The sequence below is a fragment of the Bos javanicus genome, chromosome 24, assembly GCF_032452875.1.
Source record: "Bos javanicus breed banteng chromosome 24, ARS-OSU_banteng_1.0, whole genome shotgun sequence".
NCBI classification, from domain to species: domain Eukaryota; kingdom Metazoa; phylum Chordata; class Mammalia; order Artiodactyla; family Bovidae; genus Bos; species Bos javanicus.
The window spans coordinates 56,545,805-56,649,629 of record NC_083891.1 but is presented as its reverse complement, the minus strand read 5'-3'; the positions used below and the strand labels follow the sequence as shown (position 1 = coordinate 56,649,629).

General features: G+C 45.4%; 1 protein-coding gene, 1 long non-coding RNA gene and 1 other non-coding gene across 3 annotated transcripts; 2 read left to right on the top strand and 1 right to left on the bottom strand.

Moving 5' to 3' along the window:
• Window positions 1–15,544: 15,544 nt before the first annotated feature.
• Window positions 15,545–15,651, top strand: LOC133237890 (U6 spliceosomal RNA). The gene has a single exon (XR_009733399.1). It is a non-coding gene; the product is annotated as a U6 spliceosomal RNA (small nuclear RNA).
• Window positions 15,652–23,013: 7,362 nt separating this feature from the next.
• LOC133237775 (uncharacterized) lies at window positions 23,014–44,646 on the top strand. The gene is made up of 3 exons (XR_009733337.1): window positions 23,014–23,533; window positions 37,070–37,143; window positions 42,309–44,646. It is a non-coding gene; the product is annotated as an uncharacterized LOC133237775 (long non-coding RNA).
• A 4,374-nt stretch (window positions 44,647–49,020) lies between these two features.
• Window positions 49,021–67,283, bottom strand: ST8SIA3 (ST8 alpha-N-acetyl-neuraminide alpha-2,8-sialyltransferase 3). Its single transcript, XM_061400301.1, has 4 exons — window positions 66,821–67,283; window positions 65,230–65,349; window positions 62,274–62,831; window positions 49,021–59,363 (listed from the first exon to the last, which is right to left on the bottom strand). Exons 1-4 carry the CDS (start codon window positions 66,997–66,999, stop codon window positions 59,081–59,083), a joined length of 1,140 nt encoding a protein of 379 aa, XP_061256285.1. The 5' UTR covers window positions 67,000–67,283; the 3' UTR covers window positions 49,021–59,080.
• Between the last annotated feature and the right edge of the window lie 36,542 nt (window positions 67,284–103,825).

Genomic DNA, 103,825 nt, shown 5'->3' with positions numbered 1-103,825 from the left:
GGGAGGGACGGAGGGGAGGGGAGGGTGGTGCGGAGAGAGAGGCGAGAGTGCGGGCGAGGGGGAGAAATCACGGTGGAGATGCCGCTCTGTGTCTCTTCCGAGCTGCCATGACCCGGTCTAAAGGGCTTTGCTTCACCCCTAAGCTTTTCTCGAGGCTAGTAAGCCAACTGCGTACGGCTGTTAGACGCAAACTCACATCTCCTAACAAGCCGCTACCCGAGGGTCACTAGCTGGGAGCCAGTAATGCAGCTTTTTAAAAAACGCAGTTGCCAATGTATTGTAATGCACGGTAAATCCCCGAGACTGGGGAGTGCATAGTCTACGGGGCGAAGGGAACAACCAGCGCTCTCGCCACCCCCGAGCCGGCCGCTGTGATGCATGCAAAGTTAACACGATCACATCATTTAATTACCCGGCGAGCCCATAAATCTCTTAGTTATGAGCCTTCAGAAGGGCCCTGCTAGATTGCAAAACAAAACTGGAACACCAGGAGCTGCGGTTTCAAGGTGACCATATGCTGGCTGCGGGAGCGAGTTGGAAAGGAGTGGGTGGGGAGTGGGGGTGGAGAGGCTGGGGGTGGGGGCCGTGTACAGTAGGCTTGTTGCTGGTGCCTGTAGCCAGCAAACTTCGGGGTGTAGGGAGTGTGTAAACCGTCCGGGAGATTACCGATCTTTACACACACACACACACACACACACACACACACACACACACACACACGTCCCTCAAATCCTAGGAGAGGGACGCCCGGGGTTACGGCTGTGGGTAGAAGACCTAGAGCCCAGATCTGCATATCCAAGCCTTGTTTTTGAAAAGAACAGAGCCCTGGTCAGTTCCAGAACGCTCGCAAGTCGCAGCTTTGAAACGTGCACCTTCACGTACCCAGGATTTCCGTTGTTGACTAACCCCAGGTCGGCGACTGGGAGTGGAGCGCGCGTAGAGAGAAGGGGCAGATTTCTGCGGCCCGGGGTTGGGGTGGAGGGCTGGTGGAAGGCCGAGAGCCGCTCGGCACGGAAAGCCTTAAAAGTAACTGCTTCTTCCAAAGCAGGTTGCGCTCTGTTTGCCTCCGAAGATTCAAGCTAGCTGAGGTTGCGCAGATGTTGCCTTTGTTTAAAGAGACAGTAATTAAGGACAGGGTGGACATAAGTTTGAGAAGCGTGACCTATTTTCTTTTGATCAGCTGTCAAAAGAAGAGCAGGGGGTCTCCTTAAGACAGCCCCCTCCAACCACTTCCAGCTGTTAGAGAAAACTTGATAAGAAAACAAGGACACACGGTCTGGAGTACTGTATGCCTTCCTGGCGCTAGAGAAAGGTTTTAGTCATTTGGAAAACAGTTCTTAGTCTCAGTCAGCTTTTATGGCTGCCCTCCTCTCTAGATACAGAGCCAAAAAAAGAAAAAAAAAATCCTCCCCCCATCATCCTGTCACATGAATGTACGGTGACATTATTTACAGATCAACTTTATTGAGTTCTGGTTCAAATCTTGCCAATTAGTCTTTCAGATAGCCTCTTCTCTGTGCTATCAAAGCCTGGGCAAGAAAGTGGATGATCCCCTGATTTGCTAGATATACTTTTCTTAGCTGCTCAAATTTTTAATGTCACAGCCCTAGGCAGGTAGCATCCCTCACTTTTCTGTTTCTCTGACTTTTCTCTCTCTCTCACCATCTCCTACCATCTCTCTTCCCACTCTCCACCTTATAGATGGTGACTGGACAATTGGGGATAACTTGAAAGTTAAATGTTTGAAATACACATCGAGTTGAACAAAAGTACACAAGAGTGCAATCTCCGGTTGGCCCAAGAGTGTTCAGAGACTCAAAGAGGGCAGGAGAGGAATCCAAGTGCCCTAGTACTAAAGGCGGCCTCCCCTCTGTCCTGGCTTCAGGCTCGAGGAGTGGCCCGTGACCCCAGGCTGGGACTTCGGTAGGCACTGTCGCCGTTTCAGAAACCTCCGCATATAAACTGCCATTTAAGTAAAATTTCAAAATGATAAACTCATTTACCAGGCTACCAGGATAAATCTGCTCCTGGGTATTGCATCTCCATGTGCCTGGAAGCAGTCACGTGCTGGGGAGCTGAAAGGTGAGTTGCATATTCTGGCCTCTTCCTCACTCTCCCCTCCCTCCCCCACCCCTTCCCTCGATCAATATTGGCGATCTCAGGGAAATCATGAAATCGTATTGGCTTCTTTGTGTATAATTTCATTGGGCTAGATTAAAGCAGATTTTTCACGTTGTTTTTCTGATAGTGGTTTGACATTTTTGTATTTCAACCCCCAACCCATTGAAAAGAAAAATTAATGTGCGTGTTTAGTCAGCACCCTAATTTTTTTTTCTGAATTACGTTTGCATGTTTTCCTCCTTTCTTTTTAAACAGGAAAAATATTTAGTATCTACTCGAAGATAATTTTAAGAACATCAGTACTAATATTGAATACAATTTTCAAATATGTTTTGAAATAGCTTTGATTTTTTTCCCTCTACAGTTCGAGAAAATAAAAAGGAGGAGTTGCTTTCTGACCACCTCTTGAATAGCACATATGCTCTAACCTTCAGAAGTTCTGAGACTCAGAATTATTTTTTTTATTTTCAAGTTATACTCTTGTTCCCCTCGACCGTATAGCAATGCGACAACAGAAATGCTACTTCATGACTATTAAAATTACCAGTCATTCTATCAGGAGCAGACTATCCATTACTCAGGATACCCCCATTTACAGCACCGACTTTCTTCAAGACCACACACTTAAATGGGTCAAAAGAACCCTGTAAATAAAACACATTGACAACAAATGTAAGCTATTGTACTTCAAAAGAAAAAAACAAACAAACTGAATTTGAGTTAGCAAGTGCACGAAAAGACTGGAAAATTTTACTGTTGGAGTTTTCATATGTGTTTTCATATTAAAAAAATTTTTTTTAAGCATCTGAGGAGAGAGTGTGAACATTCAATTAAAACAGAGAACTTATAAATTATTCACACACACACACACACACACACACAATAAACAGACCACAAGTAAACCCAACCTGGATAACGGGCCCAACAGCTCTGTTTTTCACTAAACAACAGTAACCACAGCCCAAACCCCGGGGTAGAGGGGGGCGGCGGCTTATTTTCATCTCAACGTTCAAAATCCTGAAGAAGGTTTTGTGTTGGGGAGAAGGCATTTGTGCTACAACTAGGTTTATCAGAGCAATACAAAAAGACATAATGGTGGGTTGATTTGGACTATTTTATTTTTGTCCTTCCCCAAACCATCTGGCGTGTGAGTGTAGGGGTATTGATCAGGATCTGTGCACTGCAGACCCCATGCCAATCCATAGCGTTTCTGGCAATCAGCATCGCCCATGAATTGCAGCTGTCTGTGCAGCTCCCGAACAGAAATCTTCAAAAAAGTCCCCCCCTTATCAAACACATCATCCGTTCAGGGGTAAGTCAATACCATTTCTTTGTCATTCCGTGAGCAGGGATTATGTAGGAGAAAGTTTTTGTTGTCAGTTGTAGCTGCTGCTGCGCCCTTTTTTTCCTTCTTTTTTTTTAAAGGAAAGAGAGCAATTTTCTAGCCATTGAATGGTAATGGTTTTCCAGAAAGGCCTCAAGCGTTTGTGGGAATCGGGAGACAAATGCTGTTTCAATATTGTGGGGGAATTTTCAAAGGAGGGGGAAATTCTTATGTTGCTATACACAATACTAGTGATAATAGAGGGTTCCTTTTAATGACGTTGGATTTTCTCGGAGCCCCTAGTGATGAAGACGCCGCAAGTCTGTGATTACCCTTGCAGATGGAAGGTGGGTGCTAGTGGCTGAAAGGGCGTCTTCGGAATCGTAACTGTTTGATATCTCCATTACCTCCAGTTTTCTTCAGCCTGAAAGCTCGGGCTGGTTGGTTGGGCACAGGGAGAGGAAAACCAAAACCGGAGCCTAGCTCACTAACTCCCTCCGGCCACTCAGCTCAGAAATTCACTGATCCTTCTCAGATTCCAGGTGAATCTAGGAAAGTTGTTTTTAAAAGTTTTCTATTAATAGGTGGTAAGGCCGAACCGGTCCTTTTTTTTTTTTTTTTTTTTGTCCGTTTCTGGCGCTGTGTGGATGTTGTTAATTTCGGGAAAAAAACCCTACCGAGTTAGTTACAAGAGCTGGTGGGGGACTGCCCTGAACTTTCAGGTGGACAAAGGACACTGCACCAGGTCGGGGGAGAGCGGGGAGTTTGTTAGTTATTCCCACCCTCAACTAGCCTCTTAGGGAAAGAAAAACGAGGCTCCTGGAGCCCTCCCTGCCGGGAGAACTGTTCTCTCGGAGCCCCAAGCCCGTCGTCTGGATTCGAAGGTGCGGAGTAGGGCCGCCGGCGCAACCCAGCGGCAAGTCGGAGCCTGGGCGAAACCCACCTAGCCTCAGTAGTCCGGGAGCGGGAAGTGGGCGGGCTTGGGGGAGGGGAGGGGGTGGCGGGGACCCCGTCTCAGGGAACTTCGGCACGTGCTCTGGGGCGGCCAGTCTGGAGAGGCAGCGTCAGCCGGAACGCTGAGCTTAGCAGCAAAGCTTCTTGCCCTTCCGCCTGCCTAATTTCAAAGAAAGCCCGGGAGTAGGTCTGCCTATCTTGATCGCACCCCTCCACCCCGTCAGGTGGGGAGCCTGAAGGACAGACAACACACACACACACACACACACACACACACATACACACACGGATACACAGAGACACACACACAGGTTTTTGTCTTTCGTCCTCCCTGCCCTCTCTGGGTTCCCTGGCCCTCTCGCTGGGGGAGAACTTCGTCGAGGGTGGGTCCCCCCGGCCTCCGACCTGGATCCTAGGTGACTGTAGCCAGGGCTGGGTACTGGGACCGCAGTCCCTGCCCGGGCACAGTCCTGCCTTCGGGGTTCACAACAGAACCTCGAGTGGAGCCCCACCCCCTCTTTCCGATTCTGGTTGCGAGGCTCCTACCACTTCGGAAGCTGGTGGGAGAAATAATCTGATGCTTGGGGGAAATAAAGAAGTGAAGGAGAATTTGAAGTTTCGAACCTGCAAAGATCAGAGAAGGCTTATTTTATTTATTTAGTTAGTTAGCTGGAGGAGTAGGGGCGGGGGGATGGGGGGAGCCTGACTCTTATAACCTCGTAGCATTTCCCCCCTAGAAGAACGTTGAGCTTTAAGAGAGCAACTTTTTAGCCTGAAAACCGCGTCGACGAATTTTCTTCTCACCGGCCTTAAGTTCCTCTCCCGTGCTTTCTCTCCCCGTAAACCCCTGAAGTCGGTTTTAAGCCGTGTGGAGCTGCGATCGCATTTTCTTTTTACAGCGGGTTTCCCAAAGTACAATCCAAGTATACCTCAAGTTCTCCTCTCCTCCAGTCGTCAGCCCGCAAAAAGAAAAATTGGCGTGAGGTCCTTTTGTTCAGGTCAACTTGTGCGTGAAATCTTTTTGTTGTTCTTTGAAAAGGAAGGCAAAAGTTGCAGTTGATTTTTAAAAGGACTCTGAAAGTGGAGCTGTTTTCAAGTTGTTCTGAGACACCAAGCACGGGCGTCGCTTTTATTTATTACCTTCTTAAAACGATCATTTATTTGCTCTGGACATAACCCTTTTTGATTGCTGTTTTCAATATTGTTTAGACATTAACACAAATATCCAGCACTTCTTCTCTCTTTGAAAATGGGAGCGTTTAAAAATCTTTTTATATAATTTAGATCGTCTAGCTACCACTGATTTAAAAAAAAATACAGAATTTTAAAAAAAGAGTTGGTCGGATTAAAAGGGTAATATTTCTGTTGGAAAACTAAAAACCATCTGAGGGGTTTAAAATATTCACACGAATCATACCGTTTCTTTTTAAAAAATCACATGATACATATATATTTTTAGATTCCTGGGACATCAACCTCCAAGGATATTAAATTGCCAAGTGAGTCTGAGCTGATCTTTCAAGGTAATACTATCAAAAGTAGAATAGAAAACACACTCGAGATTATTTCAGGAGCATTTAATTTTGGGAAAATTGCTTCGATGGCACTTTTGAGACATTCTGAATTGTTTCGCTTCCAAAACGTGTCAGAAAACAGCAAACTCTGACCGACTGCAGGGTTCCGGGGCGGCCGTGGGCGTTCGAGGAACGGGCCACGGCCCCCGCGGGCCACTGCCTCCAGCGCCGGGCCGGGCCTGGCCGGGCACAGGTGGTTCGGCTGCTTCTGAAAGACGCCGGGCGCCGAGGGCATCCTGCCGCCGGGCCTGGCAGAGCGATGCCCGCAGCGCACCTGACTCGGGGCAGAGAGACCTGTTGGCCACGGGGAAGCCGCGTTTGCGCGGAGCGGCGTCGGGGCCGCGGGCGCGGGTTGGTCGCCCGCGGCGGACCGCGCCCTCGAGCTGCCCGGGTTCTGCCCTCCCGGCCCGGGGCCTGCGCCCAGCCGCAGCTCGGGAGGCGGAGGAAGCCAGCCAGGATTGATGTCTAAATCAATGCCGTTTCTAGGCGCTTCTCTCTGCTCCTCTCCGTCTTTCTCAAAGGCAGAGCGCCTCCCCAGAGTGGATTTCCTCTCCCTGCGCAAAGTCAAGGAGAGGCGAGTGTCCTCAGGAAACCGAGATCGCTGCCCTGCGCGGGGCCTCGGAGAGGTGGGGGGACCAGGAATAAGCGCCAACAGGGGCCTGGGAGCCCCCCGTGCGTCCTCGTCCTCTTTTTCCCCCAGGTCGCCCGCCACCCCATCAATTCCTACTTCCTTAGCCCACCTCGGAGGGCTCGGCCCCGGCTCGGGCCGCTCTCGTGGCGGTGGTAGCCGGCGAGGCCTGACACCGTGCGCCCTCGTAGGTCCCAACCAGGCCCCCAAGTTGACGAGACCCGGGAGGGGAGTCCTTAGTCTCCGATGCCAAGCCCGGCCCGGCTAAGGCCGGCCTGGCCGCTTCGGATTTAATTCTTCACCGACGAATTAGGCAGCTGCAATTGTCGCGGAAAATCAGCGGCCACTATTGATCCCCGGGACGAGCAGGGGATGGGGAAAGCCTGGGGGCGCGGGCGGGCAGAGGGCGGGGCGGGGTGGGGGATCGGCTCCGGCCCTCGGGTGCCCTAGATCGGGCGTCCTGGTCGGGCCCCCCGAGGCCCCCGCCGAGCACGCGGCCGGGTCAGGCCTCGGTCCGAGACGGGCTCCTCTTCTCGAGCGAAGCCCGGCGGGGCCCGGGTGGGCGTGCGCTAGGCCGCCCGGCCTGCTCCAGCCCGCTGCGGGCCTGCCCTGCGGAGGAGAGGGAGGGGGACTGAAGACAAAAGGCAGGACCGAGGACGGATGCTCTCTCAAGGTCTGCGGGGGACGCCTGGGCCGGGGCGGGGAGCGGTACCCGCTGCCTCCCAACCCCGGGTGGGCTCCCTCGGTCAGGAGGCTGAGGGGAGGCCCGGGGGGGCGCCTCCGGCCCCCGCACGCCCGGCTCCAGGCGCCCCCTCCGCCCGGCCCCGGCTCCCCGCACAGGCTGCTTCCTGAGGGACAGGGCAGGCCTCGGCCGCTGGACAGGGGGGACTTCCCGCCGCCACCGCCGGAGCAACAAGTCCTCAAGGCAGAGGCCCCCCGAGGGCAGGCGGTGGAGGTCAGTTTCCTCTGCTTTGTCTCAAACCAACTTGAGAAGGGTGTGTCCTCAGAAAAAAGGAGCTGACCCAGTTGTGTGGACAATGCATGCTAAAGAAGCCGTTTTGGTTCTAATTAATGCAGAAAGGTGGAAAGGTGGGATGTCTGAAGACAGTGTGTAGAAAAGCACCCTCACCCCTTTATATATGGGAAATGCACCGGCAGCCAGAGTAGTCCTCTGACGTCTATATTTCACGTTTTGCTACTTTGGACATCTTAAAGCCACGTGGGTTTCCCTTACCTTTGAGATTACTTTTTTATAGGACGTTTATGGGAATCACATATTATACAGAAAGTGTGTAAGCTATATAGAGCAGAAGTATCAAAGGTATCAAGCTCCTCATTTACTTTGTTTCATTTTTCTCTTTCTTTCCCAAACTGCCTTCTTTTGTTGGAGGGAATGTGTGCTTCAGACTTTATCCTGGAAAGAGTTGAGCACTGGCTCCCTGGAGATCAGATATAGAGTCAAAAAGGGCCTTCTCACTACATTGCCTGCTCCATAATCCATGGGCTGAGTATAGGTCACTGAACACAAAGTGGCCTTTCCTCTCTTGCTTACTGAGATGGTTTAATGGATTTTATAATGGTTTTGCAACTATCAGACTGGGGAAATCTGGTTTGGGGGCATTGTGTTCATATCAACCAACCAAAGGCAATGCATTATGTCAAATTCTTTACCTTATCAATATAAACTGGTGACAACATAATGGAATTTCTTAAGATAATTTTGAAAGATCAGGTTTTGTTTTGAAACACCTGTTTTGAAACACCAGGTTCCAAACATGGTTTGTAATTTTCATTGTGGAAAAATCCTGAAAATTCTCCATTTAGTTGATCTTGGGCTTGGTGAAAGTTCTGAAAACCCTTTTAAGCAGCAATATTCTATATGTCTGCTACAAAACAATGATGTTTGATCCCATTGCAGTTTTTAGCATGTCTTGCTCCCTCTTTTTTTTTTTTTAAGTAGAAGACTTGTTGGGAAGGTAGTGAATTAGAGTGAATTTAAACCTCCAGTAAAACAGAGATGGGAGTGAGTGGAAACATTTTTAGGAGTTTACCAACACACTAAGGTTGCTTAGATTCATACATATGAATAAGGCAAGGATTTTGTGTTCTGGGAGGACAGTTTTGCTTTGCAGATGCTGTTCCCAGTGAACTGTGTTCACCCCCTTGAACTTGGAGAATGTCAGCTCATATCTGAAATTTCAGTTGCCATTTTTATACTTCTTTTTTAAAGCTACTTGCATATCTGAGTTTTGGAATTATTTTTACTTCCTTTTTTCCCTCATACTTTAGTTTTCCTCCCCCAGCTTTTAATCTAAACTTCTCTTTTTTAAGAATTATTACTTAATTAAATTGCCCATTACGTAAGTGATACACTCATCATGGTAATTAATACTGTATCATGACATACTTGGGGAAATAATGACTAACCCTAGTTTAGTTAAAAAAATTTTTTTTTTTTTACTTCACTCTTTCATCGACAAGAACTTGCCTTTTTAAGATATTGTAACTTAAATATTGGGACATAAATGGGGGATAACTTTGTAATGATGAACTTCATATTCCAAATGCTTTCAAGATTCTCTTTTTCAAAAATGAATTTTCTTGTAGTTCTAATTCCAAGTGATGTAATTCAGTGAATGGGTTCTGGGTTTTTTGGTTCCTATCTGTGACTAATTTACAGACCAGGAAAGTCAGAAGAAACAGAAAACAGAGAACGAGAGAATAGAAACTGTCAGAATTTAGTGATTCATGAGACCAAAATTGCTTCAGAATTATGTCATTTTTTAGAATTTACTACACATTTCAGATTGAGGGAATTTTTTTTTTCTGAAGGGACTTTTAAATTTTATGTGAAAAAATTGCTTAAGCCCTGTTTTCTCAAAGTGGAACCATAGTGATATTTACTATATCATCAAAGTGTCCTGAAGGGAGAAATGTGGGGACAGTTTCAAGGGTCATGTTTAACCTTAGGTTTGTTACACAATGTGAGCAAACAGCAGCTACCCTGCATATTTTGTATTCTTGGTATTCTGAAAACAATTGGGTGTCAATCAAATAAGCATATTAAACCAGGGTCACTTACCTTGTAAATGAACGTCTGGGTGGACTCATTTTAAAAGTGAGTAATCCCTTGGAAAACCAATCGATCATAATTATGTATATATATATTATCTGTATGCTTAAAATATTGATTTCTGTATGCTGGGGTTACATGCAGTAGTGAGTGGAGTTGGGGTAGGGTAGGTGGAGTGAAGTGGGCAGTGGAAAAAGTTACATCTATAGGAGTCTATTGATCCATGACAGGGTAAAATTTTTTCCCTTGGTGTACTCTCCCCTAGGACACTTTAGATCATACCAACCTTTAACACGGTGTTTGTAAACTTTCTGGGTGATATCCACAGTGAGAAATGGATTTTTATGTTACAACCCTACCACATACGTATGTATGTACATTTCAGGAAGGAATGGCATGTTTTTAAAGTGCCCTTTTGTAGACCAACTTGTCTTGGAAATTCTAAAACTAAAGTTTTAGAACCCTGTCTGATTGTTCTGTGTTATCTTCTTCCCGGTATAGCCTCTGTTTTTCTTGCTGCTCATTTAGTACTTGTTTTCTCGTTTGGTATTATTTGTGTATGAGGTTCACTGGCTGTTTTAGATAGTAAGCACATGAGGATGCCTTCCAGGAGGGAAGTGTCTCATAGTACGACACAGGGCTCTTGATCCTACCTTGTTCATTATTTTTTTGAAGTCTTTACTGAAGGTTAGAAGATCTGCTCATCAAATCTGTAGGTGACAGAGAGCTAGCAGTCATATCTAATATACTGAAAGACAAAATCAAGATTCAGAGTGAAATATGAATGTTGGAATGAAAACCAGTATCGTTTAATCAAACACAGACTGATATAAAATCCCTTTATTGAGGCTGAAAATAGAAATCAAAAGAGATCCCTGGATTGCCACAACAATGCATGTGCAAAAATAGAGGTGTTAGTTTACTCTAAGTGCAAAGTGATATAAACATATTATGCTCCATAAGCAGCTAATGTAATTTTGGGCTGAACTAATAGAAATGTGGTATATAGCTTACAAAGAAGGTAGCAGTTTCCCTGTACTCTGGGCTAGAGGCTTGTCTCGCTCTACCTACCTCATTTTAATACAGATATTGACAAGTTAAAGATTACCGTGGGCTCTCAGGGTGTGAGGGAAGAGGAAACCATGCTTTATGGGGAAGAGTTCGAGCAAATGTTTAGGCTGGAGAAGAGGTGAATGGTATGATTGCCACTTCAAATATTTGCCTAGCTGTCATGCGGCAGAGTTGGGGGAGAGTAGTTTTTGCTGATCCCCAGGGCAGAGTTGGGACCAAAGGGTAAAAGTGTCAGGGGAGTTGACTTTGATTCTAATAATTAAGGTTGCTTGAGAGTACAGCAAGTTACTGCATGAAAAGTGAATTGTTTATCCACATGAGTACTCAGCAAAGGCTGAGTGACCATCTGGCTAGGATGCTATAGTACGGATCAGCTGAATTAGGCATCAGGTTGAAATAAGTGATCTTTCTGGTTGAATTTGAGAATTTTCTCAATTATTTTAAAATATTGTGAAAGTGATTTTACATGTAGATGAATTTAAGAGATAGATTTAATATTCAAGCTTGTAGGAACTTCAAATGGACATGGTAGAGCATTTTCTGTCTAGAAGCTCTGTGAAAACAATCTCTTATTTATAGAAAACACAACCTCGTTATTTCTTTTTTCTTTAAGCTTTTTATTTTGTAGTGCAGTATAGCTGGTTAGCCATGTTGTGATGGTTTCAGGTGAGCATCAAAGGGACTCAGCCGTATATATGTACACGTGTTCATTCTCCACGAACTCCCCTCCCATCCAGGTTGCCACGTGACATCGAGCAGAGTTCCTGCACGACACAGTAGGTCTTTGTTGATGAAAATGGATTCATTATTTCTTGTCTGCATTTTTTAAATCCAAAAAAAGCTCTGAAAATCAAGTTTTTCGAATCTCATGTTGAAACTGCCTTAACTGAACGGAGGTGAGATATCTCGGTCTTTATCCCACTTGGAATGAACGTTCATACATATCTCTGCAGAAATAGTAGTGTGTTTAATTACCAGGTGCTTTTCCAGACCCTGCTGGGGGTATGCAGTATATGCTTTTTTGCTGCTAACACCTTTCAAGTATGTGAAAAAATGTTCAATTCTAAGCCATCTATTTCCAAATGATTTCCTTAAAGGATTGTTATTACTTACCTTATAATTAGATAGTTCTTGTTTTTTCAGAGTTGCTTGAACCCATTGGTCAGAAATCTGAACAATAAGCCACTTTACTAACGTAGGCTAGAATAATTCTCGGAACAATTATTGAGTCCCTAAACCTTGTCACAGAAGGAAATTGCTTTACAAGCCAAATTTATCCTAGATAATGAAATGGTAAGTTGCTCTGCCATTTCCATATTTATTTTATGAAGAGGTTAGTGGCAAAAATGATCTGTGTCAAAGGTCTCCTCCGAAGCATATTTGATATTACTTAAGACGGGCAGCGGGTGACGGTATCACACTTTGCTGGCCTGGGAGGAGGATTTAGTGGGATCCGTTAATTAATGGCTTTCATTTTACAAATCATTTCTGTTGCTATTACTCATCCTGTAGACATTTATGGAACACCTACTCCAGGCTGGCCCTCGGCTGGGCAAGACGAATGAGATGGAAGTAGTATCCTTAACACGCTCACATAGTAATTCCATCCTCAAAACAACCTGTCGGATAGGCAAGGCAGATATTATTGTTCCCATTAAAGATGGAAAAGTGGAGTCTCCAGGGAGTTAAGTGACTCTCTTAGGGTCACACATCCAGTAAGTGGTAGAACAGGACTTGAATCCAAGGCTGTAATTTAGAATCTACGTATTTTTCCATCGTATTACCATATATTAAGGACCTGTTGTTCACCATACAAGGTCTATCTTCTCATCCAGACTTTATCTTCGGCTTTCCTTTTAGCTGGCTGCTCAGAATTTGTAGCCACTTTTTATGTGTGGAGAAGGCATTGTGAAATGAATTTTATGGGAGATTGGTCTCCAATTTCTTCTTTTTAATATTTATTAAAATTAAAAAATGTTTTATTTGGCTGCACTGGGTCTTAGTTGCGGCGTGTGAAATCTTTAATTGTGGCATGCGAACTCTTGGTTGCAGCACGTGGGCTCTATTTCCCTTGACGGGATCAAACCTGGGCCCCCTGCCTGCCTTGGGAGTGTGGAGTCTTAGCCACTGGACTACCAGGCAAGTCCCTCTAATTCCTTCCCATGAAAGCCCGAATGCCCAGACTCTTCCTATTCTTCCCCCAGCAGTCCCCTGGCAGGTGGGGCTCAGGAACATCAACCAAACTCAGTCAATAAGATACGCATTCCTCAAAGTAAGACACCGAAGAACAGAGGCTGAGACAGCCTAGAATTCATGCTGGTGAAGCTGGTGCGTTCTGTCCAGCAGCGTCAACTGGTTCTTTGGCTATGATTCCTTTTTCTAAACGTCTCTGATTTCAGACCATTTTCTGGACCTGGTTCTCATCCCTCTGGGTCTGTTCTGTGAGCCATCTGATTTCCTTTCACTTCATTTGTTCGCAAAAGTTAGCCTGAGTCAGTTTCTGTGGTTTTCAAGATAGGACTTTAGAGAACCGTCTTACAGACTACGTAGTGGAAATTGGTCAGATTTTAGACGTATTTTGAAGAGAGACCCAACAGAACGTGTTGAGGCATTGTACGTGGAATGTGAAAGAAAGAAAGGAGTCAAGCATGCCTTCAAAGTTTTCGTTCTGAATAATTGAAAGAATAAAGCTACCATCAAGTCCGGTTCTCTATTACTGCAAATCTCCTCCCCCACCCAAGTGGTGAATTAAAACAACAACTTTTTAAAAAAAAATATCTCTGTTGAACTGGGCCTCTCGCAGCATAATGGCTGGGTTTTGAGAGGGAGCAGTCCCTGAGGGTGAACGTTCCAGGAGAAGAACCTGGAAGAAACTGCCGGGTCTTTATGACCTAGTCTCAAAACTCACATCATGTCACTTCCTCCATCGTCTATGCCTAGAATTATTCATGGACTCATTCAAAGAGGAAGGGACGCTGGAGCAACAAAGAATCTGCAGCCGTGTTTTGAAACGTTTATCAAAGAATTCTAAGAAAGGTGGGGAAGATGAGGAGAGGAACAAGGTGAGGGGGCTTATCATGTGTTTGGACACGTTAAGTAGATGTCTGTTAGGATTCAAGAAGGGATAGTGGGTAGGCAATTGGGTTATGAGTCAGGTGTTCAGGTGAGAAGTTGAGGCTAAAGATAAAAATTTAGGAGTTGTCTGTGTGTACTTGGTATGTAAAGGTTTTGAAGTCAAAGAGTGCCATACCTCCAGCCTTATTGTATTTGCTCGAAATTGCTTTGGCCATTTGGGGTCTTTCATGGTTCTAAATGAATTTTAGGATTGTTTTTTGTATTTCAATAAAAGTGCCATTGATATTTTGATAGGAACTGTGTTGAATCCACAGATCACTTTGGAAAGTGTTGACATTTTAACAGTCTTAATTCTTCCAGTGCATGAACATGAGATGTCCTTCCAATTTATTTGTGTCTTTTTCCTTTTGTCACTGTTTTGTTGTTTTCAGTCTACAGGTGTTTCTGTTCTTTTGTTAAGCTTATTCCTAAGCTTTTTCTTATTTTGGATGCTACTATAAGTGGAATTATTTTCATTTCTTTTTCAGGTGGGTTGTTGTTAGTATATAGAAACACAGTTTTTTATATGTTGATTTTATATCTTGTAGCTTTACTGAATTTGCTTATTCCGTAGTTTTTGTAGAGTCTTTACAGTTTCTACATATGGCATCATGTCATCTTTAAACAAGGGTAATTCCACTTCTTTCTTTCTGATTTGAGTGGCTTTTATTTCTTTTTGTTGGACTAGTTTCTCTTGCTAGGACTTCCAGTACTGTGTTGAAAAGGAGAGGTAAGAGTGGGCATCCTTGCCTTGTTCTGGATCTTAGAAGGAAATCTTTTGGTTTTTCATTGTTGAGCATGATGTTTGCTGTGGGCTTTTATTGTATTAAAGTAAGTTTCTTCTATACTTAATTTGCTGAGAGTTTTTTTAAAATTGAAGGATAATTGCTTGACAGAATTTTGTTTTCTGTCAAACCTCTTGTTGAGAGTTTTTAATTGTGAAAAGATGTAGATATCGGGAAATGGTTTTTATGATCCATTGTGATGATTCATGTGATTTTAATCCTTTATCCTGTTAATACGGTATAACGTTGATTGATTTGTATGTATTGAATCATCCTTGTATCACAAAGATACATTTCACTTGGTCATGGTGAATGATATATGCTGTTGTAATGAGTTTGTGGTATTTTTTTGTTTTTTGAGGATCTTTGTATCTGTGTTCAGGAGGGCACTGATCTGTAGTTTTTTTCTCTTGCGATATCTTTTGTCTGGCTTTGGTTTCAGACTAACTTCATAGAATTAGTTTGAAACTGTTTATTCTAATTTCAGGAAGCATTTAAGGAAGGTTGGTGTTCTTTATAAATGTTTGGTAAAATTCACCCACGAAGTCATTTGATGCTGGTCTGTTCCTACGTTGGAAGTTTTAAAACCATTCCTTTGGTTTTTTTCACTTGTTATTGGTATGTGCAGAGTCTCTGTTTCTCCTTGACCCAATCTTGGTAGGTTGTGTCTAGACTGTCCAGTTTTTTGGCATAGGATTGTATGTGTTTAGGTTGTCCAATTTATTGGCATATGATTGTTCATAATAGTCTTTTATGAGCCTCTTTATTTCTGTGAGATTAGTTGTAATGTCTCCTCTTTTATTTCTGATTTTATTTATTTGTGTCTTCTCTCTTTTTTTTACCCCCTAGCCTAGTGAAGGGTTTGTTGATTTTATTTTATTTTTCAAAAATCAACTCTTAGTGCTCGCTTCGGCAGCACATATACTAAAATTGGAACAATACAGAGAAGATTAGCATGGCCCCTGTGCAAGGATGACACGCAAATTCATGAAGCGTTCCGTATTTTTATCAATACAGTATACTAACACATATATATGGAATTTAGAAAGATGGTAAAAATAACCCGGTGTACGAGACAGCAAAAGAGACACTGATGTATAGAACAGTCTTATGGACTCTGTGGGAGAGGGAGAGGGTGGGAAGATTTGGGAGAATGACATTGAAACATGTAAAATATCATGTAAGAAACGAGTTGCCAGTCCAGGTTCGATGCACGATACTGGATGCTTGGGGCTAGTGCACTGGGACGACCCAGAGGGATGGTATGGGGAGGGAGGAGGGAGGAGGGTTCAGGATGGGGAACACATGTATACCTGTGGTGGATTCATTTTGATATTTGGCAAAACTAATACAATTATGTTAAGTTTAAAAATAAAATAAAATTAAAAAAAAATCAACTCTTAGTGTTATCAATTAAAAAAAATGTTTATCTGTTCTCTAGCATTTATTTATGCCCTAATATTTGTTAGTTCCTTAGTTATCCATTCTTGGAAATGTTCCTTCTTTCTGCTAATTTTGGGCTTAGTTTCTTCCCTGAGGTGTAAATTGAGATTGTTTATTTGAGATCTTTCTTGTTTTTCAGTGCAAGTATTTATTGCTATCAACTGTACCTTCTGTACTGTTTTTTCTGCGTCTCATTAGTTTTGGTATGTTGTATTTTTATTTTCATTTGCCTTGAGATATTTTCTAATTTGATTTCTTCTTAAACCCAATAGCTTTTTAAAAGAATGTGTTGTTTAATTTCCATGTGCTTGTTAATTTTTCCAGTTTCATTCCATTGTAACTGGAAAAGACACTTGGAATTCTCTCAGTATTCTCAAATTTGTTAAGGTTTGTTTCGTGCCCTAACATGTGGTATGTTCTGGACAGTGTGTTTCTGTGAAAGAATGAAGGCTGGAAATGTCCTATTTTGCCATCTTGCTGACCTTTTAGAAAAGAAACTGCAGACTTTTCCCCAGAGTGACTGTACAGCTTTGTTTCCCACCAGCAATGTATTGAGTGAGTGAGTTTCTATACATCTTTACCAGCTTAAGTATTGTAAATATTTGTGTAGTGATGTTTCATTATGGTTTTAATTTGGATTTCCTTAGTGGCTAGTGATGTAGAAGATCTTTTCATGTGCTTACGTGCCATCGGTATACACATCAATGAAATGTCTGTTCATATATTTTGCCCATTTTCCAATTGGATTATCTTTTACTGTTGAGTTTTGAGAATTCTTTTTATATCCTAGATAGTTGTTCTTTGTCAGATAGGTGGTTAGTAAATATTTTCTCAGTCTGGACCTTGCCTTTTCACTCTGGTAAGTAGGACCTTTCACAGAGCAAATACAAATTTTGGTAAAGTCCAATTTATAAATTTTTCTTTTTGTGTACCATGCTTTTGATTTCAAGGCTAAGAATGCTTTGCCTAGCCCTAGATCAATTGTCTCATATTTAATTTTTCTAAAGTTTTATAGTTTTACATCTAACATTTAAGTCCAAGATCCATTTTGTGTTAATTTTTGCAAATGAGTGAGGGTTAGAACAAAGTTCTTTTTCTTTTTGTTTATTTGCCTGTGTACACCCAATTAGTTCAGCTTCATTCATTGAAAAGACTATTTTTCCTCCACTGAATTACATTTACGCCTTTGTAAAAAATCAGTTGGGCATAGATATGTGGGTCTGCTTCTGAGTTCTCTATTCTAGTTCATTGAGTTATGTGTCTGTCTCTCCACTGATACTACATAGTCTCAGTTACTGTAACTATATAATAAGTCTGGAAATCAGATAGGCTAATTCCTTCTCCTTTGTCTTTCTTTTTAAAAATATTTTAGATATTTTCATTCTTTTGTCTTTCCATATACATTTTAGGATAATTTTATCTATCTCTATAAGAAATCTTGATGGGATTTTGATAGGAATTGTGTTAGACCTGTGTTAAACCTTGATCCAAAGGAATTAGAAAAAGAATGATAAAGCCTGGAGTCAGCAAAAGGAAGAAAATAATAAAGATCAGAAAGGAAATAAAGAGATTCCCCAAAAGAAAATATCAGTGAATCCAAGAGCTGTTTTCTTTGTTAAAGGATGAGCAAAACTGACAAACCTTTAGCCAGGCTTATTAAGAAAAAGAGAGGGAGGACCTAAATATAAAAACTAAGAAATGGAAGAGGATAAATTACAACTGATATCACAGAGGTACAAGAAATCATGAAAATTAGTTATATGCTAACAAATTGGACAACTTAGAAGAAATGGATAAACTTCCAGAAACATACAATCTTCCAAGACTGACTCAAGAAGAAATGGGTAATCTGAATAGATTGATTACTAGTAGTTAAATTTAATCAGCAATGAAAAAATTCCCAGCAAACATTACTCCAAGATTGTATGTATTGGACATTTTCATAAGAGAATTCTACCACAATTATAAAGCAGAGCTAATACCTATCTTCCTCAAGCTATTCAAAAATCTGAAGAGGAGAGACCACTCCTAAATTCTTTCTATGAGGTCACCATTACTTTGATGCCAAAACCAAAGACACTATGAAGAGAAATGTTTTTTACAAGCCAAAATCTCTAATGAATATAGATACAAAAATGATCAACAAAACGTTAGCAAGTGAAATTCAACCATATATAAAAAGGATCATACCATGATAAAGACTGGTTTATTCTAAGAATACAAGATTCTTTCATTATCGGCAAATCAATGTGGTACACCATGTTAACAAAATGAAGGATAAAAATCACATGATCATCTCAAAAGATACAGGAAAAGCATTTGACAAAATTCAACATCCATTCATGGTAAAAACTCTTACCAAGTTGTTCCACAGCAAATATATCTCAACATAATAAAGGCCATTTATGACACACCCACAGCAAACATATTTTATATGAAAAGCTGAAAAGATTTTCTCTAAAATCAGGAAAAAGACAAGGATGCCCAGTCTTGCCACTTCCATTTAACACTGTTTTTGGAAGTCCTAGCCAAAGCAAACTGACAGGAGAAAGAAAAGGCATCTAAATTAGAAGGGAAGAAATAGAATTATCACTATTCTCAGATGACATGATCCTGAAGATAGAAAACCCAAAGGTCACCACCAAAAAACTATTAGCACTAGCAAAGGAATTCAGTAATTAATTAATTACTGAAGATTAATACACAGAAATCTGTTTCTTTCCTATAAACTTATAAATCAGCAGGAAGAGAAAGCAAGAAAATGACCCTGTTCTAAATTGTTTCACAAAGAGTGAAACACCCAAGAATAAACTTAACCAAGGAAGTGAAAGAGATGTCCTATGAAAACTATGAAATACTGATAAGGGAAATTGAAGGTGATACAAAGAAATGGATAGATATCACATGTTCATGGTTTGGAAGAATTAGTATTATCAAAAATTCCTATCAACCAAAGCAGTGTACATATTGAATGCAATCCTTATCAAGATACCCATGACATTTTTCACATAACTAGAACTTGACTGAGAGACAGAGCGTGAGCATGAGAACAAATAACCCTAAGATTTATATGGAACCGCAGATGACTCCAAATAGCAAAAACAATCTTGAGAAAAAAGGACAAAGTTTGGAGCGACCACACTTTCTGGCTTCGAACTATACTGCAGAGCTATGGTCATCAAAACAGTATTGTACTGAAACAAAAACGGACACACAGATCAATGGGACAGAATAGAGAGCCTGGAGGCAGACCCGTGCACATATGCTCCACTGCTACATGATTTCCCTGGTAGCTTAGTGGTGAAGAATCCACAATCCGCCTGCAGTGCAGGAGGCAGAGGAGATGCAGGTCTGATCCCGGGGTCAGGAAGATCCCCTGGAAGAGGAAATGGCAACCCACTCCAGTATTCTTGCCTGGGAAATCCAATGGACAGAGGAGCCTGGTGGGCTACAGTCCATGAAAAGAGTCGGACGTGACTGAGCATGCACGCATACACTGAAAGACAAAGAGGGCACGAATATACAGTCGGGAAAAGACAGCTTCTTCAATAAGTGGTGCTGGGAAAACTGGACAGCTAGATATGAAAGAATGAAATTAAAACATTTTCTTATACCATACAAAAATAAACAAAATGGATCAAAGACCTAAATGTAAGCCCAGAAACTATAACACTCCTAAGAGAGAACATAGGCAGAACACTTTTGGACACAGTTTAGGAATATTACTTTTGGATCAGTCTCCTCAGTTAAAGGAAACAAAAGCAAAAATAAACAAATGGGACTTACTTAAAAGCTTTGCAGAGCAGAGAAACCACTGACAAAACAAAAAGACAGCTCCTGAGTGGGAGGAAATATTTGCAAACGACATATCCAATAAGGGTTAAAATGCAAAGTATATGAACAGCTCATACACTGAAATATCAGAAAATTAAAACCCTTAAGCAAAACAATTTGAATGGACAGAAGACCCAAGTAGACATTTTTTTTCCCCCAAAGAAGACATATAGATGGCCAATAAGCACATGAAAAGATGCTCAGCATTATTGCTGATTATCAGGGGAATGCAAGTCAGAATCATAAGGATTACAAGTAGATATCCCTTCATGCCTGTTAGGATGGCTATCATCAAATAATCTACAAATAACAAAAGTTGGTGAGGATGTGGAGAAAAGGGAGCCCTAATACAATGCTGATGGGAATGTAAACTGGTGTGGCCGTTATGTAGAGTAGTATCGAAGTTCCTCAAGAAACTAAAAATAGGGACTTCCCCTGTGGCCCAGTGGTTTCGAGTTTGCCTTCCAGTGGAGGGAAGGCAGGCTCGATCCCTGGTCAGGGAGCTGGGAAGCAGTGTTGCAGTGTATTCAATGGAGACTTTAAAAAAAATGGTCCACCTCAAAAAAATCTTAAAAAAATTAAAAATAGAACTACCATAGTGAAGTGAAGTTCCTCAGTCGTGTCCGATTCTTTGCGACCCCATGGACTGTAGCCTACCAGGCTTCTCTGTCCATGGGATTTTCCAGACAAGAGTACTGGAGTGGATTGCCATTCCTTTAAGACCCAGTAATTCCACTCCTCCGTGTGTGTGTATATGTGTGTGTGTGTGTATATATATATATATATATATGAAGAGTAACCCTTATTCAAAAAGATATATGCATCCTCATGTTCATAGAAGCCTTATTTAAAATAGCCAAGATATGGAAGCAACCTAAGTGTCCATCAGAAGATGAGTGAGTAAAGAAGAAGTGAACATATACGTTGAAATATTCCTCAGCCATTAAAACAGAATGAATTTTGCCATTTGCAACAACATGAATGGGCCTGGAGGGTATTGTGCTTAGTGAAATAAGTGAAAGAAAGGTAAACAGTGTGTGTTAATCACATATATGTGGAATCTAAGTAAAATGGTGAATATAACAAAACAGAAGCAGACTCACAGAAAACAAACTAGCAGTTACCAGTGGGAAGAGGGATGGGGGAGGCAGAAGATAGGGGTAGGGGACTCAGAGGTGCAAGCTACTTAATGTATAAAACAAATAAGCTGTAAGTATATATTGCGCGGGTTTCCCAGGTGGCTCAGTGATAAAGAATCTGCCTGCCAGTGCAGGAAATTCAGTTTCCATCCCTGGGTCAGGAAAATCCCCTGGAGGAGGAAATGGAAACCCACTGCAGTATTCTTCAGAGAAAGCTGGTGGCTACAGTCCAGAGGGTCAAAAAGAATCAGACGTGGCTGAGTGACTCAGCACAGCACAGCAGCATATATTGTACAGCACAGGGAATCGTTGATAATAACTTTAAATGAAATATAATCTATAAAAATATTGAATCACTATGGTGTACACCTGAAGCTAATATAATATTTTAAACCAACCACGCTTTAATTAAAAAATAGGTATCCATCTCAAGATAGTGCAGAAAGACAGGAAATTGTCAAATAAAGGGGAAGGACTAAAACAATACTGGAAGAAATCATTGAAATAGATTTCAAGCTTCACATTCTAGAATATTGGCTACACCAATATATATCTATGTGGGGGCAAGTTTACATTTATTTCTTCAATCAGAAAAATGAAGTCAAGTTATAGCAGTTTGATGGACAGTATAGAAAGACTCTGGCTTAGACTTTTGCATGCCTGGGTTGTAACCAAAGTTCTGCCATTAAACCCCATTAAACCTCTTCATACCTCATTTGTATCTTTTTGTCAAATAGGATTATAATCAAGTTATTTCATATGATTTTATATCTTGCTGTGTTGGAATAAATATAAGACTAGGTAGAGATTTGAGCCTAGAATTATAGGTTCTGGCCCTGCCCCTTTTACCAACTTTATGCCATGAAGTCACTTATCCTCAGTGTCTGTTTTCATGTACAAAATAAGAGAGTTATACTTCCTCCTAGCTTTCTGCATTAGGAAGGAAAATTTTATTATCCCCATCTTACATATGAAGTATGTAGGTTTCAGAAAATCCTAAAGGAAATTAACCCTGAATATTCTTTGGAAGACTTGATGCTGAAGCTGAAGTTCCAATACTTTGGCCAAGAGCCGACTCATTGGGAAAACCCTGATGCTGGAAAAGACTGAAGGCAAAAGTAGAAGGGGGCAGCAGAGGATGAGCTGGTGCGATAGCATCACCAACTCACTGTTCGTGAGAGGACAGAGGAGCCTGGCGTGCTGCAGTCCATGGGGTCACAAAGAGGCAGACGTGACTTAGCAGCTGAACAACAGCAACGGCAGGTTACAGAAAATCTAAGTCGGTGGTCTAAGGGCTCACGGCTTATTGATCAGGGACAAGACTAGGAATAGTCAATATCTAAACACTTTTAGTTTTTAATATTTATTTATTTGGCTGAGGTGGGTCTGAGTTGCATCATGTAGAATCTAGTTCCCTGACCAGGGATCGAACCTGGGCCCCCCTCTTTGGGAGCTGAGGGTCTTAGCCAGAGAAGTCCCTAAACATTTTAAAATTAATGCAGAATATACTTGACAGAAAAGTGACCATCTACATGGTATGATATGAAGGACTGATGGTTGCTGAACCTTTTGCTCACAATTACTCTCTTCTTGGCTCACCAGGGCATCTGAAATTTCCATCTCTCTTCATTTGTTTAGGTTCAGCCACCAAAGACCTTGTGGGAAAGCGATGCCACACTGAAAAGGCATATATAACCCACCGCCGAGACTGATGCTGAAGCTCCGATAAAGGCTCTGATACGAAGAGCAGACTCAATGGAAAAGACCCCGATGCTGGGAAAGATTGAGGGCAGGAGGCAACGGAGAATGAGACAGTTGGATGGCATCGTGGTCACAATGGACGTGAGTTTGAGCAAACTCCGGGAGACAGTGAAGGACAGGGCAGCCTCACGTGCTGCAGTTCATGGGTTGCAAGAGTCGGACACGACCGAGTGACTGAACAACAACAGCACCGGTACTTCGATTGCATTGTTCCCCCGCGGAGGGAATGGAGCCTGCCAAGGGCGCTTTCAGGTTCCAAACAAAAGCCAAGTTAAGGCATCACTGCTGGAATCTATGGAAGTCCGTGTCCCAAATGGAGTGGACTTTACAAGTCTTTCAGTGTGATATCAATGTAGTTCATTAATGTGAAGAAACAACATTTTATAATGGGAATGATTTTTAAATTCTGTGGTATATTTCCTCTGTGAAATGGAAACCTGTTAATCAAACGCCAAATGCAGCTCAGTGTGTTGGGGAGTTCTCACAGAACTATTAGAGTTGTTTCCATGATGCCCAGTGGCTCTGCATGCCTTGGGCTCAGTCCCGTGGAGGGGAGCCAGTGCTGAGCAGAGTGCCTGGCCTGGCCTCTGGGGTGGTCATTTACAGAGGGTGCAGGGGGAGGGGACATTCCAAGTGTCACAAAGGGGGATGGGTTCTAGAAAATAATATTCATTAGGAAGGCAAGCAGAGGGCTTCTCAGGTGGCGCTAATGGTAAGGAACCCACCTGCCAACGCAGGAGACGTAGGAGTCATGGGCTCCATCCCTGGGTTGGGCGATCCCCTGGGGGAGGAAAAGGCAGCCCACTCCATATTCTTACCTGGAGAATTCCGTGGACAGAGTAGCCTGGCGGGCTACAGTCCATGGGGTCACAAAGAGGCAAACACGACTGAAGCGACTGAGCATGTACACACGTGAGCTAAGTCAGGACAGGGAAGAAGGCATATTTAGGAGGCAAGATTTGTGATGGTCCTAGCGCAAGAAGGCTAATTCAGAGTGGGGGTACAAATAGATAAAGAGAAGGAGAGGAGGGGTGAAGGCGAAAGTTAGCCTTACTCACAGGAAGGGAATACAGAGTTTAGGGCTGTTTAAAGGTGAGATTAAATGAAATGGATTGGATTGATGGAGTTGGATTGATCATCCTGTTCTGGCATTATGTTTGAATGTTTTTTGAATTCTGATCTGTGTATTTCCTCATAATACATATGCCAGTATTGAAGTGGTTCAGTGACCCAGGGATCTGAGTTCACAGAGTCACTTTAAGGAGACAGAGAGATGGGTTTCTAACCTTGCAACTATTAGGCTGCGTTCAGGTCCCACTTAAGAATATTACCCGGATTTAAGATAATCCTCAGAGGATTTTGTTTCCATTAAAAATCTGGAGCACAGGATAGATGTAATCCTTGATCCTTCATTTAATAAAATATAAGGGGAAATGGGTGCACATACACTAGGACCCTGAGATAGCAGATGATTAGAAAAAACTTGATTGGAATATATTCAGACCAATAAAAATACATTTGAAATCTTTGGGTGACTTTTCATATGGATCAGAGAAATGTAGTTTCCCCTCTCCTTTGGTACTCTAATCCAGAAAAAAAATCTCTTTGCCAGAGTATTACAGAAGCATTTATGCTTGCCAATATCCGTAGGGTGCCAAGGCCTGGTATTACTGATTCTTGAAAGTCAGGGAGAAGATTTTAAGCATCTGCCCAGTAGCAAAACACTGCACTAGATGCTTTGAAGTTAAATGATGTTAAGGAGATATGGCCAAACCTCTGATAAAATGTAAAACATCCCCTATTGAATATATTGTGCTGCTTTCAAAATTGGTGGTGTTTTTGTACCGTGTTGCAGTTTCAAAGTAATTTCGTAGGCTTCTTTTCATTTGATACTAGTCATATGTGGAGCGTTTACTGCGTTCCAGGTATCATAAAATATCACCTCATTTAGTCTTTCCAAGAAGCCTCATTCTAAGAATTAGGCAGGTACTGTTATCTTTACAGAGAAGATCCTCATGGCAGTTCTGACGGTAGTCCAAACAAGCTTTTAACATAGTTTAGGAGACAGGCTCACTGAAGGTTAAATGACTTCCATAAGGCTATATGACCTGATGACCTAGTCTTCTTAACCCTTTCTCATAGACTGCAATGATACCAGCATGTGAACTTTCTGACATTAAATGTCTTTAACGTAGTATCTTTACACCAACCCTTGGTTTTTATCTTTATATCTAAGGCCAACATTTTATGTTGAAAGAAGCAGGATACTATGCCATGGATTTATTCAACAACTTATGCAGCCTCATAGATTAGACTGAGACATGGAGGGAGAATTACCCCCCCCCGGATTTTAAGAGGGCAGGTATATTTGATTAAGTGGAGAACTTTGTTAAGGAGATGGACCCATGGTAAGAAACTTCTCCTGTTATCTGTTCCAGTGCAGTCTTGTTTGGGCCGTGTGATGATGTGTGTGAGCATGGCTATCTTACATTGGGTACTTGGAAATAAACTTCGAGACAGATTTTCATGCAGAAAGTCTGCTCCAAATGTATTCAGGAGAGATATCTATAAGGTCATGGGGAAGACAGGACTGGGCTGAGGGAGGCACTGACCTGTATTTCTGTGGCTTCGGGACCCCAGCTGATGTTACAGGGAGCTCTGGAGCTCAGATGACCCTCTAGCGTTGTCCCATATTGAGGCGTGGGGACCAGACCTTTGTTCTCCTTCAGGAGCCAGTCACTGGCCATAGGTCGTCCCCTCAGAGGAGCCGAGATCCTGGATCCGGCAGATCCCAGCGGTAGAGGGCAGTTCCCGGGGGGAGCTCAGCTGTGAGTCACCAGCATCCAGTCTTCTTAGCAGCTGGGCTGTGAGTGTGTCCACCCTGAAGAGGGGACATGGGTGGAGTGCCCTAGTGTGCACTACATCCGTGCTGTGCCACTCAAATCCACTTTTTGTTGTTGTCCAGTTGCTCAGTCATGTCTGACTCTTTGTGACCCCATGGACTACAGCACACCAGGCTTCCTGTCCTTCTCTAGTCTCCCGGAGTTTGCGCACATTCATGTCCATCGAGTCAGTGAGCTATCTAACCATCTCATCCTGTGCCGCCCCGTTCTCCTTTTGCCTTTCGTCTTTTCCCAGCATCTCAGTCTTTTCCAGTGAGTTGGCTTTTTGCATCAGGTAGCCAAAGTATTGGAGCTTCAGCTTCAGTCTTTTCAGTGAATGTTCAGTGTTAATTTCCTTTAGAAGTGACTGATTTGATCTTCTTGCAGGGGACTCTTAAGAATCTTCTCCAGCACCACACATTGAAAGCTTTAGTTCTTTAGTGCTCAGCCTTCTTTATGGTCCAGCTGTCACATCTGTACACGACTATTGGAAAAACCATAGCTTTGACTATATGGACCTTCGTTGGCAAAGTGATGTCTCTGCTTTTCAATACATTGTGCTGTGCTTAGTTGCTCAGTCGTGTCCAACTCTTTGTGACCCTGTGGACTGTAGCCTGTGAGGCTCCTCTGTCCATGGGATTCTCCAGGCAAGAACACTGGAGTGGGTTGCCATGCCCTCCTCCAGGGGATCTTCCCAACCCAGGGATCGAACCCAGGTCTCCTGCATTGCAGGTGGATTCATTGCTGTCTGAGCCACCAGGGAAGCCCAATACACTGCCTAGTTTTGTCAAACCCACTGGATTTTTATAATAAATCTCCCCTATCCAGGAACATTTTTTTTAAAATCAGATTTTGATTGGTCTTATTTCCTGGGAACGTACAAATGAGGCTTAGTAGGAAATACTATGGCTCTTGCAGCCATAGTTGATCTCAAGGCTGTAACTAATACTTGTATGATCCTTCTCTACCGTTCATTCTCGGTTTCTCTCAATTCTGGCTAACCCCTCTGCTGGGCTAGGTGGCTTACCTCTCAGAGGGTCCTGAACTCCTGGTTATTCCTGTGCCCTTCTTGGGGTATGGCTGCTGGTCTTATCCATCTAGCAGGCTTAAATGGTAAGCCTGAGGCCATCACCTGATTGCCAGACACACTCTTTACTTATGTATAGAGCAGAAGTAAAGCTCCCCCTGTGGGCAGGGTTAATTACTCTAGCCCATGTGGCTGATTTTGCTGGTCTCTTGGCATGAGGACCCCCAAGTAGTTGGTTGGCAACTGGAGCCTAAAATTCAAAAAGACTCCTACTGTGTGCCCAGGAAGTCATTTCCCTTCTTTGAGAGTGAGGACCTAGAGACCCTCAGAGCCTAAGCTTGTGTGGATCGCAAGTGGGTTCCTGGAGGCAGGGGCGGTAGATAGTTCCACCTCTTGGTTTCGGGACCCATGCATTCTACCTCAAGGGGTCACAGGACCACGTGTCAGTCATTAAGAGTGTATATCGAGTCCTAGAGGATCCTGCCACCCTCACAGAATACCATCTCTGGGACGGCCCCTTGTGTCACCAAAGAGACATTCCACTGCTGGTTCACAGCAGACTTTTCAGTGAAGCAGTGTGTAATCACAGTTCCCGTGGCCGTATGCTCCCTGCCACAGCACCTCTGCTGTGTGGTGGGCCCTTGGTCTGAGGTAGTGTTTTGTGGAACCCTGTGTTGGTGGATCAGACACTCTTGTGGGTCTTTGATGATACTGTAACGTCTTACGGAAAACCCACACGAACTTTGTGGCACACCTGATGGTTGACTTGCCACGTGTTGGCTGTCTGGTGATACTCAATGCTAGCACTGGGTAAGTGGGAGCCTGGGCTGTTGGTTTCATGCTTAGGTTTCAGCTCTGCCAACGTGGCTTCTGTGTTTCATGCACTGTCCCAGGCCTGGGGTGACTGATGACAGATGGGTCAGTTCACTCTGTCCTGCTGGCTGTGTAATGTCTGCTCCCAGAGATGCTCTCTGGTGAGAATTAACACGTGATACAAAAGTCTTCAGCGTTTGTGCCCTGTCCCCTACATCATCCGAATGCCTCTTCCCAAACCTGTTTCTCCCCAGGCCTCCAGATTGTCTCTTGCTAGCCCCCTGACTTGGAGAAGGCAATGGCACCCTACTCCAGTACTCTCGCCTGGAAAATCCCATGGATGGAAGACCCTGGTAGGCTGCAGTCCATGGGGTCGTGAAGAGTCAGACACGACTGAGCGACTTCACTTTCACTTTTCACTTTCATGCATTGGAGAAGGAAATGGTAACACACTCCAGTGTTCTTGCCTGGAGAATCCCAGGGACGGGGAGCCTGGTGGGCTGCCATCTATGGGGTTGCACAGAGTCGGACACGACTGAAGTGACTTTGCAGCAGCAGCCCCCTGACTAACCAGCTAGGCCGCTGGCCATGAGTTCATGGAGATTCTAGCCCCCGACCCCTTGTCTTTCTGTACAAAGTGGAAGACTGGTGTGTCACTTGAAGCTCTGACCTCGGAGAAGACTGCTGTCATCTGGGCCTCCAGAGCGGGCTGTATACAGCAACATCACTGGGCCTGGAGGCTCCCCAGGCGGCCTCAGGAGAGAAGCTAGCGCAGCAGCCCTGGAGGGCGAGTGGGTTTGTGCCGCTCGCTTACGCAGCCTCTGAACATGCTCGTGCCTCCTCCCTGTGGGACCACTTCCATCTTTTAACAATTCTTTTCTTTCGGTCTCCAAAAGATGTGATGGTACCTTGCCCTCTGGGAAAGTTCAGAGACGTAATAAATTCTGTATTTCCTGGACTAAGGCTTAAGTAATAGCTTGTGAGAAAGAAAGGCTGGTATCAGTTGCCCATAGTTCAGCAGCATCTAGGGAATTTGGCCACACGCTAGAAAGAGAATTTCAGAGAGAGTCAAAATACCTCCAGTGTCTAAACTGATAGGGCTCGCCAAGGCTGAATTATGAAGGAGGCAAAAATTTTTTTCTTTTTCCTTTTTATACAGTTCTTTACTTGAATGTTTTCATAGTAAAAATTGGAAAGTTTCTCTGTTCAAAAGACTTGGATACTAGCTCCAAAGCTTTTCAGCTATGTGACCTCAGGCAAATTATTTAACCTGTCTGAGACACAACTTGCTAGCTAAACACTGGCAGTCAGTCAGTTCAGTTGCTCAGTCGTGTCCAACTCTTTTCAACCCCATGGACTGCAGCACACCAGGCCTCCCTGTCCATCACCAACTCCCAGAGCTTACTCAAACTCATGTCCATTGAGTCGGTGATGCCATCCAATCATCTCTCATAGGGAGAGAGGATTAAATGAGATATTCTTGGGGCTTCCCCGGTGGTCCAGCAGTTAAGGCTCCATATTTCCACTGCAGGGGGCCCAGGTTCGTTCCCTGGAGAACTAAATATCCCATATGCCTTAAGGTATGGTCAAAAAGTAAAAAAAAAAAAAAAAAAAGAAAAAGAAAAATCATGCTTAGCATATAGAATATAGCATTTAAATAAATACCGAGTAAATGATTGCAGGAATGACCACTATTTTGAGCTGGTAAGTGTGGAGCACCCAGTGCAGAACTTGTGGAGGAAAGGTAAAGGGGATGAAGAAAAGGATCAAGAAGAGCTGAATGAAAGTGAAAGTGTTAGTCGCTCAGTCGTGTCTGACTCTTTTGACCCATGGACTGTAGCCCGCCAGGCTCCTCTGTCCATGGGATTCTCCAGGCAAGAATACTGGGGCCAGTTGCCATTTCCTTCTCCAGGGGATCTTCCCAACCCAGAGATCGAACCCACGGTTTCCTGCACTGCAGGTAGATTCTTTACTGTCTGTGCCACCAGAGAAGCTGAAGTTGGCTCAAATGTCAGACTCTGCAAGCTGGGAGGCAGCAGGTACTGTGAATGTTCAGGAGCTTGGAACCATCTAGAATCGTCCCCCTAAAATCACTGAGAAATTACAGGGAGACCTGGAGGCAGAGGGTGTGAGATTGGTGGGCAAGACCATTTTAAGGGGTGAGACTGGTGACATATTTATATTCCTTGAAGCTCCTCTCTTCCCAAAGTCTGTCCTGTGTTTGATGTCCCACCACCTAGGCTTGGTGGGCCTGGTGTCCAGCCCTTCCGCTGCTCAAGCACCCCTCCTCCTCACTCCCCCTCCCCTGCACCTTTCCTGCACCTTTCTTTCCGTTTGGATCACTGCTCAGCATAATCCTTCTGATTCTATCTCCTCCATTCATTCTTCTGGGCTGAGGCCCCCTCACGCGCGCCAAATAGGCCCCCAGTGAGCACAGGATGGGTGTCTGCTTACCTCATTTACGTGTCTCTCAGTTCTAGAGAGTTTCTGGAGAGTGGCCATCACGGTGCCCACCCCCCCCCCCCCGAGATAGTTCTAACTCAGTGTATATTTGTTGAATAATTATCACTTGTCTATTTAGACCTTCCGGTAAATTAAGAGGGAAGTCCGTGAGCAGAGAGTCCTGATTCCTTCTCAGCGTGTCTTTGGAGACACATGCTCCTTCCCTGAGTCTCATAAACCGAGAGCACTGGATATGACCTCTGAGGTCCTTCTCAGTAAGGAAAGTGCACAATGCTGTGGAACAGGAAGCAGTGGTCACGACCACATCTTTGCGTGGCGGGCTTCTCGTCATTCAGGTCGGCTTGTCACTCAACATGTGACCTTAGCTTTCAGTTGAATTTATTTATTTTTTAATATGTATTTATTTGATTGCCTCTGGTCTTGTTTGCAGCACCATGGGATCATCATTGCAGCGCAGAGACTCTCTAGTTGAGGCGTGCGGGCTCAATTGCTTGGCAGCCTATGGGATCTTAGTTCCCCAGCCAGGGATCAAATCCATGTCCACTGCGCTGCAAGGTGGATTCTTAACCGCTGGACCACCGGGGCAGTCCCAGCTTTAACTTCAGATCGTGATACGTGCAAGGAAGAAATCACCTTCGTCCCTCTTTTCCCCTCCCATCCTTCTTTCTCTCCAGTGTTTGTCTGTTGGTTTATTGTCTGTCTCTTCTCACTGCAGTATGAGCTGCAGGAAGTCAGTTTTATTCACGGCTGTGTCCCCAGCATCTGTAACAGTATGGAGCAGGTGCCCTGGAAGTATTAGTTCAAGGAATGAATGCGGTCCACAAACTGCGTTTATATTTGGACTGTTCGTAGCCAGGCTTCTCACGGCTAGAAGAGTTCGTCCCAGATTGCACCTACAACTACACGTAGGTTGGCTCCGTAAATGGGCTTCCTCATTGCCAGCAAGTCCTCGGGTGAGAAGTGCCACCGCAGCTTGAGCTGCTTAAGCCTGATGTTTGCCATGTTGTTCTTTTTAACTTTATGTTGTTCAGTGGCTTCCCACTGCCCTAGCTCCAGGAACCATATGCGTCAGTGGCTGCAGCCCTGTGAGAGAGTCTGAGGATTTGTTTCAATTTAGGAATTATTTGGACTAGTCTCCTCTCCCTTTCAAAACAAGTCTGGAACCATAATTTAGAGAGCCCCGTTGATACCTTTTCCTCTCCTGCTGGTTGGTTCATTACACTGTCTGGTTTAATGGCACCCCACTCCAGTACTCTTGCCTGGAAAATCCCATGGACGGAGAAGCCTGGTGAGCTGCAGTCCATGGGGTCGCTAGGAGTCGGACATAACTGAGCGACTCACTTTCACTTTCACTTTCATGCATTGGAGAAGGAAATGGCAGCCCACTCCAGTGTTCTTGCCTGGAGAATCCCAGGGATGGGGGAGCCTGGTGGGCTGCCATCTCTGGGGTCGCACAGAGTCGGACACGACTGAAGCAACTTAGCAGTAGTAGCAGCATAGACTGTCAGCTCATACATATGTTGCTGTTGCTGCTGTTGCAGCACTTCAGTCGTGTCCGACTCTGTGAGACCCCATAGACAGCAGCCCACCAGGCTCCCCCGTCCCTGGGATTCTCCAGGTAAGAACACTGGAGTGGGTTGCCATTTCCTTCTCCAATGCATGAAAGTGAAAAGTGAAAGTGAAGTCGCTCAGTCGTGTCAGACTCTTAACAACCCAATGGACTGAAGCCTACCAGGCTCCTCCGCCCATGGGATTTTCCAGGCAAAAGAATACTAGAGCTCATACATATAGTGCTTCCTTATTTTCAAAGAAAATAGTATTCACCATTGAGGGTGGCTGCAGCTCATCCTCTGCTGAGATTCTGGAAATAAAGCAGCTCTGCAGAGCAATGCTTCCCTGGTTGGCTCAACGATATAGAATCTGCCTGCCAATGCAGGAGGCGTGGGAGATGCAGCTTTGATTTATGGGTGGGGAAGATCCTGTGGAGAAGGAAATTGCTACCCACTCCAGTATTCTTGTCTGGAGAATTTCATGGACAGAGGAGCCTGGTAAGCTACAGTCCATGGGATCGCAAAGAGTTGGACGTGCCTGAGCAACCCTGCACACACACACACATTAACTCAACACAGACCACTGACATCAAAGGGTGTGACTTTCTTCCCTCTACTGTGCAGTACCCGGAACAGCACCTGATGCACTGGGGATTCTTCACTGAGTGAATGAGTGAGTGTTGACCAAGCTTGGTTTTATTACCTTATGATTTCCGTTTTGCTGTCCTCTTTTCCTCTCTACTCCAGAACGGTGTGCCTGCTTAACTCTCCTCTCTGACAGTGGTGCTCCCCATGGGTCTGTGACACTCTTAGCTCTCTGATCTGTCTCTCACCTTGCACATTCAGCTCCCCACCCATCAAGACCTTCTGGTCACGTTCTTCCTCTTTTCAGGACCTTTGCCAAGAAGTTGGCAAAATAACCCGTGCCTCAGTGTTTATGGTGCTCACTCTGCACTTACCTTCTGGAAGAACTGCTTTTACATGAAGCCGTTATCTCTGATAGCATTTGTTTCAGGGACAGTTGCAGTTAGGTAGACAAGCTAGACTTTAGGTGGAGCAGCTAGAATCTGTGTGTCCCCCATAGGGACAGGAGCAGAGACCAGTCGCAAGGCAGCAACAGCAACTTTGTGCTGAAAACTCTGAGCTCAGCCTCACTGAAGGTGCAGACATCACATGGAGTAAGTTCAGTCTAGATAGGCATCCTGGAAGAGGTGTCTCCTCGGCTAATTCATACAAGGAATCAAGCATTCGAATTCATGGGGAAATCAGCGTAGGCTGGTCTCGGACCTGGTTTGCTTAGGGATCAAATGCACTGATGAATGGCAAAGCGGCCGCCTTTTCTCTCTCCTCCCTTTTCCCTTCGAAGTCTGACTTAAAGGAAGCGGGGAGGGGTCCTTTCCCCCTGTGTCTCTCTTTTGGCCGGTGCCGAAGTAGGAAACCCCATCTTGCTTTCATTTTCTTCCTCCTCCTCCCCTCAGACCAGAGATGCCCATCATGCACTTTGTGGTTCTCACTTAACGAATGTTAATGAGATGGCATCATAATCACCGGATTTTATAAATATCCCATCCGCAAATTGGACCACAAAACCCAAATGAGCCAGCTGAGCATCTGTATTCCACCAGCTTGTGTTTTCCCCACAACCTTAAGCGAAGGATGTAAAACAAGCTCTTGCTTTGAAGCGGTTCGGGCCCACGGGTGTGAGGTGCTGACGACAACTGCTGCTTTGCCTGGCCCTCACTCAAGTGGCTTCTTGGGCGCGAGCCTTTCACACAGGCCCGGGTGATGTAAGGGATTTAGGCGTGATCAATTATACCCTTTTCAAGTTAACGCTAGAAAAATGAGAAATTGATTTTTTTGACGAAACAATATTTTAGGAACTCAGGATATAAAAATGGGATTTGACCTCTCTTATCAAGTCAGCTATCATCATGCTGATTACAGTCTACAATTATGCCATATTTTGTAAGTCACGGCCTAGTGCCATCGGCTTGTCGGACTTGTTCAGGGAGAGAGCAGAGCCGTGATGAAGCGTCCAGCTGTGCCTGCTTTGTGGCTCGAAGGGGAGAACTTGGAGGATCTGTCTGGTTCAGCAAAACTGCTGGACGAGCATCATCGGACTCGGGCATCAGAATCTGACAGTCCTGCTTAATCTCTCTGCAGAGATCTAATAAGCAAAACCTGTATTGAATGATTTTTCTGGTGCTTCCTGTTTTACTGGATATACCTTATTTTTACCCAGTATGCTACTATTACTATGCCCAAATTATGATCAAACAGTAAGCGACCAGATGGTGTATATTGCAGACAGACTTGCTAATAGGTTAACAGCATTTTGAAGGGAGGGCTAAGCTTTACTCACTTTTGTATCCTGAGTATCTGGCATGATGCTTGGCCAATAGAAGGGACTTAATTCCCGTTCATTGAATACTTGTAAATAATTTTCTAACCACAGAACTATCTGAAGACTGGTCCCCAGGCTTCTCCATTGCAGTAACATGAAAGAAATCCAGTTCTTAAAAATTTGCCAGTAAGAGGACTTCCCTGGTTGTCCAGTGGCTAAGAATCTGCCTTGCAGGGGACATGGGTTCAATCCTGGTTGGTGGAACTAAGATCCCACAAGCCTCAGAGCAACTAAGCCAGCAGGCCGTGACTAGAGTCTGTGAGCCGTAATGAAAGATTTGGCATGACGCTTTGGAAATCCTGTATGCTGCAACTAGGAGGAGAAAGAGGTGAAGTCACTCAGTCATGTCTGACTCTTTGCGACCCCGTGGATTGTAGCCCAGCAGGCTCCTCTGTCCATGGGAGTCTCCAGGCACGAATAATGGAGTGGGTTGCCATTTCATTCTTCAGAGGATCTTCCCAACCCAAGGATCAAACCTGGGTCTCCTGCATTGCAGGCAGACTCCTTACTGGCTGAGCCATGAGGGAAGTCCACAACTAAGACTTCATGCAACCGAATTAAAAAAAAAATTACCAGTAAAAACGGTGCTCACTTTGGGGAAGTGACTATTTGCAAGGTGATTAAATATTTGAATAACCTGGTAAATAAAACAAAAGAAATATAATGGGAGGAGAACATGAAAAATTTTGTTAAAACACCACCACCACCACCAAAAAAAAAAAAAACCCAACCACCATACCTGTTTATATTTGGGAACATCAATGACTGTAACTTTATGAACTATTTATTCCCAGACACTGAGCCTCTTTTTAATACCATTTATTTGATCACTGATTTAAAATATCATTGTAATTACATACTGAATTCTTGGATGCTTTCAGAATTTCTATTCTGGAGCAGAATATATTGATTTTTTTTTTCTGTCTACCCATTCACTAATATTACACTTTTAACTATGGTAGCTTTCTATACATTTTAATATCTACCAAAGCTAGTCATTCATTACTAATTGTTTTCTGAGAATTTTTTGGTTGTTTTTGCATAAATAGTCTCTGGGCTGAATTTAATAGTCACTTTGTCAAGTTAAATTGTTTTTTGCTTGCTCTTTGCCTTCTATTCCCAAAATCTGATTGGAACTTTTATTAGAACTGCTATGTTATATTTACTTACTGATTTGTGAGAGAACTGACTAGTTTATGATGTTATATCTCTCAATTTGTGTCTTTCCCACTACGGAGACAATGATAGAGAGTATTGCACAGAAACAGCCAGACTAAAAACCAGTGCATGTGAATTCTGTTATCTGCCAAGTTGTAACTGCGTATCTCTTTATGCTGCAGTTTCGACATTTTAGATGTGGAAAAGCATAAATACCTTTACATATCTGGGGTTTTAATACTTCTGGGGTTTTTAATGATTTATTCATTGTTTGATAGAATATAGGTGTTGTGCTGTGCTAAGTCACTTCAGTCGTGTCCAGCTCTTTTTAACCCTGTGAACTGCAGCCCACCAGGCTCCTCTGTCCATGGACTTTTCCAGGCAGGAACACTGGAGCTGGTTGCCATTCCCTTCTCCAGGGGATCTTCCCAACCCAGGGGTCACACCCGTATCTCTTGTGTCTCCTGCGTTGGCAGGCAGATTCTTCACCGGGGCGTCACCTGGGAAGCAGGAAGTTCAGACTGTCTGGTGGTTAAGTGCATAGACTTCGTCAGCATGACCTTTGGAGGTTAGTAACCGCCTGAGAGTGTGGAGGAGAAAATGAGATAATGTTTTCCCCTGTACCTTGTTCTGTAAATTCCGGGAAGTTAGGGTTTCAGGTTCTGCGTGGTGCCTCTGCACTTCTTAACCTTTTTTGAGCTGTTAGATCTCTTTGGCAATCTAGTGAAGCCGGTAGACCATGTCTCATAATTTAAAATGCAATAGTTGTGTTGCATGTAACCGAAAAGAGTGAAAACAAAAATTTTGACCTAATAATATATTTTCTTAAATTAATGCGTTAAATGAGATCTAATGAATTAAAGTGGTGGCTTTAATACCCATTTATTTCAAAATAGTGAAGAACGTATGATATTTTAAGATATCTGCTTCAATTTAATGTAATAAAGTATCTGACATTTGTTCTGGCAACCGAGTCATAGATATCGCAAATATCACTGATTTGTTGCCTACTTTCACAGTTGAAAGCAATTGTTAATTTCAGTTACAGGTTGATCAAAATAAGGACATAATTTGTTTTGTATCCAGATTCAGAGACCTCTTGAATTCTATTTAGGGAGAACAACTGTTTCCCAGGACTCAGGATTTCTTAGTGCTAAAATTGGGGATAGTCCTGCAAACTGGGACAGTTGGGCACTTGGACCCAAGGTTAGCCTCTGGGAGCTCCACAGTAAGATGTACATTTCATTGTTAAAGGCAAGATATGACCCCACTATTACTTTTTAGATAGCGTCACTGACTCAATGGACATGAATCTGAGCAAATTATGGGAGATAGTGATGGACAGGGGAGGCTGGCGTGTTACAGTCCATGGGATCAGAAAGAGTCAGACATGACTGAGCACACACATACTGACCCCTCAGGGCTGTTTACTTTAGAAGAAAAGCATTAACAACCATGACGGAATATTCTGGCTGGGGTGGGACAGGCCAACCACAGAGGAGTAGACACTCCTACATGAGGCTATTGTTGTTCAGTTGCTAAGTCAGGTCCAACTCTTTGCGACCCAATGGACTGCAGCACATCAGGCTTCCCTGTCCTTCTCTACCTCCTGGAGTTTGCTCAGATTCATGTCCATTGAGTCAATGATGCCATCCAACCATCGCATCCTTTGTCCCCTTCTTCTCCTGCCTTCAATCTTTCCCAGCATCAGGGTCTTTTCCAGTGAGTCAGTTCTTCATTTCAGGTGGTCAGACTATTGGAACTTCAGCATCAGTCCTTCCAATGAATATTCAAGGTTGATTTCCTTTAGGATTTACTGGTTTGATCTCCCCACTGTCCAACAGACTCTGAACAGTCTTCTCCAGCGCCATAAAACCATTCAATGCCACCGTACACTGAGCTACCCTGTCTTCCTATGTCTGAAACTGAATAAAGCATTTTCTGTTGACAGAAATGATACTGCCAAGGAGACAGAGCTAGCAGCTGCAGGAACTTTTACAATTATGACTCTAAGGAGAGCCACAGGTAAGTCTGAACAGTCGTGCAACTAACGAACACCAAGTACCTCTTGTAAAAGAGAGCAAAGGACACTAAGCAGGATGGGATGTGGTCCCTGCCGCAAGGAGCGAACAGTGGTTGGGTTGCTGCTGCTGCTGCTAAGTCACGTCAGTCGTGTCCAACTCTGTGCGACCCCATAGACGGCAGCCCACCAGGCTCCCCCGTCCCTGGGATTCTCCAGGCAAGAACACTGGAGTGGGTTACCATTTCCTTCTCCAAAGCATGAAAGTGAAAAGTAAAAGTGAAGTCGCTCAGTTGTGTCAGATTCCTATCGACCCCATGGACTGCAGCTCACCAGGCTCCTCCGTCCATGGGATTTTCCAGGCAAGAGTAATGGAGTGGGGTGCCATTGCCTTCTCCCCGAGCATAAAATACAAAGCTGGATGAGCTAAAGGTCAAAGAAGTAGCAAATACAAGGAAGGCAGTCCATGGTGGGGATTTGAGGGCAGAGTAGCAGGGAGAGCAGTCTCATGTCAGGACGGAGATGGGAGTGGGAAGGCATGACTGTGGGAGCAGGACCCGTGCCCAGGCACCAGGAGTGTAACCCGGAACCATCTCTCTACGCAAACATCTGCTGGTGATGGCTCTTTTTGAAAGTTTAAAGTATGATATTAATCTATGTTACATTTTCAGTGTGTCTGCCCTCTGATGCCCTCTCGAAGCACCTACTGTCTTACTTAGGTTTCTCTTACCTTGGGTATGGGGTATCTCTTCATGGCTGCTCCAGCAAAGCACAGCCGCTGCTCCTTACCTTGGATGCGGTCGCTCCTCCTGACCTTGAATGTGGAGTAGCTCCTCTCGGCCCTCCTGCACCCTCGAAGCTGCCGATCCTTGGACATGGGCTTGCTCCTCTTGGCTGCTGTCCCTGACCTCGGATATGGGGTAGCTCATCTCAGCCACCACCTCTGACCTCAGACGTGGGGTAGCTCGTCTCAGCCACCACCCCTAATCTTGGACCACAGCCTTGTCTAACTCAATGAAACTAAGCCATGCCTAGTGGGGACACTCAAGACGGACAGGTCACGGTGGAGAGGTCTGACAGAATGTGGCCCACTGGAGAAGGGAATGGCAAACCACTTCAGTATTCTTGCCTTGAGAACCCTATGAACAGTATGAAAAGGCAAAATGATAGGATACTGAAAGAGGAACTCCCCAGGTCAGTAGGTGCCCAATATGCTACTGGAGATCAGTGGAGAAATAACTCCAGAAAGAATGAAGGGATGGAGCCAAAGCAAAAACAATACCCAGTTTTGGATGTGACTGGTGAGGGAAGCAAGGTCCAATGCTGTAAAGAGCAATATTGCATAGGAACCTGGAATGTCAGGTCCATGAATCAAGGCAAATTGGAAGTGGTCATACAGGAGATGGCAAGAGTGAACGTCAACATTCTAGGAATCAGCGAACTAAAATGGACTGGAATGGGTGAATTTAACTCAGATGACCATTATATCTACTACTGCGGGCAGGAATCCCTTAGAAGAAATGGAGTAGCCATCATGGTCAACAAAAGAGTCTGAAATGCAGTACTTGGATGCAATCTCAAAAATGACAGAATGATCTCAGTTTGTTTCCAAGGCAAACCATTCAATATCACGGTAATTCAAGCCTATGCCCCAACCAGTAAGGCTGAAGGAGCTGAAGTGGAACGGTTCTATGAAGACCTACAAGACCCTTTAGAACTAACACCCAAAAAAGATGTCCTTTTCATTATAGGGGACTGGAATGCAAAAGTAGGAAGTCAAGAAACACCTGGAGTAACAGGCAAATTTGGCCTTGGAGTATGGAATGAAGCAGGGCAAAGGCTAATAGAGTTTTGCCAAGAGAACACACTGACCATAGCAAACACCCTCTTCCAACAACACAAAAGAAGACTCTACACATGGACATCACCAGATGGTCAACACCGAAATCAGATTGATTATATTCTTTGCAGCCAAAGATGGAGAAGCTCTATACAGTCAGCAAAAACAAGACTGGGAGCTGACTGTGGCTCAGATCATGAACTCCTTATTACCAAATTCAGACTTAAATTGAAGAAAGTAGGGAAAACCACTAGACCATTCAGGTATGACCTAAATCAAATCCCTTATGATTATACAGTGGAAGTGAGAAATAGATTTAAGGGCCTAGATCTGATAGATAGAGTGCCTGATGAACTATGGAATGAGGTTCGTGACATTGTACAGGAGACAGGGATGAAGACCATCCCCATGGAAAAGAAATGCAAAAAAGCAAAATGGCTGTCTGGGGAGGCCTTACAAATAGCTGTGAAAAGAAGAGAAGTGAAAAGCAAAGGAGAAAAGGAAAGATATAAGCATCTGAATGCAGAGTTCCAAAGAATAGCAAGGAGAGATAAGAAAGCCTTCTTCAGTGATCAACACAAAGAAATAGAGGAAAACAACAGAATGGGAAAGACTAGAGATCTCTTCAAGAAAATTAGAGATACCAAGGGAACATTTCACACAAAGATGGGCTTGATAAAGGACAGAAATGGTATGGACCTAACAGAAGCATAAGATATTAAGAAGAGGTGGCAAGAATATACAGAAGAACTGTACAAAAAAGATCTTCACGACCCAGATAATCACGATGGTGTGATCACTCACCTAGAGCCAGACATCCTGGAATGTGAAGTCAAGTAGGCCTTAGAAAGCATCACTACAAACAAAGCTAGTGGAGGTGATGGAATTGCAGTTGAGCTATTTCAAATCCTGAAAGATGATGCTGTGAAAGTGCTGCACTCAATATGCCAGCAAATTTGGAAAACTCAGCAGTGGCCACAGGACTGGAAAAGGTCAGGTTTCATTCCAATCCCAAAGAAAGGCAATGCCAAAGAATCTCAAACTACTGCACAATTGCACTCATCTCACATGCTAGTAAAGTCATGCTCAAAATTCTCCAAGCCAGGCTTCAGCAATATGTGAACCGTGAACTTCCAGATGTTCAAGCTGGTTTTAGAAAAGGCAGAGGAACCAGAGATCAAATTGCCAACATCCGCTGGATCATGGAAAAAGCAAGAGAGTTCCAGAAAAACATCTATTTCTGCTTTATTGACTATGCCAAAGCCTTTGACTGTGTGGGATCACAATAAACTGTGGAAAATTCTGAAAGAGATGGGAATACCAGACCACCTGACCTGCCTCTTGAGAAACCTGTATGCAGGTCAGGAAGCAACAGTTAGAACTGGACACAGAACAACAGACTGGTTCCAAATAGGAAAAGGAGTATGTCAAGGCTGTATATTGTCACCCTGCTTATTTAACTTATATGCAGAGTACATCATGAGAAATGCTGGGCTGGAAGAATCACAAGCTGGAATCAAGATTGCAGGGAGAAATATCAATAACCTCAGATATGCAGATGACACCACCCTTATGGCAGAAAGTGAAGAGGAACTCAAAAGCCTCTTGATGAAAGTGAAAGAGGAGAGTGAAAAAGTTGACTTAAAGCTCAACATTCAGAAAACGAAGATCATGGCATCTGGTCCCATCACTTCATGGGAAATAGATGGGGAAACAGTGGAAACAGTGTCAGACTTTACTTTTTTGGGCTCCAAAATCACTGCAGATGGTGATTGCACCCATGAAATTAAAAGATGCTTACTCCTTGGAAGGAAAGTTATGACCAACCTAGATAGCATATTGAAAAGCAGAGACATTACTTTGCCAACAAAGGTTGATCTAGTCAAGGTTATGGTTTTTCCAGTGGTCATGTATGGATGTGAGAGTTGGACTGTGAAGAAAGCTGAGTGCCGAAGAATTGATGCTTTTGAACTGTGGTGTTGGAGAAGACTCTTGAGAGTCCCTTGGATTGCAAGGAGATCCAACCAGTCAATCCTAAAGGAGATCAGTCCTGGGTGTTCATTGGAAGGACTGATGTTGAGGCTGAAACTCCAATACTTTTGCCACCTCATGTGAAGAGTTGACTCATTGGAAAAGACTCTGATGTTGGGAGGGATTGGGGGCAGGAGGAGAAGGGGACAACAGAGGATGAGATGGCTGGATGGCATCACCGAGTCGATGGACATGAGTTTGAGTGAACTCCAGGAGATGGTGATGGACAGGGAGGCCTGGCGTGCTTCAATTCATGGGGTCGCAAAGAGTCGGACACGACTGAGCAACTGAACTGATGTTACATTTTGGACTCCCCTGGTGGCTCAGATGGTAAAGAATCTGCTTGCAATGCAGGAGACTTGAGTTAAATCTCTGGGTGGGAAAGATCCCTGGAGAAGGGAATGGGAACCCGCTCCAGTATTCTTGCCTGGAGAATCTCAGGGATAGAGGAACCTGGTGGGCCACAGTCCATGGGGTCTCAGATTCTGACACGACCTTCACTTCACTTCTTCAGGTTATATTTTGGTAACACATTAACCCCCAAATCTTAGTGGTGTAACAGCCTTGCTTGGCTCACTCAGATATCTCTAGGAATGCAAAAATCATGAATAGGTTTCCAAAGATGCTATTTTTCTATGAGGCAACTGGGAATCTGCCCACCCCAGCTTCTTGCCTCTCTTCCCACAGCCACTTTCTTCCTCCCTAGAGGGACTGTCTGTTTTTCTTTTTTCATCACAGTGATATCTCCTATTTTATCTCTTGAGCTTCTCTGTGTGTCCCCAGCTGGCAGCAGAGATCCAGACTCCTAGTTCCAACTCCTGGGGTTACCCTGATAATTCTCTACTTACGTGGGCTGGGTCTTGGGGTGCTGTGGGCTGGCCAAGTCGTGTTCCAAGGACCTGGCTTGGGGGAGACACCATCACAAGCCTGAGCTTATTGCCGTGTGCCCGTCTCAAGGGCAGTGCCCAGTTGTAAAACAAGGTGGCATTCGGAGTTGGCGTTGCTGCATCCAGCCAGGGACAGATGAAGACACCAAGCTGGGAGCTGAGTGGGAAAGGGGCTCTGGGAAATTAAGATGGGAGGAAAGTCAGTGTAATTAGGTGAAAAGGAAAAGAGAACGTCCCTGAAGCAGAATGCTGGACCATTCAAAGGGCTGCCAGACAGTTAACTACCCATAACAGGGGAACGGTCTAGGTATTCACCAAAAGAAACACTGGGAATCACAAAGGTTAAAGAGAATGACAAAGTTCTCTGGTTCCTTGACCCTGGTTGGTAGTCATGATTCTTTTCTTTCAACAGTATCCAGATCAACCCAGGGTTTCCCTGATGGCTCAGCGGTTAAAAGAATCCACCTGCAATGCAGGAGACACAAGAGATGCAGATTTGATTCTTGGGTCTGGAAGATCCCCCTGGAGAAGGAAATGGCAACCCACTCCAGTATTCTTGCCTAGAAAAAAATCTCATGGACAGAAGAACCTGGTGGGCTACATTCCAAAGGACCTCAAAGAGTCAGATAGGACTGAGCAACTGAGCATGCAGACCAACCGAACCCTCCTCCTTTATACCAAAGGCTCACTGAATTTACCTCTTTCATCATTCATTCTTTCTGCCCTCGTGTGTGGTGGATTCATCACGTAGAAAATTCCCTTTCTTAGTTGGAACTGGATTTCAAGAGTGAGAATGGGCAGGTCACGTGGTGTTCCCTGTCAACAGTGGATCATTTCCTGGTCTAGGACGTCTTGGTGGAGGTGGAGGGATGTCCTCCATCTGGGAACCCTCAGCTGCTAACAGGAGAGACCATTTAGGCCCCCACATTTCATGTAATTTTGTCTCCTAAAAATAAGAGCTCCAAGTAGTCATTCTGGCTTTGACTTATTGGGATGACCAAAAAGTTCATTTGGGTGTAAGATGTTATGGGAAGGGTTTCCCTAGTGGCTCAGAGGGTAAAGTGTCGTGCCTGCAACGTGGGAGACCCAGGTTCGATCCCTGGGTCAGGGAGATCCCCTGGAGATGGAAATGGCAACCTGCTCCAGTATTCTTGCCTGGAGAATTCCATGGACGGAGGAGCTTGGCGGGCTACAGTCCATGGGGTTGTAAAGAGTCAGACACAGCTGAGCAATTAACACTTTCAACTTGTTATGGGAAAACCCAAATGAACTTTTTGGCCAACCCAATACTTTACTGCTGAAAACTTTCTTGTATACATTCCATTTTGAAGGATATCATACTTCAGACTGGACCAAACAAATCTCTGTGGCCCTTTCACTTCCTGATCTTTCTCTCCTTTAAGTCACTCAGTCACCCTCCTTAACTATCTTCTACACTTCATTAAGAATGGTTTCAGTGTGTTCCATTTCTGAGAAAGATATCTCCAACTAAATTTCCACCTTAGTTCCCAATAGGCTTTGCTTACTGATTAGGTCATTAAGGTTTCTGGAAGCTAAATTGGAAGTATTAGTATTTGTAATACAGTTGCTGAGATCTATATCTATATATCTGTGAAGTCTGCTACAAGATGAGAATGAGTTTTAAATTGATCTTTAAGTGTTGAACAACCATGTCCACTGGAACGTTTTAGACATCTCTTCTGAACTTATCACTTCGTGTCATGGGTGGGTCAACTTTCACAGTTTCTCCAGACGTTTTTCCCCCCTTTCAGTGTGGGGCACGTACACCAGCCGGAAACCCACTTTCCGAGAGCAGTCTCCCCGGCGCTGAGCAGCGCTCTGGTGCGGGACATGAGCTCTATGTACACTAGCAGCATCTTCAGAGTTTTTTGATTTTGGTGGTGGTGGTTGATTTGTCCCTGAATCCACTGTTGGAAGCACATCCATTTATTTTCTATAGATTCCAAAAAGCTCTGTAAAATATAACTTAAGGACATGATTTGCACCGCTGAGTCAGGCTGTTGGGATTTTGCAGTTTGGGTTTGTTAACCCTGAAGGGGAATAATGGCTCGTGGAGCACAGCTGAGCCTGTGCCTCACTACATGGGGTTCCATGGCTTCTTCTCTAGGGGACCTTGAATTCCTTGGTGGATGGGGTAATGTTGTAAATGGATGTAGTGGGTTGAATTGTGGCCCCTGAGAATATGTCCACTTGGAATGTGACTTTATTTGTAGTAAGGATCTTTGCAGATGTGATAAGGTGAGGATCTTGAGATGAGATCATCTTGAATTAGGGTGGGCTCCAAATTTCTTATAAGACAGGTCCGTATAAGGCAAGAGAAGGGGGAAGATACAGACACACAGAGAAGGCCATGTGAAGATGGAGCCAGATTGGACTATGTAACCGAAAGCCAAGGAATGCCAAGGGTTGCTGGCAGCCCCAGAAGCAAGGACAGAAACATCCAACGATTCTCTATCAGTACTTCCAGAAAGAATCAACCTTTCTGATAACTTGAATTCAGATTTCTGGCCTCCAGAACTGTTATAGCATAAATTTCTGTTACTTTAAGGGAGCAAGTTTCTGGTAATTTATCATGACAACCCTAGGAAACAAATACAATAAGGGTTGTCAAATGAAATATTTTACATACAGGAAGGAGTGTGTTATTTAAAGCAAGGATTGGTAAACCAAAGCCTGAAGGCCAATCTGGCTGCTGACTATTTTTTTAAATAAAGTTTTATTGAAACACATCTCTACTTGTTCATTTATGTATCATCTCTAGCTGTTTTTGCCCTACAATGGAGGATTGGGTAGTTGTGATAGAGACTAGGAGACCCACAGTAATGAATATATTTACTCATTTTGGGGCATGCAAATACAGGTTTACTTAAGAGAGGGGATGATGATAGGGAATGGGGAATTCTGTAGTTATCCCTTAATAAATCTGCTTTGAAAGTCTGTATGTTCAAATTTTGAATTTGCTTAAAGTCACATCTCTCTTATAGAAGTGGAGATATTGATTTTAAAAACTTCAACCAAACAGCTGGTCTATAGGATTTATGAAGCCTTAAGGTAGATCATTTACCTCATCTTCCTCACTTTGACTTCTTGGACTTAATGTGAATTGAAAGCATAATTAGTAAGCAAAGACTCTGATGCTGGGAGGGATTGGGGGCAGGAGGAGAAGGGGACAACAGAGGATGAGATGGCTGGATGGCATCACTGACTCGATGGACGTGAGTCTGAGTGAACTCTGAGAGTTGGTGATGGACAGGGAGGCCTGGCGTGCTGCGATTCATGGGGTCACAAAGAGTCGGACACGACTGAGCAACTGAACTGAACTGAACTGAACTGAACATACTCTCAGAATAAGGGAATGAGCTATCTACCAATATCATTATATTGAAGGCCCGTCTCTCCTAAATGGTCCTGGTGCTTAAGGACATGATTGGATGGGCTTCTTTTTGATATGTACAGTTCTCCCAGCTCCCAAACAAGAGATGTAGCAACTGAGTTAAGTAGCACACAACAGTAGCTTACTTACCTTAGCATAGTATACAAATAAGCATTGCTTCTCTGTTGAGGAATTATCCCGTTGAAGCATGCTTTCCACCTAAACTTGTGTGCCTTTTTAAAGCCTTTACAACTTTTCTGGTGAAATAAAGATTTATAAATTTGGTCATTGAACTTTTACTTGAACATTTCTGACCAGTTTTGAGAAAGACTTCTCTTAAAAAAATGAGTCATATCTCTTGAAAATCCGCTTAAAGGGATTTATACAGAGAAACAATCATTGATGTCCAAACATTCAAAGATGTTCAGCAAAGCACTATTTATAGCCAAGAACCCAAACTTAAATTTGAAACAATAATGGAGAATTAGTTAAATAAGATAGAGCTTCCATCCTGTGAGCTTATCAAAGAATATTTAATAACATGGAAGGCTTTCTTGATATATTTTTAAGTGGAGAAAAAGCAAAAGAACGCAACAGTATGCATGGTTAGGAACAAACACACACTCAGAAAAACAGGTGAAAGTTGTAGGTGGTTTTTACTATTTTGTTTATCTCTATTTTCTCATATTTTTTCAAAGAATATTTTTATAATAATAAAAAAAGAGATAAAGGGAGCAGATTTTGCTTTCAAATATTTTCATTCAGATTTGAGAATTGTTGGTATAAAAATAACTTTGTTGTTTGGGTCCCAGAACATTTGATAAATTACTTAAAATGTGGCTTATGAGGACAATGCCATTTAGATAAGTCACTTTCACACCTAAGCCTCAGTTTCTTCATCTGGAAACCAGAGCATTGAATTCATTACATATCTAAGTTCCCAATCACCTGTGACATTCTGTGTGGTATGAGATAGTGTTCAGAGCAGCCTGTCCATCAAACTAACTTACTCACCAAAAATGCCCGACCGCTCAGTCGTGTCTGACTCTTTGCCACCTCATGGACTGTAGCCTGCCAGGATCCTCTGTCCATGGAGTTGTCCAGGCAAGAACACTGGAGTGGGTTGCCATTTCGTCCTCCAGGGGATCTTCCCGACCCAGGGATCGAACCTGTGTCTTTTGCGCCTCCTTCACAGGCAAGCAGATTATCTACCACTGAGCCACTGGGGAAGCCCACTCACTGAGAACAGTGCACTGCAAATGCGGTGCGTGTGTGTGTGCATGCATGCTAAGTCACTTCATTCGTGTCTGTCTCTTGTGACCCCATGGACTGTAGCCCGCCAGGCTCCTCTGTCCATGGGATTCTCCAGGCAAGAATACTGGAGTGGGTTGCCATGCCCTACTGCAGGGGATCTTCCCCACCCAGGGATTGAACTCACATCTCTTATGTCTCCTGCATTGGCATGTAGGTTCTTTACTACTAGCTCCACCTGGGAAGCCCCCAAATAGGGTCTACCCCCAATTATTGAGGCTGGTACAGACCCTGTGGAAGGCGCACTGGAGAAAGAGCCCAGACTCTTGCTTAGACTAAGAAAGTCAACTGCCTTACTGGCCTGGGAGAGTTGGGTCAAGTTGGCTCTTCTATGGGTGAGGTTTCTTTAATCTTCTTTGTTTTGGTCAAGTGGCGGCAATGCATTTTCTTAGGGAAAAAATTTCTAATTTTAAAATTTACTTTGTACCTATTGGCCCCAGGCAAAGACAGCCTGCAATAAACTTGGTGTCAGTTTCATGTTTTGCTGAAGTTTCTGAAGGGTTTTGTTTTATTTTAGAACAACTAAACCGCTTCTCTGTGAGAGGTGACGGGGGGCAATCATCAGCTTGTCAAGTCGTTTGCTGGCCTCTAAAATTTTTATTGCCTTCACTTGAATATAACGGGGCCATCCTTTGCTCTGCTTGCCTGTCTTTCTCTGTCCTTCACCTGCATTCCATCCTCCCCTGGAGCTGCACAGGGTAGAAGATATTCCCTTGTAGTGTGTTGGCCTGTTTCCCCAGTAAGACTTTTAAGTTCCTTCCGGCTAGGCACTGTGGTTTCGCTCATTTTGTATCCTGTTCCTATCCCGCCCGGTGTCACACATAGGTGACCACAAGCGACTTTTGATTTGAATTTTAAAGTGTACTGTGGCCAGCCCTCTCTGATGCAGCCCTGTTTACCAAAGGTGGGCTCTTTCACCCTCCATTAGCTCTCGCTTTGCTTGAGATTACAATCAGGGGGCTGCGCTATGGTGCATTCATATGCTGGGACATTCTTTTTTTACTCTTAAGTCTTTTGAATTTGTTACAATATTGCTTCTGTTTTATGTTTTGGTTTTTTTGGCCTCAAGGCAGGTGGGAGCTTAACTGCCCAACCAGGAATAGAACCTGCACCCCCTGCCCTGGGAAGGTGACGCCTTAACCACTGGATCGAGTCCCCGAGATCGTCTTAAAGTTGGAGCATGTGTATTGAGAGAAACAATTCTGAGGCTGTTTATTCCTTTAGTCAACAAGCATGTATTCATGGTGTTCGCTGAGGCAACGGAGCAGAGGGACAACTTCTGGCATCTGTGACGTCGGCACGATGATGGGAAGGGAGAGGACAGGAGCAGAAGCGGGACACAGACTCGATGGTCTGACCATGCATCCGTCTATCTGTCTATCAATCAAATACCAGCTGATGGCCTAACAAGTTCCTAGCGCTGGTTTGGGCACTGGGGGGCACAGTGTGATTAAAACAGGCATGTCTGTTTTGGAGAAGGCAGAGTTTACAATATAGTGGGCAACATAGAAAAACAGTGAATAAATAAATAGCTACTGTCTTTTCAAGTGAAGGATGAAAATCCTTCAAAAAAATAACTTAGGGAGTAGCATCAACATATATACACTTTACCATGTGTAGAACAGGTAGCTGGCGAGACGACGCTCTGTGACTGGGAGCCCAGCCTGGCGGCCTGTGATGACCTTGAGGGGTGTGATGAGGGGAACCAGGGAGGCTCAGGAGAGAGCTGACACATGCATCATGGTGGCTGGCTCGCACTGCTGTACGGCAGAAACTAACACGACACCGTATAGCAATTTTCCTCCAATGGGAAAAAAAAAATTAAAAACAGCAAAGGGAAAGGGGATGGAGGCTGAGGGGTTATTCAGGGCAGGTGGGCTACAGAGTGACCAGAATGGCCTGAAGATGCAAGGAAAAGAGCCCTGGGCTGAGAGTCAGTGTCTCGTTTCAACGCTGCCATTCACTCTGCAGCAGAAGTCAAGCTCTTACGCATCCTTCTCTCACCTGATTACTGATGAAATAAGCTGACGTATGTGACTGTACCCCTCAGGAGTAACATCATCATTATTATTATTAATGTTAAGGCCTGTTGCATGATTTGCATTTAAAAGACCTGAGGAAAAATTGGGCATTGGGGGCTGGTTAGTATTAGCTACTAGTTCATGGTTGTAGACAACCAAGTAGTTAGTTTTAGCTACTAGTTCTTGGCTGTAGACAACAAAGCTCAACCTTTCTGGAGTCCTGCAAGTCCCCAAGAATTCCTTAAAATGCAGGGGATGAGATAAGGAGGGTGCATTTAATCTGTTCATTGGATGTAGTGTGTTTGTGTGTGTGTGTGTGTGTGCGCGTGCACGTGTGTGTGTGTGTATTTGTGCGTGTGTGCGTGTGTGTCCCTGAATGGGACAAAGACAACCAGTAGTGCTTTCCAATGCACAACAAAAGTTTATTTAAAAACAACGCATTCAGTACTGTGTTTGGCACAGGAGGCAATGAGGCAGGCACATTCACACTTAACAGGTACATTTGGGGAGCTGTCGAAGCAGATCATTGCATTTTCTTCACAAACTACAGTCACAATATACACGCGATTACCTTTACAAAAGAAAGAAAAAAAAAAAGTGATCATCCTTGTTCACCAAGAAGGCAGGAGGCTATTTACACATTCCTCAGTCCAGCATGCTGGCTTCAGTCCGATCTCTGCAGCCCTGTCCATCTGGCAGCTCGTTTCTAAGAGTGACTGAGGCTGCCGCTCGTAAGAGATATGAGTCTGAGTCCTAAAGGCTGAAGCTTCGTCCAGAGAGCAAGGGGTCTCCTCGTTTGCTGGAAAGGAGTAAAGCCTTCAAAGCCAGTCTCTCAGCAGGAAGTAGCTTTTCCAAAATAAATGCATCCAGTGCGTGGGGGAGGGCTCCGTGGTTTTAACAAACTTAAGCATTTATTTTTCCTCATGCTTCTTCCTCATTTCTATCATAATTTACAATCACTGTTCTCCTACCTTTTGACCTTTTGGTTCCATCATTACTCTATAAAGAACTTTGTTCCTCACCCTACATTGTTATAACATTCCTTAAAATGATGCTAAAATGAGGCGGTGGAACCAAGTAGGTTAAACGAGAGAAGATATCATATACATTCTTTTGTCTTGATTTCTGATTCGTGCTTCCACAATAGATTGTCAACTTCCCATCTAAAGAATGGAGGCAGCATGGCGTCGTATAGTATAATAGAATCAGTGGTTGGGAAACCCAGACTCTAGTTCCAGTTAACAAGCTGGGAACATAAGTCATTCTCTGTTTCCTGAACCACAGTTGCCCCGTCTCCACGTTAAGGATATTCACCTAGAATCTAGACCTGAGTTAATGTCTAGATTTGTGAAGTTCTGCTGTGGACTTGCGTGACTGCCCTGCGTGAATAGGTGATGCCGCACCGGGCTGGTTCAGTGCTTTTGTTCTGAGTCCCGGGAGAATTTCAGTGCTAATTGCTGATGCTCCATATTTGGATTTCAGCCCGTCGATAAACCCCTCCCAGGGCTCTTGGTAGTAAGGCTGCGTTCTGCCTAGTAAGGGCTTAGATCTGGGTCTTGAAATGTGGTTAAAGAGCATTTCTGTCTTGGATACCTATTACTCTAAGTCTTGCAAAATGGTCTAGGTTCTAGATTTCAGAGGGAAATCTGTTCCTTTCTGCAAATATTTAAATGACTTTATTTCACCTACATACATTGACCAAACCTCTCTCCCACTATCTGCCAGATTTTCTTCCCTACCTCACAAGATGAAAATGTTGTGGGGGTGGCTGGTTCCTCAGTGCTGGCTTTGCTGTTAATTTCTTCCGAGTAAAATTGGGACCCCGTCAAGTCGCTTCTGTTTGTAGCTGTGAGCTAACCCTCTTTGTGTATCAGGAAAAGAGTCAGATAAAAGCCTACTTTGTGCCCAGGCTATATGCAAATTGCTCTGAACACAGAGAAAAGCATTTTAACATGTACCTGGCTCATTTGAAATAAAATGTAGTGTCTTAACTGTAGTGGAACAAGCTGATTTTGATAATTGTTAAGAACAGAAAACAGAGGTGTGCCCTGACTTTTTGAACGTAATACAGAAAATGTCCAAGTTGAGTTTCAAACCTTCACAGTCTGGAAATATTTTACAGAACCTGTAGGGCATTTTACTACAGCGAGGAAAGTAGACTCGGTCTTTTATGATCTAATTTTGATTTACCACATACAGAATAAAAACTTATGGCTACTCATTGTGTGTAAGGAATTAAGTACACTTTTTTTTCCTCCAGCATTGCCTTCCAAAGGATTTAATTAAACCCACCTAAGAATGACCTCTATCCTAAAACCTTTAATTTGCAAACAAAGCTTGTTGTGTGGCTCAGTCTGATTTCCAAACACTCAAGAAATAGGGCTTTCACTTCTGACTGGTGGTGAGAAGGAAGGAAAGCCGAGCCCAGTGCCCAGAGATTGCAGTGGCCAAACGTTTGCTGGCAGGTCCAGCCTCAGCTCAGGGCTTCGCTGAGGGCAAGGCACGACATGGTGCCTTCCCTCACTGTGTTCCTAGCAGTATTCTTATTTAATGGAGTTTTTAGCCCACTGTGAATTTTCTCAGTGCAGAGAAAGTCCAGCTGAGTGCATACTCAAACCCTGGGCAGGGTTGTAGTGTTTTGCCGAGTGTCCCCCTGGTGAGGTAGAGACCTTTGAACCACAGAGCCTCCCCAGGTAAGGGTGACGAGTCCAGGTAAGCCAATCGGATGTCTCTTTCCACCCCCTTCTCCTTTGCAGGCACTAAGTTCTGGATGCCTGTCACTTTTGTGCCACATCAGAAGGTTGAGGACTAAGTGGACAGGGAAAATTAGCCAAATAGGGAAAGAGGCAACGGTCAATAGGGTGTGAGGAAAGATCAGCCAAACATGGTTTCAATTGGCAGTTAAATTAAAGAGTGTTTACCTGGAAGGTCACCTTTAGAAATCAGACAAGCCATGGCTAGTAACTCCTTAAGGTTCTGAGGAGTCTGTTGAGAGGTTCCTAAGAGTCACGTGGCTAAGGGAGTATTTTGAACCCCTAAGGTCCTTAGCCTCAAGGACCAATAATATATTAAAAATACAGAATCGATCAAGGTGGCCATGCCTCTCTGCAGCAAGCGGGGTCCACGGGAGCCCCTCGGAAGCCACGGCTAGCCCTTCTATTTGGTGCTCACTGACTCAGAAATTGTTCAGGCAGTGCTGCGCTGGAGCCAGCTCATAATGGCTCTTGAGAGTATATTGTGACATTTCAGCTGGTTGACATCAAGTTAGTAGTTGGAAACTGGCTATGAAGAGAGTATCTATAGCATGGAAATTGGCAAGTCCTACAAATCAGGGCTCCATCATCCTTCAGAGCCAGTTGTTAAACATTTAGCATCACACCAAAGAGCTAAAGCTGTCTCTTAACCCCACAATAGGAAAAAGAGAGGAGGTCTCTAGTGTCTCTGATGATGAAAGTCTTTGCATGTGCACAGCTATGGAAAGGAACCTGGCCAAAACTTCATTGGGATGTAATTTAAGAGTAATTCAGGAGTGAAAGTCGCTCAGTCGTGTCCGACTCTTTGTGACCCCATGGACAATACAGTCCCTGGAATTCTCCAGGCCAGAATACTGGAGTAGGTAGCCTTTCCCTTCTCCAGGTGATCTTCTCAACCCAGGGATCAAACCTAGGTCTCCCACATTGCAGGTGGATTCTTTACCAGCTGAGCCACCAGGGAAGCCCAAGAATATTAGAGTGGGTCGCCTATCCCTTTTCCAGCGGATCTTCCTGAACCAGGAATTGAACCAGGGTCTCCTGCATTACAGGTGAATTTTTTTTACCAACTGAGCTATCAAGGAAGCCCTTCATTAGGAAGGAGGGACCTTATTTAACAGAGGCTGGCACCAGGCAACAAGTGCCAACTGACCACCCCTTTTATATTCAGCTGGTTTTAGAACCTTAGCTTCTTGGTGTGTTTTTTGTTTTTTTTTTTTCTTTTTTGATTGGTTTCATTTTAACCCAAAGATCTTTGCATTTGGGGGCACTTCCTGGAGGTTGAGAAATAAGACCCCTTTAAAACTATTTTAGGCTCTGGGAATGACATCTAAGTAGAATCTGAATGAATTGTTCAACCTTCCTATTTCTCAGTCTGCCTATTTTTAAAGATGAGTGACCCGAGATCGCTTTTAGTCTGAACCCGAGAGACATAAAGAGCTGGCCTTGGGGTAAAGTAGGTTAAAGCTATGTTCCCCACTCTGACTGTCTCCAGGCCTGCATCCATTCTGACAAAATTGACCAGTTACTGTTCACTTACAAATTAGTGGCTGGTCAATTTAGCCAAAAGAGTTGAATGGTTGAGTCACTAAGACTATTTCTATTGTCGTGATAAGTTCAGGAAGCAGATCTGATGGTAACTGCATGAGAAGTGACAAGCATTCAGTGACTTTGGTCAACATGGTGTACATGACTTCACTCTATATTTTTGGTTCCCAAATTGTGGCCACGTCAGAATCACCTGGGAATCTTTGTAAGTGGGCTTTTATTCCAGGACATTCTGAGCCACAGGTCTGGGGAGGAGAGCAAGGATGGTATTAGCTCCTCCTGCCTTCCAGCTTGGCTTGCTGGTGGATGGGTAGCAAATCCAGGTCCTCTCCCCACAACCCCATCGTCATCTTAAATCGGAGTCAGTTACTCGACAACAGGCTCATCACTGTGATTATCCATTGTAATTAACAACAAGAGAATGAGCTTCATTGAGGATAAAAACATCTGTTCAAACACATATATCTTCGATAAGTCATCACAGTAAAAAGAAATTTTAAATACTGCATGATACAATAATGACATTCTAAAATATTTCCCACTTTAAATGTTAAATCTATATGGCAAAGTAATCAAGGGGTGAGAGAGTCATATTTCGTCATTTTGGTCTGTGGTATCAGCTCATCTGTGGCCTTGATTAATTGGGCCACAGGGCCCAGACAGGACCAGCAGGTAACCCAGGGGCTCTAAGTCCCCAGCACCCACGACCCTCGGTCTGGGCTTTTCAGCCGCACACACGCACAGCCGCAACTTTCTTTGTGAGCAAAAGTATAGTTCTACACACTCAGGGAGAAGTAGAGGCGAGACATAAACTTTGGCTTGGCACATTCAAATTGCTGCAGGGAAAAGGATCCAGAATTATACAGAAAATGGCTGTCTCTCATCTTGGACAGGAAGACCCAGCCCCAATTATTCATTGTTATTTGTGCATCTTCTCAGCATATTGAACTAAATGCAAGAATGTAAAGTCTGCTCTTGAAATTACTTATTACATGGAAAGGCACTGACAAAATGTACTTTTTTACCTAGAGTCCTCAAATGAAAATTTTACATACTAACCGCTCTCAGCATTCAACTTTTAAATTATGCATACATATTACTAAAACAAGGTTTTATTAAGATGAATAGATTATTAAGATCCCAGCTGTCAACTGGGAACTGTCAGTAACTTCATTGTGGTTTACCAGATTTATCAGAATCATCATTTACCAAGTAGGTTTCCTTTCATGTTAGGGGAGAATGTAGGTTATTACCAATGGACTGTCGTATACCTAGGCAAGCATCCCCTTTTCTGTTTTGCATTGAGAAATAATTTTTAAGTGCAGGGAAAATCTTTTTTCCTCTTTTTCAGCTTTTCTAACTTATTTTATTTTCTGTGCCTTGTAGACCCCAGACCATAATCACTTTCCCTTTGAGCCCACTTTTATTGTATGCTGATGAGCCAAGAAGTGCTAGATGAAGAGTCAAAACTTCTCCACTGATTACCTGTGCAATCTCGGGAAAATCGCTTAACCTCTCTGTTTCTCATTTTGGGAAGTCAAGGATTATGACCAGAGATATTGAAAGGCTCTTCCATTTCCAGTGTCCTAGGTCTCTAGAATTCTGTCCCTGCTGCCTTTGCCCTCAAGTCAACACCTCTTTGCTGACTGACTGTGTCTAATAATTAGTATTTTGCCCAAATCAAGGAGAAGAGGGTGGCAGAGGATGAGATGCTTGGATGGCATCACTGATTTAACGGACATGAGTTTGAGCGAACTCTGGGAGATAGCGGTTACAGGGAGGCCTGGCGTGCTGTAGTCCATGGGGTTGCAAAGAGTTGGACATGACTTAGCAGCTGAACAACGACAACAACCCAAGTCAAAAGAAATGCTTTTCTATTCCTCTGCTTCCCCACCCAGTCAGGTTACTTCTGACGTTCACATCCGTGGATAACTGGCTAACTGGAGGCCTGGGCACAAGGAGGCCAGGGGACCCCTCCCTACACAGCCTGGCTGGTAGCGCCACGGTCAGGGGCCTGCCATCAGAGTCACACAGATGGCCCAGTGGTCACAGCCAGCACTGCTGAATGCACGGCACTTGTACCACGGTCAAGGACACTTAAGACACAGAAGCAAAGCATGCAGAGGCCTAAGCATCAAATATGGAGAAGATTTTCTGGGTGTGAGAGGGGATCTTAATGCCACACTTTAACGCTGTCTCCCCTGGATCTGCATGCCTACACAGGACACTCAGAGCAACTGATGAAAACCAAGGGAGTAGCGTTAAGCAGGTTGTTAAATAATTGTGGGGATTTTTTGTTTGTTTTTTTGTGCAACTGAATTGGTCATTTGCATTGGTGTCACATGGAGACAGACTTGGGGGCTTTATGGTGATACTTATTCCAAGAGTGAGGGTAGACTCTGCCATGAGCATCTGAAAGAAAGAAGTGTGAGTCGCTCAGTCGTGTCTGACTCTCTGCGACCCCATGGACTGTAGCCTGCCTGGCTCCTCTGTCCTTGGAATTCTCCAGGCAAGAATACTGGAGTGGATTGCCATTTCCTCCTCCAGGGGATCTTCTCAATCCAGGGCTTGAACCTGGGTCTCCTGAATTGAAGATGAATTCTTTACCATCTGAGCCACCAAAAAGAAGAAAGGTTCTGACAAAAGGATGCACTTAACCTATAGCCAATAGAGCAAAGTCAATGGAAAAACCAGGGGTTGGTACCTGTGGCTGAATCAGGAAGGAGGACCCACAGGCCTGTCTGCCCACGCCACTGCTGTTGACCACACAGCCTTGGAGATCCTGGCTATTTATAGAAGCGTTCCATATTTTTTAGAAATTCTATGAGTTTAATAGTACTGTCTGTCTGGTGAGACATTTAACACAAAATGGATATGTATAAGGAGAAGGCAATGGCATCCCACTCCAGTACTTTTGCCTGGAAAATCCCATGGACGGAGAAGCCTGGTGGGCTGCAGTCCATGGGGTCGCTAGAGCCGGACACGACTGAGCGACTTCACTTTCACTTTCACACTTCCTAATCTGGGCTCACGGGACCCAGCAACTCTTTTGGTCGAGACAGTAGTTATATAGGTTTAATCTTTGGAACAGTCTTTAAAAACAAAAAGACTTTTTGTATCGTCAGCTAGAGGCTGTTTTTCTCTATGCTGAAACTGTAGGTCAAGGGCATAACTAACCAAGAAAAATAACAGTAAAAGGTGTCATATATTGAGTGCTGACTACATGCCGAAAACTGAGATAAATGCTTTACCCGCACGCTGAATCTAGTTTTTGGGTTTTTTTTTTGCAATAGAAGGATAAAGCCCGCATATAAAGAATGGATAAATTATGAGAATTGTGGTTAACCACTATGGGAGGGCTTGGGATTGTCTTCAGAGATTTTTAAAGACAAAGGGAAAGGTGGTCTTTTGGGATCACCTCCAGGAAGTCCTACCTGGGACCAGGAGATAAGCCTTATCTCTCTGTCCTGGGTCTGGGAGACAGGTCTGTTTCCTCAGCATGTTGAGTTTTTGTGAAAGTGATGGATGAAATGATGGTGGGAGATGACAGAGTCCTCTCACTCTAGGTTAAAATGGAGCCAAGAGCGAAGTGAGATTTACTCAGTCTCCCTGAACTTAAAGAAAAATCCCCAAACCTGACATTTTGATGAAAGCTAATTTAAATGGTCCACAATAGAACAATTAACTGGCTTTAGGGATTCTGGTCCTTTGCTCTTTTAACCTGCCTGGTTCAAAGTGTCCACATATTTAGTGAAATCTAGTGGGCACATTGGGGTTAAAACTCCAGAGTCAGGATCTGGCCCATATTCAGTTCAGTTGGTCAGTCGTGTCCGATTCTTTGCAACCCCATGGACTGCAGCACGCCAGGCTTCCCTGTCCTTCACCAACTCCCAGAGCTTGCTCAAACTCATGTCCATAGAGTCGGCGATGCCATCCAACCATCTCATCGTAATATTGGCATTATCACTTAGCTGAAACCAAGTGAACTAAGTGCTTTGGAAGATCCAGCTAAACGCTCCCGTCAGTTTCCCATCTCCCTGTGGCCCTAACAGAGAACAGCACAAAGACTGTAGTACTGTCCTCTTTTTTTTCTTTTCTTTTTTAATGTAGTACTTTCCTCTTTAAAGTGATAAGGGAGTTAAGCATGTGGTTTGAGTGCCCATCAAATTGTATCATTGCATTTAGAAGTGTTTTGGATATCTCCCCCTCTACTTATTTCAAGTATCAAGCTTCCCACTTCAAAACTTCCATTCGGATGCTCTCCGGCTATTTGGATGATTGTCACTCACACAACGGAGTGAGGTGTGTCACCAGCGGTAACACATTTGGACTGTATGACTTTTCTGTCACTGGTTAGTGTCTGGATCTATGTAAGCTGCCCTGATTAGCTTTCTGGGAAAAATTAGAAGAAAACAGCCCTCTTCAGAGCCAGGCAGAACATGAGCATAAGAACCGCATCTTTCCTTATCAAATCAGACTTATATTTGGTTTGATTTTCAGCATGATGGTACCTTCCCAAGGAGGGGCAGGGAGCTGCTTACTGAACAATAGCAATGATTTTAAACAGTATTTGTAACATCACAAGCAATCTAGATGAGATTTCTGGAAAAGAATAAGCTACCCCACCCAAATGTATTATAAATGTGCTTGACTGGCATTTGGAGAGAAGAAAGAAACTCTTATTAAAATTTAACATCGACTTTGCCAGACTTTGGGCTGAACTGGAAGAACAAAGTGCTGCTCAGTGAAAAGCTGGGGACAGGAGTGATGTGATTCCACTCCTAAGGCTGAAAGGGGAGCAGCTGCTGAACCCCTTGCAGCAGGCCCATGCATCTCCAGTCCCAAGGGTTCATTTAGGACCAGGCTTGCCACGAAACAGTGGCTTTTCCTTTTGAAATGTTAGATCTGTAGAGCCGATTTCAGTGGAAAGAGGGAATATCTGGTGTCTACCATCGCCTTGGAGTTCTGGAGCGGTGCTGATGGACACCGTGACGCTCAGGATGACCTCGCCTCAGCGCCGTTCACATGGGGTCCTGGCCAGTCTCAGAGCACCTCCTCTGCTTTGACCCTGCTGGTTCTCAGAGGCCCTGACCATAGTTATAACACTTTAGGGGCCATGGGATCCGTAACAACTTCTAAGTATTCTCCTTCCTTTCTCTTCTTTTATAAGTACCAAACTCAAGCTGACTCCCTGCCTCTATGTTCTGAGGGGATTCCCAGTCCAGTGCTTGGGTTGGGGCTGTGGGAGGCAGTGCGCCCAGGCTGGAACGCCCTTGAAGGTGCGGCATCAGGATGATTTGCCATAATAGCACTCAGGGTCACGAGATGAAACGCCACCCGCGCCACAGTCTTTCTTAGTGATGGTCAAAGATGCCCTGGATCACGTGCCTCCCAGCAGAGAGGAGCTGCTCTGCTGCAGGACGGCTGCATGGACCAGTGAGAACTTCCCGAGGGGCATTTCTTATAAAAGGAATCGCAAGGGGATCCGTCACGACCCACTCAGTTTGTCATGAAGCATCAGTTACCCAGAGCCTTGAACTTATCAATTACAGATGCAAGACACACAAGCAAAGCTATTTCAACACAACTCCTAGCCAAATATAAAAGTCCATGGTGGTGGGGCCAGGAAAGTGGTTGTAGGGGGTGGAAGGGAGAGGGTGGGAGGGGCAGCAGGGAAGAGAGGAAGAGAGAGATGATATTTGCAAACCATTTTTTTCTGTTTTCATTTTGAAGAGTCTGATCCCACCCAGGCAAAACTGAAATCCTGCCCTAACCTCTGCCCAGAGGCCTCTGATTGCGAGGCCTCTATCTGAGCAAAGCTGTAGACACTACAGCTCTAATCCTCACTAGAAAAAAAAAAAAAAAAAGGAGGCAGTTTATTATTAAAATACAAACTTGAAAATACTTCAAACCATTTCGTTAGCAGCAGAGTTCCCAATGCAACAGTCACTTTATCAATCAAGTTTAGATCATGAGGCTTCAAAGCATCTGTCTTGCTAAGACCCTTAAAAGAGCAGGGCAGAGGGGAGAAAAGACCCCTTTGCTCTTAAGGGGCAGACAGTCCTTATGAGAGACTGTCTAGGGGTCTATTCTGACGGGCTACTCGGTGTGAGTCGGGGCACTTTTAAACCAGCCGTTTGGCACTTCCTGCTTGGAGTTCTCAGGCACAGTGTGACAGGGTCAGCTTGGTGAGCCCTTCCCCATGCATTCGGTACAACAGCTGAAACTCAGCCGGCAGCTGGTGGGACTCCTGCCACTTGGTGGTAAATTTGGTTCCTTTTTTGTCATAGTAATGGTACGGAAGATCTTCCCTTGTGTTGGGGTCAAATCCAAAAGGCCAGAATCCATACAAGTGGATCTCTTCACAGACTGCTGACGCCAGGGTGTACATGAGGATACCTGTGCTCAGCCGTTTGGGTGACAAGTGTTTGTTTTTCCAGTACCTGTGGAATAATAAGTACAGGCGGATTCAGAGCCCAGTGTCGAAGGTTTCCGTCAGATGAGTCACTGTGACCAGTTTGGGGAGAGTGAATTTATCCAAGTAAATTAAGCAGTACTATTCTGAATCTATCTTGAAGACCACAAAAAACCCCTCAGGGCAGGGCCATCTACTTTGTGAGATCCAATGCCAAATGAAAATGTGGGCCCTTATTTAAAAAATACTCAAGAATTTCAAGAGGGCAAAGCAGAGGATTAAACGAAGTGTCGGCCCTTCTGAGCGCGGGCTCGTCTGTTACCGTGGAAGTCCCACGTTCAAAGCTGTCCCTGCTCTCTGTGTGTGTGCTTAGTCGCTGAGTTGTTCTGACTGTTTGTGGCCCCATGGACTGTAGCATGACAGGCTCCTCTGTCCATGGAATTTTCCAGGCAAGAAATACTGAAGTGGCCCTACTCTGGGTTGTCCTAAAGAGTGGTGTCTCTGACTCCCTGGTGATGCCGTAAAAGCCCACCAATGAGAATGACCATGCCTCTCATACGTAAAGGGCGCTTGGGAGTAGGGAGTGGGTATTTACTCTAAGGGGCCCTCCTCTGTTACTTCCTTACCCAAACTCAGAGGTTAAATCTTTCTTCATGGGTTTGAAAAGATTTGGGGGCCTTATTTTTTTCTACCCTTTTGTGAAAACCACATTCCCTGTTCCTATGTCTTAACTGAGGGCTTCCAAGACCTTCTTTGATGTGCCAGAACCTAAGAAAAGTATTTACACACTTTCTGAATTTGTAAAAAATGTTAAATAATGGTTGTTGTGCCTTCCATATTTAGACAGTAATTTGAAGCCTTGCTACCTAAACTGCCAAATATCTGAGACTGCTGTGGCGTGAAGGTGTGTGCATGCGTGTGCCCGTGCACTTGTGACTGGTGTACAAGCATACTCAAACTGTTCATGAATCAGATTTCCACAGACTGAACTTCCTCCAAGGTTTTGTTGAACTACTGTGTTTGGTCCAAGCCCAAGTGGGTCATTCTGGCTACTCCACGGGCCTCCTGAGAGGCTGGGGGCCAGAAGGGCCACACAGGCTGCTTCTGGAAGGTTCTATCACATGCAGTTAGACCCTTCTTCACTACCTGAAGGCTTCACATGGACATTCCCCTTCCAGGTGAAATTCACAAGTTCAGTCTTTGTTTTCATATTCTTACCTAAGGAGTTAGAATGACTTCTGATGATTCTTTTGGTACAGCTGTGCTTAAATGGAGTGAGAGAGGAGCAAAATGATGAAGTCAGAAAGACCACAGGGCAGGTTGGCAGGAAGCCTGGCTTCTAATTCTGGTTCTACCCATTTTGGGCAGCGATGTCCAGTAAATACCTCGTTCTTTGTACCTCAGTTGATACGTCTTTAAACTTAGAAGCTGGGTTATATTACCTCTTAAACAGGTAACCATACATCCTGGGAAACTGAAATAGCCCCAGTTTTTGTCTGTTATCTTTGTCATAATTCTTAATAGTGTCCTTTTTCTTTCCAAGAAAAAGTTCCAGGGTGGACTCTAAATGCTGGCACCAGCCTGCCTTTTAGATACGTACCAGCTGATTACATGATCATTCCTCCTTTATGTGAGAGGTCAACTACAAGATCTTAAATCTGAAAGATGTTAGAGGACTACAGGATGTCTACTATGTACCCATTTGCAATGTGATAAAAATTTTATAACCTTTTCTACCAGACCTCCCAGAACCCATTCTAACTTGCAGTAACACCTGGATAGTATGTGAGGGCATTGGGGCTACTTGAACAGGGGACATTAGAGGTGAGGCGATTTTCTCAGATTATTCATAGAAAAAAATTCTGCAATTAATTTTGTTTTATAAAATTCCCTTCATTTTATAAGTGTGTGTGTGTGTGTGTGTGTGTGTGTGTGCTCAGTCGTGTCCGACTCTTTGAGACCCCATAGACTGCAGCTTACCAGGCTCCTCTGTCCATGGAATTTTCCAGGCAAGAATCCTGGAGTGGGTTGCCAGGCCCTTCTCCAGAGGATCTTCCCAACCCAGGGATCAAACCCAGGTCTCTTGCATTGCAGGCAGATTCTTTACCATCTGAGCCACCATGGAAGCCCTTAAATGCCTGCTCCCAATTCTGGCTGCTCATTAGAATCATCTGAGGAATTATTAAGACATACCAAGTATCTGAGCCGCTGTCCTTCCCCACCAGACAAATCACGTTAGGATCTCTTGAAGCAGAGCCCAGACAAGAGTACTTTTTTAAATCTCTCTAAGTGATTCTGAGGTATAGCCAGAGTTAAGACTCATCAGACTAGATGAAAATACTGCATCCTGGTTAATCTGTCTTTCAAATTACAGGGGGATAACAACGAGCTGCTAAAATACTTTTCACATGTTTTGGCACTCAAATCTCCAATGATAAAAGCCGATTTTACAATTTTGACTTGTCTAGGTGGTTTTCTAATCTTGGCTATCTAAAAACAAAAAACAAAAAAACCACCCATCAAAGAAAAAGGAACATTTAAAGTCAATTGCATCTTTAAGAAAACCACTTGATTTGTCTACTTTAGTTGTTGGCATTATTGGGACGTAGCTGTCCATTCAGAGAAAATTATTGATTTGTGGTGATTTCCATGGCTGCTTGTTAGGCTTACCACCAGGGAAGGGGACAGGGGATGGAGAGGCAAAGCTGATGAAACACCAGTCCTTCCATTTGACACTTGGTTACCAGCTTGGGTAGGAGATTGAACTTCTTACCTAGAACCATCCGTTCATTCGTTACAAAACGTCAGAGTGTGTTCTAAAGTACTATGCTAACCACAACAACTAACTAATCAGATAGCTAGCTCCCACCCCCAACAGATTACGATATTGATTTGCCATCTGGTAGGGTGTGAGTTAAAGGCAATAAAACATACACACCTGTTGACATGTTGCATTATATTTCCAGGCCAAGCCAACTGGAGCTTTAACTGGCCTCTGTGTTCAACAAAAAAGTCAACTAATGTCCTGGTAACAGTGGCCGATGTGTGGAAGAAAAAGGCAGGGATCCAAAGAATGGCCCCGTCAAGCTTTTTCAAACTGAGAAAAAAGTTGTTACGATCCTGAATGGTCAAAAGGTTGTTGTAATATTTTTCCAGGATGCTGGGGTTGAAGGTGGTAAGGTTGGTTTTCCTTCCAACATCTCTTTGGAAAGCTTCCGTAGGGGCGAAATTGCAACGGAAAACAAAATCTGACTTATCTATCTGCGGTCCACACCGGCTCCCTGTCAGGATCCCGCTATTTCCAACCACAGCGCAAATGTTATAACGCTTATTCACAATGGGAGACACATCTGGAAGCAGTGATCGGAAGTTATTGCTAATAGAGAAAACGTATTTATGGCTGGAATAATCATAGTGCATCAGTTGTCCAATCCGAACACTATTCTTGGTCAAAGAAAAGTTTTTTATTACATCGACATGCTGAAGAATTTCTTGCCTAAAATAAAAAGAGATTCATTAAATGTATCCCATTCAAAAGAACTGATTTTCCATCTTAGGTCTTACAACGTTTCATTCAGGCAAGAACTGTAGGCACACGTAACCCAAGAAAGATTATACACTCATAATAACTGAAGAGAGAACTGCTTCAGGATTACAGGCATGCTCTAGTCTCTCAAATTCTGGGTGTAATCCTCTAAGGCTTGTAAATGTTGTGATTTATGGTTTTCAGTTGCTGATTCTTTGGGTTTCTGCTCTACCCCAAAAATGTATTTGATCAAGGGGGAGGCATGGGCCAAACTGTGTCAGAAGATACAGGGAGACAATTTACACCGACCCCAAGGAGCTCACATTAATGCACAAACATTGGTGACTTACAGTTTGCAACTAGGGACTACTTGTTTGCTATTGGGCTATAGTGTATGAAGAATATAAAATATTACTGGTGTCCAAATAAGAGTCAAACAGATATGAGTCAGTATGGTACTATCTATTATTAAAATATGAAAACGGTAATAGCAGTGGGAGTAGTTGAATATTTAATAGAAATGAGATGATAATCTCATTATTGTCCTTTGAATAATGAAAAAGGAATCTTTTTCTACTTGATTATATAGAAACCCAATTAAGTTAGAGAAACCTAATTCTTTAGAAAAAGAAGCTATTGTAAATCCTGAAAACATGTGTATATTCTAAGAATTCAGAGGATAAACAGGCAAGGGTGATACTTAGCACTAATTTCTGGTTGCTTTCATGTTGAGCATTAAGTGAAATTAACTATCTCCCCTTAAAACCTCTGCTATTTAAAATACTTAAGAGAGATCGGTCATGTGTTACTTTGCTACTAGGTTATCCAGTTCTAAGAAATCACTGAACTCCTCTATCTTTTGCCTAAAACAAATGGCAGGAATGAAACTAAATGCTTTGCATACTATCACTTTACCTGGAATCTTACTTTTTAAAAAATTACTTCAAGTTGTCAAAATGCAGAGCGACATACACTGAAGGCTTTAAAGCAAACTTCCAAAGTTACTAAGTGTTCACTGCAAACTGTTACAAAGATAAAAGCTTAAAGTGACACTGGGCAAATTAATTAAAGATTACCTAATAAATGGATTGAAAGAAAGGGAGTTTTGAGAAGGAAATATTGTTCTAATTGGTTATTTGGATCACATGGCCTAGTGTGGGGAGAACATTTTTACTGAGACAGAAATATGTTTTGGGAAATATATAATATATTTGACCCATGACAATTTTCTGGGCTGCTTAGAAAATTAAGTTGGATTAAAACCACAAAAGTTAAAAAAAAAAAAACTTCAGAGTTTTAGAATTAATCAATTATTATCATGGACTAATTGATAATTAAACAGTGTTTTAAAAATTTTAATCATAATCAAATGACTCTATGCCAGCTTTTCAAGTAAACATTTTCATGTACCGTGGATAGCTACTGAATTTGTTTTAATTCTATCATTGGATTAAAAGAGTGCGATAACTAGAAATTCTATGACCAAAACACAACACCCTAAATAGAGTGGTAAAGTAAACTTTTGTAAAATAAGTATTCATACCCCTAATGAATACACTAGATGGCTCACATTCCATTTAGCAGCATAATTATCCCACCAAGAAGGAAGAAGTAATGACTTATCTGGGATTGCTAAGAGTAGACCAGAAATCACTGAGGAAAATACATACATTCACATAAATCTCATCCTTCTTCTCCCACCTCAAAAAAGAAAAAAAGAAAAGAAAGGAAACACACACACACACACACACACTCCATGTATAAATGAAGCTGCTGTAAGACAACTAAGAGTAATTTTGGTAGCGTTTACAATATATTAAAAGCTATAAAAGTTTAATGAGAACAATCAGGTTAAAAAACCAAAACCATACTTAAACATCTGCATGTATTTGGGCTGAGATTTTTCACTAGTAATTTGTTGGGGATGAAGTATAGTGTCTTCTGTATTTCGGTGAGACAATACTTTTTTACTTTTTTTTTTTTCTTTTTTCCAGTGAGGGGCAATGAAAATGCATTGGGTGGTCTTTTTGTCATTAACTTTTTTTAAATAAATGGCTTTGGCAGTATTAGCCATACATGTTACCTATAAATCACAATGCTCAATTTAAGCTCAAGTTAAGGAGAATACTAGAAATATCTCCCCCCCCCCCTTCTTTTCAAAGTGGCCTTATTGATGTTTTCCTTTTATGAGGGGGCACTCCATAAACAGAAAAGGGTTACTAATCAGCCTTTGTGCAGTCAGGCCAGGAAGGCAATGCAGATACACCTCGGGTTGGGGGGAGTGGATTTCTGTTGTACTGTTATTATTTCGTTTTGTTTTGGTTTTGAGCTCCAGAATTCAGAACACCTCCTGGATCTCCTATCCTACCTTTGATGTAAAAACGCTGTCCGATTAAACGTCCACTTAGGTCTGGCTTGGAGTTCATGAGTCACAGAATGCGGAAAGGGCACCAATGACGAATCTAGAAGCTTCAGCGCAAATTGCGACCTGGAGAGGGGCATGAGTACACAGACAAACGCGCTGGGCTCCGCTCGGGGAAGCCAAGGCAGCCATTAAGGTCCGGCCGGATGGCAGCGGGGAGGGGACGGTGGTGGTGCGGGCGGCTAGTTGGCTCAGGCCCTCGGTGACATCCCGCCCCAGAGCCCCCTGCTCGTCTGGGCCACCTTCTGCTCCCCACACACACTCGGGAGGAAGAGGGGAAACTAGGCAAGCCCGTCTCCATTGTCCATCCCTCCGGGCGAGGGAGAGACCATAAAATGGCCGTCTCGCGGAGAGCAGGGCCGGGAGCCCGGCGTTCGGCCAGAAGCTGCCGCGCCAGGGGGACCGGGGAGTCAGCACCGCGGACAGCGGCCGCGCCCGGGCGGCAGGGCCGGGGAGTCAGCACCGCGGATAGCGGCCGCGCCCCGGCGGGCTAGGCCCGCGCCGCCCCCGCGCCGCGGCCCGATTGATTTTTGGAGAAAAGGGCAGATGAACCCAAGACCCTGGGGAAGGCTTGGTGGGGGGTGGGTTGGGGGATGGCTCCTTCCTTAACCTCTTCCTTCCCGAGCCTCGGTCTGATTTCAGCCCCATCCCCTGACTGGGGGCCCTCCGGACATCCGCTCCACTCCTTCCCTGGGTTTCGCACCTCGGGTCTGGCTGAGACCACAGGGTGCAGTTCGTATTCGCCACCAGCCCCTCTTGAAGGCTCTGTTGGCAGAGCTCTTGGGGGTGGGGGTAGGGGTGCCGTCACAGTTGGGGCAGAGGGCCTCCACGAGCTCCGCCAAGCTTCGCCCGGCGCCTGCCTTCTCGGTCCAGCCTCGCGCCCGGCGGTGACTTGGACCCGGGGCGACGGGAGGCGGCCCTTAGGCGGCTCGCTTCCCGCAGAGGGCGGGGGGGATTGCGGAAATCCCGGAAAGAGTTGGGGGGGGGGGCGGGGGGCGATGGCAGGGCGGTGGGTAAGGATCGAGGTCGAGGACCCCAGGGGCTGCAAGAGAACAGACCCGCGCCTCGTTTGATGGCTCATGGGTGGGGGGAGGAAAGCAGGAGAGCGCGCCAGAGGAGTCCGGCGCCTGCGCCATTAACTCGCCCCGGTCCGCGCGCGGGGTAGGCGCTCACCGCCACGCATGTCCATCTCTGCATGCCCACTCCCAGATACACACAAGGCCTCTCCATCCACCATCATTCTCCTTAAACCACCCTCCCCACCCCACCCCACCCCCATTTTTGAAATGGGGGAAGGGATGCCAAAGAAGAATATGAGAATGCAATCACTTTGATGAGGACGACGTCCGGATTTAAAAAAAAAAGCAGGAGGTGGGTGGCGGTGGTGTTAAGAATCAGAGCGAGGCATGGAAGGTCCACGCAGTTATCTTGCCCAAAGTGTCTCGGAGAAGGCAAAACACCCTCCCTTCCCCCACCCCCCGACCTCCCGCCCCCATAAACTAGATAACCCGCGGGCGCCCAGAGGCCCCGCACTCACCGGAATCCCGCGTGGAGCATGTACATTCGGGGCGCCCCCGGGTTGGCGTACTTGGGAGTGGTGAAGATGCTCTCCTTTTTCAGGGACACGTAGCTGATGAGCGATAAAATCAGCAGGGCGACGCTGAGCATGATCAGCCCCAGCACACTGGCGACCCGGGCCATTTTGCAATTTCTCATCCCGGGCCGGCTTGGGATCAGGAAAAGCGGGGAAATCGGTCCATTGAGCGGCCAGCAGCTCGCTGGCGTGTCAGTGTGTGTGTGAGTGTGTGTGTTCGCGCGCGCGTGTCAGCGTATGTGCCGGGGGGAGGGGGACCGGGCAGGGGAGCCGCGCAGGGGCCCCGGGGTAGGGGTGGGCAGGAGCCCCAGAGAGAAGCCGGGCCCGGGAGGCAGGGGCGAGCGGGCCCGCGAGGCTGAGCAGGGAGACGGAGGGTCTGCGCGGCGCCGCGGCGCTGGAGCGGCGCGCCGTGCGTCTCCGGCCGCCGGCTCAGGCTCCCCCGCGCGTTTCCAGCGAGGCTGCCATCTCCTCTGCCTCCTGCAAGACAAATGTGATTGGAATAATGTTACAGTTCGATCTAAGCACAGGATTTAATTAATGAACTCTAATCTCCCAAATAACCGGGGGAGGGGCGGGGGAGGGAGGGGTGAAGGGGAGGTGGCGGAGGGAGGCGAATTGAGGCTCGGAAGGCTGCAGCCCGCGTCTACGCGGCCTTCCCCGCGGAGGGTGCCGGCGAGGGCGATGCCTGTGGCCAGACAGACGCCCAAACTTAGTTCCGTGGACAGTTCATTGCTTTATAAGTATATCGTGGAATACAGAAATAAATAACTGGGTGGGCTGTCCTGGAGGACGCACACCAGCTGGGTGTTTCTGAGATGCTGGGACAGTGGTTTTGGGAGCAGATATTAAAAAGCTTCTCTTGCTCACCACTGAGCCCGGTCCCACCGATCAGCACCTGCCCTAGCACCCCACGAGGAAGCCCTGGAGAGCCACTGGGCCTTGTGAGCACCTCAAACCTTCTTGGCATTTTCCATAATCTCTCCTCTATCCACTTGGGTTGCCCAGCGCATCCTTTACTTCTCTCTAGAAGATGGGCCGTGCCTAGCAGAGCTGTAAGGTGAGCTGTGAGGGTGGAGGGCTGGACTCCCCCCTCTTTCCTCCCAGTGTCTGGTTCCTAGCACACTGCAAGTAGACGACAGGCACGCCGCACAGTTGACCAGGACTGCAGCAGGTCACTCTGATTTAACTGTCCATTTCACACTTTTCTGACTCATCCCTGTGGCCCGGCCTTCAGGATGGGCAGCTCAACTTTGCCCTGAAGCTTAGCTTAGCTTGGACCAGAAGCCGCCTGTGTGCTTAGTTGCTAAGTTGTTTCTGACTCTTTGCGACTCCATGGACCGTAGCTCTCGAGGCTCTTACTGTCCATGGGATTTCCCAGGCAAGAATACTGGAGTGGGTTCCTATTTCCTTCTCCAGGGGATCTTCTGAACCCAGGGATTAAACCTACGTCTCCTGTGTCTCCTGCATTGTAGGCAGATTCTTTACCCGCTGAGCCATGGGGGAAGCCCCAGACCAGAAGCTGGAGTATGATAAACCTCCATCCATTATGAATGCCCACAGCTCTCTTTGGAGGAGTCCAGGAGCCAAGGCAGAGAGGCTGCCTCCGAGGGTGGAGGGAAAGCTCACCAGGTAACACTTTGTGTTGCTTGACTTTCAGTTTGTTTTAGCATATTCACGTGTTACCTGGTTTAATGTTCCTTGGAAACAAAAGTTAATTCATTTTCAGTCATGCTGTTGAATGCTCAGAAAGCAACCCACATGTTTCTTTGGCTCTGTCCTTTGAAGTTAGCTGTGGTTTCTTTCCTCTATCTTTATACTCTTGGCCTGGTCCTTTTTGCTGACAAAGGTCTGTCTAATCAAAGCTATGGTTTTTCCAGTAGTCATGTATGGATGTGAGAGTTGGACCATAAAGAAAGTTGAGTGATGAAGAATTGATGCTTTTGAACTGTGGTGTTGGAGAAGACTCTTGAGAGTCCCTTGGACTGCAAGGAGATCCAATCAGTCCATTCTGAAGGAGATCAGCCCCGAATATTCATTGGAAGGACTGGTGCTGGAGCCAAAGCTCCCATACTTTGGCCTCCTGATTCGAAGAACTGACGTATTGGAAAAGACCCTGATGCTGGGAAAGATTGAAGGCAGGAGGAGATGGGGACGACAGAGGATGAGATGGTTGGATGGCATCATTGACATGATGGACATGAGTTTGAGCAAGCTCTGGGAGTTGGTGATGGACAGGGAGGCCTGGTGTGCTGCGGTCTATGGGGTCTCAAAGAGTTGGACACAACTGAGCGACTGAGCTGACTGACTGACTAACTGGTCCTTCCAATAATGGTCAGCAAGCACTAAGGACAGAAGCCAGAGGGGAGAAATTGGTCTTCAATAGCCTTTTCTAATAAAACAAGTTGATGTTTTCCAGGGTGACTGTGATATCTTCCTGTCTTGAACTCCTGATTTTATGGGCTTCGGTGGACCTGACACTACGGCCTGTCTGTGGGCTGTGAATTCCTCAGAGCGGTGAACTCCTGGGCTCAAAGCTCCTGCGTAACCAGGGCCGCGTCTTCTTCTGCCCTGTTTCTGTGAGTGTGAGTGTGTGTGTGTGTGCGCGCGCGCACACGCACATATGCGCACTTACCCTCAGTCAACAAGTTTTATCTGACTCTTTGCAACCCCCTGGACTATAGTCAACCAGGCTCCTCTCTCCATGGAATTTTCCAGGCAAGAATGCTGGAGCAGGTTGCCATTGCCTACTCCAGGGGATCTTCCTGATCTAGGAATCTCAACGAACCCATGTCTCCTGCATCTCCTGCATTGGCAGGCGGATGCTTTACCAGTGGGCCACCTGGGAAACCCTTGTTTCCACATCCTCCCTGCGTTCGGTCTAGATGTTTAAGGAGTGTTTGAGGACCTAAGTAGCTCCCTGTGAAACACATGTCTGGTGTGGCCAGCAGTGCATGGAATGCAACCGTCTGTTTCCAATGGAAAAGACAGTAATTTGTACCCACTCAAGACATTTTTTATCAACATCTAAAAATGTAGGTCAAGAGGACACAGATTTTCCCCCATGGGACGTTTTACTATGTAAAAGTTACAGAGAGGGCTTACAGGTCTGTGCATGATGAATATTTGAACCATATTTTTTGAATAAATACAATTTTATAAAAAGAGATCATATGAGTGTAGTGTAAAATGCCCAAAGGAATAAGACCTTATGAGAGCTGTCTGGGAATGATACATGTTGGAAAAAACTCTCCTTGACCAGGAGGTAGAGGGGTCTGCCGTGGAGTCCAGAGGACACTGGTTACAGCTTCAGGCTCTGGAGTCAGCAGACTGGCCCTGGAACGCTGACTCTGTGACCTAGGAGAAGTTGTCAGCTTCTGTGCTTCTAGCTTTCTAGCTCCTTATCTACAGGACTGAAATAAAGACCGCCCCCCCCCCCCGACCCAGAATCTGAGAAAAAAATTAAACAAGGCAGGTAAAGGCCTTGGCAGAGCTCCTGGCTTGTATTGAACAGTTAATAAATATGAGCTAAAACAGCTTGGGTACATTTTTAGTGTCTTTCTGTGACCCTATAAATATCCTACTGTACAATGTATAGAAAAAGGCGTACTTGGTGAGGCATTTTCCTACAGAAAATGGCAAAGAAGCTCTTTGGTTCTCTTACAGCGTTACAGGTTTTCCTGGGACACATGATATGGACTCATTCCTCTTGGACTTAAAAATTGATGTATTGCTTATGCTTAGCACACCTCTGTGAACCTTCTGAAGAAAGTCCTGCTAGAATAATTCCCATATTGCATATGGATCACTGAAGGTCACATGATGTAAAGGAACCAAATTAGCTAGAAAATAAATAGGCATGCAGGAATCCTATGCCAGGCCTAAAGGCAAAAATGGATTGCTCAGTAATTACCAGAGTGAAAAACCTTGGGAATGCTTCATCAAAGAGCAACTGAGGTTACAGAATCTGATATTTTTCAGGCCTGGGATTATAGCCACTTAGTAAAATAAAAATCAGGTACTTTTACAGAATATCACTTTTCAGATTTCATTGGAAATCTGACCTCTACAGGAGTTCAGGAGGATGAATACTATATATATATATATATATATCTCAAGACTTCTTTGACTTGAAGTTTCCTAGGGGAGTTATTATTTTGGATACAAGTATTTCCCCACTTTTTCGGTGGCACAGTGTGAAGAATTCGCTGCCAATGCAGGAAACGTGAGAGATGCAGTTTCAGTCCTTGGGTCGGGAAGATCCCCTGGATTAGGAAATGGCCACCCACTCCAGTGTTCTTGCCTGGAAAATCCCATGGACGGAGGCGCCTAGTGGGCTACAGTCCGTGGGGTGGCAGACAGCTGGACACAGTTGAGCACACACAGAGAACAACACTTTTTGCAGACACAGGTGTTGCCCTGTGGGTTCCTCACCAACGCATGCCTACCAAGAGTAAGTTATAGGCACCACTTGGTTGGGAAATCTGGGAGGGATGGTGTCTTTGGTTAGAAATTGCGTTGTTCCTTTATTAATTTCTGTTTTCTTTCATCAATTCACTAAACAGGACGTGCTGGCTGTCATGTACCCCGGTGGGGCAGACACGGGCATCATACCATCACTCTAAAGCTCGTGACTCTTACGGTCTTGCGAGGGGAGAGGGAAGGAGACCTCCTGTCTGTGCTGTGTGACCAGCTCAACAACGAAGGGTTGATGAGAGATCTGGGTGACGACCCCTGTCTTGGGGAGGTTGGAGGTGGGCTTCTTCACAGAGGGCAACCTCTGAGCTGAGTTTTAAAGTGTGAGTAGGATTCACTAGGCAAAGAACTTGAGGATCCCCAGGAGGGGTGAAGACAGGAGGCAGGGAGGGTCACGGTGAGCTTATTGCCACAAAGATGGCCCTCGAAGGCTCCCAGTGACACTGTACCTTCAGCAGTGCCGCTCAGAACCATCCACAGTCTGCAGAGAGTGAGGGCTCAGTCTGACTTGAACTGAGCGTGTGTAGGAGCAGCTGGAGTCAGATCCATGGAGAGAGGGAAACAGCAGCTGCTCACGTGGAGACCAGATGATGCATCCAGGGACCTGCCAGTCTCTTTTGTGCCTTAATTTATGAATGAGAAAAGCAGACCACTTTCCGTTATGAGACACCGCTGAATAAGGCATCATGGAGCTGACTTTTGGAAGGACAAGTGACGTCTCCAGACGACAAGCCACTGGGAAACTCTCAAGGAGCCGTTTCCCAGCAGACGGCCCCCAAGCCGCAAGCGAAGGAGTTCGTTCTGTACCCTATGGCCTGACTCCTTTGTTTCTAGTGGGTCTAACACTGGCCACAGAGGAAAGCTCTTGGAATCTCTCTGGATTTCTACCTCCTAATTCCCCACAGAAGATAAATACTTTATGAGTTCAGAGGTAGGAAAAGCCATTGTGGTCAAAGAAAGCTTCACAAAAGCTCTCAACTTGAACAGAGTCTAGGAAGATACATGGAAGTTTCCAGAAATGGAGATGGTCACAGGGGCAGGGCAGTTAGGGGCAACCAGGCTGAGGGTTAGGGTTAGGGAAGGGCATGCCAGGGCCAGCAGATGGCTAAGCCCCTGGGAGTAAAGGAAAAGCAGCCAACATGTAGAGAGCACTCTTTAAGGGCCAGGTGCTTTTAATACATTATCCGTAATCTTTCCTTGATCGGGTGAGCAAAACATCACTCCCTTCACTTTACCGCTGAAGAAACTGATGTTAAGGATTTGCTCAAGGTGAAGCTCTTTGACTTTGAAGCCCACCCTTTAAAGCAGGTCCAGAGACAGAGAGCTGGAAGAGTATGCAGGCCTGGGAAGTTTGAAAGCACAATCGTTCGACAGTGAGAATCAGTTCGTGCTGCTACCACTGAAGGTGAACATGATGGTGATGTCATCTCACTTTTATTGCACACCTGCTATGCGGTGGGTATTATACTCGGCACTTCACTATGATTACATAATTAGATTACTAACTACTATCATTCGATCTCCATTCCATCCCTCCGATGGTATAATGTGTGTGTGCATGCTTAGTCACTCAGTCGTGTCCAACTCTTTGCGATCCTTTTGATGGTAGCCCACCAGGCTCCTCTGTCCATGCAATTTTTCAGGCAAGAATACTGGAGTGGGTTGCCATTTTCTCCTCCAGGGGATCTTCCCCACCCAGGGATCGAACATGCATCTCCTGTGTCTCCTGCACTGCAGGTGGATTCTTTACCACTGAGCCATTTGGGGAAAAGTCCTGATGGCATAATGACTGGCACATTTTCAAGAATGAGCAACTGAGGCTCAAAGAGGTTAAGCAACTTGCCAAAATAACGCAGTGAGTGGCTTCAATGTCTTCCACTGATACTTCAGGGCCAAAAGGAAGAGGAGTCTGAACCTGCTCCCTTGGGCACTGTGTCTCAGGGTTACCGAGGAAGAGAATGCATATTAGCCTCTTTTAAAAAGTCATTTAGGGACTTCCTGGAGAAGGCGATAGCACCCCACTCCAGTACTCTTGCCTGGAAAATCCCATGGACGGAGGAGCCCGGTAGGCTGCAGTCCATGGGGTCGTTCAGAGTCGGACACGACTGAGCGACTTCACTTTCACTTTTCACTTCCATGCATTGGAGAAGGAAATGGCAACCCACTCCGGTGTTCTTGCCTGGAGAATCCCAGGGACAGGGGAGCCTGGTGGGCTGCTGTCTACGGGGTCGCACAGAGTCGGACAGGACTGAAGGGACTTAGCAGCAGCAGCAGCAGCAGCAGCAGCAGGGACTCCCTTGGTGGTCCAGCGGCTGGGAATGTGCCTTGCAATGCAGGGGGCAAAGGTTCAATCCCCAGATGGGGGAACTGGGATCCCACATGGCAGGGAGCATCTGAGCCCGAGAGCCACAACTGGAGAGAAGCCCGTGCACCACAACGAATGTCAGTGCTGAGGCTGGGACCTGATGCAGCTAAAATAAGTGAATACTTAAAAAAAATAAAACAAAAAGCTATTTAATCACAAGGGTGGGGAACGCATGGCAACAAGGAAAAGACCGTAGTGATACCTGTGAAAAGCAGGAGCCTGTCTGTGGCTGGGAGGAGACTGGGAAGGGCATAGGAAGCGGGGTGGTGCTCAGCTGACCTGTGGGGTCACTCTGGAGACAGCATCTTATTTTCATTGTCTACTTCATGCCACCGCAGCACCCAGCACAGCACCTAGCACATGCCCAGCGTGGAAAGAAGGCAAAGAGCTTCTCTGATGTACAGCATGACTGAGGGCCAGGTTAGGGAGAAGGTCGGTTTCCTGTACTGACTGTAGAAACGGATCGTTCATCTTGAATGGGATGGGTGAGTTGTCTTGCTTATTGAAGAGAATGGGTTTAATTAAATACAGAATATAAAGCACAGGAGGGGTGAAATGCCCTCCTACCCTAATCTCCCCAGGGACAGCCACTGTTGCCACCCAGAGGCACTCTGTGCGTTCGTAGGCATCTGACTGTGTATTAATTTTTACAACATAAATGTCAAGGCCAGTTTGGAGTGATATATGTTTCAAGGTTTTTAGCTATATCTTTTACAAAAGACATTTTTTTGCATAAAATTTTAACATTTCAGATGTTTGAAAGGATTACATTTTCTAGAAGCTGAGGAATTCCTCATTTTGCACTCACAGACTTCTCTTAAAGCTCAGTGAAGCATCTCTATGTGAAAGGAATACAAGAACTTCAAATATCCTTTTCTTCAGTGAATAAATAAAATTTATTTGGAAAGCCGTCTTAAGACTTTTTGCGGTCCAGTCCCTAGGATATGGTGTGGAAGGAGCTATTACGTTCAATTGTGTTCATCTCAGGGTCCTTGCATAGAATTTCGATTTTTCAAATATTTGCAGATGTTATTTTTTTTCTTGAAGCAGAGGTATTATACTTGGAGAAGCTACTTGAAAAATAATCGTACAGTTAAGTTTTAAGCTATTCTTATGTCAATTGTGTCTCTGTATGGCACTGGCTCTGGGAACAGGAAGTCACCCACAGTGAGAGTGGCTGCAGTAGCATTTCCTAGGGATGAACAAGGAGGTGTTTTTAGAAGAGAATTCTAATTTTAGCCTTCATCTTGAGTTTCAGGGTACTTTTTGTCTCTTGTGCTTCTGAAACTGTGATTGTCGACAGCGTAGCTTTCAGAGCAGGGGAAAGCCCTTCTGTTTGTATATTATTATAACAAAAAATGATAAAATTTCCATGTGATTTTAAAAAATGCACTGCCTCATGCTGATTTATTGATGAGGACAGCTTCAACAGACAACATGGTAGGAATTGTGGAAGGAAAGACGGCTAAGAATCCCCTCCCCAGCGCCTGGCTCCCGATGACAAGCACATGCCTCTAGCTGAGATTTCTCGTGTTCACAGGGAAGTCACAACAATAGGAGGTCACCGGACTTCCCGACATGGAAAAACTCGGTCTCAGCGGAGCAGGGGGGAGGTTGAGCCATGCCATGTTACACGCTGTGGCCCTCCATGCTCCGCATCACGGCCACCAGAATGCGATATGACAGTGTGTTATTCCTTGCCATAAATAAGGGGAAAAGAGACTGAAGGGGATTAAATGACTTGGCCAAACTCACAGTAGCTTTTTTTTTTTTTTTAAATGGGATTTTAACATGTAGCTGAGTGCCTGCATAGTTATTCCCCTTTTCACCAAATCTGATTGCCTTTCATCCAGAAGGTTAGGGTCTGTACACTGGGGCATGAAAGAATGCTTCCTCAAAGTGAATGTTTCTCATTTAAAAAGGAGCCAAGGATGTGGTCCCCACCTCTGCTTCTGTATCCCTTTCTCCTCATGGTCAGCTTTTTGAAAGGATGTCTGAACATGAGGAAGGTGGTTTCTCAGTGGAGGAGATGACTGATGTAAACTCGGGAGGAATCTTTTATGTCTCTGTTTCAAAATTCTATTTTACTCTGTAGTTTTACATGAGTCTGGTTGGAGGTAGTGTAAGATGAGGTAGTGTCTGGCTTTGGGTGTCTGTACTTGTGTTTGAAGGACGGCAGTACTTTTTGTTTGTTTAATCCTTTGATTTTTAGTTGGAGGATAACTGCTTTACAATACTGTGTTGGTTTCTGCCATACCTCAGCATCAATCAGCCGTAGGTACACACGTGTCCCCTCCCTCTTGAAACTCCCTCCCATCTCCCACCCTGTCCCACCCCTCTAGGTTGTCCCAGAGCACCGATTTGAGCAAATTCCCACAGGCTATTTTACGTTTGGTAACGTACATGTTTTCATAATATGCTGTCAATCCATCCCACCCTCTCTTTCCCCGACTGTGTCCACAAGTCTTCTCTGTGTCCGTGTCTCCGTGGCTGCCCTGCAGATGTGTTCGTCAGTACCATCTTTCTAGATTCCATGTATATGCGTTGCTGCTGCTGCTGCTGCTAAGTCGCTTCAGTCGTGTCCGACTCTGTGCGACCCCATAGATGGCAGCCCACCAGGCTCCCCCGTCCCTAGGATTCTCCAGGCAAGAACACTGGAGTGGGTTGCCATTTCCTTCTCCAATACATGAAAGTGAAAAGTGAAAGTGAAGTTGCTCAGTCGTGTCTGACTCTTAGCGACCCCATGGACTGCAGCCCACCAGGCTCCTCTGTCCATGGGATTTTTCCTGGCAAGAGTACTGGAGTGGGGTGCCATTGCCTTCTCCGTATATGCGTTAATATACAATATTTAGTTTTCTCTTTCTGACTTACTTCACTCTGTATAATAGGCTCTAGGTTCATCCACCTCATTTGAACTGACTCGAATGTGCTGGGGGAGGGCAGTTTTGATGTTGGCCTTTTTGCAGGTAGAAGAGGTTGAGTGGAGACCGTCAGAGGACTTGCCAGCGGGTGGAGAATGTGATTACCACCTCCCCTAACAGCAACCCGAGTAGAAGGAGCCAGCGTGGGCTGGAGGTGAGAGGTAGGTAACCGATCTTCCCCAGGATATCTCTGATGCTTACACTGGTTATCTGACACCTGGCTTCTCTCCTGTATAGGGCTTTTATTCTTGCTCTGAGTTCAACCGTTCAGTAGAAAAAAAAAAAAGAAACTTAACCACTGTGTATGCTACATCCCTGACAAAGAATTTTATTTCTTGTATTTTTCCCAAAGGAAAATCCCCAACAAAAGTGAGTAAAGCACATGTTGTGATACTGCTTTTTTGCATCTGTGATCATCTAGGGTTACAGAAAGCCTCCTAATTGGAACTCAGTCACCATAAAAAGGTACCACTGCTCACTTGGGGGCAGGTGCTACCCCAAGGGAATCAGAGTGTGGGAGACTGAGAGTATTGCTTCATTCCTTGGAAGCCTGGCATGACATGTATTTGTAGGCATATCCGGGTATGAAGTTGACTCAAAGGTGGTTACTGAATTCTCCTGGTTTGGGCTTAGATTTTGGACAACCTTTCCCCATCCACTAGGCAAATGATACTTTTCTGACCCTGCAGCATCGTCTGCATTCTCAGACGTCTGTCCTCTGCCTTCCTCATTCTCTATGACAATTAGGATTGATGACTAAATGGGGACCTTGTAACATTAAACTTACTCTTTAATCTTTACAGCAACATCCTTCAACTCTTTAGTGTTATGTGGGATGGCTGTGTAGTTAGCAGTGTTAGGTAGGATTTGTAAGGCAGTGGAAACTGCATGTAGTATACATCTGGTTAAGGCTAGCTGTGAAAAAGTGAGGGCTGCAGACAGCATTAGACCTTTAGACAGTGGCTGTGAGCACTTATCAAAGGATGCTCCCTTTGTGAGCTCAGTGTGGATAAGGATGCTGGTTCCTCGTAGGTCTCTACAGTTGATAATCACTATCTTTAGGGCCATCTTTGGGGAAAAAACTGACAACCATATAAATCTTACATTTTTATAGCCCTTCAATCTTTTTTCAAAGTACTCTCACATCTATTATCCCGACTTCACCTCCCAAGGAAACTGTGAGCTGGGCACAGCAAGTATTTCTATCTTGATTTCATAGATAAGAAACAAGGAGGTTAAATCCCCAGCGAGGTAGAGGAGACTGAGGCTAAACATCCTCGTCTGATGTTAAGACTGCTAGTCTCTCTACTGAAAAAAGCCTCTCCTTTTTTATTCTCTGCAATCTAGCCTCTACTGTGGAAGTCACTTTATTTAAAGCAGCGTTTCTCAACTTGACCTGCACATTTAAGTCACCCGAGCAACTTAATACTGATGCCCAAGCCCCATCCCAAACCAACTGCACTAGGATCTTGGCAGTAGCTTCCAGCCGTCTGCACGTTTCAAAGTGCCTTGGGTGATTCTGACGCACACTGAGGATGAAAAACCATTGCTAGCAGCTGACCAGTGGCAACTCTCTCGTCAAATTCCATGGCGTTCCCTTCACCATTAGCCTGGAGCCACTGGATGTTAATTTCTTCTTTAAACCCACTCCAATGCAGGAGACGCAATAGATGTAGGTTCGAGATCTCTGGGTTGGGAAGATCCCCTGGAGTAGGAAATGGCAACCTACTCCAGTATTCTTGCCTGGAAAATTCCATGGACAGTGGAGCCTGGCAGGCTACAGTTCATGGGCCCAGATAGTTGGACACGACTGAGCGACTAAGCACAGCACAGAGAAAGAAACATTAAATCTTTTATTTGTATTTAATTTTCAACTCCTCCTTTGGAAAATGCCTATTTTTTGTATATGCCTTATGATGTGTGAATATATAAGTAGAGTTATATATAATTTATAAGTTTTTAGACACAAGTATATTGAGTGCATCTAAAATTTGTGCAAATGGAGATGAATCATCCAAAAACTTTGGCGATCACTGATTTTTTAGAAATTCCTGGCTGAAACCATCAGGAAAAGTCCAGAATGCCACTCCTGGAATAGAGGGAAAAGGAAACAATTGTTCTAAGGCATCAATGATTTGAGCAAATGTTTTTGCAAAACCTGCCAATAGTTGGTTTCTCCCAAGGGCCCAAAGAACTGGGTTTACTTCTCTTTGGAGAGGTGGGTCTGCTCCTGCCTGGACCAATGTTCGTGGAAGGTGCCAGCACTTCCCCCCAGGACTGAACACCCTGGTGCCCCTGGGAAGACAGCCGGCACAGGCCTTGGGGCTGACTGCCTGCCCACAGGGTCTTTCCCAGCAACATCCCAGTTTGTAAGTGGTTCTTCTGTTGCTCTGCATAATCCTCTCCCCACCCTTACCCCCACTTACCATCTCTCCAGCTGCCCTCGGTGTTCTCTTTGCCTAGATTTATCTAGATACAGATGTTGTGGGGAGGGGGTCTGGCCAGGGTGCCCTGATTCAACACTGTCCCCTAGACACTTATTTTTGGGGAGGTGGTGTCAGACACACACCCCCTCCTCACTGGTGCTGGGAAGTGGGATTCTGTGTGTCTAAGGCCTGCAACAGGGTGTCCTCTAAGATTTAGGGGTGGGTGTCTGGGTTGAAGAAACTGCCAAGTCTGTGACCCTGAGACATGCCAAGAGTAAATGCAGGAGTGACGGCAGGGGACCAGAAGCAGGGGCTGAGAGCCAGCTCAGAGGGTGGGCGAGGAGTCCTCCTGAGGGACCCCCACCCTCGCTTTGCCAACTGAGCGTACCTACCCTCCATGAGGGGTGTCCTAGGTGCTGGGTGGACTTAAAGCACACGATAAGGGCATCCTCCTGGGGTACCAATTTTACCAGAAGAACGGGGGAAAGATTTTTCTTACACCAAAACAAATACGGAAAGAGCATGGAATAAAATACAAAAAGCACCTGCACTTCAAAGGTGAAAATAGATTTTTCCTGCAGGTCTTTTTTCTGCCTCTTCCCAGGCCTGAGGCTTTGCCTCCCCAGCATCTGCCTGTGGGAAGCCCTGCACCAGAGCATCCATCCGGGGTAGGGTAGGGGATCTGATCCCTGAGAAGGGCCAGAGACCGCCCCCCGCCCCCCCACGCCCCCACCCCAGGGGCGGAGCCTGAGAGGCAGAGCCGGGCGTCGGGGTTGGTCTTGGCTGAGGCGCTGGTCTTCGCTGGGTAAAACCCGATCCCAGGCGGGCCTGAGGTTTCAGTCTCACCTCTCTGCAGGTAGCTCTCGCTTCTCGGTGTCACTTGCCTGAGGGAACTTGGAACTAGGGAGAAGTTTCCACCGCGTCAGAGCCAGGGCCTTTTCTAGCGGGGAGGGCAGAGATGGTTCTAGATGAGTCAGCGCTGCTTATCGGGCTGCAGGTCGCAGCGGTGAGGACCTGATGCACCCTCTGCCTAGACCATCATTACCTCCGGCAGGCCCTCCTGGAGCCGGGAGAGGCAGTTAGGCTAATGAGATGGCAGTTGGCAGAGACAGATTCACGGTCAACATCTGTGTTTATAAAAATTGTATTTATTGTTGGCTGTGCTGGGTCTTTAAGGTATGATTTCACTTAAGGGAGGCAAAAGAGTGAAAGTGACGGTGTTCATCACTCAAGTCGTGTCCGACTCTGCGACCCCGCGGGCGGAAGGCCGCCAGGCTCCCCACCCATGGGCGTTTCCCATTATGCTCCTTTAAGTGACACTTGCTGCTTGCAGACCTTCTCTAGTTGCGCCAAGCAGGGGCCACTCTCCAGCCGTGGCGCATGGCTTCTCTTCTCGGGGAGAGAAACGTGGGCTCTGGAGCAGAGCTCAGTAGTGGCACACGAGCTTGGTGGCATCTTCCGGGACTAGGGATCAAACCCATGTTCCCGGCATTGGCAGGTGGATTCCCATGCGCCGTATCATCGGGGAAGTCTAGCGTCTTTTCTTTTTAAATTAAAAAACTTGAAATGGTATTCTAATAAGAACACTTAATGTGAGATTTATTCTCTTAACAAAGCTGTAAGTGTACAAATATAGTATTACTATCTCTAGGCATAATATTGTACTGCAGATCTCTAGAACTTGTTCCTCTGGCATGACTGACATTTTATGCTCATAGGATAGCAACCCCTCATTTCTCATTCTATCCAGTCTCTGGCAACTAGCATTCCTCTTTTTTTTTTTTTTTGTTCCTGTGAATTTAATACAGAATCTGCCTGCAGTACAGGAGACCTGGGTTCAATCCCTGGGTGGGGAAGGTCCCCTGGAGAAGGGAATTGCCACCCACTTCAATATTCTTGCCTGGAGAATCCCTTGGACAAAGGAGCCTGGTGGACTACAGTCCATGGGGTCACAAAGAGTCAGACATGACTTGAGCAATGAACACTGTCTCTTTCACTTTCTTACCTCCCTTAAGTGAAATCATACAGTGATTTCTTTCCTTTGGTAACTGGCTTATTTCACTTAGCATAATGTCCTCGAGGTCCATCCATGTTATCACTTACCACAGGATTTCCTTTTTAAAGGCTGAGCAATACTCCACCGAGTATACATGCCACTGTCTCTCTGTTCATTTGTTGAGGGATATTTGGGTTGTTGCTACATCTTGGTTATTGTAGATAGTGCTGCTGTGGACATGAGCATGCTAATGTCTCTTTGAGATTCTGATTTCAATTCTTTTGGATGCTTTTCCAGAAGTGAGATTGCTGGACGATATGGTAGTTTTATTTTTAGTTTTGGGGGAACCTCCATATCGCTTTCCACACTGGCCACAGCTTTGCATTCCCACCCACACTGTGCAGGGCTCTAATTTCTCTGGATCCTCAACAGCGCTTTTTGCCATTTAAAAAATAACAGCCATCCTAACAGATGTGAATGATATCTTATTGTGGTTTTGATTTATGTTTTTGTGATAATTAGTGACACTGAACCTCTTCATATACGTGTTGGACATTTGTATGTCTTCTTTGGAGAAATACCTATTCTGGCCTTAAACCCACTCTTGGGGCTTCTCTGGTAGCTCAGACGGTAAAGAATCTGCCTGTAATGCAGGAGACATGGGTTTGATCCCTGGGTTGGGAAGATCCCCTGTAGAAGGGAAAGGCTGTGCATTCCAGTACTGTTGCTTGGAGAATCCCATGAACAGAGGAGCCTGGCAGGCTACATACAGTCCATGGCGTTTGCAAAGAGTCAGACACAGCCGAGTGACTAACGCTTCTCCCTTTTTCCCACACTAACCCACCCTTTAATCAAGATGTCAGTTTTTTGCTCTGGAGTTCTAGGAGTTCTTTATATATTTTGGAAATTAGCTGTTTATCAGATAACATGGTTTACAGGTATTTTCTCCTTTCTGCAGGTCGCCTTTCCACTCTCTCGATGATTTCCTTCGTGCGGAAGCTTTTCAGGTGGATGTGATCTTACTTGTCTAATTTTGCTTTTGTTGCTTGCACCCTTGCGTCATACCCATGAATTTATTGTTAAGGTTCATGTCATGAAGATTTTCCCCTATATTTTCTTATAGGAGTTTTATAGTTCCATCTCTTACATTTAAGTCTTTCATTTATTTTGAATTGACTTTTGTGTATGGTATTAGATAAGGGTCCATTCATAATTTTCCATGTGAATATTCAGATATCCCAACCCGTTTGTTGAGGAGACTGTCTTTTCCCATTGTGTGTTCTTGGCATTGTCATACCAGGGCTGTTTGCCCTCCGCCAGGACCTTTCATCTGAGAGTAACTAAAAGGTGCGTCTGCTCCGTCAAGGCCAGGCCTTGCCGCGATGGTCAGAATTTCCTAGAACAGCCTTTGCTAGAGATTTATCCTAACAACAAAGTGACACATAGAAAAATATATGTGGCGCCTCCCTGGTGGCTCAGTGCCAAAGAACCCGCCTGCCAGTGCAGGAGGCACAGGTTCGATCTCTGATCCGGGAAGATCCCACGGACTGCAGAGCACCTCAGCCATGTGCCACAGCTCTTGAGCCCGAGTTCTAGAGCGCGGGAACCACAACTACTGAAGCCCGCGCCCTAGAGCCTGGGCTGAGCCTGTGCGACAAGAGAAGCCAGCACTATGAGAAGCCCACGCACCGCAACTAGAGAGCAGCCCCTGCTCGCCCCAGCTAGAGAAAAGCCTGTGCAGCAAAGAAGACCCAGCACAGTAAAAGATAAATAAATAAAATTATATTAAAATTATTTAAAAATAAAAATATATCCACAAAGATCTTTATGGCAATGTTATGGAAAAAGTAAAATACAGAGACAGATCAAAAGGCAGATTGGTATTATTCATTATGTAACAACCTTCAAGGGTACTAATATATATATATATAATTTAAAATATTCTTGGTGATTATTGTATCTCTCCTGACAGGTAAGTATAGAATGGACTTGTGAACACAGGGAGGGAAGGAGAAGTAGAGATGAATTCAGAGGGCGGCACTGCCGTCTGTACACCAACCGGAAAACAGCTAGCTGATGGGAAATGTGGTATAGCCTGGGAGCTCAACTCCGTGCTCTGCGATGACCTCGAGGGGCGGGGTGGGGGGCGGTAGGAGGAAGCCTCAAGAGGGGATATATGTATATGTATACATGGTTGAAGAAAAGGAAATGGCGCCCCACTCCAGCCTTCTTGCCTGGAGAATCTCATGGACAGAGGAGCCTGGCAGGCTACAGTCCATGGGGTCACAAGAGTTGGACACGACTGAGCGACTAAGCAGCAACAGAAGGAAAGCTTCCCTGGTGGCTCAGATGGTAAAGCGTCTGCCTGCAATGCGAAAGACCTGGGTCAGGAAGATCCCCTGGAGCCAATGGCAATCCACTCCAGTACTCTTGCCTGGACAATCCCATGGACAGGGGAGCCTGGTGGGCTATGATTCATGGGGTTGCAAGAGTCGGACACAACTTTAGTGACCAGAGAGAGAGAGATCCATGGCTGATTCACCTTGTTCTACAGCAGAACTTAACACAACATTGTGAAGCAATTATATTCCAAGAAAAAGTAAAATACACTTGTCACTTTTTAGATGAAAAAAGAAAAGGTATTCTCGGGAAGAATATACACTGGCTTAGGGCCTCAGTGCTGGACACAGGGTCAGTGGAAACAGCTCTATGATCCTGTGGATGCTGGACTGTGAGGGGTTTCTACTTTCTTTATAATTTTCTGTTTTTTTCCCCCAAGTTTTCTGCTATGACCATTAATTATATTACTTTCACATTATTTTACCTTTTAAAATAAAAGTGAAATGGCTCTTTAACTGTTTATAATTACTAGTTAATGGAAGTTTCCAATGTGTTCTGTAATTTCTGAGCTCACTGGGTAGCCCACATCTTACCTTCAGTTTGGTTTTTCTTTTTGCTGAAGAACACACATAATTGGTTTATGCAGAGAAGGAGTGTGGGTGGTAAAAAAAAAAAAAAAAAAGAAATTACTCAATTTTGAATCCTTAAGGTGTTTATTCTGCCCTCACTCTTTAGTGAGCATTTAGCAGAGTGCATAGTTTCCTTGTTTCCTTCAGCATTTTGAAAGATATTGTCCTGCTGTTTTATGGCATCTGTTGTTGCTGCTGAAAAGATTGAAACTGGTTCAGTGAGCTTATTTTTGTCGGTAATCTCTCTCTCCCTCCTTCCATCTCTCCCTGATAACTTTCATGCCTTTTATCTTTAGTATCCTATCATTTCACTAGGCTGTGTCTAAACGGAGATTTCTCTTCATTCATTCTGCTTGGCACTTAGTATACACTCTCAGTCTGAGAATTCATCTCTCTGCAATTCTTAGGCATTTCCTCTTTGGATATTCCCTTGCCATCAGTTTCTAGGTTCTCTTCTTCTAGAAGTTTGAGCACATGTATGTTTGAGTCTTTTAGTTTATTCTCTATGTTTCTTAACTATTAAAAAAATTTTAATTGAGGTAAATTTTATATATAGAGAAATGCATAGATGTTAAGTATAGAATTTGATGAATGTCTGCACCTTTATAACCACAACCCCCAGCAGCATTCAGAACATTTCCATCACCAAGAATGTTCCCTATGCCTCCATCAAGAAATTGCCACCTTTATAGATAGTCATTCTTACTTTTCCCACCATGTCTTAGCTTTCCTGTTCTTGGCCTTTTTATAAATGGAATCATGCACAATACAGTTTCTGTGTGTGGTCTCTTTCACTCAAAATGTTTTTGAGATTCAGTCACGTTGTTTGTACCAGTAGCTCATTCTTATTTACTTATTTATTTTAGTCAGAGTAATATTTCATTGTAGAAAAATACCAGAATTTTAAAAATCCGTTTTCCTGCATCATCTAGGGAGGGATAGGATCAATTCTATTGATTACTTTTCCCCTTGAATATTAGTCATATAGAATCAGGAAAAAAGCTGTGGAAATCAACACTGTATTACTTCTGCCTCTTGCTTCCTCACTCTTTACCCCCTGTTAGTACTTAATGTTCTTCTCTTACCCAGCTCTTAAGTGTTTCCACCAATCTCCCCTGTCAACTAACTGGGAAGAAATATGATTGACCGTATTATTCACTGATGTGAAACACTGGGGAATGTGGTAGACAGAATAATGTGTGTGTGTGCTGCGTTGCTTTAATTGGGTCCAACTCTTTGCAACCCCACGGGCTGTAGCCCGCCAGACCCCTCTGTCCATGGGATTGTCCAGGCAAGAATACTGGAGCGGGTTGCCATGCCCTTCTCCAGGGGATCTTCCCAACCCAGGGATCGAACCTGTGTCTCTACATCTCCTGCACTGCCAAGTGGATTCTTTACCACTAGCAGCACTGGGAAGCCCAGACAGAATCATGCCTCCCCTTCAGTGTCCATACCCTCATTCTCAGAACCTGTGAACCCGCTACCTTAGGTGGCAGAAATGGGGAACACAGGTATACCTGTGGCAGATTCATTTCGATATTTGGCAAAACTAATACAATATTGTAAAGTTTAAAAATAAAAAAAAATAAAAAAAAAAAAAGAAATAACTTTGCAGATACAATTCACTTAAGGATTATGACTCGGGAAGCTTCTCCTGGATTATGGGGTGGGACTCACAAGGATCCTCAGGAGAGGGAAGTTAGACGGTCAGAGGCAGAGAAAGAGAAGTGACAAAGGACGGGGGGTCAGAAAAGGCCATGTGAATGCGGAAGCTGTGAGACGGAGGCAGGAGACCAAAAGAGGCAGAGACAGGCTGGAAGCTGCTACGCTGAAGCTTTCAAAATGGTTGGAGTCGGCTGGGACTTAAGGAAGGCAGGCAGCCTCTAAGAAGCGGGACAAAGTAAGGAATAACTCCTTTCCTGGAGCCCCAGAAAGCAGGCAGCCCTGCCGACCCATGCTAGACTTCTGACTCTAGAACTGCGAGGAGAAGTTTGTGTGGTTTTAAGCCGTATGTTTTCGGTAGTTTGTTACAGCAGCAGGAGGAAAGAAGCACAGGGGGCGGAAGGCCCGACCTGCCTGGAAACGCTTGAATCTAAGAGACCCAGAGGAGAAGCGCATGACTTCACTCAAACGGAGGAGTTTCTGATGGCGGGTGTCAGCCACACGTGTGACCATGAGTCTCACGTACAAGGTCTGCTTCTGGGATGTTCTTCACGCCTTGTATCGCCTACACCTCCTTCCTCAGTGCCTTTGCTTAGGATATGGCTTGGCTTCCCTGGTGGCTCAGAGGGTAAAGCGTCTGCCTGCAATGCGGGAGACCTGGGTTCCAGTACTCTTGCCTTGAAAATCCCATGGACAGAGAAGCCTGGTAGGCTACACTCCATGGGGTCGCAAAGAGTCGGACACAACTGAGCAACATCACTTCAGTTTGACTTCTCTAAGAAAGTTCCCTCCTGAATGCTGTTGAGCCGGAAGGGGTGGGTTTTACTTTATCACATCCAGACAGATGGAGTGAAGGGAAGGGGCTGGGGAACTATGAGGGGGTCTCAGGCTGGAGGCTGGAGGCCTCGTGGGGCCCTAGACACCTCAGAGGAGATGGTCGGTGGGTGGAAGGAGTCACCCGAGTTCTCGGCTTTGCCCGGCAAGGTCTCGCCCTTTCAGCCCTACAGGCCTAGCGAGGTCACGTGACTCCTCTAACCGCACAGAGGAACAAGTTGCAGTAAGAAACAAAGGTGATTTTGCTTCCGATTCTTCAGAGATAGCAATATGTCAGCAGCCCCCAGAGAGGCTGAAAGTAAATGAATCAGTGCTAGAAAGTGAAGGATACCATCCGCGCTGAATGGTGAAAAGGACTCCTGAACAGTATCTTCATTGATTTTTTCTGTAATTGACACAGCATCTTGGTTTGCCTTCGGGCTTCAGAAGGAGAAAACGGGGAGCCTGTGTACACAGCTTCCTTGGGTTGGAATTTAATAAAAAAAAAAATTCCCTTGAATGAGCTACCTTCCTTCCATCATTTCTCTCTTTGTGTCTTCTGTCTACTCTTTCCTTCTTTCTGCTTTTCTTTCTTCCTTCATTTCTTCTTCCCATCTCACCCCCTCCTCGCTAATTTGCCTCTCCCCACCCCCACCCTACATTTCCTTTTGTGAAAATAAGTGTTTAGACAATAGATACACAGTACCAGGAACCTGTTTTTGCTCCATGGGACATCGAAGACCTTAGGAGAAAAAAAAAATAGCACATTCCATCTTTTGTTTGCTGAAATCTCTTCAGGTCAGAAGCTCAATATTCTTTGTGTGTGTGTTGGGGGTGTGTGTGTGTGGAAAATATAGCTTTAGAACAATGGCCATGTCTAAGCACGGCCCTCTGGGGTGGGCTGCAGAGAGAAGACCCTGGCTCCCTCCAGGGGCTCCTAGGGGTCCACCCCACAGGAGACAGAAGGGTCACTTCCTCACCTGATGGAGCACCCACCGGCCCCCTCCCCACCAAACCCGGGCCGCAGTGGGCGGAGCCTGGTTCTCAGCCCTGTTGCTGGTTATGGATTTTATAAAGGGAAACAGCAGAGGTCAGCTAGATGATTTTCAGGAGAGCTTCCTGAAACGAGTCTCTTTGTAGGGAGGTCTGGCTCCTAAGCCAGAGGGAAGAGCATCAGCAGTTTTCTCAGTAGCCCCTGGGAAGTGCTGGGGAAGCAGGATGTGGTGCCAGGGAAGGCAGAGCATGGCAGCCTTTCTCTGTCCCAGACAGGCTTGCCTACGTTGTGTCCGGAGGAACTGGAGGGCATTTCAGACATCCTCGCATAAAGGTATTCCATCAGGCCCCACACTAGTCGTGGCCCAGAAGAGGTTCAAAAATTATTTAACAAGAAGTGAAATGAACCTGAGGGTTGATTGGTATTTTGAAGAATAAACTTCAAATTTGCCTTTGTGAACCATGCTCAGTCCTGCAAGGAATATGAAGTTCCTGCTAAGTGCCAGGCCCTGTATTTTATGTTGTGAATATAACTGTCAGCTAGAAATCAGATGGTGTATTCTCTTTTAGAAGAAAATGTAAAGCTACCAGTGTACTGGGTGCGATGGAGGAGGAGTGGGGGGGAGCCCAGGAAGGATAACGGGGGCGGGGGGATGACTTGGTGAGGAAGCAGTTCCCTGAGCAAGTGGTCACTCGATGCTGGGAGCTGGAATCTGCAGGAAGAGCAGCGCTCACTGGGGAAGGGAGTGGGAGAGCTGAGTGTCCAGGGAAGGAGAGAAGGCACGTGGGAAGGTTCTGGGGCATCATGGCTTCCCGGAACGAACAGGAGCCCCAGCTAGATGACCAGTGAGAGGGTGGGAAATGGTAAGAAATTGAGTCAGAGAGTCAGGCCAGGGCCCAGGCTACAAAAGCATTTGGAGCGCTTGTTAACAGTTTTAGTGTGTGTGTGTGTGTGTGTGTGTGTGTGTGTGTGTGTGAGAGAGAGAGAGAGAGAGAGAGAGAGAGAGTCCAACACGGAGGTATCAGGAGCAGTAGATGGTATGGTTGGAGCTGGGGTGATGGTGGAGACCTGGATGGAGTCCCGAGATACTTTTAAGGGAGAGTTGGCTGCGCTCGGTGATGAACTGGCTGAGAAAGTTGAGCGAGGGAAAACAGCTAGTGTCCCCTGCGTTTCTGGCCCGAGCGACCCTGTGGATGGAAGGATGGCGGTGTGGTTGTAAGATACAGAGCCCCACGGAGAAGGAGCAGATTCGGGATGGGCATGGGTTTGGTATTATCATGTTGCCTTTGAAAAAAGTCTAAACGGAGATGTCAGGTTAATGTCCCCATGTTCTCTGTGGCTCTTCCTGCCACTGATGGAGAGCTCCTGCCCTATACAGTTTCATCCGACCTCCAGAGTATGCAGGTGAGCAGAGCAAGCACCATCCTCACCTTTAGATGAGAAAACTGACGCTCAGAGAGGTGAAGTTGCTTGCCTGAGGTCTCCCAGCTAGAAATCTGCACCAGAACTGGGATCAGTTCAGTTCTTTAGACTCCAGTGTGCGCGCCCTCTCCTCTCACCACGTGCTCTCCAGTCCCACCTTGTGAGTAATGATGAGCTTCCTGGCGCTGTGGCAAGCTGCTGGGGGAAGGTATCTTGGCATACGAGGGCCTCTGCTCTGGTAGCCCTGTAGTGAAAGTTGCTCAGTCGTGTCCCACTCTTTGCCACCCCATGGACTATACAGTCCATGGCTTTCTCCAGGCCAGAATACTGGAGTGGGTAGCCATCCCCTTCTTCAGGGGATCTTCCTGACCCAGGATTGAACCGGGGTCTCCTGCACTGCAGGTGGATTCTTTACCAACTGAGCTATCAAAAGTGGTCCCATAGTCTGCCTACAAATGAGGCACAGAGCGTCCCAGGTGCTAATGGTGGAAGCTGATGGTGCCAGACTGTTCTCCTGGGATGTTTTGTGTGTGGTTGGGGTTTGAGGTCACATATCACCTTCAAGATTCTACCGAGAGGACTAAGGTTTATTGTTGGCTCACTCATTCTTCACGATGGCTCTGTGGTGTGGCGGACACAGGTACTATGAGCCCCATCTTCCAAATGAGTGAACACACAGACCTTGATGTAAGTTGCACATCCAAAGCGGCTCAGCTAGAAATTGGTCAAGGCTGAGACGAAAGCTCAGGTCAGCCTCCTGGTAAGTCCATGCTCCTTGAGTGAAGCTTCACTAATTCCTTGTGGGCTGAGGAGCCAAGCCGGATGGCCTTGAAGGGACCTTCTCATGCCCCAGTTTAATGATTTGAATCATGAAAAGGCTGTGAGAAAAAAAAACACAACCGAGCATGATTGTAACATGAACGGTCTGTTGCTTTTTGTTATTTTTCCTTGAATATCAAGGGTCACCTCTGTGGTTGTGTGGAATACTAATGCCCAGTTTTGCCTGATCTTATTTTAAAAAATACCAAGCTCCAAATAAAGCAGTAAAGCAATTCTTATGGCACTGTCTTAGGGAGGAGAAAGTGGTCTAGTCTACTTTTTCTTTCTGGCAGGCTGCTTGAAGCTTGGGTGGGGGTGGGGGGCAGGGGACGGCATTCACTAGAGAAGATTTAGAAGTGGCTTAAGGAACCAGAAGCGGGAGAGGTATCAGGCATCCTCTCTGAGCTGGGGGCAGGTTTCCCCAGCCTCTTCTGCCTTCCTCTTGGGACTTACTCTGCTCTTTCCATTTAACCTGAGTGTGTCCCCAATCCCCCTTCCTCCAAAATGGGGAGACTCCCTTACATCAGTGACTTGCTACCCTAGCCACACATTAGAACTGTGTAGGGGACTTATATACCATGTGCATGCACGCCAAGTCGCTTCAGTCGTGTCTGACTCTTTGTGACCCCATGGACTGTAGCCCGCCAGGCTCCTGTGTCCATGGGATTCTCCAGGCGAGAGTACTGGAGTGGGTTGCCATGCCCTCCTCCAGGGGATCTTCCCGACCCAGGGATCAAACCCCAGTCTCTTATGTCTCCTGCATTGGCAGGCGAATTCTTTACCACTAGCGCCCCTGGGGAAGCCATATACATAGAAGAGCTTCCCAGGTGGCAAGGTGTTAAAGAACCCACCTGCCAATGCAGGAGATGCAGGAGACACAAGTTTGATCCCTGAGTCAGGAAAGATCCCCTGGAGGAGAACATGGACACCCACTCCAGTATTCTTGCCTGGAGAATCCCATGGACATAAGAGCCTGGTGGGCTAGAGTCCATGGAGTGGCAAAGAGACTGAGTGACTGAGCACACACACACACACACACACACACACACACACGCACGCGCACATGCACACGCACATATACGCTGGGTGGCATCTTAGACCAATTAATTCAGAGCCTTTGGCTTTGAGGTGGGTGACTGTAAGGTCTCACCTGGGCTGAGAACCACTACCCAAATGTCAGTGTCCAAAGCCTTTTTTGGGGGATTTTGGGGAAGAGTTAATTCAGGAGGTGGGCGTGGGAAGAGGAGCTAGTGAAGGTGATCAAGGCAGAGTCTCCGAGAGGGAGAAGGACATTAGGTGTGACTAATGGGCGAGGGCTGGCTGAGGTTGGGAGTGGTCAGTGATGTATCAGGAGAGGAAGAGAGAAGCAGGGAGACTGGGCAGGAGGGAGCGTTGGGTCCAACCTTTAGGAGCTCCAGTGGAGTCATCATAAGGGCGCGATGGGGGGAATGGAAGGCTTCCTGAAGTAACAAGGGATCAGGAGCTGAGAAGACACGAGTAGGGAGGGTTTATTTCTTTCTAGAAAGTTGGTGGCAGAAGCAATGGATCCTGCTCGTTGTGGTCAACGTGAAGGACTTTTTTTTCTATTAAAATGGGGCAATTGATCATGTTTATGTGCTGAAGTCAGCACCAGCAAGGAGGGGGAAAGGTGAATGTGATGGACAAAGCTCCCGTGTTCTTCCCAGATCGTGGTCTGTTTTCCATCTTGTTACCTCTCTGTGCCTCAGTTTCCAAGTCTGTGGAATGGGGTAACAGTAACAGCGGCTTCCAAGGGCCGTGGAGAGCAGCGTGTGCCCGGCGTGTAAAAGCATATGACGTGTGCTTGCTGTCGTCCCTGCCTGACCCGCCTCCTCACCTTCTTCTCTCTGCGATGTCCCCCTGCTCTCTGCCCCAGCCACATCCTCCTGGGGGCCTGGCGTGGGAAAGCAGTGCCACAGCCCCCTCCCCACCTGGAAGGGTGGTATGGACGTGCCGCAGAGCAGAGGAGGCAAGTTTAGCTGTCCTGCCTCTAACTCCGGCTTTTTGATGATTTCCTTTACGGTCTTTAATAGCCATGCTAATTTTGTCACCAGAATCTATACTCGGTCCTTGCGGCAGATGGTGCAACGACAAATCGCTCATCGTAGCAAAGTGAGGGGGAGGGCTCATCGCCAGGACTTCCCGTTCACTGACCCGGCTGTCGGTTCCTAGTTCCACGCCTGAGGGTGGGGCCGTGGAAAGACACCAGCCCACTTAAGCTCCAGCCCTTGTCTTGCCAGCAAGCAGCTGTGTGACCTCAGGCTAGTGGCTCTGTGTCTCTGGGTCCACGTGACTGCCTGTGCCAGCGCTGGACTTCTGTTCCAATGGCCGAGCCCCCTTTCTTGACCTTCCGGGATTATTACGTGCCACTGCCATCCCTCCCTCCGGGGTCCCTACATCTGCCCACTGAGGCTGCTCAGCAAGGCAAGGGGAACCCTGTGGAGGGGTGGGGGTCACAGGAGGGGATCCCAGGTTAGGCCGCATCCCCAGGGGGCCCCCTTCTCTTCGGAGAAATCCACCATTCGCACTTGACTGCTCTTGTGTCTAAACCAAAGTCTGAGAGAAGGAGGCGTCCTATTTCAGGTCCTTCCCATCTCAGCAGGGTGAACGTCAGGTCCTTTTCTGAAAGCTCCAGGGCCTTGGGAGAAAGGTCTGTGAAGTGGAGAGGGTGGCTGATCCCTGAGAAGGGAGAAGGGGAAAAAGAGCCCTCGGCGCAAGGCTGGCCGGGCAGGGGCAGTGTCACAGCCGGCAGCTGTGCTGACTGTAAACCTCTTTGATCATCATCTGAGTGGTGGAGCCAGTGGTTCGGAGCTGAGCAGACCGGGGTTCTGGTCCTGGAACAATGTATGAGCTGAAAGACCGTGAGCCGCTTCTTAAAATGCTGCTCTGGGCTTCATCCGCATCCACAGCCTTCCTCAGAGTGAGGATGACAAACGCCGGGTGATGCTCGCCATGGACTGGGGCCTGTTCAGTCCTGACAACCCCATCCCGTCTCAGCTTGGTGGTGGTGGCTGTTCAGTCGCTCAGTGCTGTCTGACTCTTTGTAACCCCATGGACTGCAGCACGCCAGGCTTCCCTGTCCTTCACCATCTCCCAGGGTTTGCTCAGATTCAGGTCCACTGAGCTGATGACGCATCCAACCATCGCAAGCTGTCTGGTTGCCGCCAGCAGGGGCTACTCTTTTGTTGTGGACTGGGGCACAGGCTTTTTTGGCATTTTGGACAAAATTCCCGAAATCAAATTCTGAATTGTCTTTTTGATCTCAGGCTGACTTAGGTTTTCCAGAAGATTTCAAAAGTTTTGCTCTCTCTTCTTATAGAAGAGTAATATATATATTTACATAAATTCAATAATAATCTGTTCTCATTGTAACAAGACATAATTAGACAAATCATTAGCTTGGCTTCTTAGTCTAAAGAGACTTTTAAAGATCTAATTTGAGATTCCCTATTACTAGACAATTTTAAGGAACCGAGGTTGGCTTTATGGAAATAATACAGCCTCTTGGACAGTACCAAAGCTTTGACTTGAGTATCATATTTGAGAATATGAATAGAATAATTTTTCTTGCTGTACTTATGTAAATAATTGGGCCATATTTAGTAGAACTAGACTTAGTTCAGTTAGTTCAGTGGCTCAGTCGTGTCCGACTCTTTGCGACCCCGTGAATCACAGCACGCCAGGCCTCTCTGTCCATCACCAACTCCCGGAGTTTATGTTACAGACAAATTAGTTTCACTGTAATTATCTTTGATAAAAATGGAATGACTATAGAAAAATTTATGTTTTAATAGAAAAAGTATAGTGTACTTATCAGATTCTAGTCTGTTCATTGTTTTTGAGGCTTTGTCATTTACCCGTAAACCTCAAAGAAATCATCACAACGGATCATAGATGGACAAACTTCATCCCTGTTTCTGTGTGGGTCACTTGAGAGAGTTCACCAGAACTCATGATGATGTCATCAAAGACAGTCAAACTGCAAAGCCGGAGAATCTATCGGCTTGAAACTGCTTTCCTCATTCCACCATCTAAAGAAGCTTTGAACTCAATCTAGAAATTTTCTCAACTGGCTGCTCTCCAAACTCAGAAATTGAGTTAATAATTTGCTCTAACTATTAAGCTTTGTTTTTCTTTTGTTTCCATAGAAATGTCTTTATTAAATTACCTGACTGATCACTCTATCTAGTGACCTAATTTAGGTGGAAGCTCACCTATACACTGGAGAAGGAAATGGCAAGCCACTCCAGTATTCTTGCCCGGAGAATCCCAGGGACAGAGGAGCCTGGTGGGCTTCTGTCTGTGGGGTCGCACAGAATCGGACGTGACTGAAGTGACTTGGCAGTACCTATACACTGGGCTTCCCTGGGCGCTCAGACTGTAAAGAACCTGCCTGCAATGCAAGACACCTGGGTTCGATCCCTGGTTCAGGAAGATCCCCTGAAGAAGGGAATGGCAACCCACTCCAGTATTCTTGCCTGAAGAATTCCATAGACAGAGGAGCCGGACAGGCTATATTTATATTCCATGGGGTCCCAAAGAGTTAAGACACGACTGGACGACTGACACTTCCACTCTTTCGCCTGTACACTGCCTCCTGAAATAAAACATCCTCCTGTTCATCCTGCCTCAAGTAATCCTGATGACATGTGACTCCTCATGTTTCATGTGTTTCTAGGTAAATAACACAAATAAAAGAAACCCAATTACACGTTATCCACAAAAATGTAGGTTGACTTAGACAGGTAAAGCCTGAATCTGACTATAACCTATTTGTTTTATTCATTGGTTAAATATTGGCTTTTGGGAATCTCTGCTCCAAGGAACTTTTCAATCCTTGGCTGTTATTCTCCATATAGTCGTCACATTAACCTCTCTAATGCCTTGTGTTTTCTCAAGGGTTTTAAATGCCTTTCAGCAGCCACTCACACACCAGGATCAGACAACTGGAAAATTCAACAATAAAGGTACCAATAATAACAGTGACGATGTGACCCTCTGTCTTGGTGGCTCAACTGGTGGAAACAGTGATTGCGTTTTTCTTTGGCCTGACTATATTAAAAGTGGTAACCGAGAGTAATGCTCTGCTAGTTGGTCATCCTCTGAGCCTGCTAAGAGAATGACCAAAAGTAGGGAGAAGGGCATGGCAACCCACTCCAGTGTTCTTGCCTAGAGAATCCCACGGACAGAGGAGCTTGGTGGGCTACAGTCCTTGGGGTCGCAGAGGGTCAGCGACTGAAGCGACTTAGCATGCCTGCACACATAGGGAAATAGTAAAATTAAATACAAAACAGAGACTAGACTTGAAAACTCCCTGAGCATGCACAACCATTTCAGCCAGCTAAGCAAAACTAAATAAGCTTATTTAATGAGCAAAAGTGAAACATAACTTAGGTTATTTTTGGCAAACGTCTCTGATGATCCTGAGAGAAACTTCAGTCACCTTCCTAAACGGAAGTAAGATGATCTCTTTTAACCAGTTTCCTGCCCTCTTGAAACTCCCATTGTGATAATTGATTATTGCAGAGCATAAGCCACATCCTCACTTTATCAAGTGAAAGTGAAAGTTGCTCAGTGGTGTCAGTCTCTTTGTGAGCCGGTGGACTACCGGAAGTCACAATTCCGCAGGACAGAATCCTGGAGTGGGTAGCCGTTCCCTTCTCTAGGGGATTTCCCAACCCAGGGGTCAAACCCAGGTCTCCTGCAATCCAGGTAGATTCTTTACCAGCCGAGCCGCCAGGGAAGCCCAGGGTAACCACATAAGCCAGTCTGTAACATCATGCCACTGAGTTTCTCATCCGTTTTGAATTTGAAAACTCCCAGATGGCAATGGGAGTTGTGAAACTCTCTGTTCTTTTATGCACAATAAACTCTTACTCAATACTAGTATATTCATCTGGTGCTTTTAATTTTGTTTTTCTGGATTTTTGATACCAGGAAGTCCCACTTTCCCTCCCTTTGCTACGGAGGAGTAGTCTACGCTCCTTTTGCTCCAGAATCTCACCTTTGCACTGGGTCCCATTATCTTTCTTCTATTCACAGACATAGTTCCTGAAATTACCCTTCTTTCTCCTACGTTATTAAAATTCCCCTTTCTGACTCGGTCTTTTCCATCATCATGCGAACAGGCTGCACTTTCTCACATTCTTACTAAAACACAAAACTCTTGTTCGTCTCTAGCCATAGCCCATCTTTTTTGCTCCCAACCATGGCAAAAGCTCTGAAAGGCTGTCTATACCTGCTGTATTCAATAGCTACCCTCCGTTTTGTCGTGAATCCACTACAATAGGACTTTTGCCTCCAGCAATCCAAAGGTATTCTTCTCATCAAGTTTGCTGATGACTTCCAGGCTGCTAAAGTCATGGAGCAATTCTCAGTCCTCATTTAGTTTGCCACAGAGCTGAAGTGTATGCCCTTTGCTCAGTGTATGACCCTCTCCTCTGTGGCACGTTTTCCTCCCTTGGGTTTTTGACCCTTCGCTATTCCGGCCTCCTTCTTACTCTGTGCACTACACTTCCTCAGAACCTTTGCTGGTCTCCTCATTCCTCCAGCCCCCAGATGTTCACATGACCCAGCCCTTGGACCCCTTATTTTTCCTGTCTTCTCTCTCCCTCCATCATCTTATCCAGGTTTCTGATTTTAAATGTCATCTATATCTATAGATGCTGGTTTCTATATGCTGATTTCTATTTCTAGCTGGGTTCCCATTCCTGAAATTTAGACTCATATGTTCAATAGGCATCTCAGCACCTTCACTTGTCATTTTTAAAACTGAACTCCTGATCTTCGTCTCCAAACTTGCTCCTCTTGTAGGCTTCCCCATCTCAGCATCCACATGGCAATTGCATCTTCCCGGGGTCAGAGACACAGTTGAACAAGCATCCCTTCTCCAGGTTACCTGGATGGACCTGGGGAACCGGCATGTGCTGTGACCTTGAACTATGTAATGGAGATAGTTCAGGGCAGCTAATTTAGGTGCCTCAGAGGGAATAGGGCGTTTAGCACATGAACAAATGAAATCCAAACTAAGAGCAGAATCCAGCTCCCAGGCCAGGCAGTTCCCAGTCTGGGATCTACTCATGATAATTCTGATTGGAATTTCAAAAAGATCAGAAAAATAAAGGCGGATCCTGATATTTCTTGTGTCCTTCATTGAGAGTTCTGAGGCCAGGAGCCACAGCTTATTCATCTAGCATGATGTCCAGCATACACTGGGTGCTCAGGAAACCTGTATCAAATGAAAAACAATTATTCACAACTGTGTCTTTGCCAGGGAGCTAGAGAAAGTGGGAGATTTGAGAGCTCATTTAAAAGGGAGTATTGGGATGCAGAAGTCTTGTCTCTGTGAAGCTGGTTTGGGGTAGGGGTGGTTACACATCTGAAGGCATTTTTAAAAGCCTATTTAGCCAGAGCCTGTTTGTGTGCTGGGGTGTGAAACTCTATGAATGTATTATCAGCAGGGCCTTAAGATGGGTTGTGTGATTTGCTTTGGCTAGAAACAGGCTCCTTCTTCACACAATCCCTGGGGGCAGAGAGACCAGCCGGACCACCTGCTACTCTAATGATCCACACACACATCCCCAATTAATGAGAGATGTTTTGGTCTTTAAAGGAACAGTCGCAGCTTGCTCTAATGGTGCAATGTCCAGAATGGTAGCCTCCAGCCACACGGCAGGTCCAAATGGAGGTGTGCTGTGAGCATAAGAGAGCCACCAGGCAGTTAAGGCTTGATACAGACAAAAGGGTACGACATCCCTTATTAGTCATTTTTATATCAAGTGGACAATGAAATGGTAACATTTGGGATATATTGCATAAGCATGTTAAATTATAATAGCTATTATCTTTTAAAATGTGGCTGCACAAAGCTAAAAATTTCTAACTATGTGCTCACGTTATATTTCTACTGTACATTGCTGCTTTAAAAGATACTTTGTCAGAGAGCCCATCCCTAGAGAGCTTGTATTTTGTTTGGGTCTTGAAGAAATTATAAACTCTGAATAGACAGAGAAGAACATAGGATCCTGCATCATGGGAAAAATGCAGATACCCGACACCACCAGCTGTATTTAGTGAGGAGAGTAGACCAGTTGGCCACAAACCCAGCCCTAGTTTTCCTTGTATTTGATCTTGTCCTCTGAGGCCTCAAGTGTCAGTTTCCCCATCATTTCAATATGCAGGCAAGAAAGCGCAGTAATGACAGCTAACATGATCGAGCTGAGAACCCACTATGACTATTCTGGCTCTGTTCTGTCACTGAGAACTTGCTGGGTGCCTTGCTACTACTTCTGCATTAATGAAGTGGGCACCCGACTGTCCCCATTTTACAAATGAGCAGGGTAAACAGATGGTACATAGAAGGATCAAGGTGGCGGAAGTTAACGGAAGTAGGGGGTGAGGCACAGAGGGTAGTCCCTGGTGTTGCCCCCGTCCCTGGCTTGCCTGGCAGGTGAGCGCTGGCCCGGCGCCCAGGTCGGGGGCGGCAGGAGGGCCCGGCTTCCTTGGCGTCCTTGCAGCAGACGCCTTGCAGCACACCTGTGTGTAGCACGTGCTCATTAAACATTTGTTGATTCACCACCTGAGCCTTCTCCCTTCCCCCTCGCTTTCGTCACGCTCCTTCCCATCGCATCTTCCCGGGAACCTTTCTCCGTTATATTGCACTGTGATGGACGAAGGATGCTCTTTCCGGTCAAATGGACTCAGGTTGGGGTCCAAGTCCTGCAGCTTCCTGGCTGCGGAAGTGGGAGGAAGGTCCCTGTTGGTTTCCCCGGTAGGGAGGAGTAGCACCCGTCTCCCCGGCCGAAGTGGGGACTTAGTGACATGCTGCGCGTAATGAAGCTGCAGACATACAGAAGGTGCTAGTGAGTAATAGGCAGCGTCATTATTTGTTCTTTTCTTATGGCTCACCTCTGGCTCCCTCTCTATTTTCCTGCCCTGATTCTCTGGAGGAGGGGGAGAGACTGATGGCCCAGGGCGCCAGGGACCAGGGATCAGAAAGGAATGACTCCTGGCTGTGGTCCACTCTGACCTCCATCTCGGGTCAGTTCACTTCTTCCTCCACCTCTAAACTCCTTGAGCTCCAAAGAGAGCCAGTGTCTTGGTCTAGAAAGAGGTTTTTCTTCTTAAGCAATTCTTTCTATTAATATTTTGAGGGCTCTTTTTTTCCAAGTATCTTTCTGTAATTAGCAAGCCTGGCAGCAACCGTTTGGCAGCTGGTGACCTGTCTTGCACGTGCAGATAGAAAACAGGGCAGAAGCCCCAGAACAATATGATTTCAGACGTGACTTTCCTCCAGCTCTCTGTTGTTATGGTCCTACGAGCAGCCATGTGTCACAGGCACAGAGGAGCTGACTGGGGACACTTTCTTCCATTAGTGGGGAGGGTGCAGGCTATGGGGGAGCCCGACCTCGGGCTGGCAGACCTGATTTCCTTGCAGCTCCTGCATTCAGGGGCAAGACGGCTTTGGGCAACTCCCCTTTCCTCTCTGGTACCCTGAGCCCCTTGGTGGCAAATCCAGAGGAAGAGACTGTACCCTTCTTGTTTGTAGCTGGGTCCCTCGGGCCTCATACAGTACCTGGCATATAGTAAGTACTCTATACATGCTTGATGAGTAAACGAACGGTCGTCAGCAGTTTCAGCTGTGACCGTCAATAGATGCTGTCAATCCATAAACATTTCTGAGGAGAGATGGGTAATAAGGGGACTTAACAGATAATATGAGCTGCTTTGAGCAATTGTAGTGGTTCTTACTGAGTAGGCAATGGCAACCCACTCCAGTGCTCTTGCCTGGAAAATCCCATGGACGGAGGAGCCTGGTAGGCTGCAGTCCATGGGGTCGCTAAGAGTCAGACACGACTGAGTGATTTCACTTTCACTTTTTAGTTTCATGCACTGGAGAAGGAAATGGCAACCCACTCCAGTGTTCTTGCCTGGAGGATCCCAGGGACGGGGGAGCCTGGTGGGCTGCCGTCTATGGGGTCGCACAGAATTGGACATGACTGAAGTGACTTAGCAGCAGCAGCAGCAGCCGTGGTTCTTACCATTTTTCATGTTTCTTGTTCCTACCCTATGTTCATACTCTGCCTGAATCTACACATAGCATTAGGTAATAAAAGGAAGGATAACAGTAAAGCTAGTTGTTTCAGTCAAAAACTACCAAGTGGGGAATTCCCTAGCAGTCCAGTGGATAGGGGGCTTTCCTGGTGGCTCAGTCCCCGGGAGAAGGAAATGGCAGCCCGATCCAGTATTCTCGCCTGGAGAATCCCATGGACAGAGGAGCCTGGCAGGCTACTGTCCGTGGGGTCGTAAGTGTCAGACACGACTTAGTGACTAAACCACCAACCACTGGTGGCTCAGTCAGTAAAGAATCTGCTTGAAATGCAGGAGATGTGGGTTTAATTGCTGGGTCGGGAAGATCCCCTGGAGAAGGGCATGGCAACCCATTCCAGTGTTCTTGCCTGAAGAATCCCATGGGCTGAGGACCTGACTGGCTACGGTCCACAGGGTCACAGAGTCGCACACGACTGAAGCGACTGAGCGAAGAGCCATGTGGTGTGACCAAAAAAATAAAGACAAAGCAAAAAACAGAACAGGAAAGCGGCTCGACAATGATCAAAACAAAGGAAGAAAGTATCCTAAGTATATTGAAACAATGAATAGGCTATACCTATTTAATTTACTTTCTCATTTAGTATATAAAAAATATTACTTGATTTGGGTTTGAGAGGAGCCTGAAATGGAACCATGTCCATTTATATATATGGAGCATCTCATTTACAGGCTGAATTGTCATGATTGGGGTTATTCGGTTAGCAAGCCTCAGAGAGAGAGTTCCTTCTCAGCGGCTTGCCCACCCCTCTTAACGTGGGTGCCCCTGCAGGTGGGTGAGAGAGGCTGAGAGGGCCCACAGACTTCATTTGTGAAGCCCATTAACTCTCATCCCCCCACCAAGCCGACGCCTGCAGACCCGGCTGAGGCCATTCAGTAGAGGTGAGCCCCTGAAAGCCTCCTCTTTCAGTGGAAATGGGGCACACTGGAGCATTTGGTCCAGGAAATTGCTCCATGTTCTCAGCATCTGGGGAGTAATAAATAGTCGTTAATAACCTGGGATTGAAGGTACATGGAATCCAGAGCTCAAAGGAGAGCCTGGGCCTGAAGTGGCGAGCTCTCTCCTACAGTCAGGATGGCAGGATAGTAGGTTGGGCGCTCGGCTCAGACCTTGGAACCAGGCAGGCGCAACTCAACAGCAGGCAGCACGTGGAACAAGGTTGGACTGAGGAAGGAGCACGGGACGGGGCCCTGAAGCTCACAGATTCTCCTGGCTCTCCCCACGACCCTCTTTCCTGCTTCCTTGTTCTTCTGAATCTCTCTTTCTTTGTCTCTCTCTTTACACACACACTTCCCTTGTGGGCTGCCCTTGTGGCTCACCTAGTAAAGAATCTGCCTGCAATGTGGGAGACTGGGTTTGATCCCTGAGTTGGGAAGATCCCCTGAAGAAGGGAAAGGCTACCCACTCCAGTATTCCGGCCTGGAGAATCCCATGGACTGCATAGTCCATGGGGTCTCAAAGAGTCAGACATGACTGAGCAACTTTCACTTCACTTACACGCACACCCCCAGCCGCTCTGAAGACTTGCCAGAGCAGGGAGATACCCATGGAGAGATGCAGAGAGAAACCACACGAATAGAAGAAGCATCATCCTAACAGGATGATTTTCATCCTAACCCCTGTCTGATTTTACTTGGGATTGATGGACATTGTCGCATTTAATCCTTTCTATTTTCTATTTTCCCTGTGAGAGTCGGAGAGGGATTACTTATCTGTGCCCGCCTTTCCCAGCTCCCAGGCATGTTCTGGGCAGCGCTGGGAGAGAGGCTGGCCACCCCGGCTGCCCCCGCCACCGATGGGAGGTCAGCGCTGCCGGCTGCAAGTGCCCAGGGCTCCTGGCAGCCAGTGTCATCCTGCCTCAGGCCACTCAGAGGCCAGGCCAGGGGGGCTGCAAGAAACACAGTCCCCTGGGAGGTATGGGCTGCCACTGCAGAAAGCTTAGTTCAAGGCCTCTTTTGTTCTGAGTGAGAACAGGTCCCTGCCATGGGCATTGCATGGAATGGACACCATAAGGGGAGAAAAAAAAAAAAGCTGGAGTTATGTTATTTTCTCTTTAGTCACAATTCTGTAACTAGAATTGCAGAGAATGTCTGAATCTGCCAGGGAGAGGCTGTGTGGACCTGTAGAGCTGGAACTGGACTTCGAGTCTGCGGACTGAACTGCCGGCCCCCTTGGCTCTTACACCTTAAGCCAGGCCTATCGCCTCAGCTTCCCCATCATTAAGTGAGAAGGATGGTCCAGATTGTGTCACTGTCAGGGGAGAGGCTCTGTGAAAACGGGGGCCCCAGGATAATGTGGTTGACAGCACAGCCCATTCTAGTAATAGCCAACCCTTAAGTAGCACTTGGTTTTGATATGAAAAACATTCTTTTTAATTCTTTGGCATAAAGTTTGATATCATATATATGTATATTTGATATAAAAATATTCACTCAATCCTTGTGAAGCAGGTGCTGTTGTTATTCTTATTTTGCAGATGAGGTACAGAGAGGTTAGGTGATGTGCTCGAGGTCACACAGCTAGTAGAGGGCAAATCTGGGCTCTTGCTTCTGAATCTGTGCTTCTCTCCAATCTGTGCCATTGCAATAGGGAGGCAGGGATCTGGGAAGTTTTGCAGCAATAAACCAGTTTAATTTTGTTTATCCCAGCAATTCCCAAACCGATTTGACCAGAGAACCCTTGGGAAGCATAAGAGTGTGGTGGCTGGAAACGCAGACTCAAGAGGCAGACCTGGCTGGCTTTGCAGCTTTCCATTCCACCTACAACTGTTATGACCTTGGAAAGTGAGTGACCTCTGAAAATGTCATAAAATCTATAACATGGGGATGATGATGATAATAGGTTTGCTGAGAGGATTAAAGGAACCAATGCATAAAACACGCTTTACAGAGTGCTTGGCTTACGGTGCGGGTGTCAGTTTTTACTGTAGAGAGTTAGATAGAGGTAAATGGGCTTCCCTGGTGGCTCAGGGTAAAGAATCTGCCTGCAATGCAGGAGATTCTGGTTCGATCCCTGGGTTGGGGAGATTCCCTGGAGAAGGGAATGGCAACTCACTCCACTATTTTGCCTGGAGAATTCCATAGACAGAGGAGCCTGGTGGGCTATAGACCATGGAGTCACAAAGAGTTGGACGTGACTAAGTGACTTTCACTGTAAATATATCTATGTTATATATGTAGACATAAGCATGCATGTATTTATATTTATGTATGCCTGTATCTGTATATCATATAAAATTATATATTTATACATAAATTCTATATATAATTTAAAATATGATTTACATGTAAATTCTATAAAATTTTAATAAATATCTATATATACTATATAGATATAGATCCTTGAGAAGGGCACAGCAACCCACTCCAGTTTTCTTGCCTAGAGAATCCCATGGACAGAGGAGCCTGGCAGGTTGCAGTCCATGGAAATCACCCAGAGTTGGACATGACTGAAGTGACTTAGCACATAGATATAGATAGATATAGACACATCCTACTGTAAGTCTAAAGAAAGAATACTCCTGAAACACATTCTGGGAAGCATTAGTCTATCAATGTCTAAGTTCCCTCTTCTTTTCCTTTTCCCCTATTTTGATTCCTAATTTTGAATTCTAAACTTCCTAAGATCTAATGAATGCATATGTGGGCTTCCTGTGTGAAAAGAACTCAGGTGCAGAGGATGTTATACCTGGAAGGGCTGAGGATAGAGATCATGGTGTCAGACTCGCTTGTTTCTTAGAGAGCTGAGACCTGGAGAGGTTCCTGTCTTGTCTAAGGCCACTCTCCATGGTGCCATCACTGAAAAAACAATGTAACCAAATGAATTCACAGAGTTACAGGAGAGCATCTAATCCCGCTCTTGCCCTGGGATGGGAAGGGGCTTCAGTCCCTATGAGCTTTTAGAGCAGATCCCCACAGCCTCAGGGTAGGTGCTCTGGATTTTCCTGAAAACCTATTCATGAG

What these genes read in the sequence shown, in the direction of transcription:
- ST8SIA3 (XM_061400301.1), bottom strand. Translation starts at nt 66,999, where the DNA reads ATGAGAAATTGCAAAATGGCCCGGGTCGCCAGTGTGCTGGGGCTGATC. An exon ending in ATGCTCCACGCGGGATTCCG is followed by an intron (nt 65,350 to 66,820) that starts GTGAGTGCGGGG and finishes GCCCCTCTCCAG; the next exon opens with GTCGCAATTTGCGCTGAAGC. An exon ending in ACAGCGTTTTTACATCAAAG is followed by an intron (nt 62,832 to 65,229) that starts GTAGGATAGGAG and finishes TTTTTATTTTAG; the next exon opens with GCAAGAAATTCTTCAGCATG.